This window comes from Phyllobates terribilis, unplaced genomic scaffold (assembly GCF_046119375.1).
Source record: "Phyllobates terribilis strain yellow unplaced genomic scaffold, ASM4611937v1 Scaffold_8__6_contigs__length_399053987, whole genome shotgun sequence".
Taxonomy (NCBI): Eukaryota; Metazoa; Chordata; class Amphibia; order Anura; family Dendrobatidae; genus Phyllobates; species Phyllobates terribilis.
Genome location: NW_027362768.1, coordinates 81196918 through 81341096, shown reverse-complemented (window position 1 = coordinate 81341096; position 144179 = coordinate 81196918). Strand labels below are relative to the sequence as shown.

Sequence of the window (144179 nt, the reverse complement as noted above, 5' to 3'; positions counted from 1 at the left end):
TTTTGCTCTGCTCGTCTACCGCACCTGCGGGTTTTGCTCTGCTCTGCTTGTCTACCGCACCTGCGGCTCTGTTCCTGTATCCCAGTCTGTACTGGTCCCTATCCTGCCTGCGTTCCTACCTGCCAGTACCCACCTGTCTGCATGCCAGCCGTGGCTGCCAGTACCCACCTGTCTACATACCAGCCGTGCCTGCCAATACCCACCTGTCTGCGTGCCAGCCGTGCCTGCCAGTATCCAACTGTCTGTATGCCAGCCTAACCTGCCTGTTCCGGCATTCCCCGGTGTGGGTTAACAGCTGTGACCGGGGTCAGACCTGGAGTAGCACCTAGTCCCTCTGCTCGGTTCCTCCCTGGTTCACGGAGTCGACTGAGCCGCCGTGTGACCTTAGTCGGACCGAGTTGATACTTAGTCACGGCCCTCCAGGCACTCCTCGGTTCATGGTCCAGTGGGATCACTAATCATGCTCACGCCAGTCAGTCCGGGCGTGTGCGTAACACTCTACTTCTGCATGTCACACTCTTCCCTCCTTTCTGAATGTCATCCTCGACATTCGCCTTAATCAGTCAATCTGACCAATTTTGAGACAGTGGTGAAAGTTGAGTAACTTTATATACAAATTGGAATTGTCAAATTGGCATAACATTTATAAACATTGATCACAACCTATTCTATGACCTTTTTCTTGTAGTATTCCTGTAAAAAATAAACAGTTAACACAAATAACTCAATCAGCGTCTCTTCAGCTGGAGCTTTTCGTACGTCTTCAACCAGGTGTCTCTCTCACTAGGCCTTAACAGTTCTTTGTTTCTACAAAGTGTAGCATCGGCGTCTCTGCCCCGTACTAGGCAGAGATGCCGTCCCTCTCACCTCCCCGCTCCTGGCGCGGCGTCCTCCAGCGCTTCTCTCCCCGCTGCTTCCGGCACGCGCTCCTTCCCCGGCAGTGTGCTTAGGGCGCGCGCGCTCCTCCTCTCTTAAAGGGACCGCGCGCGCCGTCCTAAGGAGTCCCCGGCCAATTGCCGGAGGACCTCCCATATATAAGGCACCTCCTCCAAAATGGAGGTGCCCGAGCAATGTTGTTGCAAAGCCTTCACTCTGCTTCAGCCCTCAGGTCCCGTTACCAGTTACCTGCCAGTCACCTGCCAGATTCCTGCCTGTTACCTGCCAGTCACCTGACAGATTCCTGCTTGATACCTGCCTGATATCCGCTTACCTGCTTGCAAGCCTGCGGTCCGACGGTCTGCCCTCCGACACCTGTCAGTCTGTCTATGGACCAGCCTGCCCGCTCACCTGGGAGCGCTCACCTGCTACCTGCCTGCTAGCCTACCTGGAGGCTCTGCCGTCACTTGCCGTGACCACCTGCCTGTCCAGAGACTCTTGCCCGCTCACCTGGGAGCGCTCACCTGCTACCCGCCTGCTAGCCTACCAGGAGGCTCTGCCGTCACTTGCCGTGACCACCTGCCTGTCCAGAGACTCTTGCCCGCTCACCTGGGAGCGCTCACCTGCTACCCGCCTGCTAGCCTACCTGGAGGCTCTGCCGTCACTTGCCGTGACCACCTGCTTGTCCAGAGACTCTCGCCCGCTCACCTGGGAGCACTCACCAGCCACCAGCCTGCTGTCCTTCTACCCAGAGACTGTCCCTGTCACTTGCCGTGACTACCTGCCCTTCTACCCAGAGACTGTCCCTGTCACTTGCCGTGACTACCTGCCCTTCTACCCAGAGACTGTCCCTGTCACTTGCCGGGACTACCTGCCCTTCTGCCCAGAGACTGTCCCTGTCACTTGCCGTGACTACCTGCCCGTCTTCCCTGGGAGCCACCCGCTTCCTTACAAGGACTACCCCCTTGGATAGTTGCTCAGAGGTTCCACCTCCCAGACCCGTTACACAAAGTCTTTTACGGAAAATCAGAGCATGAAAACAAGTCTTTCCATCAGGCAACATCTTCCATACTGCCTCTCGGTGGTGAATACCACTCAAGTGGGCTTACCTGGTCCGCAGGCAGAGATACCTGTTTCCAGTCGACAGTCCTTGGCACTTGACTCGGTTCACCAAGTGTCTCATACGTCAGTATAACGGGCCTCCTCACTTCTCGAGTCGACATCCTCCTGGTGGGTTGTTCCTCAGAGACCACGGGTTCTTCGGTCACAGGAGTTTCTTCTGCCGCACTCATTTCCCGTGCTTCCTCAGATGCTTTTGGAGCTGCCTCTGTAAGCTCTTGTACTTCTCCTGAATCGCCTGTTTCCGCATGGAAAAGTATGGAGAAAAGTACTGTTACAAAGTACATGCGATTTAATGGCTTAAACAGTATAATTATTACAGCAAATGGCACAATGCACCAGTCAGTGAGTCACTTCAGTGAGTGGTTTACGATCTAGTCTCCTGTTTGTTATTTTGTATCTCAAAAACAAAAACAAATCTTTTATACATTCAACATTTCTAAGTAAATGGGCAGGTGTGTATCTATGGGGGGCAGGCAGGGCATTTGCCCTGGGCACATCTGTCAGTGGGTGCCGTCATGTCAACTGATGCGGTAGTTCACAGGTGTTTCCCAGACTTTGCATTTTGCTGCCACCCCTGGAATGGGATTCAGACATTCTCTGAACTGGCTGTCAAGCTGTATTGTGACTGTATTATCCTTTATGAAAATGTAATTCCACCCCCACAGCTTAGCATGGCAGCTTCTCAGTGTCCCTCCTCCCTGCTACTGCAAAGGTCTCACACTGATCAGTACAATCTGCAGCTATCATTCTGGCTGAGTGTACAGAAACTGAACACATGTGGACTCATGAGCTATTGCTCTTTAGCTAAACTAATAAATTTCTCTTTTTAATATCAGTTCTAAGTTCACTAATCCATTCTGATTTTAATTTTCAAAGTACAGTGCCTTGAAAAAGTATTCGTGCCCTGTGAACTCTTCCACATTTTTTCACATTACACCCACAAACTTAAAGGGGTTTTCCCATGAACAAAAGTTAATTTTAATCAATAGATCTTGTAATAATAACTTCCACAATTGAATGTATTTAAATAAAATGTTCCTGTGCTGAGATAATCTTATAAATGTGCCCCTGCTGTGTACTGTGTAATGGATGTGTCTGACCGTACAGGGACATGGTCTGATCATACCACATCTCCTGGGCAGGGGAGGAAGAAAAAGAGTATACAGACATTACAGCACGGGATCACACCTGATTCTTTCTTTGAAGTTAAACATTGTTTAAAAACAGGAAGGGGAATGTTTTACCTCACAAAGAGAATCAACTGTGATCCCCTGAGTAATGTCTGTATACTCTCTACACCCCTGGCCAGTAGCTGTGGTATGATCAGACCATGTTCTGTACACAGTCAGATACATACATTACACAGGGGCACATATATAACATTATCTCAGCACAGGAACATTTTATTTAAACACATCCAATAGTGGAACTTATTATTATTCCAAGATCTATTGATTAAAATGAACTTTTGTTCGTGGGAAAACCCCTTTAACTGTATTTTATTGGAGTTTTATTGATATATCAACACAAATTAGCAAGTATTTGTGAAGTGTAAAAGGAATGCACGTCACAATTTCCAGATTTATATTTTTAAAATATTTAGAAAACCATGTATCATTTCCTCTCCACTTCACAAGTACTTGCTACTCTGTGTTGGTATATCACATAAAATCCCAATAAAATCCAGGGTATGAAAACCTTTTCAAGGCACTGTAAGTACACCATGAACAGATTAGAACATATGTGTTGAACCCCTTCACGACATCTGCCATACGCGTACGGTGCTGGGAAAACTGTGCCGCTAGTTCCGGTCACTGCGCTGCATCCATGCGGCGACCGAGTTAAGATGGCTGCTGAGATCTGGCGTGCAGAGCAGTTGTATAGCCCCTGTGCACCTGTCAGAGAAAGATAGTGCATAGGTTGCCAGTGCGATCCTGCTGTGTCTCCTGCAACCTGCTTCTGAGCTTTGCTCTGTCTGTGTGACCGATCTGTGATCACAGCAACAGCAGTTTCCAAATTCCTGTTCCAGCTCCACCCTCCCCCAACCCTTGAAATCACCCAATTGCATTACTGGCACACTTTTTTATTTTGGTGCCGTTTACGGGTTTGTGTCCTGCGTGTACACCCCAATTGTATTTTGTGCTGAGTATTCGTGCTAAATTTTTGGTGCACTTTTTTTGGGACAATAACGTATTCTTCCTAGTTTGTGTGACTCTCTGGTTTCAGGGCTGTGAGGGGAATCATATACGAGGGTCGTTATGTGTCCCCCAGAATACTGAACCCACTGAGCATTGTAGTTACAATGAAAAATAAGAGTGTGGACTGGGTGATGCTATTTGACCAGGTCAGATTTAGGAAAACCTGACATGGGTTTTGCTTTTGGAGAGATCTGTAGGAAGGTAGTGGGACAGATCTCTCCCTCCACTCCAGGTCTTGGGAGTAGCCCATGTCTACGATTCCCATTTAAACATTCAATTAAGTTTTGGGTGTGTCAGTTTGGTTTTGCAAGCAACGGTCTGTGTGAGACTAAACATAGATCAGAGCCAGACAGAGCAAAGTCATCGTCGCACCCACAAGTTACACCGTGGTGCAGTCGCCCACTGCAATGGATTGTTACGGACAATCCGGCAGCAAACTGAAGGACAACGTTTCAGTTTATTTTTGTAAGTTTTCAAAATAGTTCAACTCAAAAGACTTTATCTTGGGTCACTGCCTCATTACCGCACTGTCCTGAAAGTTGCTACATTACAAGGCATAAAAATTACAAGTTTGAAAATTGCTAAATTTTCCCCAAATTTCCAATATTTTCACAAATAAATGCAAAAAAATATTGTCCAACTAACATGAAGTACAATGTGTCATAAAAAAACAATTTCAGAATCACCAGGATCAGTTGAAGCCTTCCAGAGTTATTACCACATAAAGTGACACTTGTGGGAATTGAAAAAAATAGCCCAGTCAGAAAGGTAAAAACAGGCTCTGGGGTGAAGGGTTTAATAATGTCAGTAGTTTACATTGTGAAATCAGATGACAGATCTGCCTTAATAGAGATTCCAAAATTATATAACACAAGCTAAATAAAAAAACCTGTATTTACAAGACATACGAAAGAGACATACTTTACTATGACAGTGAAACTACACCTTCCAGTATAACCTTAACCGTCATAAGGATGTGCTGTGAGTTTTTCACAAACAAGAAAGCAATCATCCTTCATCACTTTGCAAGACATGTAATGACTAAAGTACGGATCATACACATTCAGGAGCACAATTAAACACAACTAGTTATGATACAGGAAACATTTACTTTCCAGTTGTTCTTTCTTTTCTTCCCCATCTACTCTCAACATTAAAGCGACTTCTTCCGGCCATGACTCGTCTCTGCAGAATTTACTGCCCAAACGTTTCTTGCATTTGCAGCAGATCCACTGCTTCAAAATGAAAAACTGTGCTATGGTCAGATGAATAAAAATCTGAAATTCTTTATGGAAACCACAGACGCTGTGTCCTGCGAACTCAAGCTGGATGGTCCCACTCAGAAGATGCCTAAGCTATTGCAATAACTGCACATGGAGTAAGCTACATAGCAAATCAGAAGAACTATACTACATTTCTAATTGGAGGCATTTGCTAATATTATTATTACACATACTACATATCGGTATAGGATCTTGGAGGTTGAAATACCCCTTTAAGTGATGCTTTGTTTGGCGCTGGATGCTGTGTGGTGAAGGGTTGTGTCACGCAAGGTGTGGGAAAGACTAAGTGCAACACAAAGGGAAGAGGGGGAGGAAGCCCAAACATTAGGGAAAGGAGGAGTGGAGACCCCTAGGCAGATCTAATATCACCCTGCCTACCCTACCGTTCCTATATAGGTTCCACACTTATCGCCGAGCAGGAACCTAAGCCCTGGATGACCCTAGAGCTTGGCCCTAGATAGGGAGGGGTGAGCACTGGTGAGGCCCCACTACAAACTAAAGACAACAAGGTAGACAAACAAAGAGTATAAACTTAGACTGAGCAGACACCAGAGGAGTAACGCCAACTGTCCTCCAAGGGCACCAGAGAAGAAACTAGCTAACTGCTAGTACTCCAATCCTGCAAAAAGGTACAACTATCACTGGCGATTCCCTGGAGCAAACTGAGTGTTTTTAACTCCCAGGCAAGGGTGTGTCAATCAGCAGCAGGAGGGAGGTCGCTGCTGGGTCCTAAAGGCAGAAGGATTAAGATGGCGTCTGTAATGACAAGCGCAGTGACCTTCCACAGCCAGATCCAGAGCGACTGTCTATTACACCTGGCACACCCATGACAGGTTGATAAGCAACACATGCGCCGATATAACTGGAAACTTTTTTAATTGATCTAAGGTCTATATTTTCTGATATAAATTAAATACCGTATATACTCGAGTATAAGCTGAGTTTTTCATCACATTTTTTGTGCTGAAAAAGCCCCCCTCAGCTTATACTCGGGTATACAGTACAGACAAAAAGTTTGGACACACCTTCTCATTTAAAGAGTTTTCTGTATTTTCATGACAATGAAAATTGTACATTCACACTGAAGGCATCAAAACTATGAATTAACACATGTGGAATTATATACGTAACAAAAAAGTGTGAAACAACTGAAAATATGTCTTATATTCTAGGTTCTTCAAAGTAGCCACCTTTTGCTTTGATGACTGCTTTGCACACTCTATGCATTCTCTTGATGAGCTTCAAGAGGTAGTCACCGGAAATGGTTTTCACTTCACAGGCGTGCCCTGTCAGGTTTAATAAGTGGGATTTCTTGCCTTATAAATGGGGTTGGGACCATCAGTTGTGTTGTGCAGAAGTCTGGTGGATACACAGCTGATAGTCCTACTGAATAGACTGTTAGCTGCTTTTTTCTTGCCATAATACAAATTCTAAGTAAATAAAAACGAGTGGCCATCATTACTTTAAGAAATGAAGGTCAGTCAGTCCGAAAAATTGGGCAAACTTTGAAAGTGTCCCCAAGGGCAGTTGCAAAAACCATCAAGCGCTACAAAGAAACTGGCTCACATGAGGACCGCTCCAGGAAAGGAAGACCAAGAGTCACCTCTGCTTCTGAGGATAAGTTTATCCGAGTCACCAGCCTCAGAAATCGCAGGTTAACAGCAGCTCAGATTAGAGACCAGGTCAATGCCACACAGAGTTCTAGCAGCAGACACATCTCTACAACAACTGTTAAGAGGAGACTTTGTGCAGCAGGCCTTCATAGTAAAATAGCTGCTAGGAAACCACTGCTAAGGACAGGCAACAAGCAGAAGAGACTTGTTTGGGCTAAAGAACACAAGGAATGGACATTAGACTAGTGGAAATCTGTGCTTTGGTCTGATGAGTCCAGATTTGAGATCTTTGGTTCCAACCACCGTGTCTTTGTGCAACGCAAAAAAGGTGAACGGATGGACTCTACATGCCTGGTTCCCACCGTGAAGCATGGAGGAGGAGGTGTGATGGTGTTGGGGATTTATTCAAAATTGAAGACATACTGAACCAGCATGGCTACCACAGCATCTTGCAGCGGCATGCTATTCCATCCGGTTTGCGTTTAGTTGGATCATCATTTATTTTTCAACAGGACAATGACCCCAAACACACCTCCAGGCTGTGTAAGGGCTATTTGGCCAAGAATGAGAGTGATGGGCTGCTATGCCAGATGACCTGGCCTCCACAGTCACCAGACCTGAACCCAATCAAGATGGTTTGGGGTGAGCTGGACTGCAGAGTGAAGGGAAAAGGGCCAACAAGTGCTAAGCATCTCTGGGAACTCCTTCAAGATTATTGGAAGACCATTTCCGATGACTACTTCTTGAAGCTCATCAAGAGAATGCCAAGAGTGTGCAAAGCAGTCATCAAAGCAAAAGGTGGCTACTTTGAAGAACCTAGAATATGACATTTTTTCAGTTGTTTCTCACTTTTTTGTTAAGTATATAATTCCACGTGTTCATAGTTTTGATGCCTTCAGTGTGAATATACAATATTCATAGTCATGAAAATACAGAAAAATCTTTGAATGAGAAGGTGTGTCCAAACTTTTGGTCTGTACTGTATACTCGAGTAAATAGAAATTCCGGTGATGAATCGTTGGGGGTGGGGGTTGCGGCGGCAGAGGAGCGGGGCACATGCAGTAGAGGCTGCTGCAGCTACCACGTGTGTCTGCTGCTAAAGGGAAATGAATACTCCCTCTTCTCCACGCCCATGGGCGTGGAGAAGAATGACTATTCATTCTCTTTAGTTGCGGGCACAGAGGAGCGCTGAGCCGCATATTTGCTCCTCTGCACGCACATAGTCCCGGCGTGGAAAGGAGTGAATATGCCGGCAGCTCACATCAGCGTCCAAGAGCGCATGGCAGTGATGCCATGTGCTGCTCAAATGCTGTCATGAGCTGTTGCAGCAGACCATGACGCAGCACTGGAGCAGAGGTGAGATAGGAAGGTGAGTATAAGTGTTTATTTTTTTATGCGAGCAATGATGGGGCCATACATACCAGGATTTGGGGATGAGTGGGCGGTACATACAAGGATTGAGGGATGAGGAGGCCATGCATACCAGGATTTGGAGATGAGGGGTGCTATACATACTAGGATTGGGGGATAAGGAGGCCATGCATACCAGGACTGGGGGATGAGGGGTGCCATGCACATCAGGACTGGGGGATGAGGAGGCCATGCATACCTGGATTGGGGATGAGGAGGCCATGCATACCTGGATTGGGGGATGAGGGGTGCCATACATACCAGAATTGGGGGATGAGGAGTCCATGCATACAAATATTGGGGATGAGGAGTCCATGCATACCAAGATTGGGGATGAGGAGTCCATGCATACCAAGATTGGGGATGAGGTGGCCATACATACCAGGATTGGAGATGAGGGGGCCATACATACCAGGATTGGGGATGAGGGGGCCATACATACCAGAGTTGGAGATGAGGGGGCCATACATACCTGAGTTGGAGATGAGAGTGCCATAAATACCAGGATTGGAGATGAGAGTGTCATACATACCAGGACCGGAGATGAGGTTGCCATACATACCAGGATTGGGGATGAGGGGGCCATACATACCAGAGTTGGAGATGAGGGTGCCATACATACCAGGATTGGAGATGAGGGTGCCATACACACCAGGATTGGGGATGAGGGGGCCATGCATACCAGGATTGGGGATGAGGGGGCCATGCATACCAGGATTGTGGATGGGGGAGAAATTTCCCACCCTAGGCTTATACTGGAGTCAATAAGTTTTCCCAGTTTTTGTGGTAAAATTAGGTACCACGGCTTATACTCGGGTTGGTTTATATTCGAGTATATACGGTACTCGTTTCCGTGCAGATGACACCACCACCTGACAAAGGTTTGTTGAAATGGACATTGGGATTGGCGCCATCCAAGAGAAAATTCATGTCCACGTCATGGGTATCTTTTCGTTATTATTTATTGTATGCAAATATCCATATGGTCTACTTAGGGCAAACTCTCTAAGTTCAAGTTGCTCCTTTTTTGTGTCCGGTATTTACTTTATTATACAGTGAATTGTTCTATATTTTATGGTACTATACTATCCTCTTCTGGCAACATTCAGTATTGGCCTAATATACTACTTGGGCGGGCAAGAAAGAAAACGTTCTTTTCACTGATAACATTATGGAATATATAAAACTTTATGACTCTGGATTTTTTTTGCTTTGTTTTTTTAAAGCCAAGATGAACAAAAACAGCAATTTTGGCCTAGCTTTGCATTTTTAAGTGATTATTGAACCATTGTACAGTGAAAAGTAGAAAAACAAATGAAATAAGGACATAAAGCTTCAAGACATAATAACAATAACAAATTAGATAGCGACAATGAGTAGGGACAAAAAAAAGAAAAAGTATATCAGATCATCATGATGGAAATAAAATAACAACAGGAGTAAAATAAGTCATTATATTGAAATGTGACTATGTTATGTTGGCTTAAATATGAGGATTTAATTATAACTTATTATAGGGTGAGACCAACAATTGCTTACTGACTACGAGTACCTCCTACACCCCGCTCTTCTTCTATGAATCAGAGCAAAGGAAGTCTCCAAACAACAATAAAATGAAAAGAACAGCATAGAGAAGAGAGAGAAAGGAAGAAAAAAAATAAAAAAAGGGAAGAAAAGGTAGCAAGAAAGGAAATTAAGACAGCATCTCTCCTGTCTCCAACTCTTTAGGGAAAGACACCTGTGTGTTTGATCCATCAGTTCACTATAGAAAGTAATCTCATATCCTGTGAATATTGGATCCATAGTAGATTATAGCATAGTTTTTCATATTTTTTATTTAAGGGGCGTTCATTGTACAGGATTAAAAATATTAGAGCTTTGTGTCATTTTAGCGTGGAGCTGTTTTTTCACAAACAACCATTTTTTTATTTTTAAAGCTCTGATTTTTGTGGTGTTATTTTATTATTATTTTTATTTAACACTTAACCACTTCGCGCCAGAGCCTGTTTTTGCCTTCGTGACCGGGCCAATTTTTTCAATTCTGACCACTGTCACTTTATGAGGTAATTACTCTGGAACGCTTCAACGAATCCCCCTGATTCTGAGATTTTTTTTTGTGACATATTGTACTTCATGATAGTGGTAAAATTTCTTCGATATCACTTGCGTTTATTTGTGAAAAAATCGGAAATTTGGCGAAAATTTTGAAAATTTTGCAATTTTCAAACTTTGAATTTTCATGCCCTTTAATCAGAGAGATATGTCACACAAAATAGTTAATGAATAACATTTCCCACATGTCTACTTCACATCAGCACAATTTTGGAACCAAAATTTTTTTCTGTTAGGAAGCTATAAGGGTTAAAAGTTGACCAGCGATTTCTCATTTTTACAACAAAATTTACAAAAACATTTTTTTAGGGACCACATCTTATTTGAAGTGACTTTGAGGAGCCTTTATGACAGAAAATACCCAAAAGTGATACCATTCTAAAAACTGCACCCCTCAAGGTGCCCAAAACCACATTCAAGAAGTTTATTAACCCTTCAGGTGCTTCACAGGAATTTTTGGAATGTGGAAGAAAACAATGAACATTTAACTTTTTTTCACAAAACTGCTACTTTAGCCTCAAATTTTTAATTTTCACAAGGGCAGCCAGAAAAAATGGACCCCAAAATGTGTTGTGCAATTTCTCCTGAGCACGCTGATACCCCATATGTGGTGCAAAGCCACTGTTTGGGCGCACGGCATGGCTCAGAAGGTAAGGAGCGCCATTTGACTTTTGGAATGGAAATTTGACTGGAATCGATAGCGGACGCCATGTTGCATTTGGAGAGCCCCTGAGGTGCCTAAACAGAGGAAACCCCCAACAAGTCACCCCATTTTGGAAACTAGACCCCTCAAGGAACTTATCTAGATGTGTGGTGAGCACCTTCAACCCCCAGGGGCTTCACACAATTTTATAATGTTGAAGGGTGAAAATAAAAAAAACACATTTTTATCACAAAACTGCTACTTTAGCCTCAAATTTTTAATTTTCACAAGGGCAGCCAGAAAAAATGGACCCCAAAATGTGTTGTGCAATTTCTCCTGAGCACGCTGATACCCCATATGTGGTGCAAAGCCACTGTTTGGGCACACGGCATGGCTCGGAAGGTAAGGAGCGCCATTTGACTTTTGGAATGGAAATTTGACTGGAATCGATAGCGGACGCCATGTTGCATTTGGAGAGCCCCTGAGGTGCCTAAACAGAGGAAACCCCCAACAAGTCACCGCATTTTGGAAACTAGACCCCTCAAGGAACTTATCTAGATGTGTGGTGAGCACCTTGAACCCCCAGGGGCTTCACACAATTTTATAATGTTGAAGGGTGAAAATAAAAAAACACATTTTTATCACAAAACTGCTACTTTAGCCTCAAATTTTTAATTTTCACAAGGGCAGCCAGAAAAAATGGACCCCAAAATGTGTTGTGCAATTTCTCCTGAGCACGCTAATACCCCATATGTGGTGCAAAGCCACTGTTTGGGCGCACGGCATGGCTCGGAAGGTAAGGAGCGCCATTTGACTTTTGGAATGGAAATTTGACTGGAATGGATAGCGGACGCCATGTTGCATTTGGAGAGCCCCTGAGGTGCCTAAACAGAGGAAACCCACAACAAGTGACCGAATTTTACAATCTACTCCTCTGTATAAATTAATCTAGTGGTGGGAAAATAAGTAGGTAAATGGTCACTAAACCCATAGATGAATTCCCACAGAGGTGTCATTTCCATAATGGGGTCACTTCAGGGGGGATTATGCTGTTCTGGCACTTTTCAGAGTACCAGAGCTAAAGAATCCCCCCTGAAGTGACCCCATTTTGGAAATGACACCCCTCTGGGAATTCATCTATGGGTTTAGTGACCATTTTAACTCGATGGATGATTTCCAGAAACAAGCACGCAATGGAAGGTTTAGATTCTGGAGAACCCCCCCTGGAAATTAAGTGAGCTCTACTCGAATATGTCATTCACTAAATGAACCAAATGTTTGAATGACAAATTGGGATACATTTTTACAGTTTAAAAACGTGGTTCTGTGTGGTAGATTTTAAAGCAGTCAGTGACGCATAAGGCTGGCAATGATGGGCATTGTGGGCAATAGTAGCGGGTATCACGCCTCATTCCTCTCTTAGTACATACACGACATCTTTTCTGGGGGTTCCTTCTTGTTTCCGTTGCTGGAATAAGTGCAATAAAATGTCGTTCAGTGAGTCTTTTCACATCCTCAGATTCTAATGGATGAGCGGGGCTAACACTTTGAAAGACAAGATTTTCAATTACCTTTTCTTGATAATCAAGAAAAGGATCTGAATTTCCTGCTTTTTTGTACAACACAAAAGAATTGTATGTGGCCACCTGAAACAAATAGATAACCAACTTTTTATACCAGGTATAGGACTTTCTTGATACCTGGTATGGCTGTAGAACCTGGTCTGCAAGGTCCACACCCCCCATGTGTTTGTTGTAGTCAATGACTGACACAGGTTTTTGCTTCGGAGTGGTGGATCCTAGTTCTACAGTGGCCCTTGTGGCATCTGTGTGGATCGAGCTGAGGACAAAAATATCCCTCTTATCCCTATATTTCAGGGCAAGCAGCTCTCCGTTGCGTACAGCCCCTGACTGCCCCTTTTGGAACTTTTGGTTGACCAATGGTTGTGGAAACCCCTGACGGTTTTTACGGATGGTCCCACAAGCCCCGATGTTGTGTTCAACCAGACTTTTAAATAGGGGTATGCTGGTGTAATAATTGTCCACATATAGATTGTAGCCTTTTTGAAAAAATGGACTTATCAGCTCCCAAACAATTTTTGCAGATGTCCCCAGATAAGTAGGGCATCCTGGTGGGTTTAGTTGGCTATCTTTCCCCTCATATATGCGGAAAGCGGATGTGTATCCGGTTGAACTTTCGCACATTTTATAGATCTTTATTCCAAACCTTGCCCTTTTAGATGGGATAAATTGCTTGAGGTGCAGTCTTCCTTTGAATTTTACAAGGGACTCATCTATAGAAATATTTTGTGTTGGGGTGTAGAGGCTTAAGAATTTTTCTGACAAATTTTCAATGATGGGTCTAATTTTATATAACCTGTCATGTTCTGGGGCATTTCTGGGCAGGCATTGACTATTGTCGTTAAAATGCCAAAACCGCATGAGCATTTCATAACGGGTCCTAGGCAGAATGACTGAAAACATAGGGGTGGCTTGAACAGGGTGGTTAGACCAGTAGGATCAAATGCTCGGTTTTTTAACAAGCCCCATGGCAAATGTAAGTCCTAAAAATTTTTTTATTTCCGGGACATTAGTTGGTGTCCATAAATTTGCCCTAGCATAGTAAGATCGGGGATTCTGGCTTATGAATTGGGATGCATATAAATTTGTTTGCACGACAATATGCTCTAGCAAGCTGTCTGTAAAAAACAAATTAAAAAAATGAATTGGTCCAAAATCTTCCACCTCCACATTTATACCAGGAGTGGCGTTGAAATCAGGGCTGAATGGAGCAGCCGAATCCGAAGCCTCCCATCTGGGAAATGCTAGATCATGTGGCAAAGCCCCTTGTACACTGGCGTGCGCCAATTCACTAGTAGCAGGGACAGCGCTTGTACTGGGCAGTGTTCCCTGATTTGGAGACTTTTCTCCAGTAGCGCTATTTGCCCCTATTGTTGTACTGGTCCTTGGGCTTGAGGATGGACCAGAATCACTGCTCATTTCTGAGCTCTCAGTGTCGCCGCTACTAAAGCCCTCAAAATCCACATCTCCATCTGAGATTGCGCTGTCATCAGTGTCAGAACACAGCAGGGCATACACCTCCTCTGCGGTATAAGTCTGACGGGCCATTTTATTTTTAGATTTTTTGACTGGACTGAACGGACCGGACTGAACGGACGGGACTGACCTGACAGGACTGACTGACCTGACAGGACTGACTGATCTGACAGGACTGACTGACTGATCTGACAGGACTGACTGACTGATCTGACAGGACTGACTGACTGACAGATCTGACAGGACTGACTGACTGGACTGATCTGACAGGACTGACTGACTGGACTGATCTGACAGGACTGACTGACTGGACTGATCTGACAGGACTGACTGACTGGACTGATCTGACAGGACTGACAGATCTGACAGGACTGACTGACAGGACTGACTGACTGACAGATCTGACAGGACTGACTGACTGACAGATCTGACAGGACTGACTGATCTGACAGGACTGACTAACTGATCTGACAGGACTGACTAACTGATCTGACAGGACTGACTGACAGGACTGACTGACTGACAGATCTGACAGGACTGACTGACTGACAGATCTGACAGGACTGACTGATCTGACAGGACTGACTAACTGATCTGACAGGACTGACTGACTGATAGATCTGACAGGACTGACTGACTGATCTGACAGGACTGACTGACTGATAGATCTGACAGGACTGACTGACTGACAGATCTGACAGGACTGACTGATCTGACAGACTCACTAACCCTAACTCTTACTTTCTTTTTTATTTTATTTTTTTTACTTTCACAGTGGCAAGGCTGACACAGCTCTTGTCACACTGTTTCTCCTCTGCTCTCTCACTGAGATCGGAGGAGAAACAGTGTATTTATCAGGCAGATCGCCCGGGAAAGTTTGTTGCTAAAACAAACTTCCCTGGTGATCTCTCTGATTGGCTGGTGTGACGCTGACATCATCGAGACCTGAGCCAATCAGGTCTCAATGATGTCAGAGGTCACAGCACCGGGAACCCCGCCGCTCCTGAGGTATGTGGGGGGTCCCGATCACCGACCACCAGCTGTTACTATCTTTTAAATGCCGCGATCGCTATGGATCGCGGCATCTAGAAGATAGGAACAGGTTAACATCATGGGGACCTGATCCATTCAGGTCCCCATGATGCCACATGTCAGAGCTATCGCTCTGAACCGGTACCCTGGGGGTCCTGAGCGCTGCGGGACCACCCACCGTTTTTAAACGTCGGCGCTGCACAGAGCCCGGGCAGCGCCGACGTTTATGTACAGTGGGCGGTCCTGAACCGGTTAAAGGGAACCTGTCATCAGGTTTTTCTACCCCATACTAATGCCACTAATGCACTGTTGAATATTTATGCAAATGACCTACAAGTGCAGTGGGCACTCCCTCTGTAAAACTCCTAACGTGCCACTATCACTATTGACTATTGACCCTTTTATATGCACTCAAGCATACTAACTGCAAAGAAAAAACCTGAAGGTGTGAACTGGAACATAAATTGATGTGCATGCAAAATGTAAATGCATGTTCACACAAGGCCATTAAACAAAGAGAAACCAAAGACAAGAAAAATACCCAAATGATTAAAAGTAAATATATAAATCACACAGTGCAAAAATAATAAATAATAAAGGGTATTTAGTTAACATAATTTTGATCAAAATAATGTAAAAGCTGTCCCGCCACGTCACGGCATCCCTTGTGGGACAGTCCTAACTCTAATATTAAAAACCTTACCATTTGTCAAGTGACATACATATGGACAAGGACAGAGAGACTGGATCCCTGGTGCAAGCATAAAACCGAGGCAGGATCAGCGTCCCAGCCCAGACAAAGGGCGGCCACACCCTTTTATATGCACTCAAGCATACTAACTGCAAAGAAAAAACCTGAAGGTGTGAACTGGAACATAAATTGATGTGCATGCAAAATGTAAATGCATGTTCACACAAGGCCATTAAACAAAGAGAAACCAAAGACAAGAAAAATACCCAAATGATTAAAAGTAAATATATAAATCGCACAGTGCAAAAATAATAAATAATAAAGGGTATTTAGTTAACATAATTTTGATCAAAATAATGTAAAAGCTGTCCCGCCACGTCACGGCATCCCTTGTGGGACAGTCCTAACTCTAATATTAAAAACCTTACCATTTGTCAAGTGACATACATATGGACAAGGACAGAGAGACTGGATCCCTGGTGCAAGCATAAAACCGAGGCAGGATCAGCGTCCCAGCCCAGACAAAGGGCGGCCACACCCTTTTATATGCACTCAAGCATACTAACTGCAAAGAAAAAACCTGAAGGTGTGAACTGGAACATAAATTGATGTGCATGCAAAATGTAAATGCATGTTCACACAAGGCCATTAAACAAAGAGAAACCAAAGACAAGAAAAATACCCAAATGATTAAAAGTAAATATATAAATCGCACAGTGCAAAAATAATAAATAATAAAGGGTATTTAGTTAACATAATTTTGATCAAAATAATGTAAAAGCTGTCCCGCCACGTCACGGCATCCCTTGTGGGACAGTCCTAACTCTAATATTAAAAACCTTACCATTTGTCAAGTGACATACATATGGACAAGGACAGAGAGACTGGATCCCTGGTGCAAGCATAAAACCGAGGCAGGATCAGCGTCCCAGCCCAGACAAAGGGCGGCCACACCCTTTTATATGCACTCAAGCATACTAACTGCAAAGAAAAAACCTGAAGGTGTGAACTGGAACATAAATTGATGTGCATGCAAAATGTAAATGCATGTTCACACAAGGCCATTAAACAAAGAGAAACCAAAGACAAGAAAAATACCCAAATGATTAAAAGTAAATATATAAATCGCACAGTGCAAAAATAATAAATAATAAAGGGTATTTAGTTAACATAATTTTGATCAAAATAATGTAAAAGCTGTCCCGCCACGTCACGGCATCCCTTGTGGGACAGTCCTAACTCTAATATTAAAAACCTTACCATTTGTCAAGTGACATACATATGGACAAGGACAGAGAGACTGGATCCCTGGTGCAAGCATAAAACCGAGGCAGGATCAGCGTCCCAGCCCAGACAAAGGGCGGCCACACCCTTTTATATGCAGTCAAGCATACTAACTGCAAAGAAAAAACCTGAAGGTGTGAACTGGAACATAAATTGATGTGCATGCAAAATGTAAATGCATGTTCACACAAGGCCATTAAACAAAGAGAAACCAAAGACAAGAAAAATACCCAAATGATTAAAAGTAAATATATAAATCGCACAGTGCAAAAATAATAAATAATAAAGGGTATTTATATTATTTTGATCAAAATTATGTTAACTAAATACCCTTTATTATTTATTATTTTTGCACTGTGCGATTTATATATTTACTTTTAATCATTTGGGTATTTTTCTTGTCTTTGGTTTCTCTTTGTTTAATGGCCTTGTGTGAACATGCATTTACATTTTGCATGCACATCAATTTATGTTCCAGTTCACACCTTCAGGTTTTTTCTTTGCAGTTAGTATGCTTGAGTGCATATAAAAGGGTGTGGCCGCCCTTTGTCTGGGCTGGGACGCTGATCCTGCCTCGGTTTTGTGCTTGCACCAGGGATCCAGTCTCTCTGTCCTTGTCCATATGTATGTCACTTGACAAATGGTAAGGTTTTTAATATTAGAGTTAGGACTGTCCCACAAGGGATGCCGTGACGTGGCGGGACAGCTTTTACATTATTTTGATCAAAATTATGTTAACTAAATACCCTTTATTATTTATTATTTTTGCACTGTGCGATTTATATATTTACTTTTAATCATTTGGGTATTTTTCTTGTCTTTGGTTTCTCTTTGTTTAATGGCCTTGTGTGAACATGCATTTACATTTTGCATGCACATCAATTTATGTTCCAGTTCACACCTTCAGGTTTTTTCTTTGCAGTTAGTATGCTTGAGTGCATATAAAAGGGTGTGGCCGCCCTTTGTCTGGGCTGGGACGCTGATCCTGCCTCGGTTTTATGCTTGCACCAGGGATCCAGTCTCTCTGTCCTTGTCCATATGTATGTCACTTGACAAATGGTAAGGTTTTTAATATTAGAGTTAGGACTGTCCCACAAGGGATGCCGTGACGTGGCGGGACAGCTTTTACATTATTTTGATCAAAATTATGTTAACTAAATACCCTTTATTATTTATTATTTTTGCACTGTGCGATTTATATATTTACTTTTAATCATTTGGGTATTTTTCTTGTCTTTGGTTTCTCTTTGTTTAATGGCCTTGTGTGAACATGCATTTACATTTTGCATGCACATCAATTTATGTTCCAGTTCACACCTTCAGGTTTTTTCTTTGCAGTTAGTATGCTTGAGTGCATATAAAAGGGTGTGGCCGCCCTTTGTCTGGGCTGGGACGCTGATCCTGCCTCGGTTTTATGCTTGCACCAGGGATCCAGTCTCTCTGTCCTTGTCCATATGTATGTCACTTGACAAATGGTAAGGTTTTTAATATTAGAGTTAGGACTGTCCCACAAGGGATGTCGTGACGTGGCGGGACAGCTTTTACATTATTTTGATCAAAATTATGTTAACTAAATACCCTTTATTATTTATTATTTTTGCACTGTGCGATTTATATATTTACTTTTAATCATTTGGGTATTTTTCTTGTCTTTGGTTTCTCTTTATCACTATTGACTGCAGCATCTGAAGGATTAAAGTCAGATCCGGTCCCAGCACACATAGCAGGAGCGTGCTGTGTATAACAGTCGGCTCCTGCTGTGGATGGGACAGGCACTAGTCCTGTGCTCATTCCATCCTTGAGCCGCGACTGCATGCCCGATTCTGGGAAATCTCCTTCAATCTGAACATACACATACGTCTATTTGGGGGAAGAGGTTCATATTTACTTGTGTAGCGTGGTGATAAGATACCATGTAGAGCAAGGGTCTCAAACATACGGCCCCTGAGGCTGCTTAATGTGGCCCGCAGGCACTGGAGCCCCTGTAATGATTGAGGACTGGTCCCGAGGACCACCGAAGTCAGTGATTTTTTTTTCTCAAGCAGGGAGAGGACTTGTGTTATGGAATCAGTTTTCGAAGTTCCCCTACCGCCAGCGCTGGCCCCTATCGCCATGATAGTCCACTACCAAAGAAATCATATCTGCTACAGAGACGTGCCAGTGTTTAATGAGTCCAACACCAAGGTTGATGAACATCTGCAAATTTTTGAGATCCTGATGATAATGCACCAGGTGCCCACAGCTGATTGAGCCAAATACCTGTGGACTAGTTTGACCAGGACGTTGTCCGGTCGCTTGGGCCTAGAAACAGCCTGGACTATGGAACTATGAAGGACACCCTGCTGGCCCTTTTTATCATCACCCCGAGAGATATCGCACCAAATTCTGGACGTTGTCTCGCCAGGGGGACTTCTATTTAGAATTTCTCCCGTGTATCCCCCCTACTCTGGAACTCTCTACCCCAACATATCAGACTCCCGCCTACTGTTGAAACCTTTAAAAGGAACCTGAAGACCCACCTCTTCCGACAAGCCTACAACCAGCAGTAACCCTCGCTCCACCATACGGCTGCACAACCAGCTCTACCCTCATCTACTGTATCCTCACCCATCCCTTGCAGACTGTGACCCCTCGCGGGCAGGGTCCTCGCTCCTCCTGTACCAGTCGCCGTCATGTTTTGTTCAAGATTATTGTAAGTGTTTTTGTATGTATACCCCTTTTTCACATGTAAAGCGCCATGGAATAAAAGGCGCTTTAACAATAAATAATAATAATTTGGCAGTCAACTGCAAACGCTGGCTCGATGGTCGAGCTGCCCACTCCACTGCTGCCCTCCAGAACGTGATTGTGCTCGAGCAACTTATGGACAAAATGGACCCAGAAATACGAGAGACGGTAGCTGACCGGAAGCCTGACAGCCCAGAGCAAGCAGCCCGATTGGCCGACGAGTTTACAACCAATCATTGCACTGGAGACCAGATATACCCACTGATCCCAAGAGACCCCTCAGCCAAGTATTCGAGCAGCCACCAGCCACTCGAGCAGTACTATCCCGCTACACAGCAGAAGCCCCACCAAGACAAAGGTTTACAAACAGGACCCGTGATTTGCCCAACCCACGGCACTGTTATACGTGTGGGCGCCTTGGACACATGACCAAAGATTGTATTTTTTGTGCCCTGAGCTGATGTTTTTATTGATACCATTTTGGGGTAGATACAATGTTTTGATCGCCTGTTATTGCATTTTATTGAAATGTTGTGGCGACCAAAAAAACGTAATTATGGAGTTTTCATATTTTTTTCTCATTACGCCAATTACCGATAAGATTAATTTACTTTATATTTTGATAGATCAGACATTTCTGAACGCAGCGATACCAAATATGTGTTTTTTATTTAGTTTTTCTTTTTAATGGGGCAAAAGATCTTTTGTGTTTTTTTATTTTATTTTTTTTTACTTTTTTTCACTTTTTACTTTATTTAATAGTCCCATTAGGAGACTTGAAGCAGCGATTGTCCGATAGCCTGTGCTATACATAGCAGGGCTTTAGCCTTGCTATGTATAGCAAAAATCATGATCTCCTATGAACGCTGGCAACGAGCCGGCGTTCAGAGGAAATTCACAATGACAGGCACGGGGGTGTCCTGACCTGGAGACCCCCAGCTGTCATAACAACTTATCGACGTCCTGCGATCACATAACAGGGGCGCCAATGGGCAGGACTTGTGACGCGCTTCTGTCCGGTGCGTGTTAAATGACAGGGGTCGATCTCACATCCACCCGCAGGTTTTAGAGGCACTTGATGGCTGATTAAATCAGTGCGAAGAAAGAATCGGGCTTAGCGCTTGAGCTCCTATCAAAAGCAGGGATGTAAATATACATCATTGGTCGTGAAGGGGTTAAACAATAGAATTTGGGTGGGGCGTCCCACAGCCAATTGAAGTACTGCAGTATACAGCACAAATCAAAGGATTAAACAATCACATTTAAGTTCCCTATTGGCACTAAAAAGTAAAAAATAAGATTTAAAAATTAGGGGAAAAAAATGTAAAAAAGCATATTTGGCATAATCGTGTCTGTAAAATGGCAAATGGCAGAGGAAAGTAATGCAAAACTCTGAAACTGATTTTTCTCCCGTCACATTTCCAACAAAAAAATGCAACTATAAGAGATTAAAATGTTGCTTATACCCCAAAACATAAAATACTACAGCTCAGCTTGCAAAATACAAGCATTCAGTTCCGTTGATGGGTTACACGGGGGATCTTGGAAAAATGGCCACTCAAACCACTTTTTCCTCACACAAACTTCAGAATTTTTGAAAACTACTAAAATAAAATAGTAATAAAAATAATTAGAATAAAAAAAGCCATAAGTTTGGTTCATGCTGCCAAGTCATTTGTACTGCACAATGGAGGCCATAAAAACAACAGCCAAACCACTGGAGGTTTTTTTTAACATTTCACCCCACACGGGATTATTTTCCTGTATTCCGGTACATTGTATGGCAAGGGTAGCAAGGTGGCTCAGTGGTTAGCACTGTACTATACATATAGGGCAACACGGTGGCTAGGGTTAGCACTGTACTATATATGGGGCACCACAGTGGCTCAGTGGTTAGCACTGTATGATATATGGGGCAACATGGTGGTGCAGTGGTTAGCACTGTACTATAAATATAAGGAAGCACGGTGGCTCAGCGGTTAACACTGCACTATATAAGGGCAGCATGGTGGCTCAGTGGTTAGCACTGTACTATACATATAGGGCAACACGGTGGCTAGGGTTAGCACTGTACTATATATGGGGCACCACAGTGGCTCAGTGGTTAGCACTGTATGATATATGGGGCAACATGGTGGTGCAGTGGTTAGCACTGTACTATAAATATAAGGAAGCACGGTGGCTCAGCGGTTAACACTGCACTATATAAGGGCAGCATGGTGGCTCAGTGGTTAGCACTGTACTATACATATAGGGCAACACGGTGGCTAGGGTTAGCATTGTACTATATATGGGGCACCACAGTGGCTCAGTGGTTAGCACTGTATGATATATGAGGCAACATGGTGGTGCAGTGGTTAGCACTGTACTATAAATATAGGGCAGCACAATGGCTCAGTGGTTAGCACTGTACTATATATAGAGCTGCACAGTGACTCAGTGGTTAGCAATGTACTATATATAGGGCAGCACAATGGCTCAGTGGTTAGCACTGTACTATATATAGAGCTGCACAGTGACTCAGTGGTTAGCAATGTACTATATATAGGGCAGCACAATGGCTCAGTGGTTAGCACTGTACTATATATAGAGCTGCACAGTGACTCAGTGGTTAGCAATGTACTATATATAGGGCAGCACAATGGCTCAGTGGTTAGCACTGTATTATATATAGAGCTGCACAGTGACTCAGTGGTTAGCAATGTACTATATATAGGGCAGCACAATGGCTCAGTGGTTAGCACTGTACTATATATAGAGCTGCACAGTGACTCAGTGGTTAGCAGTGTACTATATATATAGGGCAGCACAGTGGTTAGCACTTTGCAGCGCTGGGGTCCAGGGTTTAAATCCCACCAAGGACAACATCTGCAAGGAGTTTGTATCTTCTCCCCGTGTTTGTGTGGGTTTCCTCCGGGTTCTCCGGTTTCCTCCCACACTCCAAAGACAAAGTGATGGTGAGCTCAGACTGTGGCCCCCAACTCTATAATGGCACTATATAAGTGAGTAAAATACATGTTCTCATTCTAAATGACAATTAGTCTTGCATAAAAAACTTCAGGCTCTTGGAGACAAAAAGAAATAAAATAGAATAACGCCGTATTTAAGGGGTTAAACAGTTTTGATAAATCCGCCCCTTGCCTGCAGATGTTGCGGATAAATGCGCGCTCATGACTTGAACAGAGACTATAGCAAACAAGGGGAGAAGCTGGTGAGTGTATGCTGACGCGCCGGTCTATCCTGCACACCCTGCGGTGACGGCGGCCGTGACACCACATTCCGCCCTCCACACCCCGCACTGTCACTGATTTACATCCATTATAAAAGACGGGACAGAAGCGACATCCGGGACTGCAGACAGGGACACATCCGTGAGCGAGCGGGGGCGTGGCCACGGTGACGCGCAGTTCTGTGTGTAGCCGGCAGGGGGCGGGGCCGGATCCCGGAAGTGCTGTGTGTATGTGTCAGGCTAAGTCAGGACAGGAGCTGAGTGTCTGAGCTGAGTGAGTATGTCCATGTCTGCGGGGAGCACAGCCCCCACTCCTGCCTGCTCTGGAAAGAAAGTTTTATATTGTGTTTCTGTATTCATGTGTCCTCACTGACAGTCTGAGAAGCGGTGTATCCTGATCACTCCCTCTAAATGCATAGATATATGTGCTACACACGCTGTATACTGCATACAACCATAGCTATACATAGATATGCATATGTACACCTAGATATTCACATGTACATACGTGTGTGTATGTATAATGTGTACATGTAGATCTGCACATGTATTCACACGTATGTGAATATATACGTGTGTATAATAAATATATATATATCTATCTCTCTCTATCATCCAGAGGCATGTCTATGTGGAAAGCTGTGGTGCCTGGCTTCTGGCACAGGTTGCAGCCTATAATATTGTATTGTACTCACTGGAGGTTTTCCCCATTATTTCCTGTTATTTTACATTGATAGATAGTAATTTTCATGTAAATTTAGGTGAACAAAACTAATGTGTACTCCTTGCACATGTCTATTACATGGGAAACGCTCCTCAATAGTCCTCCACAAGCCGTGCAGCCCCTGAGGACTACTGGTCGTACAGTGTTTGTGGTCCACGTCTGCTCTATGAGTTGTCTTACCGTTGCGATCACTGATAATCTCTACATTCATACAAAGGAGCAGAGCTGAATGTAGCATTGATCTGTTTAAAGGGATTGTTAAGAAGAAGCAGGTAAAATTCTTTGAAAAAATAAAAAATGCACCACCGCTCAGGCGATCGGGGTCTGTTTGCTTTCCTGCAGAGATGTCAGGCCAGAGTGATGGGGAGTTACCAGGTGTATATCGTATTACTGTGTAATGTTTATGTAGTGAGGTAGCATGGGGAGGGGACGGTGGTTGGCCTGGATGCGAAACTTTATGAGAAAAGTAGTTATGACGCAGCTAGCGCCAGAGATTTGGGGCAGTCCAAAAGCCCTGGACTTCTGGCTGGGTGTACCAGATCTCCAGGTGGGCACCACCTTGAACTCTGTCCATGTGAGCATGAGCCTAAGGTCACGTTCACATGTTCTTTGTTTGTAATCCAAAACCAGGAGTGGGTGATAAATCCAGAAGTGGTGACGTGTTTCTATTATACTTTTTCCTCTGATTGTTCCACTCCTGGTTTTGGCTTACACATACTGAGGTATAATACTGATCATGTGAATGTGGTCTAATACAGAGGGATCCCGTGGTGGAGCGGGGTGCCATAGGTTCTCTGCCTCACCACTCTCCATGCTGCAGGCTGCCGTATGCCCACTGCCTACAAGTCCGCTTCCTGCATAGGTGGTGCCGTAATGGCCCTGCTTTCTGCAAAAAGGAAAAGTACACTCAGTCTTTTGCATTTGGTGAGAATTAACTTTATTTATTTGTATGGGGTGGTGAAGGGTGACATTAATACTTTTTTTAAGAGGGCTCAAGGGCCCACAGACATCATATGGTTTAAGGGGGCAGTAATGGTATTGAAGGGGCACTCCTGCATTATTACTAATAGGACAGAGGAAGCAATGCTTGACTTGTCTCAGGTGCTGACAACCCATAATGTTTGTGTGTATATACTGTACATATTTCTGATCTCCCCAGACACTACTAGGTGGCATTACATGCGCTGCAATTTCTATCATTTACACATGCGTCTGATTACTGCAGTTTAGAAGCAGAAGGTGCCCCAGAGCGGCCCCTGCTCGCCCTCTTACAGAGTAAACTGCATGATGTCCATTGCCCTGACACACGTCACCACTTCTGTGCCAGCACATGTGAACCCTGCGTGTGTTTACTTGTTGCTGGTTTGCATTAGCACAAGGGGCTCTGCATCAGTTTAAACCCCTAACATTTAGTGATCAGTAACAATTCAGTCTTGGCATTGTTAGTTCTCCTTTTACCTCCCTCCACCCTGTTCGCTTTGTGCAGTTTTGTTTTAGCTCTTTATTTTAGGTGTGTGGCACTGTGCAATGTAACCTCCAGTTGCACAACTCTATTAGCTCAAGCTCTCCTACTTGTCCTCGTAAATCCTCTCGCTTGCATTTCATTATGCACATTAGTTTAGTAGATGATATTGACATTCTAACTTCTCAACTCATTTGCTGCACATAATACTAAAGTATTATTGGATTGGAGTATATTTGTCCTCTCTCTGGACAAACCGATAGTATAAAGTAAGCACATGAAAATCACAGCCTTTGGTGATGTAATTGCTGCCGCCTTTTTGCAGAAACTGTATAAGCAAACACATTTATTTTGGTGCTCAGTGCACCCTTGGTGTGGCCAACAGGCTCAGTGCATGGTTCCACCCTCTGGTTTTTTTCTTGCTCCACCTCCTTCCCTGGTGTGTGACTGTGCAGGCTTACCTGAGCTTTCTCTGCAAGCCAGAACTGTCAATCATCACACAACAGAAACCACAATTAGAATAATAGAGGTGTTTTATATATTGGAGTTATATCGTTTACACGGCTCCGTAATTGGTTTATACTGTTGGCTTGGTCTGACAGACCCCCTTTAACAAATGTATTCTCTATAGAGTAAAAATTCTGGTTCATCCTTTGCTACAAGTCTGCATTGCGCTCTTCCTGTTATTCTCTTTGGAAACGTAGGAAGAATGACAAATGGGTGTTACCAGTCCTGTGTGCTTGACTACACTTGCACATACATATCATGGCTGGGCAGGTGTGTACGGACAAACCTTTTTGGCTAAGAGAATGGTAACAAGCAACTGACAATTTGGGCTACGGCAACACCAACTAGTGTCCCATGCAACATTGCATCAAATGAAAGTCTATACTGTCACATCGTGTTGCATTTTTCTGTCACTGTTCACACACCTCTTGCGTGCCATTGACTTCATTGCAAGTCACATGCGATTTAGTTACGATTTGCCTATATATATATATATATATATATATATATATATATATATATATATATATATATATATATATATATATATATATATATATAATATACTTTTTTTTTTAAAATTCATGGCAACATCACAGCTCCTAAAATAGTTACGTTCATGTTTTAGATCTTTCAACATGTTGCCTGTCCGCCCAGCCTTATTCATACGTTTTTAGGAAGAATAAGGTTGCGTGGAGACTTTCCGCAGCAGATCTGAACCAAATCATGCAGAGGGCAAACTCCGCAAAAAAAATTATATATTCACCACCAAAATTGACATTCCACTGATTCAAAAATCCTCAGAACATGTTATTTCCTGCTGTCAAATAATAGTAGCATGTGCATGAAACCTGAAAAAGCTCATTCATATTTCTGCTATTGTAGTCCGCTGTGCATTTTCACTTCAGAAAATCATTCCGACATGGATTTTCAAAGTAAATACACCAGTCTCATTTGTTCTGACATCTGTTTAAGGACCCTTTCACATGTCAGTGTCTTCAGCATGTGTGGTGACAGTTTTCACACATACTGGAGACACTTGCACAGGTACACCCATTCAAATGAATGGGTCTGTGCAAATGTCAGTGTGTTTCCACTGACTGTGTGTCCATGAGCAATACAAGCTGACATGTCTGTGTTTTGCACGCCGCACGGGCTGCAAAACGTCCAACACACGTGCACACTGACACATGGGTGACATCCGTGTGGCATCAGTGTGATGTGTACCGGCAGTTGGGAATTGACGATACAGTTAGTTTTAGTCCCAAGCGACGGGTTTTGGAGACATCGGGAGCAGAATTATACCCTCAACTTTGTCCCCTGCTGGCGCTGACCACAGCGCCAGCAGGGGACAATGATGAGATTCCATCAGCCCCCCGGCGCTTGGGAACAGCGCTGACTGTACCGCTGATTCCCAGACGCCATTGATGTGTGATCCTGTTGCAGCACACATATGCCACACAGGTGGACACTGATATCTTTGGTACTGGTTTCTCCAGTACCGGAAAGATCAGGACGTGTGAAACAGCCCTAATATTGTATGCAACTTGTATTGTGAAATGCAGTGACTGATCCTCTTTAAAAAAAAAAAAAAAAAAAAACTTAATGGGAGTGCTTTTTTATTCATTAAATCTGTGTAGATGCTCATGTAATGTAGTGTCAGTGTATTAATACACTGCTACTGCTGCTATATCTGGTGTCCAGCGCTGTTCTGCTGTTCTCCGTGACGTCATCGCTCTGTAGACGCTCTGGGTCATATTGCGCTCTGCGGGACCCAGAAGTGGCTTTTACAATGTAAGGCCCCCTTCACATGTCAGTGTTTCCAGTACATGTGGTATCCGTTTTTTCACAGATACCACACGTACCCATTATAATCTATGCTCCTGCACATATGTCCGTGGTTTTCACAGACTGTGTGTCCCTGCAAACCACCGAGACATGTCCGTTTTTTTACCAGAAACGCAAATGACAAGAACCAATACAAGTCTATGGGACAGTGTGAAACACATACAGCAGACGGGTGGCATCAGTGTACAGTCTGTGCTGTACGTGTTTAACATTGCAAAGTATAGGAGAAGCTGTGGAATTGATTTTTCTTAAGCCATATCGGAAAAAAGTGACGGCACACTGATCCAAAACACTGACACCAGTACAGTTTTTTTCCTTTACTAGTATCATACTGAAGGGGGCCTAAGTCCATGGAACATCAAAACAAGGCTCCATAGGCTTTTATTGTAAAAGACTTTCGGCTCACACACCGCCCATAGAGCGTGCCGGCTAGTCGGAATTGCGGAGGCTTCACTCAGAAGAGCGACAGAACGGCGCTGAACACCCAAGAAAGCAGCAGTAGGTGAGTACATTCATACACCACATGTACACACATGTAATGAATAAAAAAACTTGGAGAGTGATTATTTAAGAAATCAACTTAAGACCATATTCACACAGCTGTAGTTTGCATCGGTATTTATATACCCAACTAGGGAGGAGGTACACGCCTTTCCAATATAGTGCTCTAATGTTCACTTCTAGTTTTTGCTTTTAAATACTGAAAGAAAATCCTATCATGTGAAAGAGGTTATATAGTGCATAATAGATTTATCAATTGATACACCTAGAAAAACAGCATTTTGGTGAAAAGTGATCTTTAAAGGGAATTTGTCAGCAGGTTTTTGCTACCTCATTTGAGAACAGCATTATGTAGAGAGACCCTGAATCCAATGATGTACCACTTGGATTACTGGGTGCAGCTGTTCTCACACAGTTTTTAGATTTAGCAATAAAATGGAGCTGGGGAAGCTGCCCTGGCCCTCACCAGGCTCTGTATATACAATGTCCATAGACAGTGAGCTGCCTATCACAGGAGGGGGCGTGTCAGACCAGCTAGTCCCAGCAATGATGAGCTTCAGGTGCTAAAACAATCATTGCAAGTGAAAACATGGAGCTAGATAAGAGAGGCAAGGATGCAATCTGTGTTTTAACCCCCTACAGCATGCTCTCTTCGGGTTACATAGCAAAAACCTGCTGACAGATTCCCTTTAAGTAGCACATGCACTAATGCAAATAAAGTTTGCATAAGTGAATTCACTGGAAAAATAACATCCTAATGGAGTGCTGTGATTTGGTTTCTTGCCGGTGGTTCTTCCTCTTCTCCCTTCTGTTGGGTTTTCAGGGTTGAGTCCTAGGTCCCCCTCCTTTTTGATGTCTAATCAGGCCTGCTGGACAAACCACCAGCATATACCACATTTAGCCCTATCTCTATGCCGACTACAACTATTTATACACACATTCTTCTGACATCACACCAGCATTACTACAAAATAGCAGGGATTGTCTGTCCGCTTCTCTGATACAGAAGCCTTCCTTCATTAAAGGGACTCTGTCAGCAGAGAATGACTGTTCAAACCAAGCACAGGCGCTCGGTGCATCACATCATGGCCAAATATTTATCTAAACCTCCCACCTGCTTGTTTTCCCTCTATCTCTGCCCTTCTCTGGCTCTATGAAGCCAGAGCTGTCAAAAAGGGGTGTGGGGGGTGGATATTGAGGGGGAAAAACAGCCCCTGGCAGTTTAAGCCCCTAAATGCCGCAATCAATATCGATTGCATTATTTAGGAGTAGGGATGAGCGGACCTGTGGAAGTTCGGGTTCAACCAAACTTTATTCCAAAGTTTGATTTGGGTACCAGAACTCTACCCAAACTTTAACCAGAACACCATAGAAGTCAATGGCTGCCCAAACTTTCGTGTTGTAAAATGGTCGTAGTAATATATCTCTCTTGTCTAAGAGGCTTGTGTCAGTGCAGCACTGACAGGAATAAAGCATTGTAATGTATTATACTAGCGAACAGAGTGCTAAAAGTTAAAGTCCCATATAGGGACTAAGTAAGAAAGTAAAAAAAAATAACATATAATACCCATTGATAGGTATTTTTATGTAACAAAAGGACACATTTGGTATTGCCGCATCCAGAACGACCCGACCTATAAAACTGTCACACTAGTTAACCCCTTCAGTGAAAAAAAATATTTTTTCATCATAACCTCTGAACAAAAAACGGAATAAAATGCGATCAAAAAGACAAATGTAAATAAAAATGGTACTGCTGAAAACGTCACCTTGTCCCGCAAAAAAAAAAAAGCTGCCATACAGCTCAATCAGCCGAAAAATGAAAAAGTTACAGCTCTCAGAATAAAGCGATGCAAAAATAATTATTTTTTCTATGAGTTTTTATTGTGTAAAAAGCGCCAAAACATAAAAAAAAAATATCTATGGTATCGCTGTAATCGTACTGACCCGAAGAATAAAGCTGTCTTATTAGTTTTACCACATGGTGAACTGCAAAAAAACAAAAAAAATTTCCTGAATGGCTGGTTTTTGTTCATTCTGCCTCCCAAAATTCAGAATAGAAAGCGATCAACAAACTCTGACTGAAAATGGTATCAATAAAAACGTCAATTCATTCTGCAAAAAACAAGCTCTTAAATGACTGTGGGTAGAAATATGAAAAATTATAGCTCTTAAAATATGGTGATGCAAAAACTTGTTTTTGCCAACAAAAAGGCGTATTTTAGTGTGTGACAGCTGCCAAACATAAAAAAAACAATATAAAGCTTGTATCACTGTAATTGCACTGACCCGAAGGATAAAGCATCAAATCATTTATACCGCATGAGGAATGGTGTGTGTTTTTAAAAAAAAAAAAAAAAAAAAAAAAATTAAATTGGACTTGCTGCTGTCTTTGTTTATCCTGTGCTCTACGCTGAGCGCTTACATTTGGGTTTTCAATGTAAATCTGTGAAATACATGATTCAGACAGAAGATTCCCTATTGTGCTATGGTCACATGTTGCGTTTTTTTTCTGCATGCAAAACCTGCTATTTTGGCAGTAAAGAACCTGCTTACAAAAATCAGTTTTTTGCTGCGTTTTTTTAGGATCCCAAAGGTCCATTTTTGCTTCTGCCACAGAAGCATGAACACAAGTCACCAATGCAAGACATATGTGAAGCCATAAAACCATTTTTGGGAAAAAGGGCAATTTGATCAAATTATTTAATGATAAAAGGTTTTTATGTCTCGAGGGGGGGGGAGTGACTATTCTGAAAAAAAAAAGTTCATGAGTTCTTTAAAAAATACACAATTACAAATGTAACAGCGGGGGCGGTGAATTGGTCAGGAATAGTTTACCTAAGACATTGACAGTGCATTGAGTTTGTAGGACACTGTTTACTATCACACTTTGGTAGGCCCTTGAGTTGATCAGGTAATGTTCAATTTCACACCTTGGTCAGCCAATGTTTACTTTTACACACATCACTAATTTAATTAAACTGTACTAATCCTAAACTGCCATTGTCAGGTGATGACACCAAGACATTATGGTTTAACCTTGGGAAAATCACAAAAATAAATGGGTTTCACATACTGCTGTACTTGCGTTCTTTTCACTAAAAAGGCAACAAAGCATGATGCCTGCGTTTTTGCACTTACTAATTGCTTTCTATTTGTGAAAAAAAAAATGCTGAAAGAAGTGACAGGCAGCAGTTTTCCAATTTGGTCAAGAAAAAAAAAAACTGTGCATGAGATTCCTGAAATCTCATAGCTTTTGCTGGTTCTGTAAAACACCGCTTTTAATTAACCTAAAAAACGCACCAAAAAAAAAATACAACATGTGAACATAGCCTAATGAAGCAGATGGAGACACCATGGACGCTGTCTGTCTGGCCTATGATCTGTCGGTGTCCATCCTTTTTAGCTGTGCTTAAAAGCCCGGTCGGCTACAGTTTTGTATACTTCTGAAAAGGGCAACACTGAACAGAGGTCAGATTGAGTCCAGAGTAACTCTTCTGTCTCATTATAGTGAATGAATCCTTTGGGGGTTTCATCTGAATCGCGTCACTTGGACATTTAGCTGGAAAACTCCAATGTAAGTGCTCAGCGTACACTGTGCAGAATTATTAGGCAAGTTGTATTTTAGAGGATTATTTTCTCTTTCCCCATGATGGCACCACGGAGAGAGGGGATCCGCCCTTCAAGGACAGGAAACCTACAGATAAAAAGGGCGGCACCTCTCTCCCGCATCAGTTGGTTTCCTGTCCTTGACAGGGACCTACGGATGAAATCCTGAAGAAAAGAAGAAAGAAGATTTTACTTACCAGGCCCGACCAGTCCGGCTCAGGCAGCGGGGGTTCCCTGCCTCGGCTGGTGCGGTGTCCTGAAGCGCCACAGCTGGGGTCAGCGGGCCTCTAGGGTGGCAGGGAGACGCGAAGCAAGCCGCGGTCTCCTGTGGCGTCGAGGGCCCAGGCGGTAAGTATAGGAGGCTCAGGGCTCGGGTAGGGAGTAGGCCTGAGCCCTGGGTCACGGTCTGGACCTTGTGCAGCGCGCGCCCCGCATGCTTGCCGGATAGCGATTCGGCGTTTGGGCGGGTGCGCGCGCGCGCCGGAAGTGACGCGGCCGCAGGAGCGGCGAGTTCAAACGCGCGCGCGGGAAAGGCCTAACACGGAGGACACAGCGGTGCCCTGGCCAGAGGGGGGCGCTCCCCACATCGGTGTTGGAGGGGGAGGGGGCGGTCACCTGCATAGCTTAAATTGCCAGGGAAGCAAAGGAAAAATGCTTCCTGGCATACGTGAAAATCAGCAGTATGAGTGACCAGGAGCCCCAGGAGGTGCAATCCCTGCGCCCCCACTCACCATCTCCATCACCATCGCCTCAGAGGAAACGCACGAAAGGACCCTCCAGCGGCCCTCCGCGTCAACATATTCAAGGTGACGGAGGAAGCGGTCGGTCCGGCAGGTCTTCTCAGCGTGGCAAAGATTCCGGCACGGCATCAGCCTCGGCGAAAGACCCAGCTACCAGAGCAGGTTCCTCTTCGAATGCGGTATTCCCTCTCTCTCTTTCGTATAGACGGTAAGTGATCTTCGTGAAAGTTCACTTGTAATTTGGACCCTCCCCCCTCTCTTTTCTTCTTAGGGAAGGAAGAGCACGGGGAAGTTTAAAAACAGGGCCTGCGCACTTTGCGCAGCAGATCTACCCACCACATGGCAAAAGAGACTATGTAGCTCATGCATCGAGCAAACCATCTGTGAGGAGACCCCTAAGTTTGCTACCGAGCTCAGATCCCTGATAAAATCACAAGTCGAAGATACCTTTAAATCCCTCCAAAAGGGGGGGGAGAAGCATAAAAAAACTAGGCACCTTTCCCCGGAGTCAGAGTCTAGTAAATCAGATGAGGAAGTTGCGGTATCTGAATCATCCGGTTCATCATCTGCTTCCTCATCTTCAGAGGACGGTGGTCGTAACTGTTTCCCTATAGACGGAACAGATAGCTTAATCAAAGCAGTTAGGTCCACCATGGGGTTTGTAGACCCTCATCCCAAAAAGTCCATCCAAGAGATAATGTTCAGTGGCTTAGGTCAGAAAAGAAAGAGATCCTTCCCTCTTAATGATCAGGTACACGACCTGATTAAGAGAGAATGGAAGAAGCCAGAGAGAAAAGGGTTGTTGACCCCAAAAAGGAAATACCCCTTTGAGGACCCTGTATGCTCTTTCTGGAATAAAGCGCCAAAAATTGACGTGGCGGTAGCCAAAGCCTCTAAAAAATATTCCCTGCCGTTTGAAGACATGGGGGTACTCAAAGACCCTATGGACAAAAAAGCGGACTCCTTTCTGAAAGGAGCCTGGGAAGCGGCAGGGGGGGGGGGGTTAAAACCTGCAGTGGCAGCCACTTGCACAGCCAGATCCTTGATGGTTTGGCTGGACCAGCTGGAATCTCAGCTAAAAGACAAGGCTTCAAGGGAGGATATTATAGGGGCCATCCCTGTGATGAAAGGCGCAGCGGCTTTTCTGGCGGACGCCTCAGCCGACTCAGTCAGACTGGCAGCCAGAGCAGGGAGTTTTTCAAATGCAGCTAGACGGGCCCTATGGCTCAAATGCTGGCCAGGCGACCTCCAAACAAAATCCAAACTGCTCCATCCCGTGTGAAGGGGAATTTTTGTTCGGATCTACCCTAGATGACATCCTGGATAAAGCCGGGGATGACAAAAAACGATTTCCGGTCCTCTCCGGTTCATCATTCAGGAAGGATTTTCGGAGCAAAAAATTCATGCGAAAGAGGCCCACCAAAGATCAGGACAGGTGGGAAGATAGGAGACAGAAGAAAGCCAAGGGGTTTATGTTCAACAGGCCCTTTAGTGACAGCAAGAAGCCCGCCCAATGAAACGCAGCCCCAGGTGGGGGGAAGGCTGCTCCATTTCCTCCCAGCCTGGGAAAAGATTTCAAATGTGGGCTGGATTTTGGGCCTGATAAAATCTGGGCTAAAACTCCAGTTCCTCTCCACTCCCCGAGGAAATTTCACAGTAACCCCCGTAAGGTCCTCAGCGGTAGAGCAGTTGGCTCTAGAACAGGAAGTCCTAGACCTAGTGGACAGAGCAGTCCTGCAGGAGGTCTCAGCTCAGGAGGCAGGCGAGGGGTTTTACTCCCCACTATTCCTCAGGAGAAAACCGGATGGTACACTCAGGACTATCGTAAACCTGAAGAAATTAAACAAGTTTCTAAATATACAACCTTTCAAGATGGAGTCAATAAAAACTTGTGTGAAATTACTGTTTCCAGGCTGTTTCATGACGGTCTTAGACCTAAAAGACGCCTACTATCATGTCCCCATTCACAGGGACTACCAGAAATTCCTGAGGGTAGCTATACCAATAAGGGGCACAATCAGACACTTCCAGTATGGGGCCCTTCCCTTCGGGTTAGCAATAGCCCCAAGAGTCTTCACGAAAGTGGTGTCGGAAGTCATGGCTCATCTGAGGGAGAGGAACATCCTGATAGTCCCATACCTGGATGATCTACTGGTTATAGGCAACTCGTTCAGCCACTGCAAAGACCAGCTAGCAGTAGTCATGGATTCTTTGACAAGTTTGGGATGGCTTCTAAATCTAAAAAAATCCAGAGTGGAGCCAGTTCAGCTACAGGAATACTTAGGTATCCTGTTAGATTCAAGAAGTCAGGAATGCCGTCTTCCGGAAGAGAAAGTCCAAAATATGATAGCCCGTGTGTCCTATGTGAGGAAGCATCCGGTTATGACACTAAGGGGAGCAATGTCCCTCCTCGGTTCTATGACTGCCTGCATCCCGGGGGTCCGCTGGGCTCAGTTGCACACCAGGGTCTTACAATGGGAGATTTTGAGGGCGGAAAAATCTCTAAGAGGGCACTTAGAAGGTCGACTGACCTTATCCTCAAAAACTTTACTTTCCCTAACATGGTGGACAAAGAAAATCTAGGCAGGGGCGTCCCATGGACAATACCGTCACCCCAGATTCTGACGACAGATGCAAGCCCCAGGGGGTGGGGGGCTCATCTAGAGGACCGAGTGGCTCAGGGAGTCTGGGCAAAGGGGGTGGAAGGTTCTTCCTCCAACATGAAAGAACTTCTGGCGGTGAAGTATGGCCTCTTGGAATTTCTAAACTTGTTAAAAGGTCACCACGTGAGAGTGTTCTCGGACAACCGAGTAGTGGTGGCATATCTAAATCACCAGGGGGGTACCCGGTCCATCTCCCTTCTTCAGGCGTCAAGCTCCATCCTCCACGTAGCAGAGAGGAATCTAGAGTCCTTATCAGCTCTGCACATAAAAGGGTCAATGAACGTCACGGCGGACTTCCTAAGCCGGACCCAGTTGAGACAGGACGAGTGGGAGTTGAACCAGCTAGTGTTCAAAAAAATCACGAGGGCTTGGGGAATCCCATGTATAGACCTATTCGCCAACTGGAAAAACAAAAAGGTGGACACGTTTTGCTCGATCGACCCCAGGGGGAACCCAGTAGCACTAGACGCTTTTTTGATTCCATGGGGCCACCAGCTAGTATATGCCTTTCCTCCGATTGCTCTCATTCCGGCAGTTCTGAGGAAGATCAGGGAAGACGAGGCGAATGCGATCCTGATCACCCCTTTCTGGCCAAGAAGGCCTTGGTTTTCCTGGCTGAGGATCATGTCCGTCTCCGACCCCTGGGTCCTTCCGGAAGTTCCGGACCTGCTGTCTCAGGGTCCAGTACTCCACCCGCAGGTAACAAACCTGCACTTGACAGCTTGGAATTTGAGAGGTCACTCTTGAGGGATAAAGGGTTTTCCCCCAATCTAATCTCTACCTTGCTGCAGAGTAGGAAACCTGTAACTACTAGGCTCTACGGGAAAACTTGGAAGAAATTCCTTTCCTTTACAGGTACGGATATAGTGGGGGAGGCCCCCGTGGTTACCATCCTGGAGTTCCTTCAGAGGGGGTTGGAGCTGGGGTTGGCCATGAGCACGCTGAAGGTTCAGGTGGCAGCTCTGGGAGCCCTGTATAACTGCAACCTGGCAAGTGATAGATGGGTCTCTAGGTTCATCAGAGCATCTCATAGATCCAGGCCCATCCCCTCCCGGAAGGCTCCTCCGTGGGAATTAAATCTTGTTCTTTCAGCCCTGACCAGAGGCCCCTTTGAACCTCTAGGGGAAGCGTCCCTTAAAACCTTGTCCCTTAAGACGTCCCTTCTGGTAGCCCTCACCTCGGCTCGCCGCATTAGTGACATCCAAGCACTATCCGCAGGACCCCCTTTTACACAAATACTAGACGACAGAGTGACGCTTAGGACCGACCCTGCGTACCTTCCTAAGGTGGGGTCCCTTTTTCACAGGTCACAGGAGGTTACCCTCCCTTCCTTCTGCGCAGCCCCAAAAAACAAGGGGGAAGAGGCCCTTCACACCTTGGACGTCAGGAGGTGCATTATTTAATATTTAGAGGCCACACGGGAGTGTAGGAAGGACAGGGCTCTTTTTGTGTGCGTCCAGGGATCTCGGAAGGGACAGAAAGCTTCCAAAGGAACCCTGGCAAGGTGGATAAGGGAAGCCATTTCCCTGGCTTATTCCTCAAGCGGGGAAACAGCGCCGGTGGGCTTAAGGGCTCACTCGACGAGGGCAGTGGCAGCCTCCTGGGCGGAGAAGGCCGGAGCTTCAATCGAACAGATATGTAGAGCGGCGACCTGGTCTTCTCCCTCCACGTTCTTTAAACACTACCGGCTGGATCTAACATCGTCTTCAGATCTTACCTTTGGCAGAAGGGTTCTGGAAGCGGTGGTCCCTCCCTAATCTTCACTGCTCTGCAATCTCTCCGTGGTGCCGTCATGGGGAAAGAGAAAGAGTAGTTACTTACCGGTAACGAAATTTCTCGGAACCCATGACTGCACCCGTACATTCCCTCCCCTTTTTTCTTACACATGGGTGTGCACAATCGTTACTACCTGTTGTTTAGTCACAGGGTGTGTCTGAAAAAAAAAAAAATATATATATATACATATATAATATATATAAATAAAAATGCCATATTTGGTGTTACTAACCTGGCGGTCCTCTCGGTGCTCTGTAAACCAACTGATGCGGGAGAGAGGTGCCGCCCTTTTTATCTGTAGGTTTCCTGTCCTTGAAGGGCGGATCCCCTCTCTCCGTGGTGCCGTCATGGGTTCCGAGAAATTTCGTTACCGGTAAGTAACTACTCTTTTATTATTGATCAACAACTATGTTCTCAATCAACCCAAAAGACTCATAAATATCCAAGCTTAATATTTTTGGAAGTTGGAGTGGGTTTTTTTTTTTAGATTTGGCTATCTTAGGAGGATATCTGTTTGTGCAGGTAACTATTACTGTGCAGAATTATTAGGCAACTTAATAAAAAACAAATATAATCCCATCTCACTTGTTTATTTTCACCAGGTAAACCGATATCCGTGCACAAAATTTAGAAATAAACATTTCTGACATACAAAAACAAAAAAATTAGTGATCAATATAGCCACCTTTCTTTATGATGACACTCAACAGCCTTCCATCCATAGATTCTGCCAGTTGCTTGATCTGTTTTCGATCAACATTGCGTGCAGCCGCCACCACAGCCTCCCAGACACTGTTCCGAGAGGTGTACTGTTTTCCCTCCCGGTAGATCTCACATTTTATGATGGACCACAGGTTCTCTATGGGGTTCAGATCAGGTGAACAAGGGGGCCATGTCATTATTTTTTCTTCTTTTAGACCTTTACTGGTCAGCCACACTGTGGAGTAGTTGGATGCATGTGATGGAGCATTGTCCTGCATGAAAATCATGTTTTTCTTGAACGATACCGACTTCTTCCTGTACCACTGCTTGAAGAAGTGGTCTTCCAGAAACTGGCAGTAGGTCTGGGAGTTGAGCTTCACTCCATCCTCAACCCGAAAAGGTCCCACAAGTTCATCTTTGATACCAGCCCATACCAGTACCCCACCTCCACCTTGCTGGCGTCTGAGTCGGAGTGGAGCTCTCTGCCCTTTATTGATCCAACCTCTGGCCCATCCATCTGGCCCATCAAGAGTCACTCTCATTTCATCAGTCCATAAAATCTTTGAAAAATCAGTCTTAAGATACTTCTTGGCCTATTCTTGACCTTTTATTTTAGGTTTCTTGTTCAAAGGTGGTCGTTTTTCAGCCTTCCTTACCTTGGCCATGTCCCTGAGTATCGCACACCTTGTGCTTTTTGATACTCCAGTAACGTTGCAGCTCTGAAATATGGCAAAACTTGTGGCGAATGGCATCTTGGCAGCTTCACGCTTGATTTTCCTCAATTCATGGGCAGTTTTTTGCGCCTTTTTTGGCCAACACGCTTCTTGTGACCCTGTTGTCTATTTGCCATGAAACACTTGATTGTTCGGTGATCACACTTCAAAAGTTTGGAAATTTCAAGACTGCTGCATCCCTCTGCAAGACATCTCACAATTTTGGACTTTTCAGAGCCCGTCAAATCTCTCTTCTGACCCATTTTGCCAAAGGAAAGGAAGTTGCCTTATAATTAAGCACACCTTATATAGGGTGTTGATGTCATTAGTCAACACCCCTCATCATTCCAGAGATGCACATCACCAGATTTACTTAATTGGTAGTTGGCTCTCAAGCCTATGCAGCTTGGAGTAGGACAACATGTATAAAAAGTATCATGTGATCAAAATACGCATTTGCCTAATAATTCTGCACGCGGTGTAGAGCGCAGGATAAATGTTATGTAAAATGTTCCCAACAAAAGCTTCAAATCTATCCACAAAAAAAGCAAGTCCCCACTCAGGTCCGTCATCTGTTAATGGAAATATAGGGGCTTCTACGTTACTGTTAGTACAGTGGCTCTGGAAAAGCAAAATGGCTTCTTGCGCCCCCCCCCCCCCCCCAAGAAACTTTGCTAATTCTGCGCTGCCAAATGCCCCATCCCTTCAGAGCCACACACTGTGCCTAAACCACATGTTTGCCATTTCTGTAGTGATGAGAGCCCGCCTAATTTACGGGTGTATGTCTCCAGAAGCTTAAGCTGGGCATAATGTACTGGTCACTACAACGGCAGATTTACAATTTTCACTTGGCAACATCCACTGCTGCTTGTTTCTGGAGAACACCCATAGAGTCAAAATCATAACTACACCTGTATATAAATTTCCAAAATGGGGTCACTTGAGGGGGGATTCTGCTCTCCTAGCACTTAGGGGCTCTGCATTTGGAGTCCACAAACTATTCTAGGAAAATCTGCTCCAAGAGGCAAATGGCGCGCCTTCTCTTTCGAGAAGCACTACTGTACAGCCTCGTAGGGTATTGCCACATTCAACAAAAATTGTGACAAATTTTGATGGCATTTTTATCCGTTTCTCCATGTGAAGATGTAAAATCTGAGGCTAAAAAAATTATTTCTTCTTCACTGCCCAATGGTATAAAATTCTGTGACACATCTGTGGTGTCAACATGATCACTGCAGCCCTAGATGAATTCATTGAGAGGTGTAGTTTGTAAAATGTGGTCTCTTATGGAGGATTCTGCTGTTCTGGCACCTCAGGGGCTCTACCAGTGGGTCATGGCATCCGCAAACCATAACAATTAAAATCTGCACTAAATTTTGGTGCTCCTTTCCTTCTGAAGGGAAGTAAGCTTGCGAGCAGGGCCCTCACTCCTCCTGTAACTGTTGAAATGTGATACATTGTATTGTTTGTATATGTCCCTACTTAATTGTGAAGTGCTGTGGAATATATGTTGGCGCTATATAAATAATAATTATTATTCTGAGTTGAGACAGTGCTAAAAAGTAGTTCCCGATTTACATGTAGGGTATTGGAGACCTCCATTTTTTTTTTCCTATTAGCCCATATAAAAATTTGGGGCTAAAAAAAATAAAAAAAACATTTTAGAGATACAAATGTAATTATTCATTATTCACTGCCCAATGGGATAAAGATCTGTGAGGCTCATGTGGTGTCAACATGCTCACTGCACCCCTATATGACTTCATTGGGGGGTGTAGTTTGTAAAACGATGTCACTTATGGAAGGTTTCTGTTGTCCTGTCACCTCAGAGGCTCTACCAATGTGACATGGCACCCTCCAACCATTCCAGCAAAATCTGAACTCCAATAGGGCACTTCTTCCCTTCTGAGCTTTACACTGTGCCTCAAAAGTTAGTTGTCAACCACATATGGGGTATTAGTGTACTCAGGAGAAATTGCACAACAAATTATATGGTCCAGTTTTTCCTGTTAGGCTATGTTCACACTAGACATTTTTTCTGCTTTTTTTTTTTTTTCTGCAGCAAAACCTGCTCTCTTGGCAGCATAGAAGAAGCATCAAAAACAGTTTTTGGTGTGTTTTTTCATGATCCAAAAGTTCAGCTTTGCTTCCACCATAGAAGCATGAACACAGGTCACAATGCAAGACGTATGTGAAACCATATTAACCAGAATTTCAAATGTACAGTGGAGGGAGGTGAATTGTTCAGGAATAGTTTACCTAAGACACTCAGTGCATGGAGTTTATAAGAAAATACTGAGGACAAAAAAAGCATGCTGTGTTCATGAGATTTCTGAAATTTCATAGACTTTTCTGGTACTGTAAGCCTCAGCTGAAAATTTTGCATATAAAATGCCTAGTGTGAACATAGCCTTACCCTTGTGAAAATGAGAAATTTGGGGCAAAACCAACATTTGTGAGAAATTTATTTTTATTTTCACAGCTCAACATTATAAAATTCTGTGAAGCACCTGTGAGTTGAAGTTGTGCACCACACCTCTAGATAAATTCTTTGAGGTGTGTAGTTTCCAAAATGGGGTCACTTGTGGGGGTTTCCACTGTTTAGGCGCATCAGGGGCTTTTCAATGCGACATGGCGTCCGCTCTAGATTCCATTCAATTTTGCATTCAAAAAGTCAATTGGTACTCCTTCCCTTCCAAGCCCTGCTGTGCTCCCAAACAGTAGTTTTCCACCACAAATGGGGCATCGGCTTACTCAGGAGAAATTGCACAACAAATTGTACAGTTCATTTTCTCCTGTTAACTTTGTGAAAATACAAAATTTGGGGCTAAAAACAACATTTTTGTGCGAAAAAAATAAAAGATTCATCTTTCCTTCCACATTGCTTTAATTCCTGCGAAGCACATAAAGGGTTAATAAACTTGAGTGGGATTTAGCTTTTTTTTTTTTTTTTTGGGGGGTGCAGTTTTTAAAATTGTGTCACTTTTGGGTATTTTCTGTCACATAGGCCCCCCAAAGTCACTTCAAACGTGGTGTGGTTCCCACCCCCAAAAAAAAAAATTGTTAATTTTGTTGGAAAATTTGCTGATCAACTTTTAACCCTTCTAACCTCAACTTCCTAGCAAAAAAAATGTTTAAAAAATTGTGCTGATGTAAAGTAGAAATTTGGGAAGAGGCATTTCTTAACTATTTTGTGTGACATAACTCTCTGGTTTAAGGACTTAAAAGTTTGAAAAAATTTTCCCAAATTTTTGATATTTTCACAAATAAACGCAAGTCAGATCAAACAAATTTTACCACTATCATGAAGTACAATCTCAATCACTGGGATCCGTTGAAGCATTCCAGAGTTGTTACCTCCATAAAGTGACACTGGTCAGAATTGAAAAAATTGGCCTGGTCACGAAGGTGAAAATTGGCTGGGGACAGATCTGTGCATGCGCCCTTTTGTGCAGATTTTCCTCCTGGAATTGTATTGGATGTGACTCGCCCCCTGGGCCGTGGGGCACTCGGATCCGGGCAATAGGGGGAACGATGGGAGTAGTAGAGGCAACCCGGTTCCGTGGCTCAGGGTGGTCAGGCCAGTGGTAGTCCGTTTTGTGCTGTTGGTTTTGTCCGACTACGCCACCCGTGGATTTGCGGTCATTAGGAACCGCCGCTGCAGGGCAGACCGCTGGGGCTGATATATGCAGCTGGGATGGTGTGACTCCCCACGGGAAGAGTGCGGCCCCAGGGCAGTGTAGTGGATGGTGGGAGTGATGGTAGTGAGAGTCCCGGTGCTGATAGTGCTGGAGGAGCAAGGAGCACAACAAGTTGCAGTCCAGGGTCTTTACTAAAACAGGTAAACTGACCCATAAACAGTCCCGGCTAGGAGGGGACCTGGATGTCTCAGAGCAACGGGGAAATTGGCCCTGGTCAGGGTGAGGGTGTAGGCCTACCGTGCTTTCTGCGCTCCTTCTGGCTATCCCCTCCTTATAGAGTAACAGCCCACGTTTCCGAGCTTTCCGTGTATTCTCGCCTGTATGGCCTGCGACGTGGGTTCCTTTCTGCTCCCAGCCTTGTACGGCTCTGCTGGTCCCTTCTGTTGTGGCAGGGCCTCCTGGCTTCTTAGGCCAAGGAATATACAGTCCCTTGCGGACTGGTTATCTGCTGGAGGATGTAGAATCCTCTCAGCCTCAGACACCAAAGTCTGGTAAATTAAGTCCTCTTTCTGCCAAGACAGGCTCTCTTCGCCTCTTGTCTCTGGCTTGTGGCTCTCCTCCTGCCACACTTCCTCTTAGGTGCAGTGCAACTGTCTGTCCCTGTTCTGCTCTGGGACAAGTCTCAATGCTGAGACAGGCCATCCAGTTCTCTCTAACCCTGCCCTCAGCACCAGCTTTTATAGGGGCAGCCTGCTCCCCCTACTGGCCTGAGACAGGAGGCATTGCATGCTAATGTTCCCCTGACTAGAGAACCTCCCCCTTGCTCTTAGACACAGCTTTAATACATTTTGTGGCATCCAGGCCAGTGTGACACAGATGTATAAAATCCTCAAGGAAAAAAAACACGTGTATTTGATTCATTCTCCTCGGGACTGCTTCAATTAATCAGTCTACCTCTCATTAAACTCTTCTCTCTGTAATCTCACCTGAGTGCAGCAGCCAGGGTCCTATTCTTTCTAGCCACTAGTCACATGCCTCCACCCTGTGCCAGTCATTGCACTGGTTGCCCATCTGCTGCAGAATACAAGGTAACTTGTCACACTTGCCCACAAAGCTCTCTACATAGCCACACAAACCTACATCCACTCTTATCTGTCTACATCCTACTCATGTTCTCCATTTTGCTAGTGATCTAAGACTAACATCCTCTATAAACCAAACAACCCACTCCTGTATCCAAGACTTCTCTCATGTTGCACCTGTTCTCTGGAATGCACAACCCCAAACAATCTGGATAGTTCAACTTCCTAATATCTACAGCTTTAAGTGTGCCTAAAAATATATAGTTCTAGGCCTATCACATCATCTCAATGTAATAGCACTCGATAGCACTTTTGTATCAGGACGTATGCAGACACTGCCTGGTGACCGTTTTTTGCATCTTTGCATAAATACCAGATTGTTGGACCATATACGGTAATACAAAACAGTTTTAAACCTTTTGTCACACTTTTTTTTTTTTTTTGTCTGATTGTGAGCACTCCTCTTGTTTGTGTGAACGTGGCCTACATTCAACAGTTCATTTGTATTTACGTCAGTATGTGTAAGCCAAAACCAGGAGTGGGAGATAAATGCAGAAGTGGTGACGTGTTTCTATTATAATTTTTCTCTGATTGTTCCACTGCTGCTTTTGGCTTACAAATACTGATGTAAAATACTGACCATGTGAATGTGGGCTTAGTGTTGAAACAACACCTTGGACCACTGAGCAACAGTCCAGGTCTTTTTCTCCTTGGCCCAGGTAAGCCGCTTCTGGTGTTGTCTATTGGTCATGAGTGGCTTGACGTAAGGAATGCGACACTTGTAGCACATGTCCTGGATACGTCTGTGTGTGGTGGCTCTTGAAGCAATGACTCTAGCAGCAGTCCACTCCTTGTGAATCTCCCCCAATTTTTTGAATGGCCTTTTCTTAACAATCCTTTCAAGGCTGCGGTTATCTTGGTTGCTTGTGCACCTTTTTCTACCACACTTTTTCCTTCCACTCAACTTTCCATTAACATGCTTGGATACAGCATTCAGTGAACAGCCAGCTTCTTTAGCAATGACCTTTTGTGGCTTACCCTCCTTGTGGAGTGTGTCAATGACTACCTTCTGGACATCTGTCAAGTCAGCAGTCTTCCCCATGATTGTGGAGCCTACTGAAACAGACTAAGGGACCTTTTTAAACACTTAGGAAGCCTTTGCAGGTGTTTTTCGTTAATTATTTTAATTTACTGAGATGACTTTAGTGTTTTCATTGGCTGTAAGCCATAATCATCAACATTAACAGAAATAAACAATTGAAATAGATCACTCTGTTTGTAATCACTCTGAGTTTCACTTTTTGTATTGAAGAACTGAAATATATTAACTTTTTGATAATCTAATTTACTGAGAGGCACCTGTATAGAATTTATATATTTTATAACACGTTATAAGTAGTGTTGAGCATTCTGATACTGAAATATCGGGTATTGACCGATATTCACGGTATCGGAGTTCCGATACTTTTAGAATATCGAATACCGGAATCGGAAGTTCCCATAATGCCTGCGCTCTGCAGTGTCTCTGAAGGATGACAAGCTGGATGGCAGCGCTCAGCTTACTGTACTTGTCATTTAGTGTTAAAGGATTTATTTAAAAAAATAATAGTGTTTTCATGCACCGTCTCTTTAAAAAAGCCGGCCGGCAATTCAGCATCGGTACCCGACCATTTAGAACAGAAAGAATAGAGAATCACACAGATTAGATAGATAGAAACATGTCAGTCAGATATATAAGAAGTACAGTGACAGTGTTGGTTACTGTACTTGTCATATTAGTGTTAAAATAAAGTATTTATTAAAAAAAAAAAAAAAAAAAAAAAAATTGGCGTGGGGTTCCCCGTAATTTTAGTCTCTAGCGGAGGTTAAGCAGACGGCTGGGGCAGATGTTTGAAGCCTGGGAAAGGGGTAATTCCCACTGAGCTTCCCAGGCTACTAATATGAGCCCCCAGCTGAATACCTAGCCGTTACTAGCTATTAAAATGGGGGACCCCCCCCAAAAAAAAATGACGTGGGGTCCCCCCTATTTTAATAGCTAGCAAAGGCTAGGCAGACAGCTGGGGGCTGATATTAATAGCCCAGGAAGGGAGCCATGAATATTGGCCCCCTCCCAGGCTAGAAACACCAGCCGTCAGCCGCCCCAGAAATGGCGCATCCATAGGATGCGCCAATTCTGGCACTTAGCCTCGCTCTTCCCACTGCCCTGTAGCGGTGGCAGTGGGGTAATAGGGCTGGGGTTGATGTCAGCTTATAATGCCAGCTGACAGCAAACCCAGGTTAGTAATGGAGAGGTGTCTATAAGACACCCCCATTACTAATCCCATAGTCAAAGTTAAAAAAAAAAACACAAACACCCAGAATAAAGTCCTTTAATTGAAATAAACACACAATTCTTTATTGTTCTAAATTAAACCATACTTACCATCACGCCCATTCCAGCTGAAGCCAACGATCTCCTGCAGTAAAATAATAAGCCAACCTCATCCTTACCTTTCCATGGTTCCCAGGACGGCTCCAGCTCTGCTACATTCACATGACAGGCTGGACCGCAGCAGAACGCTGCCATGCTGCAGACACTGAGAAGCGCAGGCATGCTTGCGCTCCTCAGTGTCTGGCTGTGACGGCATAAAGATGAGCCGAGGTCATGTCCAATGAACTCAGCTCACCTCATGCAGGATGAGGTTGCTTTATTATTTTTCTTTTATTGCAGGAGATCGTTGGCTTCAGCTGGAATGGGCGTGGTGGTAAGTATGGTTTAATTTAGAACATTAAAAAATTGTGTGTTTATTTCAATTAAAGGACTTTATTCTGGGTGTTTGTGGTTTTTTTTAAAACACTTTACTAGAAATTCATGGCGGTCATGTCTAATATTGGCGTGACCTCATGAATTTCGGGCTTAGGGCCAGCTGATAATACCAAGCTGGCCCTAACCCCTTTATTACCCAGTGAGCCACCGCACCAGGGCCCTGGATGAGTTGGTTACAGCGCCAGAAGATGGCGCTTCTATGTGCCATTTCTGGGGCGGCTGACTGCTTGTGTTTCTAGTCTGGGAGGTGGCCAATATTCATGGCACCCTTCCTAGCCTTTGCTAGCTATTAAAATAGGGGGGACCCCACGTCATTTTTTTTTGGGGGGTCCCCCATTTTAATAGCTAGTAAAGGCTAGGTATTCAGCTGGGGGCTGATATTAGTAGCCTGGGAAGCTCCGTGGGTATTACCCCTTTCCCAGGCTTCAAACATCTGCCCCAGCCGTCTGCTTAACCTCCGCTAGAGACTAAAATTACGGGGAACCCCATGCCAATTTTTTTTTTTTTAATAAATCCTTTATTTTAACACTAAATGACAAGTACAGTAATCAACACTGTCACTGTACTTCATATATATGTGACTGACATGTTTCTATCTATCTAATCTATGTGTGAAGCTCTATTCTTTCTGTTGTAAATTGTCGGGTACCGGTGTATGCCGCTGCTGAATTGCCGGCTTTTCATGTAATACATTCTACATTATTCTTAGTTGTTTTCCTTCATGTAGAATTAACCTACAAGGAAAGAAAGGGTTTATTTTCATTCCGATATTTGTGTCCCATTGACTTGCATTGGTTTCCGGTTTCGGAATCGGCGATATCCGATATTGTTTGGGTATTGGTCCGATCCGATCCGATATTTCCCGATATCGGAAGGTATCGCTCAATCAACACTAGTTATAAGTTTTGATATTTTCACCTTTCAAGCACTAGGGGGAGCAGCTGCTATTTGCCATGAAAATCTAGTGTATAGCCATCTACTGCAGTGAATGCGGGTGGGCTATGCTCCATGTGTGATGTCACTTCCCCCCCCCCCCCCCCCACCCCACCCTTCTGGCCGTTTGCAAAAGGGTAAGTGAGGATGAAGCTGAGGATCACAGTGCAGGGACATTTTGTTGGTGACTGCAATGTAATACCAAGATGTGAGCAATGTCACAGAGGACGGCTGGCACTGCCAATACTAGCTTTCCTGTTAACTTAAAAATTAAATGTAGTCCCTCCCAGCAGTGAAAAAAACACAATTCCTACTTCTTTTTTTTTTTTGGATGGGTGGGATTTGCTGTTACAGCATTAATTTTGTGGTAAAATTGACCTAGTAACATGATTTTCCGGGTCAGTATGATGGCGATACCAAACCTGACATTCAGAAGTTTGTAAAATGAAAAAATGATCTTGTCTTGCTATTTTCTATGTTTTGACTTTTCTTTTATTCCCGTGGAGAGCTGGCGTACTTGGACTACATATGATGTTCGGATTGCTTTTATTGCATTTCTTTAGGGAAGTAGGGTGACCAAAATACCATAATTGTTTTTTTTTCCATTTTTCAGTTTGACATTTCACCTATACTTTGATAGACTGGGCTTAAAGGTGCAGCAATGCTACATATGTTTCTTTATTTAAAAACCTATTTGTGTCTGGTCCTGGGAAAGAAGATCCCATGAACAGATACTAAGATCTTCAACTGCTGTAACAGGAGGAAATGTTAGAGAAGGGTTCAGTTAGTCGTCACTGGTCTTTACAGAGATCTGAGCAAAGCTGTCATATAATTGTGGCTGCAGTGCTCGGATCACAGGAATTACAGGTGAGCGCTCAACAGGACTGTGGCAGTAACGTGTACTCACCTGATGAAGTCACTGTACCTGGTGAGTGCTCACAGGTAATTACTGTAATCTTAGTGCTGCAATGATTTGATGGCTCGGCTCTGATCACAGTAATTACTGGTGGACTTCAATATAGTGGCACTGGGTACGCCAGGGAGCATGTCCAGTTCACAGCTGATATAGTCATAGTTTGGGATATCCTGTCTGGACTCTAGTGTGCTATGCCCTGTGGCTGCTGTATTTGCTATGTTGATGTGTCATGCTCAGACAGTTATAAACCAGCAAATAAAAATTAATAAATATATAAATTTTATACACTTTAACTTTTTAACAAATTCCAAACATAAAAAAAATTGCTACACATTCCCTTTAAAGGGATTGTCCACTACTTTATATCCCCCCCCACCCATGTATCCCCCGGCGCCCCTAAGACTTATTGTAAATACGTTCTGTTGCTGATAATGCCTGTGAGCGGCGCTATCACTGGCACCCGCCTGGGTCACGTGATGCCTGTGAGCAGCCACCGATAGCGCCGCTCACAGGCATTATCAGCGACAGAAGGTAATTACAAAAAGTCTAAGGGGCCCCGGGGGAATAAAGTGCTGGACAACTTCTTTAAAGATGTTTTTCTGGACTTTGACATTTTCAAGAGCAAAGGGATCATTTTAAAATGGTGAAATAAGTGTTTCCTACTGCTTGCGGTGCTCTTTACCGGGGCTGGAATTGTCCCTTGCACCAATCACCTGATATCTGTAGTGCTCAGGTGACTGATGGAGGGTACATTCACTTCTGTCCCTGCACAGACCATAGGAGCAACGGGAAAATCAAGTTATTTTAGAACTGTGTGTGAACAGTGATGCCAAGTTTGAATTCAATAGTTTTGAAACTCTTGTGGCATGTTAGAAATGTTGACTGTGAGATTATGGCTTGTAAATACATTCAGCCAATGGCTTTGAAAAGTCACCCTGGTGTGAACATACAAAACAATTCCTACTGAGTCTTTTGACTGAACTAGTCTGTTTCACCAAAACAATAGTCCCATCATGAAAATACTTTTGTTTTCCTCCATGCATTTTTTTTTACGGGACTGACAGAGCTAGCCAAGCATTGTACTCCTATGGGTGATCAACTCATCAGGACTACCCTCATCCATATGTCGTATAAGTGGAGCCTGTCCTTTTCAGTAGTCTTCTTTTTAATTAAAAGAGTAGCTCTTGCAAGAACAGCTGATTGTGGAGGGTTTTAGCAATGTGGACACCCATTTCATTACTACTGCTGTTAAAGGGAAGGTGCCATAAAAAAAAATAATAATAATTCTCAAATTGATGACTTCACTACATGGCGCCCGTTGCGCTGAGATGTGCAGAGACCGGAGCAGCGGGGAAACGAGGAGGTGTATGTATATAGATAGATAATTTTTCCCAGAGCTGTGTATATATAAGAGACCACTGCACAGTTTTCTAAAAATCCCCATCTCTGCATGTCTGACAGCCATTCCATTCCAGTGTCAGTTGAATTCCAACCATAGTCCACCTCATTCTACTTCATGTGTTTCTGATTAGGTGATCACCTGAACCAAATCTTATGTAACGAGGGAAAGTATAAACAACACTGCTGTGGTCTTCACAATCCTCTTGCAATATACTCCCTGACAGAAGTTATGTCGCTTATCCATGTTATGTAAATAAAAGCTTATAACCTGACGTTAAATTCATCCATTGGTTTTATAAATTACTCTTTTGAAAGCTGAAACCCTCCCAAATTTGGTTTAGGTTAAGAAAATAAATTGGCATCAATGCTGAAATATTGATCATTTAATGAACACAGAATGGTCCGATTTTTGTCAAGACAAAAGTTTTGTCGCCCACAGAAAGTAATGTGATATTCAAACCAATAATTATCTTAAAATACAAATATATGTTGCATAACATTGGTGAATGAAGTTGTGGTGCTATTAGAGTCATATTTAATATTTTGTGTGACTTCCATGAGCTTGAAGGACTGCATCCATGCAGTTCAACAATGATTCATACAATTTATTAATGATGTCATCAGGAATAGCAAAGAATGCAGTCTTACATGCCTCCCAGAGTTCATCTAGATTCTTTGGTTTTGTCTTCCAAGCTTCCTCCTTCATCCTACCCCAAACATTCTCAATGATGTTCATGTCTGGTGACTGGGCTGGCCAGTCCTTGAGCACTTTGATCTTTTTTGCCTGGAGGAACTTTGTTGTAGAGATGGATACATGAGACGGAGCACAATCCTGCTGCAGAATTTGACCCCTTTTATGATTTGGAATGTAAGAGGTAGCTAATACTTCTTGATATTTTAGGCTATTGATATTGCCTTCCACCTTGCAAATGTTTCGCGCACCCCCATACTGAATGTAACCCCAGACCATGATCTTTCCACCACCAAATTTAACTGTTTTCTGGTATTTTGGATCCGTACGGGCTCCAGTGGGTCTCCTGCAGTATTTGCGATGACTGTGGTGTAATTCTACTGAAGATTCATCAGAGAAATCCACCTTCTGCCACTTTTCCAGCGTCCATCTGTTTAGCAGGCTGTGGGACTTTGCAAATGCCACACGGTTTTTTATTTGCCTTTTGTTTAGTGCTGGCTTCTGGGCACTGATTCAACCATGGAGGCTATTTCGAGACAGAATCCTACAAACTGTTCTAGTTGACACAGGGACTTGAGGTGACTAGGCCTGTTGGAGCTCTGCTGCAGTGGAAGAGGGGCTTGCTTTGGATTATCTAACCAACAAACGTTCCTCCTGAGCAGTTGTCTTGCGAGGTCTGCCGGACCTGGACTTGTCAAACACATCTCCAGTCTCTTCAAATCTTTTTTTAACTCTTTGTACTTGACGCTGAATCACATTAAAGGTGCCAGCCACCTCTGCAGTGGATCTAGTCTTCAGCCTCTTGATAATCAAGGCTTTGGTCGCAGTGTGGATTTTTGGCAGTTCAAGTGAAGGTCTGGGGTGCTGGGTTTCTTTTTATACACACCCACTAATTAATCTATCATTTACTGAGCACTGGTGAGGATGTAAACTAGGATTGGGTGCATTATAATTCAGGGTTCCCCAACTCCAGTCCTCAAGGCCCACCAACAGGTCATGTTTTCAGGATTTCCTTAGTATTGCACAGGTGATGGAATTATTGCCTGTGCAGGTGATGCAATTATCACCTGTGTAATACTAAGGAAATCCTGAAAACATGACCTGTTGGTGGGCCTTGAGGACTGGAGTTTGGGAACCCTGCATTATATGACCAGGCGACAAAACTTTTGTCTTGCCAAATTCTGACCATTCTGTGTTCATTAAATGATCAATATTTCAGCATTGATGCCAATTTATTTTCTTAACCGAAACCAAATTTGGGAGGGTTTCAGCTTTCAAAAGAGTAATTTATAAAAACAATGGATGAATTTAACGTCAGGTTATAATCTTTTATTTACATAACATGGATAAGCGACATAACTTCTGTCAGGGAGTGTAGGACAAGCTGGATGGCAAAACAAGTGCTAGTAATAGCCCAAAAGTAATTTGAATGAAAAGATAACTTTTAACCATGCCAAAAGGAGTTGAAAAGAAAAGTCTTGAGTGAGGAAAAGAAGGGCTCAATTCTAGCTTTACTAACAGAGGGATACAGTGAGCGTCATGTTGCCTCCATCCTTAAAATTTCGAAGACTGCAGTCCATTAGAACAAGGTCAAGCTTCAGACACTGGGGACAACAAAGCTACAGACTGGCAGAGGGCGAAAGTGACTCTCCACTGACCGGGATGACCGTCATCTTATTTTATTCGAATGTCACTCCTCAACCGCAGGATGACATCAAGTGACCTACAAAAGGAATGGCAAATGGCAGCTGGGGTGAAATGAACGGCAAGAACAGTTGGTAACAGGCTTCTAGAGGCAGGCCTCAAGTCATGTAAAGCTAGAAAAAAAGCCTTTCATCAATGAGAAGCAAAGGAGAGCCAGGCTGAAGCTTGCCAAAGACCATAAGGATTGGACCATAGAGGATTGGAGTAAGGTAATCTTCTCTGAGTCTAACTTTCAGCTTTGACCAACACCTGGTTGTCTAATGGTTAGATGGAGACCTGGAAAGGCTTACAAGCCAGTGTCTTTTACCCACTGTGAAATTTGGTGGAGGATCAGTAATGATCTGGGGATGTTTCAGCAAGGCTGGAATTGGGCAGGTTAATCTTTGCGAAGGACGTATGAATAAAGCCGCATAAAAGGTTATCCTTGAAAAACACTTGCTTCCTTCTGCTCAAGCAATGTTTACCAACTCTGAGGACTGTTTTTTCCAGCAGGACAATGCCCCATGCCACACAGCTAAGTCAATCAATGTGTGGATGAAGGAGCACCACATCAAGACCCTGTCACGGCCTGCCCAATCTCCAGACCTGAACCCCATTGAAAACCTCTGGAATGTAATTAAGAAGAAGATGGATCGTCACAAGCCATCAAACAAAGACTAACTGCTTCAATTTTTGTGCCAGGAGTGGAAGAAAAGCAGTGTGAAAGACTGATGGAAAGCATGCCAAGACGCATGAAAGCTGTGATTAAAAATCATGGTTATTCCACCAATTATAGATTTCTGAACTCTTCCTGAGTTAAAACATGAGTATTGTTTCTAAATGAATAAGAACTTGTTTTCTTTGCATTTCTGTTTCTTTTTTTTTTGAAAATTTCTCATTTGCTGCAAATAAATACAACATTTTTAGCTTTGAATTTCAGAGACATGTTGTCAGTAGTTTATAGGATAAAACAACAATGTACATTTTACTCAAATATACCTATAAAGAGAAAAATCAGAAAAAATGAAAATTTTGCAGTGGTCTCTTAATTTTTGCCAGAACTGTGTGTGTATGTATGTATGTATGTATGTATGTGTATATATATATATATATATATATATATATATATATATATATATATATATATATATATATTATATATCAAAAAGTTAATTTATTTTTATATATACAGTACAGACCAAAAGTTTGGACACGCCTTCTCATTTAAAGATTTTTCTGTATATTCATGACTTTGAAAATTTGTACATTCACACTGAAGGCATCAAAACTATGAATTCTCACATGTGGAATTATATACTTAACAAAAAAGTGTGAAACAACTGAAAATATGTCTTATATTCTAGGTTCTTCAAAGTAGCCACCTTTTGCTTTGATGACTGCTTTGCACACTCTTGGCATTCTCTTGATGAGCTTCAATAGGTAGTCACCGGAAATGGTTTTCACTTCACAGGTGTGCCCTGTCAGGTTTAATAAGTGGGATTTCTTGCCTTATAAATGGGGTTGGGACCATCAGTTGTGCTGTGCAGAAGTCTGGTGGATACACAGCTGATAGTCCTACTGAATAGACTGTTAGCTGCTTTTTTCTTGCCATAATACAAATTCTAAGTAAATAAAAATGAGTGGCCATCATTACTTTAAGAAATGAAGGTCAGTCAGTCCGAAAAATTGGGCAAACTTTGAAAGTGTCCCCAAGGGCAGTTGCAAAAACCATCAAGCGCTACAAAGAAACTGGCTCACATGAGGACCGCCCCAGGAAAGGAAGACCAAGAGTCACCTCAGCTTCGGATGATAAGTTTATCCGAGTCACCAGCCTCAGAAATCGCAGGTTAACAGCAGCTCAGATTAGAGACCAGGTCAATGCCACACAAAGTTCTAGCAGCAGACACGTCTCTACAACAACTGTTAAGAGGAGACTTTGTGCAGCAGGCCTTCATGGTAAAATAACTGCTAGGAAACCACTGCTAAGGACAGGCAACAATCAGTAGAGACTTGCTTGGTCTAAAGAACACAAGGAATGGACATTAAACCAGTGGAAATCTGTGCTTTGGTCTGATGAGTCCAAATTTGAGATCCTTGGTTCCAACCAACGTGTCTTTGTGCGACGCAGCAAAGGTGAACGGATGGACTCTACATACATGGTTCCCACCATGAAGCATGGAGGAGGAGGTGTGATGATGTGGGGGTGCTTTGCTGGTGACACTGTTGGGGATTTATTCAAAATTGAAGGCATACTGAACCAGCATGGCTACCACAGCATCTCGCAGCGGCATGCTATTCCATCCAGTTTGCGTTTAGTTGGACCATCATTTATTTTTCAACAGGACAATGACCCCAAACACACCTCTAGGCTGTGTAAGGACTATTTGACCAAGAAGGAGAGTGATGGGGTGCTACGCCAGATGACCTGGCCTCCACAGTCACCAGACGTGAACCCAATCGAGATGGTTTGGGGTGAGCTGGACTGCAGAGTGAAGGCAAAAGGGCCAACAAGTGCTAAGCATCTCTGGGAACTCCTTCAAGATTGTTGGAAGACCATTTCCGGTGACTACCTCTTGAAGCTCATGAAGAGAATGCCAAGAGTGTGCAAAGCAGTCATCAAAGCAAAAGGTGGCTACTTTGAAGAACCTAGAATATAAGACATATTTTCAGTTGTTTCACACTTTTTTGTTAAGTATATAATTCCACATGTGTTAATTCATAGTTTTGATGCCTTCAGTGTGAATGTGCAATTTTCATAGTCATGAAAATACAGAAAAATCTTTAAATGAGGTGTGTCCAAACTTTTGGTCTGTACTGTATATTTATATTTTATTTTATGGGGGGTGCATTATACTGTATGGAGGCCTATGGGGGGGGGGTGCATTATACTGTATGACACAGCTGAATCCACTTGTATGGGAGCAGTGTTGTAATGTGTACAATTAGAAATTGCCATAGGCAAATAAACCCTAACCTAAGGACTCATAAAATTAAACTTTTATTACTTTCTATGAAATTACTAAAGGAACATTTTAAACTAGCGTGAGTCACAGTGCAAAGGGACAGGTAAATAATATATCCTTCCTTGTACTTGTTACCTCCTACCTATCACTGTTTCACTTCGAAGGCGAAGCGCCAGAATTGGTGCGTCTAATGTGATATGTCAGTTCTGGGGCGGCTGCGAGCTGGTATTTTTAGGCTGGAAAGGGCCCAATAACCAGGGACCTTCCCAGCCTGATAATATAAGCCCCCCCCCCCCAGCTGTCTTCTTTACCTTGGCTGGTTACCAACAATAGGGGGAACGTTGTTAAACTCTAATAAAAAAAGACAAAAAAAAAAAACAAGGCTAAACATCGTTTAGTGCCACATGAAAGGCACTAAAGGGTGCAAGTTTATTATATGTAGAGGGCTTGTGACATATCAACAGGACATCTATCTATTCTTTCTTATTACACCACTGCTCCCATAGAAGTGGATAGAGCAGGGTTACACATTTCTAAGGGAGCAGTGGTATGTGTGACACCTCTCCGTCCACTTCTGTGGGAGCAGTGGTGTAATGTGTGACCCTGTTCTGTCTACTATATTACTGCTCCCATAGAAGTAGACAGAGTGGGGTCACACATTACACCACAAAATCACTCTAATCAATGTTGTAATTGTGTATAGTTACCCTACGCTGACTGCATGAACAATTGTTATAGCCAAATAAACCCTAAACTAAGGACTTTTATTAGTTTCTATTAAATTACTAAAGGAACATTTTAAACTAGCGTGAGTCAGCAGTGCAAAGTGACAGGTAAATAATATATCCTTCCTTGTGCCTGTTATCTCCTACCGATCACTGTTTCATGATCTGTCCCAATAGCATCACTTATATTAACCCCTTTCTGACATTATACTTACTAATACGTATCTGAGCCCTGGGCCTATTGGACCAGATACGTATTAATATTCCCTGGCGATTGCGCCCGCACAGAGGCTGTGCGGGCGTGATCGCCGCCAGGTGTCAGCTGGTTGTCACAGCTAACACCTGGTACTATGTGCAAGGAGTGGTCCCACACCGCTCCCGGCAATTTCACCCCCGAAATGCTGCGATCGAAGTAGATCGCAGCATTCCAGGATCAAGGGGAGGTAAGCGCCTATTACTTACCACCTCTCCGGCATCCCGCGCTGTCTGTGCGGAGTCCCGGTGGTTGTCATGGTGACCCGATGTCGTCATGACCACATCCGGGTCACCAGACAGCAGGAAATTACTTTAATCATGCGCAGCGATCAAAGTAACTTATGCCTGTGCAGTGCTGATAGGCTGTATAGCGTAGAGATGCTGCTGCATCCCTATGCTATACATCCGATCAGATTGCAAAAAGTAAAAGTCCCACAGTGGGACAAAGTTTAAAAGTAAAAAAAAAAAAGTATCAAAGTGAAAAAAAGTTTTAAAAAATTGTAAAAATATAAAAAAAAAGAAAAAAAAATTAAAAAAATGTATATATATTGTATCCATAAATAAATATGAAAAAAATAAATAAAATAAAAGTACATATTTGGTATCGCCACGTCCGGAATGACCTGACCTATAAAACTGTCCCATTAGTTTACCCCTTTAGGGAACACGGTAAAAAAGAAAAAAAAAAGACAAAGCAAAAAACAATGTTTTATCATACCGCCAAACAAAAAATAAAATAAAACCCAATAAAAAAGACAAATGTAAAAGAAAATGGTACCGCTGAAAACATAATTTTGTCCCGCAAAAACAAGCTGCCATACATCTCCATTAGCCGAAAAATAAGTTATAGCTCTCAGAATAAAGCAATACAAAAAATTTTTTTTTCTATAAAATAGGTTTTATTGTGTAAAAGCGCCAAAATATAAAAAAAAACCTATATAAATGTGGTACTGCTGTAAACGTACTGACCCGAAGAATAAAGCTGCCTTATCAATTTTGCCACACGCGGAACGGCATAAAAAAAAAAAATCCTTAATTGTTTTTTTGTTTATTCTGCCTCCCAAAAATGGGAATAGAAAGCAATCAAAAAATGTCTCATGCCCGAAAATGGTACCAATAAAGTCAACTTGTCCCGCAAAAAACAAGTCATCACATGACTGTCGACTGAAATATGGAAAAATTATAGCTATCAAAATATGGCAATGCAAAAAGTTTTTTTTTTTTTTTAGTGTGTGTGACAGCTGTCAATCATAAAAACCCGATATGAATCTAGTATCGCTGTAATCGCACCGACCCGAAGAATAAAGTTGTCTAATTGCTTATACCGCACAAGGAACGGCGTCAAAAATAAGTTCTAGGATTAGGGTTGTACCGGGGTCAGGGTTGTATTGGGGTTAGGATTTTTTCAAAAGTAAAGAAAAAAAAAAAAAGACAATATGGCGACTAGTGTTGAGTGCAAATGCTCGCTACTTGACTTTGCATCTGGTGCTCGGGTATGCACCGAGTATCGCGGGTGCTCGAGTGACATGCTCGAGTCTCCGCCCCATATACTTTGCAGCCAAAAAAAACTCGCGGGCCATGTTCGAGCGATCCCCGCATGTGTTTTTTTGGGTGTCTAATAACTGTGAAACATGCGGAGCGGGTACTCGAGCATTCGCGATATATGGTGCGTACCCGATGCAAACTCAAGTAGCGAGCACTTGCGCTCAAGACTGATGACAACTTATTCAATATGATGACCTAATGTTATCAAATTCTGTGTCGTACCTCTGGGTTCAAAATGTTCACTATACCCTTTGATAAAGTCCTTGAGGGGTCTAGTTTCCAAAATGGGGTCACTTGTGGGCGGTTTCCACTGTTTAGGCGCATCAGGGGCTCTCCAAACGCGACATGGCGTCCGCTCTCTATTCCAGCCAGGGTTCAAAAAGTCACACAGTGCTTCTTCCCTTCTGGACCCTGCCGTGTATCCAAACAGGAGAAATTTCACAACAAATTGCATGGTGCAATTTCTCCTGTTACCCTTATGAAAATTCAAAATTGGGAGTTGAGGGGGAAAAGAGAGAGAAAAAAAAACGATTTTGTGGGAAAAATGTGAATTTTATTTTTACAGCTCAATGTTATAAACTTCTGTGAAGCACCTGGGGGTTCAAGATGTTCAGCACACATCTAGATAAGTTCCCTGAGGGGTCTAGTTTCCAAAATGGTGTCACTTGTGGGGGGTTTCCACTGTTTAGGCACATCAGGGGCTCTCCAAACGCGACATGGCGTCCGCTAATTATTCAAACAAATTTTACATTCAAAAAGTCACAGTGCTCCTTCCCTTCCGAACCCTGCCGTGCGCCCAAACTGGTTTTTCCCCACATAATGGGGTATCTGCGTGCTCAGATGAAATTGCACAACAAATTTTGGGGTCTTTTTTTTTCTGTTACTGCTGCGAAAAAAAAAAAAAAAAATTGGGTCTAAAGTAACATTTTTGTGAAAAAAAAGTTAAATATTCTTTATTTTCTTCCACATTCCAAAAATTCCTATAAAGCACCTGAAGGGTTAATAAACTTCTTGAATGTGAATTTGAGCACCTTGAGGGGTGCAGTGTTTAGAATGGTGTCACTTTTGGCTATTTTCTGTCATAAAGACCACTCAAAGTGACTTCAAATGTTATGTGGTCCCCAAAAAAAAAAATAAATAAATTTTGTTGGAAAAATGAGAAATCGCTGGTCAACTTTTTAACCTTTTATAACTTCCTCCCAAAAAAAAATTTCATTCTAAAATTGTGCTGATGTAAAATGTTATTTATTAAATCAGAGAGATGTCACAAAATAGTTAAGGGCATGAAAATTCAAAGTTTGAAAATGACAATTTTCAAAATTGTCGCCAAGTTTCCGATTTTTTTTTTTTTTTTTTTTTTTTTTTTTTTTTTCCACAAGCGCAAGTCATAGCGAAGAAATTACCACTATCATGAAGTACAATATGTCACGAAAAAAACTGTCTCAGAATCAGGGGGATCCATTGAAGCGTTACAGAGTTATTACTACAGAAAGTGACACTGGTCAGAATTGTAAAAATTGGCCTGGTCAGTAACGTGCAAACCACCTTTAGGGATTAAGTATTAGGATATACTTGAGGTGCCGCCGCAACCTACACTTATCCTATATAAACGCCATACATTGCTGACTAAAACATTTAAAAGCACCCTAAAGCCTCCCCAACATGTTTCACCAGATATACTGGTGTCATCAGGGCAAAGCCGGCTCCAGGTTTTCGTGGGGCCCCGGGCGAAAGAGTCCCAGTGGGCCCCTTTAACACATATCTCGATTCATGATGCAGAGAAAATTATATATATATATATATATATATATATATATATATATATATATATATATATATATATATATATATATATATATATATATATATATATATATATATATATATATATATATAATATAAATATTTTAGTACAATGCGAAAGATTTCACTTCTTACATTGCATGAGTGATATCTATTGTAAATTCCACAATAGCTCAGAAACTGGCTAATCTCTCCATACGGAATACTGGCCCCCCATATAACGCTCCGTGCAGGATACTGGCCCCCATACAACGCCCCATGCAGGATGTCACCCTTCACATAATGCCCCATGCAGGATGTCACCTCTCCCCCCCCCCCCCCCCCATATAATGCCCCATGCAGGATGTCACCCCCCCCCCTTACTATATACTGCATGGGACATTATAAGGTCTATGTTAATTGAGGAGGTGTTTTTTTCAGGACGCACCTATTGGTGTCTTGCATTGACCCCTGTATTCATTGGCTCAATGTGTAAATAGCCGTGATTGGTGAACACTGTAGTGCCAAAGAAATTTAACTAACATGGTATTTGGGGAAGAATATAATAGAAGCTATCATTGGCGCTCTGGTTTGACCTCAAGTAACTATTGGGTTATATAAACCTTCATGATTGGTGAGCCAATGGGATATAATATGGCATTTAGAGTGGAGTATAAGTGAAATTCCCAATGGTGCTGTGTGCTGAACTCTTGTTATCCATTGGCTGAATGTGTAAACCTCCAAGATAGGTAGTTTTAGGCATGACATCAGAACCAAGCCTTTAAAAGGTCAAACAATCCATGTGCTCACTCATCTAGCCTCAGTCCCCCGTTGACGCCAGTATATTTGGTGAAACATGTTGGGGAGGCTTTAGGGTTCTGTTAAATGTAGCAATGTAAAAAGTCAGCAATGTATGGAGTTTATATAGGATAAGTGTAGGTTGCGGCCGCACCGCAAGTATATCCTGATACTTTAATATAAGTGATGCTATTGGGACAGATCATGAAACAGTGATAGGTAGGAGATAACAGGTACAAGGAAGAATATATTATTTACCTGTCACTTTGCACTGCTGACTCACGCTAGTTTTAAATGTTCCTTTAGTAATTTAATAGAAACTAATAAAAGTTACATTTTATGAGTCCTTAGTGTAGGGTTTATTTGGCTATAGCAATTTGTAATTGTGTATAGTTACCCTATGCTGACTGCATGAACAGCGTTGATTAGAGTGGTTTTGTGGTGTAATGTGTGACCCCACTCTGTCTACTTCTATGGGAGCAGTAATATAGTAGACAGAACAGGGTCACACATTACACCACTGCTCCCACAGAAGTGGACGGAGAGGTGTCACACATACCACTGCTCCCTTAGAAATGTGTAACCCTGCTCTATCCACTTCTATGGGAGCAGTGGTGTAATAAGAAAGAATAGATAGATGTCCTGTTGATATGTCACAAGCCCTCTACATATAATAAACTTGCACCCTTTAGTGCCTTTCATGTGGCACTAAACGATGTTTAGCCTTGTTAAACTCTAATAAAAAAAACAAAAAAAAAAAACAACGTTCCCCCTATTGTTGGTAACCAGCCAAGGTAAAGAAGACAGCTGGGGGGGGGGCTTATATTATCAGGCTGGGAAGGTCCGTGGTTATTGGGCCCTTTCCAATTAGTTTTGAAAAAAAACAAAACCTGGAGATCCACCGTAGTCCAGGGATTCTGCAGTAGTCCACAATTGAAAACATGTAAAATAAGAAAAATAAAGACAAGACACTGTCCCTACGATCCGCGAATCCGACATCAAAAGGCTATGGAGCCTCGTTCAGAGAACCAAGCTCTATAGGGTGTAGCAGCATTCATGCTGGGTCCCGCTGCGCTCCACAAAACCCAGTGGCTGTGATGAGCGGTGACATCAGTAAATACACCGCTCATCAGTGTTTCCAAGCCCTCTGTATAATGAGCCCCATATGGTGCCCCGCAGTATAATGGGCCCCATATGGGCCCCTGGTATGGCTATGGCTCCCTCCGTCCTGGTGTGTGTGTGTGTGTGTGTATGTATGTTTAGATAGATAAAATATATCAGTTCTACTCACTTGGGTGGCAAATAGGCAGCGTTTTCATTTAAATGTCAATGTCTGTTTATTACTTCATAAACCCGGCAAAAGGAAAACAAACAGCCTTTAGTTCAGGCAAAAACAAAGTAAAGAGTCCTTTAAGCAACGTCTCTGGGTAGCCAGACCTGTGGGCACACTGGTTGGATAGCATCCAGTACACTGGCTCGGTCTGGAGACAACACACAGGAGGCCTTCTCCCTCCAAACACACAGACCATGTGCCAAACAGCCTCCATGTTATATCTTAACCACACCAGATGTGAGGTATTTGGGTAGCAAGACCCGCCCATCCCTCAAACTACCCGTAACCCAGTCCCAGGTGCACCAAACAGTCCTCTTAGTGCTTACGTGCACTTGAGCAACACTCTGGGCTACATCAGAGGACAGCCATCTGTGATACATACCTCCCATCAACTATGTGTCCATTAGCAACCCCCTTATATTCAATTCGTAAAAAAAAACAAAACGCTTTACTTGCCTTCCCTGCGCTACCACACAGCGCTGTGTCTTGTGTTCTGTGTGCTCAGGTCAGTGTGAGCAGTGATAGCAGCTTGTACTGTAGAGGCTGTGATCACCGATCACTGCCGATACTCTCCTCACCCGTCACTTCAGCTCCCCGGCCGGCAGCTTCTGTCATCGCACGCACTGAGCAGTGCATGCAATGACAGGGGAAAGTGGAGCTTGCAGCATACACTGTGGTGTCCGCAAATATGGCCTCTATCTCCTCCCACAGTTGAGTCCTGGAGAGGCCAGGGGGCGTGCCCAGGTCACAGCTAAGAGGCAGGAGAAGCTGCCTCAATGAATGAAATGCGATCGCTGTCCGACTGCAGTCTCTTTTGCCCAGGGCTGCCGTAAGTGAGATGTGTAAGTGTCATGCTCAGACACCTACACACACCCCAAATGAAAATGGCAGCCCCCAGTGGCTATTGTAAAAATTAATACAAAATAAGTAAAGTTGTACATTTAATTTTGTATTAAAAATTATTGATTATACTAGCTTTTACCCGCGGCTTCGCTCGCGTGGAATTTGGTCTGCGACATTAAGTTTCGTGACAGATCATTTTAATAGTAAAAAGAAATAATCTTAATAGTAAAAAATAATCTTATTTAGTTACTCGTACATCCAAAGTTTCAGATGTCTAACTTCAAAACTGATGGATTCCATACAATCTTTGAACCCCTATAATATTAAGAGGGAAACTCTTGAGGGTGGAATTATCAAAATTCCTTTCTTAGTGCTCATTTAAGCTATAATAGAACCTATCTGCAAATTTCAAGATGCTAAGTTCAGTGGTTTCGGCTGTGCGTTGACCGCTAGGTGTGTCAGTCAATCAGGTTTACAGTTTTATATAATCTTCGCCTGTATGGTGTGTTTATAAAAAGTAGCCCTATGTCCTTCCCCAGGCTTGAAATTATCCATATCAAATTTCATCACAAACGGATTACTAAACACTGATTAATAAACAGGACGGACTGAAGTTACTTGCGTTTAATATTATTCGTGTTAGTAAAGAATTAGTATGTAATTGGAATAATGGACATCTGCAGGTAATTTATCTGTGTTTTTACTGCAATATACTCCTGTAAACTATGTTATTTGATTTCTTTCGTTCAGCGAAAATACGTAGATTTTGCGATTTAGAAACACGTGAGCAAGCTACGTATAGCTGACCGTGGGAAAAACAGGGCGTGCCTAAATGTATCCCCGCTACCTTCAAAGTTTGCCCTTGCGATTTATTGATGGTCATTGAAAATGCAACTTTAAGTGGGAACTGCAAACGTTTGAAATTAAAGGGTAAGTTATTGGGTATTATTGGGATGCGTGGTATAAGAATATTTTCACCCTTAGCTTCTCCAGTTAAAATTGTGGCCTTTACAATGTGCCTGCCTAGTTCAGTGACTCGCAATCTAGTGCCATTACATAATCTCGGGGCGTCCAAGTTGCGCATTAACAAAACGGGTATACCGACCTTTAATTCGAGCTTATGAGATGGGACCCCGGATAGCTCCAAAGAGTTAAGAAACTCCACGGGGTAGCTCGTACAGTCTTCAGATGACATGACTGTGTCGATGGAGTTGTAGGTTGTTGCATCGCTGGTTACTTGGTCCAAGATAATTTTATTGATTTTTGCAACTGTTTCATTTCTTGGTGCTAGTATAGTTCTTTCACACAGCCAATTTTCATTGTGGATGTTTTGTTGCAAATTTGGAAAAACTTGAGCAATAAGTGCGTCTTCCGAATCCACAACATGACAAAATTGGTTAGTGAATAGAACCATACCTTCTTCGTCAGTTTCGATTCGACCTTCACCGATGTCGAGCAGTTTCTCAGCGTACGCGCCCGACTCTAGATCGCTGAATAACTGGACACGCATGTTGGTGGTGAGGTGCAGCTTTTCAACTTTGGTCCATAAATATGAGGATTTCAGACATGCGTTAATTTCGTCTGCTGCAGTGCCTCGCTCCATGACAGGCAAAGTTTGCCTAAAGTCCCCAGCCAATAAAACAACCACACCACCCATTATTGTTTGTTTACTGTGCAAGTCTTGTAGACAACGATCAAGAGCTTCGATGGCACGTTTGTGTGACATTGTGCACTCGTCCCACACGATTAGTTTGCACTGTTGCAACAGGAGGCCACGGGCTCTGCTCTTGCTGATATTACACGATGGGGTTTCTTCGTTCACCAGATTAAGAGGTAATTTAAAGACTGAATGTGCCGTCCATCCACCGCTTAGCAATGTTGCAGCAATTCCAGAGGAAGCCACAGCTAATGCAAGGTTATGACCGCTACAAATTTTTGCTAAAAGTAAATTAAGCAAGAAAGTTTTTCCTGTACCACCCGGGGCATCAAGGAAAAAAAGTCCGCCTTCACCATTCTCAACTGTCCTACTATTTTGTGATAAATCTCTCTTTGATCAGGTAGCAAACGTGGCTCAGTTTCGCAAATGTGAGCGTCTAACTGGTTGGTGTCATAGCTTAGCTCTTTTATCAACTCGTTCGACAGCTCTCCTCTACGCCGCGGTGAGGGTAGACCAAAATCGGACAATTTTTTTCCAGAAATTATTAATATTTTGTCCTCGATAAGCCCCAACGCCTCATTGAAACAGAGATCATCGTTAACGTGATCCATTCTTTCAAATCTGTGCATGATATCCTCTGATAACGCAGTTTTATACTTGTGCCAGAGTTGTAGAGGATTGGATAAACCGCTAGTGCATATCAATATGGCAAACAGCTCTCTTATTTGCGCCGGGGAGCGACATAGCACGGCCTCTTCTAAGGTGGTATCCCAGTGGTTATCATCTTCCCACAACCCCATCTTCTCACACACCTGCCGAAAAGTTGCAAGTTCTTGACCTTCAAATGTTTTTAAATCCGAGAAGTTGGTTGGACCCCTTATTACATTCAGCAGCATACGCAAGCAATAACATTCAAAATTGCTAACGTGCACTGTGTAAATGCGAGCTAGAGCGTCTCCTGCCTTCACACCTGGCCAGCCATCGACAGGTGTTCCTTGTAAACGACGTTTCCATTGCTTCCGTGCCACATTCCAAGTATAGTAGCGAGGGACGTCAATGTAAAGTAATGTTTTTGAAAACGTATCACTTTGGCACAACAGGAAAAATGCAGTTAGTGTAGTTTTAGGTGGTGCTTCTAATCTCTCTCTAAAATTATTTTCCGTAAAGTAAACCCTCTCGCCATTGGGTAAATGAATCGCGAGATGAGTGACGGTTGGATGTCTCTCGTGCAGAGGCAGACCTAAGATCCGCCACGCTGCTTCGTTACTACTAACATATCGGCCGGTTCTAAAGGTCTGCACCTCATCTCTTGGGTCAATGTTAACATTCCCTTGCTGGCGGATGTTAAAAATAGCCTGGTCGCTACCCTTATTAATATATTTACAAATATATTTTATCGTCTGTACCGTATTACAGAACTCTGCATTTAAATGAGAATTAAACATTTTTGATAAGGGTGGAGAATATGGGACCACCCAGCTATTGTCCACCAATATTTCCTGTGTTCCTCTACGGGTTTTTATAATCGTCGTGCGTCCACCATTCTCTGGTGCTCTGCGCCTGTACAAAGGATAACCGTTGTCATTGGTTTGAGTATCTTTTAAAAGCTTCCTCGGATATTTTTTTTTACATTTTCCTTCCTTCATGCATGGCGATGAAGAATTGAATGTACCACATGGCCCGTGAATCATATTCTTTGTCACTGTATCATACAGCTTTTGATCGGTTTCTGGGTTTGGTATCTCAGCACATATGATTTCGTCAATTTGGTTCGGATGCAATTTTTCCTTTAACCACAGCAGTAAGTGCACATGAGGCAAACCTCGCTTTTGCCACTCGATCGAGTACATGAAGCATTGCATATCACCAAATATGTTACCTTTTGTAAGTAGAGCTACCAACTTCTGTACTTTTATTCTAAATACTCGGGCTGTTAAGTCATGTCTGTCCGTTGAATTTTGACCAGCCATAAGCTCTTTGGTGATTTCTGGCCAAGCGGGGTTGCAAGTCATTGTAATAAATAAATCAGGCCTCCCATAATTACGTACGTATGTGAATGCATCTTGTGTGTATTCGTGTAGGTATCTCGGGCTATTTACAAATGATGACGGGAGAATCACCATCTGACTTAAGTTATTTGGATCCAAATCCGCATAATTTCTTATTGCATCTTGCAAGTGAAAATAATTTTCTGCGCGCAGTTTTTTTTGATTTAAAGAAATTAACCTTAAGCGCTCACTTTCCATCTTTACATACATGTCGACCAGAAACTGATGAAGTAGGAGCCTACACTTAAGCATCAAATTAAAATCGCTGCGACGGACCATCAAGTGAAAGGCATAAAAATCTTTGCAGGACACCTTTTTGCTTGGCATTGCTTGTTTGGTAATTTGATTTATCTGAGGAATATCAATGCTGTACCCCTCTTGTCCTTTCCAAAAAATTATTGGGTACTCGAGAGCGTCATAGAATCTGTGTATTGGAAACCCTAGTGAGCATGCCATCGCGCGGCTGCACAACGATGTCCCGAGACATAGTTTGTTCGCTACTAACTATTACAGCAGCTATTTCATTTGTAGTAGGGGCATTGAATCGTCTCTCATGTTGACCACGTGGTACACGGTCTGGGTGAATCACTACTTTGAAATGATCGTCATTGATCATTCTGTCTCTAGTCGTTTTAAATTCATGCACCAAAACGTTGTGGTCGTGAAGTACTCGTAATTTTTTAACTATGTTTCTATCTACGCTTTGCACACACTCAGTACGCCTGTTGATTTGTTCTTCTTCGTCACCTATGAAATAAACTTGTAAAAATTGTGGTTGCGAAATGGACGTAGGAATTAAAGAACCGATACGGTGGTATACTTGTCCTTTGTATTGTAAAGGTCGGGCAAAACCCTGGCATTGAGACAATTTGATTTGCTCCAAAAGACGTCATATGAAAGCACATGTTGTATTTTCTTATATTATTTAGAAAAAGGCGAGATTCATCAGTTTCATTAGAGAAAAGCTCTTTTAAAGGTTGAACTGGCTCGTCTATATAAGGAAGAGCTACTTTCCCGCCCAAACACATACCTGCTGCTTCCTCTTTCCACTTAAGAGCGCCGCAATATTTGCAATCTATGGTCATTGCTTCTATTTTTATAAGCTTGTGAGTTTCATAATCAAGAGTCTCGTCATACTCAAATGCTGCTTTATTAAACAATATCCATGTATTTCTTGTAAATGTTTGACGTCGCTGTGCTGCCCTTTCAGCAACGGTGCGTCTGCGAGATTCGGCCATTTCATAAGTTTCAGTGGCTCTTTGGGACGCCATGTAAGTCGCTTGCTGCTGACGTCGAGCTTGGGACTGTTCTGGAGTTTCAGCAGCCCGTTGAGACGCCAGATACTCCGCATGCTGTTCACGTCGGGCTTGGGACTGTTCTGGAGTTTCAGCAGCCCGTTGAGACGCCAGATACTCCGCATGCTGTTCACGTCGGGCTTGGGACTGTTCTGGAGTTTCAGCAGCCCGTTGAGACGCCAGATACTCCGCATGCTGTTCACGTCGGGCTTGGGACTGTTCTTGAGTTTCAGCAGCCCGTTGAGACGCCAGATACTCCGCATTCCGTTCACGTCGGGCTTGGGATTGTTCTGGAGTCTCTGCAGCTCTATGTGCCGCACAACGCACCGCCTGCTCAAGCCTTCGTTGCTCGGCTTGTTGAGACGTCTCATCACGTCTAATTATTTTCATAGCTCGGGCTTTATTAGAGCTTTGCGAAATGTTAGACTTACTCTTTCGCGGCATTTTTATAAGTACTAATTACAAAATAGGTACTTAGTAAAGTTCAAACAAAATACTAAAACAATCTAATTAGTTATATTACGATCGCTGTACAGACGATATCAGTTGAATATAACTGGTCTATGAGGAGCAGCTGTGGCGCGGTTACCCATAGCAACCATTCCCAGTGCTCTGTGGGAGCTGAGAGCAGCCTGCTGGTGCTGTGGGTGACATGCTGCGCTGCACACACACAGGGCTTTGCTGCACACAGGAGGGGAGGACGCCATTTGTGTAGCGCTGCTGCCGGTGCTGTCAGGCTGCAGTGTGTGCATCCTCCATGGAGACGCGCTCAGGTTACTGCCCCTCCCCGTGTGTGAGTCACTTCCCCTCCACCCAGGTGAGGGGCTCGGAACTTTCCCGGCTGCAGCAACTGGCGCAGGTGAGCGCATGTTTTATTATACGGTGTTATGTGGAGGGATAATGGCGGCGGGGACCCCCTGTGTGAGGACAATGACGGCCCGGTGCCCCCGGGCCACCTGCAGGAGGAAGCCTCACACTCCCCCGGGCTGTGGGCGCGGGCAGGCCGTGCTGGGACGTGTAGTTCCCTAGTAACCTGTTCCTGACATATGGGCTGTTTTCTGGGCTATATTTTTTATTTTTATTTTTATTTTTTTTTTTAAGTCTGAGAAAATGTCATAAATTATCCTTCTCCCTTCAGCTGTTTCCAGAGTGTAATGTATCAGGGTGAGCTCATGATTGACAGCTGCCAAAGTTTCTAGGAAATGTCAGTCCCTGGTGGTCGTGTGTGAACCCCCTGTGCCACACTTGTACCTGGTCACGGTATATGATCACCCCTGTATTCTGACTGTGGACAGGCGGCAACTGTGACCTCACTATACAATGATCCACTATGGGCAAATTATTGTATTATCAATCTCTTCTGACTGCTGTAAATCAGCCATTTAAATATCACCTGTGTATGTGTGTATATAAGCGTTTGATAAATATACAAAAAAGTTTGATAAATATACTAAAATGTGCATTGTAAAATAGTATCTAATTTAATTAAATTTATGGTTCACCATTTTGGTCATAGTGGCTTCCACATAAAAGGTAGATATATGCTGTCGCGGACTTTTATTTAGAACTATTCAAGACAAACAATTCTACGGTACATCATCTTTGTGTAACTCCAACGGTTTAGGCAGCGTACGCCAAGATAGTTCTCAGAGGCCAGATTTTTTTCCGACTTAATTGACATGTATCGTTATATTACGACCAAAATTACATAAAATCATTACAATTTGTAGCCTATATGTTATTCCGATGTATAATCTATATTACTGTAAAGTTTCATGCAAATCCGTGCAGTAGTTTTTTCGTGAAAGCGTAACAAACATACATACTCACAAACTTTCGCATTTATAATATTAGTAGGATTATTATTAATACAAAATTAAAAATCGCCGCACCTTCCCTTTAAAGAGTTTGCAAATTACCCGGGATCTAACCTGTCATGTCAACACCTACCCTCTAACTGTACGATGCCGGCAGCAAAAGTACGGTAGTTTTTATTTTTATTTTTTATAATAGAATTACTTAATCTTTTAAAACGGCTATTAACAGCATTTCAGGACTTTTGCTAAAATTGATTCTTTGGATAAATTGTTTAATGCCTTGTGCTGTAATCACACAGGCAATAAAAAGAATAACTTCTCGAGATGAGAGCATAAATTTGAAGTAGATTTTTGTAAAATTCGATTAGAATTCAGTTCAAATTTGTTAACATACAGATTATTTGAAATTAGCTTCTGCTCGGAATCACCGAAATGGCAGCTGCTAACCTATATTTTTTTTTTTAGAACTGTTTAAAGGTCATCAAAATGTTTAAAAAATGTAAAAAAAAAAATCCTTACTCCCCTGTCTGGCCTCTTCAGTGGCGGAAGCCTCTGCTCCGTTCAAGATGCCCAGGGATTTCAGCAAGGACTGGAGAGGTGACCGGTAAGTGGAATATAAGTGGTGTTTTTAAATTTTATGTTTATTATGCTCTGGGAATCAAACTTCCTAGGAAAATCTACACAAGCAGGCGAATACTAATTTTGCCAGGGCCGCTCATCTTTGATCCCTTTCTTTCTACTTAGTTAATGGCTTTTACTTTGTTGTAATATTTCCGAGAAGCCTTGAAATACCGTATATTCCGGCGTATAAGACAACTTTTGAAGACTGAAAAATCTTCTGTCTAGTCTGGGGTCGTCTTATACGCCGGTAATGTTTTTGAACTTTCAGAAATTGACATGCGGGGATACTCTGGGGGTGTTAATAAGCTGCCGTGGCCGTATCCCTGCCATGTGGGAGTTAATATAAGGTGGAGGGAGTTAAAATACGGCGGCGGTAGGTCCAGACAGTCAGCGCTTTCGTGCTGAAACTGACACATCGCTGCGCTGTGTCTTCTCAGGCCTGGGACACAGCACAGCGTATTCCCAGCAGCGGAGACAGACAGAACCTAGCGAACTTTTCTGACAAATCGCAGTGTCTTCCCAGCTCCGGACACAGCGCAGGGCTTCTGTGCCGACAGCTTTCACTTGTCACAGAAGCGCTGCGCTGTGTCCGTAGCTGGGAAGTTCGCATCGCTTCTGTGACAAGTAGTGTTGAGCATTCCTATACTGTAATATCGGGTATCGGCCGATATTCGCGGTATCGGAATTCCGATACTTTTACAATATCGAATACCGGAATCGGAAGTTCCCATAATGCCTGCGCTCTGCAGTGTCTCTGAAGGATGACAAGCTGGATGGCAGAGCTCAGCTGAGATCCAGCCTGTCATCAGAATGCCATCCCAGCGTGGGAGAATTCTCCTGATTGTTTAAAAGACGGCGGGCGGTAAAAAGCCGCCGGCTTTTAAACAATCACACAGCCCCATACTGCTTCCCCGCAGCCTCCCACCCCGATCCTCCGCTCCCCTCGCCACCTCCCATCCCGATCGTAAGTTAGGACCGGGTGGGGAGTGCAGCACAAAGGAGCGGGGAGCGAAGGACCCGGGCGGGGAAGCCGGCAGTGAAAAGACTTCACCGCCGGCTTTCCCGTTCTGTGCTGCGCTTTCCCGCCGGTTATTTCAAATGAACAGCTAAGGTATCAGGTAATGCCGATCAGCTGTTCATTTGAAGTCGCCGCGGTGCCCTCAGAGGGTTCATGTGAGTTCATGCTTGACTGCATTGCATGAACTCACATGAACTTTCCCACGGTCTCACAGGTCAGCCTCACCTCCCAGACCCGTCATGATTGGTGTGTGTGGGGTGTCTGTGCGATGTCTGCGGGTGTGTGCGGTGTCTGTGAGATGTCTGCGAGTGTGTGCGGGTGTGCGCGGTGTCTGCGAGTGTGTGCGGGTGTGCGCGGTGTCTGTGCAATGTCTGGGGGTGTGTGCGGTGTCTGTGCGGTGTTTGTGCGATGTGTTCGGGTGTGTGCGTGCAGGCAGACATAGGCCGATGTGACACTACTACTCCCATCGGCCTATGTCTGTCCCCCGTCCACTCCTGCCAGCAGGATCAACTCGATGGGAGCAGTAGTTCCCATCAGCCTGATCCTGCTATATAAATTGCCCTACTGTGTCCCCAATAAATGTTAAATACATGTCATTGGTGGCCAGTGGTTACCTACAATAAATTAGTTCATACATTACCTGTCCCCGCCGATCGCCACCTAAAATAAAGTAAAAAATAAAAAACTACACCTATACTCACCTAGACACCTAATTCCCCGAAGCCATCGATCTCCTGTAATAAAATATAAAATAATAAACCACAACCTTATCCTTACCCCTCCGTAGTAGTCCACGAGTGTCCCACGAAGATCTCCAGTTCAGAGCAGCCACATAGAATGTGACCGCTCTGAACCGCCGCCGCTAGAATGATGGGGCCGTAAAGCAGCCCCGTCATTGCATAAGCGGGTTCGCCGGAGTTCAGGCAGCGCTGCTCCGGTTAGCTGCTTTACGGCCCTGCTGTATCGTGAGAAATTCCCACGGTACAGCAGTGCCGTAAAGGAGGTCTCCGGAGCTGCGCTGACTGAATGCACTCCGGTGACCTCAGTCAGTGGCTCCCGCTGCCGGGAGCGGACGTGTTCCCGGCAGCGTGAGCTTACAGCAGCCATGCACAGCTGTCACCATCTCCAGATGTGACAGCTGTGCATGGGAGATCAGCGCAGGAACGTGGACAGGTAACTATTTTTTTTTTAGTAAACTAAGAATTAAATAAAATGGTGTGGTTTATTTCAAATAAATTATTTTTTTCTGGGTGTAGTGTGTTTTTTCTTTTTAACACTTTGTAGGTTAGTAATGGGGGTGTCTTATAGACGCCCATCATTACTAACCTGGGCTTCATGGCAGCTGGCGCTGACATGAACCCCAGCCCTATTACCCCCTGCCACCGCACCAGGGCAGCGTGGAAGAGCGAGGCTAAGTGCCAGAATTGGCGCATCCTATGGATGCGCCATTTCTGGGGCGGCTGACGGCTGGTGTTTCTAGCCTGGGAGGGGGCCAATATTCATGTCGCCCTTCCTGGGCTATTAATATCAGCCCCCAGCTGTCTGCCTAGCCTTTGCTAGCTATTAAAATAGGGGGGACCCCACGTCATTTTTTTGGGGGGGTCCCCCATTTTAATAGCTAGTAAAGGCTAGGTATTCAGCTGGAGGCTGATATTAGTAGTCTGGGAAGCTCCGTGGGTATTACCCCCTTCCCAGGCTTCAAACATCTGCCCCAGCTGTCTGCTTAACCTCCTCTAGAGACTAAAATTAAGGGGAACCCCACGCCAATTTTTTTTTAAATAAATCCTTTATTTTAACACTAAATGACAAGTACAGTAATCAACACTGTCACTGTACTTCATATATATGTGACTGACATGTTTCTATCTATCTAATCTATGTATGATTCTCTATTCCTTCTATTCTAAATTGTCGGGTACAGATGCTGAATTGCCGGCCGGCTTTTTTAAAGAGACGGTGCATGAAAACACTATTATTTTTTTAATAAATCCTTTACACTAAATGACAAGTACAGTAAGCAACACTGTCACTGTACTTCATATATATGTGACTGACATATTTCTATCTATCTAATCTATGTGTGAAGCTCTATTCTTTCTGTTGTAAATTGTCGGGTACCGGTGTATGCCGCTGATGAAAATGGATGATAGTAATGTTGTTGTTGTATGCCTTATGTTTATGAGTGACAGTTTTCCTGCTATATACCTGCATGTCATAAGAATTTAAATTAAAAAAGGACCATGTTAAATTCAAATCTGTTTTTTTTTAATTTTTACCGGTGTTTGGTATGCGTTGGAAAAGGGGTAGTCTTATACGGTGAATATATCCTAAACTCTATATTTTAACAGGAAAGTAGGGGGGTCGTCTTATACACCAGGTCGTCTTATACGCCGGAATATACGGTATACAGCAAAATCTCTTCACAAGACCACCTATTTAAAGGCGTATACCACTACCCTTTGGTTTCCATTTCTAGGTCCTTACTCTTCATAACAATTGCTTATTTAATGTACTTTAATTACTTGCGATCCTTCTATGAGCGCACCTTGGTGCGGGTCATGAGATCCTTTGCTGACATGCAGGCACTCCTTCCTGGTCCGTTACGTCTGACCAGCCCCTCTTCTGGGCTGAGGATTCGGATGGAGTTTTAGGAGCATTTCCTTCTGCTCCTGATAGGGTGGAGCTGCCTTGAAACGATTAACAGTGTTTTTGAGCACGCAAGCTCAGATCAGTCATCCCTATTCTCTGCACTGACCCTGCCGATGCTTCAGAGCCCTGGACCCTTTAATTGATAAGCGCCGTGATGTGCTGGTCATTAGAGAGAATAAGGCACCCAATTTTCATCCAAAAATCTTTCTGTAGTGAGAATGCAAGTCTTCCATTCTGATTGGTGCCAGTTTCCAAACACCCACCCATCAAGGATTTATGACCTATACTTTCTATATGTCATAAATATCTCGAATATTAATATCTTGGTTCAATCTGATAATGTGGCCCTCACATCTAAAACTGCAGAGTACAAAAGTTTAAAGAAGCCCTCTCATGAAGATTTTTTTTTTCTAATATTGATATGTATATTTGCATGTAATGTGGTGTGTATGTGGCCACAACTTTTTATTATGCCCCCAATGTATACCCCCGGGGCCCATAAGTATCTTTGTAATTACCCTTTCCCTTTTACATTCAGAAACTTTGCTAATCTCATTAATATTCCCTGCATATCTTCTGTCTCATTCAACTGTGCCCTTTCGAATGCACGCTCAGCATGTAATAAACTCTCTTACATCCATGACTTTTTCCTCTCTAATTACCTCAACCTTCTGGCTCTCACCGAAACTTGGATCCAGCAGTCGGACACCACCGCCGGTGCAGCTCTCATATGGTGGCCTACACTTCTCTCATACCCCGAGACCTGACAACAAATCAGGTGGAGGTGTTGGTCTGCTTCTTTCAACAAAATGTACTTTTCAGGTTATTCCCCCAGTACCCTCCCTTATCTTCCCTTCTTTTGAGGCCCACACAGTCAGACTCTACCACCCCTTCTCCCTGCGAGTGGCGGTTGTCTATCGCCCTCCAGGTCCCTCCCGTCAGTTCCTGGATCACTTTGCTGCCTGGCTTCCAAATTTTCTATCCTGCGACATCCCCACTCTAATCATGGGAGATTTTAACATCCCAATTGGCAATTCTCTTTCGTCATCTGCCGCTCATCTTTTATCGCTAACCTCCTCCTTCAGCCTTTCACAGCTTGTTAATTCTCCTACATATGAAGACGGAAACACATTGGACCTGATCTTCTCCTGGCTTTGCTCAGTACACGACTTTACTAACTCTCCCCTTCCACTCTCTGACCATATTCTTCTTTCGTTCTCTGTCAAGAGCTGTGACTACTCAAGAAACCCCCACTTTCCACACTTATAGAAATATACGCGCCATTAACACCCAGAAATTTATGAAAAAGTTGCAATCATCATTGGCCCCAATCTCCTCCCTCTCATGTTCCGACTCTGCATTGAAGCATTATAACAAAATATTTCTATGCGCTCTGGATAAAGCTGCACCTACACAAAGAACAATTCGGCATAGATGGCGACAACCCTGTCACACGCCTCAAACACGTTTTCTCCAGCAGTGCTCCAGGTACGCTGAACGGCTGTGGAGAAAATCCAAATTGCCTGAAAATTTCCTCCATTATAAATTTATGCTGAAAACCTATAACTCTGGCCTTCACCTCTCCAACCAAACCTACTTTAACAACCTCATCATCTCACTTTCCAATAATCCTAAACTCCTCTTTGACACGTTTCACTCTCTCCTCAATCAAACAGCACAGGCCCCGACCACCGACCTCAGCACTGACGATCTGGCCAATTATTTCAAAGAAAAAATTGACCATATCCAACAGGAAATTTTCTCCCAATCCCCAAATGTTATGCATGCTCTGCCCCCCCTCCCCTCCCCCCACACACACATTGTATCTTGCTCACTTTCTGACTTCGAACCAGTCACGGAAGATGAAGTGATCAGGCTCCTTGAATCACGTCACGTCAAGTGAGGCGTGACATCAGTTCCAGGATCCAACGCTCATCTTCTCAGTGTCTCTGAAGGATGAAAAGCTGGATGGCAGCGCTCAGCTGCGATCCAGCCTGTCATCAGAATGCCATCCCAGCGTGGGAGAATTCTCCTGCTGAAGCGCTGAGCGCAGGAGAATTCTCCGACGCTGTCAGTGACGTGCATGAGGTGAGCTGAGTTCATTGGACATGAACTCGGCTCATCTGGATGCCGTCACAGCCAAGCCAGACACTGAGGAGCGCAAGCATGCCTGCGCTTCTCAGTATCTGCGGCATGGCAAGCTGGATGGCAGCTTTCGGCTGCGATCCAGCCTGTCATGTGAATGTAGCAGAGCTGAAGCTGTCCTGGGAACCATGGAAAGATAAGGATGAGGTTGCTTTATTATTTTACTTTTATTGCAGAAGACATTTGACTTCAGCTGGAATGGGCGTGATGGTAAGTATGGTTTAATTTAGAACATTAAAAAATTGTGTTTATTTCAATTAAAGGACTTTATTCTGGGTGTTGTGTTTTTTTTTTTTTTAAATACTTTACTAGAAATTCATGGCGGTCATGTCTAATATTGGCGTGACCCCATGAATTTCGGGCTTAGGGCCAGCTGATAATACCAAGCTGGCCCTAACCCCTTTATTACCCAGTGAGCCACCGCACCAGGGCCCTGGATGAGTTGGTTACAGCGCCAGAAGATGGCGCTTCTATGAACGCGCCATTTTCTGGGGTGGCTGCGGACTGCAATTTGCAGCGGGGGGGGCCCAGAAACCTTGGGCCTCTCTGCGCTGCAGATTCCAGCCCCCAGCTGCCTAGTTGTACCTGGCTGGACACAAAAATAGGGCGAAGCCCCAAGTATTTTTTTTTTTTTAATTATTTCATGAAATAAAAAAAGGGCTTCCCTATACTGTTGTGTCCTGCCAGGTACAAATGGGCAGCTGGTGGTTGGGGGCAGCCCGTTCCTGCCTCTGCTGTACCTGGCCGGACACAAAAATAGGGCGAAGCCCCACATCAATTTTTTTTTAATTATTTCATGAAATAATTAAAAAATAAAAAATACGTGGGGCTTCGCCCTATTTTTGTGTCCAGCCAGGTACAACTAGGCAGCTGGGGGCTGGAATCTGCAGCGCAGGGAGCCCAAGCTTTCTGCCCCCCCCCCCCCTCCCCGCTGCAAATTGCAGTCCGCAACCACCCCAGAAAATGGTGCGTTCATAGAAGCGCCATCTTCTGGTGCTGTACCCAACTCATCCAGGGCCCTGGTGCGGTGGCTCACTGGGTAATAAAGGGGTTAGGGCCAGCTTGGTATTATCAGCTGGCCCTAAGCCCGAAATTCATGGGGTCACGCCAATATTAGACATGACCGCCATGAATTTCTAGTAAAGTATTTAGAAAAAACACAACACCCAGAATAAAGTCCTTTAATTGAAATAAACACACAATTTTTTAATGTTCTAAATTAAACCATACTTACCATCACGCCCATTCCAGCTGAAGCCAATGTCTTCTGCAATAAAAGTAAAATAATAAAGCAACTTCATCCTTACCTTTCCATGGTTCCCAGGACAGCTTCAGCTCTGCTACATTCACATGACAGGCTGGATCGCAGCCGAAAGCTGCCATCCAGCTTCCCATGCCGCAGACACTGAGAAGCGCAGGCATGCTTGCGCTCCTCAGTGTCTGGCTGTGACGGCATCCACATGAACCGAGTTCATGTCCAATGAGCTCAGCTCACCTCATGCACGTCACTGACAGCGTAGGAGAATTCTCCTGCGCTCAGCCCTTCAGCAGGAGAATTCTCCCACGCTGGGATGGCATTCTGATGACAGGCTGGATCTCAGCTGAGCGCTGCCATCCAGCTTGTCATCCTTCAGAGACACTGCAGAGCGCAAGCATGCCTGCGCTTCTCAGTATCTGCGGCATGGCAAGCTGGATGGCAGCTTTCGGCTGCGATCCAGCCTGTCATGTGAATGTAGCGGAGCTGGAGCCGTCCTGGGAACCATGGAAAGGTAAGGATGAGGTTGCTTTATTATTTTACTTTTATTGCAGAAGACATTGGCTTCAGCTGGAATGGGCGTGATGGCAAGTATGGTTTAATTTAGAACATTAAAAAATTGTGTGTTTATTTCAATTAAAGGACTTTATTCTGGGTGTTTGTGTTTTTTTTAACTTTTACTATGGGGTTAGTAATGGGGGTGTCTTATAGACGCCTCTCTATTACTAACCTGGGCTTGATGTCAGCTGGCATTATAATCTGACATCAACCCCAGCCCTATTATCCCACTGCCACCGCTACAGGGCAGTAGGAAGAGCGAGGCTAAGTGCCAGAATTGGCGCATCCTATGGATGCGCCATTTCTGGGGCGGCTGACAGCTGGTGTTTCTAGCCTGGGAGGGGGCCAATATTCATGTCACCCTTCCTGGGCTATTATCAGCCCCAGCTGTCTGCCTAGCCTTTGCTAGCTATTAAAATAGGGACCCCACGTCATTTTTTTGGGGGGTCCCCCATTTTAATAGCTGGTAAAGGCTAGGTATTCAGCTGGGGGCTGATATTAGTAGCCTGGGAAGCTCCGTGGGTATTACCCCCTTCCCAGGCTTCAAACATCTGCCCCAGCCGTCTGCTTAACCTCCGCTAGATTCTAAAATTACGGGGAACCCTACGCCAATTTTTTTTTTTTAATAAATCCTTTATTTTAACACTAAATAACAAGTACAGTAACCAACACTGTCACTATACTTATATATGTGACTGACATGTTTCTATGTATCTATCTAATCTATGTGTGATGCTCTATTCTTTCTGTTCTAAATTGTCGGGTACCGATATTTGCCGCTGATGAATTGCCGGCTTTTCATGTTTCACTGTCAGCACTGTTCCCATCGATTTGGGCAATCACTGTAATGCCACAACCACCATGGCTGTGACATTACAGTGAGTGGCAGACAATCCCTGCATGATTGGTGCTCTAAATAGCGTCAAACATGCAGGTCGGGGACCCGAGCTCCCGCCCGAGCATGTTGAAAGTACTCGGCGAGCTCCGAGCATCTCGAGTACTGTGATGCTCGGGCGAGTACCGAGCAGTGGTGAGCATGCTCGCTCATCACTACTTTTGACCCTTCTAACTTCCTAACAAAAAAAAGGTTTAAAAAATAATGCAGATGTAAAGTAGACGTGGTAAATGTTATTTATTAACTATTTTATGGGACATAACTCTCTGATTTAGGGGCATAAGATTTAAAAGTTTTAAAATTTTGCTAAATTTTCTTCTTTTTTGCCAAATTTCTGATATTTTCACAAATAAACACAAGTTACAGCATCAAGAGAATGGCAAGAGTGTGCAAAGCAGTCATTAAAGCAAAAGGTGGCTACTTTGAAGAACCTAGAATATAAGACATATTTTCAGTTGTTTCACACTTTTATGTTAAGTATATAATTCCACATGTGTTAATTCATAGTTTTGATGGCTTCAGTGTGAATGTACAATTTTCATAGTCATGAAAATACAGAAATTTCTTTAAATGAGAAGGTGTGTCCAAACTTTTGGTCTGTACTGTATATCGAACAAATTTTTCCACTGTCATGAAGCACAATATGTCACGAGAAAACAATCTCAGAATCCGGGGGATACATTGAAGCGTTACAGAGTTATTACCACATAAAGTGATACTGGTCAGAATTGTAAAATTTTGGCCTGGTCATGAAGGTGAAAGCTGGCTTATGGGGTGAAGGGGTTAAACATGGCTGATCCTGCCATGAGATCAGACACTAAAGCTGTCCATACATAAGAGATTCCAGACAGCCGTTTGATACATGACTTATCATATATGGTTGGTCTGTTTAAAAGAAACCTGTCATGTGCAAAAAAACACTGTTTACCTGCAGGTACATAGCGTCAAAATGCTGTCTAGCCGCCTTACTGAAAGCGCGGATAGCGGGAGGAAATGCACTTTCAACCTGCAGAGCGAGTTGTCAATTTGCCGAGGCGTGATTACGGCTGCCGCTCAGTGTGACTGAAAGTACAGCTACCTGGAGGATGTGATAACCTCCCGCGTGCTACTCCCTTTCAGTCAAATCATGTAGTTTCACAACAGCTGGCATACCTTAGGTTGTTCCACACACTAGGCCATGCAAATTTTACCATTTTTACTGAATTTGGTAAAATCTGCATTTTCATAGAATACAAATTTATAGTGTAAGTTTGACCTTAATTGGCAAATGGGAATTGCTATTTGTACCAACTAACAAAACCTTTTGTAATTGTATACAAAGGGGTATGTTGTGTGCACTACAAAATTACAAAACGGACAAGCGCCTCCTAGCAAAATGAAGCAAACGTACAGGTGTAAGTTTCTGTGACTGCTTTCCTATAGCATGCAAACAAATACAACCATTCACAAAAAAAGAAATGTTCATCTCACCTGATTGAGAAAAAACACAGAGTGAGCAAATGTATTTTGAAACACTGAATATATCAATTTTGATCTGCATTAGAGCTATACAGACTGTATACTTATTCAGTTGGGGTACTTGGTGCACAGTTTGATAAAATTATTGAGCTAATTTACAATAACGAAGGGACCTATAGACTTTAGTAATTTTTATTCCTTGTTTGGAACATCTTGATTCAGGAAGATCCTTTTAAGGGAAATCGCAGCAGCAATTTTTTATGCATTTTTAATTTAAATGGCAATGTATTTGATATACATAACAAAAATTCATTCACAAAACAGTTATGAAAATTCCAAAAATAAAGTTTATCATTGAATTATTGCGTATGTAATGGTCACAACTTTATGTCGTCAGAAATTACGGTTTATGTCCATGTATATTATTCTTATAGTGCGGACACAGTGATCCAATTTGCACACTTGTATAGCTCTTCCCGCCGCTGTTTTAGCACTTGAAGCAGAAGTGGAAAAGTTGCATTTCTTAAACTTTCTTACACCAAATCCAGCCCACAGGGTTTATTTTCTGTTCTAACTTGCAATTCCGCATTCTTAAAGGGTTTTTTTTCTCTGAATCCTGACGGTTGTAAGGTATTCAGTGCCTGATTGTTGTTGGTTTATCAAGCAGTTGGCGTTTACCGGACTAGAGGAGGGAGAGTCCTGTTGACTCTTTGCATGGACTTGGTGTGCAAAGAACCGCTGTTTGCACTGACTTTCCCTCTGCCAATATGTAGCTCGCTGGTTACAGCATTTTGCATCCTGGAACAGTGTGCGGCTGTGAACAGATCTCTGGATGAATACTTCATCCACTGGAGACTAGAAAGCCCCATACAAGCTTGTATATAGGTCTGTGATGTCATCCTCTTACTTGCATTGATCCCTTACACCCTGGTTTGGTGACATGGCAGTAGAGCTTCAGAGTTGCTCCTCCTATTACACACCTTTTTGCTATGCAAGTCCCCAAAAAAACACACTCAATCCTCTGAATGATGGCACACACTTATAAGACTGCCTGCAAAATTGGAAAAAAGTCATTGTTTTGAGCCTTTAAAATGAAAGAGAACTTGCAAAGAGAACTTACCATGAGTGATCCAGAGGGAGAGGAAGCAGAAGACTCTAAAATCACTGAAATTGTATGTATTAAGTAACTTTTGTTTTAAAGGAATTCTCTTTAATACCACTCTATACATTTACTCTACTGACCTCTTGCAGGGCTTATAGGTCTGTCGGAGTGTTTAGCTTAAAAGTAATTTTATGTTGGAAAAGTTGCAGTTGTTTCTCCACTTTAATGCTGCTTGTTTGTTTTTTTGCAAATTATTTTTTGAGATGTAACAAAGGAAAGGGGGAACATAAATTAAGGGATAATACATTAAAATGTGAAGGATATATGTTTGTGCTGAAGAATAGGATTTGTTGTCACAAAACTTGCGCATATATGTATAAACAGCAGTGATGTGATAATTTTGACATATATAGTGTGTGTGTGTGTGTGTGTGTGTGTGTGTGTGTGTGTGTGTGTGTATAGATCTATCTCTTATTTTGAATAGTTTTCAGAGACTTTTGTAGTGCTTTGGGACTGAATGGTCTATCGCTTTTCCTTTTTGATAGTATGGCCATTTGTCACAGATGTGATACATGATTGTAGTTGTGTTCGCCTTTAAAAAATACAATTCGTGTGCATTTAAGCATAGTGGCTGTGTTCACGCTTTGTTTTTTTTTTTGCTGCTTTTTTTTATGCAAATTAAAAGCTGTGTTTTACAGGACCAGCAAAAGCTATGAGATTTCAGAAATCTCATGCACACATTTATTTTTTGTTCCTGCCGGAATTGGAAAACTGCTGCATTTTTGTAAACTGCTGCATGTCACTACTTTCAGCGTTTTTGCAGCTTATTTTCGCCCATAGAAAGCAATGAGTAAGTGCAAAAATGCAACAGGCACTTTTTCTGTATCAGCATCCACAAGAGACAAATGTACCTGAAAAACTCCGCCAAACCTGCTTTTTTTTAAAAAAAAAATTTAAAAGCAGCTTTACTGCAAAGAGATGTTTTGCCTGCAGGAAAAAAAACGCATCTTGTGAACATAGCCTAAGATTGCTTCAGGGATCTTTTAACACCTAGGCTGTAGCTTTTAAGCTTTTAAGATAAGAATGTAAGAAACAATTGTTTAATTCAAATATAATGTTCTGTTTAGGCAATGATATCAATGGAGGTTCAGAATCTTTTGAAGTTTAAAGTTTGTTCCAAAATTGTTTAATAATAGGGTAGCTCTGCCGAATATGCAATAAATTTCTTGGTTCTCGGTCTCACCAGCATATAGGTCATTGACTTGAGTACATTTTTGTGTAGTAGTTCAGCCATTTTAGATCATACAACACATTACACATGTCACGGAAATTCTAGGATAAAATTTAGAGGACCTGCCTCCAGGTCAAAGTAGTTGGTTTATTCAGCCATGTGGTTCTGGAGATATGGGACTTTATATTTAAAGCCAAACTCCAGCGTTATTTTTTTATTTATTTTTTTGTTCAGTGTTGGAGTGGTGCTTCTATTCTAAGGCCCCTAAACATAGTCTTAAACTTACCCGCTGGCGTCAACACCTTCCATCGATGCCATCTTGTAACCTCAACTTCTGACTGGCCAGAAGTCAGTGGTAACGGTCAGGCTTAGTGCCCACGATGCAGAAATGAAGCAGAAATTTTCCTGAGCATTTCTGCATCTCCTTGGCAGAAAAACGCATGCGTTTTTGACGCGCATTTGATGCGTATTTGCATGCATATTTGCCATGCGTTTTTCCAATGCATAGTATAGGCAAATACGCATGCAGGAACGTACAAGAATTGGTCATGTCCGTATTTTTTCTGCGCAGAAAAAATACGGACCTTGTGCACAGAACTTGCAGAATGTCATAGGAAGTCATGATGCAATTGCATGTATGTAATGCGTTTCTGGAGCGTTTACGTGCTGCAAATACGCACCAAATACGCATCATGGGCACACAGCCTCATAAGCTCTTACTGTAGGTCTGAGAGCCAGAATAAGGCTCTCATAGACTTGCATTGAAAAGTGACTTCCAGCTCGATCCAGCAAACACTGTAGCCGTCCGGCAGGTCACAAGCTGCTGGAGATCAGCGGGAGCAGCGGCGATAAAAGATGAAGACGGTGGTGGGTAAGTATGAGAGTAGAAGCAGGGAACTTAGATTAGAAGCACCATTCCAGTACTGCTGTGAAGTTTTATGGTCTTGATCGAGGGGCTTTCCTCACAGGGTAATAATGCAGAACAGCTTAGACACGCCCCTAGAGAATCCTGTAAGGTACACACCCCGTTGGCTAAGACCATAAAAATTAGCGCTAAGTAAAAAGACCCATATCTCTGAAACAGCATGGCGGATTAAAAAAAGAAGCAATAAACTGATTACTCAGTCAGTAGGAATAAAATAAGAGCAAAAACTGGCCAGTTTTGGCCTGGTGACAGATCATCTTAACTTTTAATTTTACTTGTTAAAATATTCAGTTTCAAGTTTTTAATATTATATTTCAGCACATCCAGAAAAGAAAGTGTCACCAGGTACAGTTACCAAAATGCAGGGCTTAACATACCAATGAATAGATGTCCAATGTGCATTTGTCTTCAGTATGTTGATAGAAGGATGATTGCTCTCAGCATCTTTTTTTTTTTCAACTGTACCAAAACCTATTATAAATGTGGTGTTTTTTTTTTTTGTTTGTTTTTTTTTTTTAAATTTGACCTAGCCTGATTTAATTAGTATAAATACTCAATCAGGAATATTAAATACAGAAAGATACAAGCAATTCTAGTGTAGAATCTTTCATGTAATGTGTATTGTCTTTGCAAACTTGTGTATGGTGCTTGACTGTGGTGTGTTGAATGTAGCCAAAGTTTTATTAATTCCCTATTTAACACACAATTTCCCTCATTTTTCCCTATATCTTATATATTTCCTATTACTAGGCCCTGATCCGCTTCCCCATCCCTTGGTAATCTTGACTATCCATCAGAGGATTAGATTAACCAGCACAAATCTGATGTCTATGCTGTCTTGTATTTGTATTACATGTTCACATTGGCATACAAATACATGATCGCATTGCTATCTAAGGTGTGAGCAGTGTGGTCTTTATCTATTGTGGTGGGTGGGTATAGGCTTGGTCTGCATTGAATCTATTGTGAGTTCTACTGCAGGGGGGTCTTTCACTACTAACTTTTTTATTGATAAGGTGGGTTATGCAATGCTTTAGAACTTTTTTGAACAAAAGAAATGGCTCCTAAATACCAATGTCCTTATAAACTCTGGGTCTCTGTAATTATAGTTTGTTAATGTATTTCCCTATACCCTCATTATTCTGATGGATTTGTACTTGTCATAATATTTATATATATATATATATATATATATATATATATATATATATATATATATATATATATATATATATATATATATATATATATATATATATATGTTGATATATTTTGAATATTGTTTCCTTTTTGTATTTAATTTTAACTTTTTTGGTGAGGTAATTATAGATTTACGCTATGGTTGTTTGGTACCCCCAAATTTAAGTTATATACAACATAGTTATCTTGAATATATGAGCCTGATTTTCCAGTTTGGGTTAATAATGTGGTTGTTAAATGCCCCTGTCAATCTGACAGCATTTAACAGGCGCCGGCAGGGATGCGTGTCATTCCACCCGCACATCAGCACGCCCCTGACGTGATCACGGGATGATGATGGGTTGCCAAAACAGCCGTGGGTCTGCTGATGGCCACTGTACCTGTCGTTATGATTGTCCTGTGAAAGCCAGACCATTGCTGGTGTTCTATAGGAGATCATGATTTTAGCTATACATAGTAATGATGACACACTGCTATATATAGTACAAGCTATCAGACATCACAGCTTTATAGTCCCCTTAGGGGACTTAAAGTGAAGAAAAAAAATGTTTTAAAAAAACACAAGTTTAAATCACCCCCTTTTTGCCTCATTTAAAGATAAATTTAAAAAAATACACATTTGTTATCGTTGCATTCGTAAAAGTGTGATCCATCAAAATTCAAGATAAATTAATCCGATCGGTAAATGGCACAGCAAGAGAAAAGAAATCAAAACGCCAGAATTACGGGGTTTTTTTGGCCGCCACAAAACATTGTATCTACCCCAAGATGGAATCAATAAAAATGTCAGCTCAGGGTGCAAAACACAAGCCACCATGCAGCACTATATCCTGAAAAATGAAAACGTTACAAGTCTCAGAAAATGGCGACACAACTGATATTTATGTTTGTGAAAATATGTATTACATTTTTTTTTTTTTCCCCACCATTTCCAAGTTTTGGTATCTGGAGAATTGTACTGCCTAATCAGTTTTATCATATAGTGAACATGGTAGATAAAAATAAAAAAAATTGTGGAATTGCACTTAACTTTTACAATTTCAACGCACTTGGAATTTGTTTCCTGCTTTCCAGTGCATCACATGATAAAACAAATTATGCCATTCAAAAGCACAACTTGTCCCGCAAAAAACAAGCCCTCCTACGGCTATATCGACGGGAAAATATAGCTCTTGGAAGAAGGAAGGGGAGACAGAAAATCGCTCAGGGTTTATGGGGTTAAAAGAGTAACTGTCACCAATCTGGGGCTGCCCATGTTAAGACTGCTCCAGACTGGTGACTTTATTAAACATAACTTGTTGTCAAAAATCCTTATGAATGTGCCTTATGCCCCTGAAAGGGCCTGACTTTTCACCAAAGTCAGCGACAAATTTATGGGTTGTGATCCTGGTATGCAGAAGGACAGCCCCATATTGATAGGTACACTTACTTTTTTTTTTTTTTTTTTTTTTTTTTTTTTTTTAAAAGGGGTTGTCCGGACAAAACCGATAAGTCTGAACTCACTGTGCGTGACAGCAGACTTATGAACTCCCTCAGATCACTCACTGTGTGTGACAGCAGACTTATGAACTCCCTCAGATCACTCACTGTGTGTGACAGCAGACTTATGAATTCCCTCAAAGCACTCAGTGTGTGTGACAGCAGACTTATGAACTCCCTCAAAGCACTCACTGTGTGTGACAGCAGACTTATGAATTCCCTCAGATCACTCACTGTGTGTGACAGCAGACTTATGAACTCCCTCAGATCACTCACTGTGTGTGACAGCAGACTTATGAACTCCCTCAGATCACTCACTGTGTGTGACAGCAGACTTATGAACTCCCTCAGATCACTCACTGTGTGTGACAGCAGACTTATGAATTCCCTCAGAGCACTCAGTGTGTGTGACAGCAGACTTATGAATTCCCTCAAAGCACTCAGTGTGTGTGACAGCAGACTTATGAACTCCCTCAAAGCACTCACTGTGTGTGACAGCAGACTTATGAATTCCCTCAGATCACTCACTGTGCGTGACAGCAGACTTATGAATTCCCTCAGAGCACTCAGTGTGTGTGACAGCAGACTTATGAACTCCCTCAAAGCACTCACTGTGTGTGACAGCAGACTTATGAACTCCCTCAGATCACTCACTGTGTGTGACAGCAGACTTATGAACTCCCTCAAAGCACTCACTGTGCGTGACAGCAGACTTATGAATTCCCTCAGAGCACTCAGTGTGTGTGACAGCAGACTTATGAACTCCCTCAAAGCACTCACTGTGCGTGACAGCAGACTTATGAACTCCCTCAAAGCACTCACTGTGCGTGACAGCAGACTTATGAATTCCCTCAGAGCACTCACTGTGCGTGACAGCAGACTTATGAACTCCCTCAGAGCGCTCACTGTGTGTGACAGCAGACTTATGAATACCCTCAGAGCGCTCACTGTGTGTGACAGCAGACTTATGAATACCCTCAGAGCGCTCACTGTGTGTGACAGCAGACTTATGAATTCCCTCAGAGCACTCAGTGTGCGTGACAGCAGACTTATGAATTCCCTCAGAGCACTCAGTGTGTGTGACAGCAGACTTATGAATTCCCTCAGAGCACTCAGTGTGTGTGACAGCAGACTTATGAATTCCCTCAGAGCACTCAGTGTGTGTGACAGCAGACTTATGAATTCCCTCAGAGCACTCAGTGTGTGTGACAGCAGACTTATGAATCCCCCCCCCCAGTGCTCCCACTGTGCGCTGCGGGGATTCACCGGTTTAAAACCCGGTAATGGCGGGTATATATGCTTCATACAGTGGGCGCGGCCTCGCTCTCCACACACTTGAATTGAGCAAGGCCGCACCCTCTAGTCGGCAGGGCTGTGGAGTCGGTAAGCCAAATCTCCAACTCTGACTCCTCAATTTCCCTGACCCCGACTCCCTCAAACATGGCTCATGTTTAAGTGATCAATTTACTGTAGCACAGATTCATCTCAGCTAAAAGTCTAGACCCTTAGATCAGGAATAGGACAGACATTTATAGGACATTTCATAACTTTTCCAAATTCTTATGAAAAAATATTCCCTACAACCTGCATTGAACTACTGTACCCAATTTATTATATTTTGGGAGTCTGAGTCGGTCCATTTTATATCGACACGGACTCCGACTCCACAGCCCTGCTAGTCTGACACACCCACTGGCTGTCCGCGTCACTAGACCGGCCTCTGCTCTGGCTGTGACGGCATCCAGATGAGCTGAGGTCATGTCCAATGAACTCTGCTCACCTCATGCACGTCACTGATAGCGTGGGAAAATTCTCCTGCGCTCAGCGCTTCAGCAGGAGAATTCTCCCACCCTGGGATGGCATTGAGATGACAGGCTGGATCGCAGCTGAGCGCTGCCATCTAGCATGCCATCCTTCATAGACACTGCAGAGCGCAAGCATGCCTGCGCTTCTCAGTGTCTGCGGCATGGCAAGCTGGATGGCAGCTTTCGGCTGCGATCCAGCCTGTGATGTGAATGTAGCAGAGCTGAAGCTGTCCTGGGAACCATGGAAAGGTAAGGATGATGTTGCTTTATTATTTTACTTTTATTGCAGAAGACATTGGCTTCATCTGGAATGGGCGTGATGGTAAGTATGGTTTAATTTATAACAATAAAGAATTGTCTTTATTTCAATTAAAGGACTTTATTCTGGGTGTTTGTTTTGTTTTTTTTTTAACTTTGACTATGGGGTTAGTAATGGGGGTGTCTTATAGACGCCTCTCCATTACTAACCTGGGCTTGATGTCAGCTGACATCAACCCCAACCCTATTACCCCCACTGCCACCACTACAGGGCAGTGGGAAGAGTGAGGCTAAGTGCCAGAATTGGCGCATCCTATGTATGCGCCATTTCAGGGGCGGCTGACGGCTGGTGTTTCTAGCCTGGGAGGGGGCCAATATTCATGGCACCCTTCCTGGGCTATTAATATCAGCCCCCAGCTGTCTGCCTAGCCTTTGCTAGCTATTAAAATAGGGGGGACCCCACGTCATTTTTTTGGGGGTCCCCCATTTTAATAGCTAGTAAAGGCTAGGTATTCAGCTGGGGGCTGATATTAGTAGCCTGGGAAGCTCCATGGGTATTACCCCCTTCCCAGGCTTCAAACATCTGTCCCAGCTGTCTGCTTAACCTCCGCTAGAGACTATAAAATTACGGGGAACCCCACGCCAATTTTTTTTTTTTTTAATAAATCCTTTATTTTAACACTAAATGACAAGTACAGTAATCAACACTATCACTGTACTTCTTATATATGTGACTGACATGTTTCTATCTATCTAATCTATGTGTGATGCTCTATTCTTTCTGTTCTAAATTGTCGAGTACCGGTGTATGCCGCTGATGAATTGCCGGCTTTTCATGTAATACATTCTACATTATTCTTAGTTGTTTTCCTTCATGTAGAATTAACCTACAAGGAAAGAAAGGGTTTATTTTCATTCCGATATTTGTGTCCCATTGACTTGCATTGGTTTCCGGTATCGGCGATATCCGATGTTTTTTGGGTATCGGTCCGATCCAATATTTCCCGATATCTGAAGGTATCGCTCAACACTACTTGTGAATTTTAATCTGATTTTTACAGACGCAGTGACACCATATGTCTTCATTTTTTTTATATTTCTTTATTTTTTTAACTTGAAAAAAGGGGGTAAGTCTAATTTGTCATCTTTTATATAAAAAAAAAATGACTTGTGTTGTGAACACTCTGGCAATTTTCGCTTTTTAAAAAGTGAAAACAGCATCGATCAGAGCCACTGCTGTTACAGGCAGATGCCAGCTGTGTAACACAGCCGCCATCTGGTGTGATGGTTTCAGCTTTTTGGCCAGCACCATATATGGGGACTTGATGCAGGACATACTATTACGTCCTATGTTGGGATGGGGTTGATGGAATTGGGAAACCCCTTTTAACCATAGTCACTTATAGATATCACATCTTTTAATGAACAGGACTAAGCCTTGTAACACTGTCTTATCCATTTCACTGTTTCACTAACCATGTCTATAGACTATGGCATTATATATAATATGCAGAATAAATATATCAAATGGTGTTTTGTGTGTGAATACCATTAGCCACGTCTTTACTAGCCTGTTTTATAGCTGAGGGAAATTTGCAGTTAATTACTGGACAAATATTAAGTGATTAAGTCTGCAAATACAAAATGTTTATATAGAAAAACGACGGTACATTATAGCTGCGCAAACCTCTTGTCGGCGCTGATATAGTTGCTGGGAAAACAAGAAAACTAATATAATTATGCTGTTGCCAGGTAAAAAAAAAAAATTGTACGTATAGAGAGAGAGCGAGAGATATATGTGCATCTCACTAAATTAGAATATCATCAAAAAGTTAATTTATTTCAGTTCTTCAATACAAAAAGTGAAACTCATATATTATATAGAGTCATTACAAACAGAGTGATCTATTTCAAGTGATTATTTCTGTTAATGTTGATGATTATGGCTTACAGCCAATGAAAACACAAAAGTCATTATCTCAGTAAATTAGAATACTTTATAACAGCTTGAAAATTGTTTTTAAAATTAGAAATGTTGGCCTACTGAAATGTATGTTCAGTACATGCACTCAATACTTGGTCGGGGCTCCTTTTGCATCAATTACTGCATCAATGTGGCGTGGCATGGAGGCGATCAGCCTGTGGCACTGCTGAGGCGTTATGGAAGCCCAGGTTGCTTTGATAGCAGCCTTCAGCTCGTCCGCATTGTTGGGTCTGATGTCCCTCATCTTCCTCTTGACAGTACCCCATAGATTCTCTATGGGGTTAAGGTCTGGCGAGTTTGCTGCCAATCAAGCACAGTGATACTGTTGTTTGTAAACCAGGTGTTGGTACTTTTGGCAGTGTGGACAGGGGCCAAGTCCTGCTGGAGAATGAAATTTCCATCTCCAAAAAGCTTGTCGGCAGAGGGAAGCATGAAGTGCTCTAAAATGTCCTGGTAGACGGCTGCGCTGACTTTGATCTTTATAAAACACAGTGGACCTACACCAGCAGATGTCATGGCTCCCCAAACCATCACTGATTGTGGAAACTTCACACTAGACCTCAAGCAGCTTGGATTGTGGCCTCTCCACTCTTCCTCCAGACTCTGAGACCTTGTGGAGTGTGTCAATGACTGCCTCCTGGACATCTGTCAAGTCAGCAGTCTTCCCCATGATTGTGGAGCCTACTGAAAAAGACTAAAGGGCCATTTTTAAAAGCTTAGGAAGCTTTTGCAGGTGTTTTTTGTTAATTATTTTAATTTACTGAGATAATGACTTTTGTGTTTTCATTGGCTGTAAGCCATAATCATCAACATTAACAGAAATAAACATATGAAATAGATCACTCTGTTTATAATGACGCTATATAATGAGTTCTACTTTTAGTATTGCAGAACTGAAAATAAATTAACTATTTGATATTCTATTTTAGTGAGATGCACGTGTGTGTGTGTGTGTGTGTGTGTGTGTGTGTATATATATATATATATATATATTATAAAAAATTTGTAGATGTTGGCACAATTATTGTAAAAGAGATTTCTAGATTTGTGCCAATTTTATTAGATGGCACAAATCTAGCAAAGTTCCTTGATGGACAAGCGTTACCCACTACCCCGCTTAATAAATTTGTCAGTGAATATCCTTTCAGACCAAGATCACTTTTTTCTAGTCCCTTTCTAAATTTGTCAGGGTACAAGAAAAGATGCAAATTGTGCTGCTAAAATGTCACAGCTGTTCATAGTATCGGTGGAGTAGAAATGCATTGTATGGTGTCATATCAACTGGTATATCAAAGGGCTTGTCCCATCTCAGGCATTTATGGGATACTAGATGAAGGCCCGATGCTATTGCATCGAGAGGGTGGTAATGTCACGATGGGGGCAGGCTTTGCAGCGTTGAGAATCTCTTCCACCCCCCCCCACCCCCATGTGCACACCCACCTCTCCACTCTCCCTTTCCCCCATGTGCTGATGTGCTGAATTCTCCCATCTGTGCTCTCTTCTTTGACCTGTGTATGTACCCCATGTGCTCTCCCCCTTGTCTGCTCTCTCTCTCCACCCCTGTGCTGTGTTCTCCCCTTATGTGCTGTCCCTTTTGAGCGCGTTCTCTCCCTCTCCTGTGATCTCCTCTCCTGTGATCTCCTCTCCTGTGATCTCCTCTCCTGTGATCTCTTCTTTGACCTGTGTACCCCATGTGCTCTCCCCCTTGTCTGCTCTCTCTCTCCACCCCTGTGCTGTCTTCTTCCCTCGTGTTCTCTCTTTTGAGCTGTCTCCCCACGCAATTAATCAGACCGCCACCATCTTTGTGCAGGCAGATAGCGGCGGTCACATTAAAACTGTGCATGCGCTCCTCCTGTACAAAGATGGCGGTGGTCAGTGAATCATTTGGCTGATCCCGGCGGCGGCGTGTTTCGCTGGTGGTACCGATGTGTGTGTGTGTGTGTGTGTGTGTGGTGCGTAATGTGTATATAGTGTGTGTGGTGCGTAATGTGTATATAGTGTGTGTGTGCGTGTGTGTGTGTGTGGTGCGTATGGCGTATACAGTGTGTGTGTGTGTGGTGCGTATGGCGTATACAGTGTGTGTGTGTGTGGTGCGTATACAGTGTGTGTGTGGTGCGTACGGCGTATACACTGTGTTCCAAATTATTATGCAAATAATATTTTCTCAGATTTTCCCAAATTACCTATATGAATTGCAGTCATTGTAATTTTCCAGTCAAATAACTATTAGAGTACAATTGAAAGGTTTTTGTACAAACTGCCTATGATAACAGTATATTTTTAAAAAAATAAAAAACTCAAACTGCACTCAAAATGCATGTTCCAAATTATTATGCACAGCAGAGTTTTCAACCTTTTCATTTTAATAAAGAACAAAAAAATGGTAATTTTTGAAATTATAAGCATTAGCAGGTTATTACAAAACTGAAATCAAACAGTTTTCAACTAAAAACTTTATTCTAGGTGATGTTACATTTGCACATAGGACCGCTTGTTCGAAAGGAGCTTCTGAACTCTCTCGTCCATTGAATTTGTCAGGTTTTGGATGGTTTCTGCTTTAATTGTTTTGCATGAGGACAGAATACCCTCCCAGAGCTGTTGCTTAGATGTGAACTGCCTCCCGCCATCATAGACACTCCTTTTGATGATGCTCCAGAGGTTCTCAATGGGGTTGAGGTCAGGGGAGCATGGGTGCCACACCATAAGTTTGTCCCCTTTTATGCCCATAGCAGCCAGAGATGCAGATGTGTTATGTGCAGCATGAGACGGGGCATTATCATGCATGAAATGATCTCGATGGTCCAGATGGATGGCGTGGAGGATGGCTGGTTGATGGACACCCCATGCAAACACGGCTACGGCGCTAGCAAGGAGGAGGTGGAGTAATGTTTTGGGCTGGAATCATGGGGAGAGAGATTGTCGGCCCTTTTAGGATCCCTGAAGGGGTAAAGATGAACTCCATAATGTATGTGGAGTTTCTCAAACAGCACTTCCTTCCATGGTTCAAGAAGAAGAACCGTGCATTCCGCAGCAAGATCATTTTCATGCATGATAATGCCCCGTCTCATGCTGCACATAACACATGTGCATCTCTGGCTGCTATGGGCTTAAAAGGGGACAAACTTATGGTGTGGCCCCCATGCTCCCCTGACCTCAACCCCATTGAGAACCTCTGGAGCATCATCAAAAGGAGTGTCTATGATGGCGGGAGGCAGTGCACATCTAAGCAACAGCTCTGGGAGGGTATTCTGTCCTCATGCAAAACAATTGGAAGCAGAAACCATCCAAAACCTGACAAATTCAATGGACGAGAGAGTTCAGAAGCTCCTTTCGAGCAAGGGGTCCTATGGGCAAATGTAACATCACCTAGAATAAAGTTTTGAGTTGAAAACTGTTTGATTTCAGTTTGTAATAACCTGCTAATGCTTATAATTTCAAAAATGACCATTTTTTTGTTCTTTATTAAAATGAAAAGGTTGAAAACTCTGCTGTGCATAATAATTTGGAACATGCATTTTGAGTGCAGTTTGAGTTTTTTATTTTTTTAAAAATATACTGTTATCATAGGCAGTTTGTACAAAAACCTTTCAATTATACTCTAATAGTTATTTGACTGGAAAATTACAATGACTGCAATTCATATAGGTAATTTGGGAAAATCTGAGAAAATATTTGCATAATTTGGAACACCGTGTACAGTGTGTGTGGTGCGTATACAGTGTGTGTGTGTGTGTGGCGTATGGCGTATACAGTGGTGCGTATGGCGTATACAGTGTGTGTGTGTGGTGCGTATGGCGTATACAGTGTGTGTGTGTGGTGCGTATGGCGTATACAGTGTGTGTGTGTGGTGCGTATGGCGTATACAGTGTGTGTGGTGCGTATGGCGTATGCAGTGTGGTGCATATGGCGTATACAGTGTGTGCGTGTGTGTGTGGTGCGTATGGCGTATACAGTGTGGTGCATATGGCGTATACAGTGTGTGTGTGTGTGTGTGTGTGTGTGTGTGGCGCGTACGGCGTATACAGTGTGTGTGTGGTGCGTATGGCTTATACAGTGTGTGTGTGTGTGGTGCGTATGGCTTATACAGTGTGTGTGTGTGTGTGTGGTGCGTATGGCGTATACAGTGTGTGTGTGTGGTGCGTATGGCTTATACAGTGTGTGTGGCGTATACAGTGTGTGTGTGTGGTGCGTATGGCGTATACAGTGTGTGGTGCGTACAAACTATACAGTGTGTGGTGCGTATGGCGTATACAGTGTGTGTTGCGTACGAGGTATACAGTGTGTGTGGTGTGCGTATGGCATATACTGTGTGTGCTGCGTACGAGGTATACAGTGTGTGTGGTGTGCGTATGGCGTATACTGTGTGTGTGGTGAGGCGGTGTCCCGCTAGTGGTACCGCTGTGTGTGTGGTGCTTATACAGTGTGTGTATGGTGCGTACGGCGTATACAGTGTGTGTGGTGCGACGGTGTTCCGCTGGTGGTACCGCTGTGTGTGTGTGTGTGTGTGTGTGTGGTGCGTATACAGTGTGTGTGTGTGGTGCGTATACAGTGTGTGTGGTGTGACTGTGTTCCGCTGGTGGTACCGCTGTGTGTGTGTGTGTTGCGTACGGCTTATACAGTGTGTGTGTGTGTGGTGCGTATGGCGTATACAGTGTGTGTGTGTGGTGCGTATGGCGTATACAGTGTGTGTATGGTGTTTACGGCATATACAGTGTGTGTGGTGCGACGGTGTTCCGCTGGTGGTACCGCTGTGTGTGTGTGGTGCGTATACAGTGTGTGTGGTGCAACGGTGTTCCGCTGGTGGTACCGCTGTGTGTGTGTGTTGCATACGGCGTATACAGGGGGTGTGTGTGTGTGTGTGTGTTGCTTATGGCGTATACAGTGTGTGTGTGTTGCTTATGGCGTATACAGTGTGTGTGTGTTGCTTATGGCGTATACAGTGTGTGTGTGTTGCTTATGGCGTATACAGTGTGTGTGTGTGTGTTGCTTACGGCGTATACAGTGTGTGTGTGTGTTGCTTACGGCGTACACAGTGTGTGTGTGTTGCTTACGGCGTATACAGTGTGTGTGTGTTGCTTACGGCGTATACAGTGTGTGTGTGTGTTGCTTACGGCGTATACAGTGTGTGTGTGTTGCGTACGGCGTATACAGTGTGTGTGTGTTGCGTACGGCGTATAGTGTGTGTGTTGCATACGGCATATACAGTGTGTGTGTGTGTGTGTGTGTGTGTGTGTGTGTGTGTGTGGTGTGTGCGTACGTCGTGCATGGTGTGTGGGGGGTTCGTACGAGGTATACAGCGTGTGTGTGGTGCAACGGTGTTCCGCTGGTGGTACCGCTGTGTGGGTGTGTGGTGCATTCGGAGCATATTGTGTGTGTGGTGCGTACGGTGTAAAAGTCTGTTTACACCAACTATCGATCAGTAAACTTTAGCAGGTCAGCGATTGTTTGAATGCCTCTATCCTAGAACGCTCAGGCTATGTGCCCACGTAGCATTTTTGCGGCCGCGAAAACACTTGTAAAACCGTCCGCCATGCAAAGCAATGTGAATTCGGATGTGCTGTGTACATGATGCGCTAATTAGCGCGCCAAATTCGCATTTCGTTGCAAAACGCAGCATGACCATTTCTACCTCGATTACGCTGCAAATTTGCGGCCATTGAGGAACATTGAAACGCAGCAAACCCGCACTTATATGTGGATTTGCTGCATTTCAATTAAATTCAATGGCCGCGAATTTGCAGCGTAATCGCGGTGCGTGTGGTACCCGGGATGAAGAGGAGACTACAACTCCTCTTCATCCCGGCTACCACGCGGTGAAAAAAAGAAATAAAAAAAGTTAAAAATAAAAAAAACCTGTATACTCACATCTCCAGTCTGCTCCCGGCGGCATCCTCTCTCCTCGTCGTCCCGCGGTGTACTGTCAGGACCTGCGGTGACGTCATTTAGTCAGCTAATGGTCACGTGACTGCTGACGTCAACGGTCAGGTGAGGGTCGCGTGACCATCAGCTGAATAAATGCCGTCACGGCAGGTCCTGCCACTACACCGCGGGATGCCGAAGAGACATGATCGCCGCTGGGAGGAGACCGGAGAGGTGAGTATACAGGTTTTTTTTTATTTTTAACTTTTTAATTCTTTTTTATTTATTTATTTTTTCATACTAATAGATGCAGCATTTAAAGCATCTAAGTTGGTCACAGAATATAAATCCATGCCGGTTGCATGGATTTATATTGTGTGACCAACTTGTCAAGCAGTTTTCCAAGTGATGCTCAAAATCGCTTGGAAAAGTGCTTGAAAAAAACGCATGTAAAAACGCTGAAAAAAACTCTTCTCTCTGGCAGAAAAAACGCATGTAAATATGCATGTGGTTTTTTTCTGCCAGACAGAGGCAAAAACGCTCTGCATCAAATCTGCTACGTGGGCACATAGCCTAAGATTTTTTGTGCTGCTCAAGAGATCATTTCACCCAATGAATGAGCATTTTGCTTGTTCATCAGATCGGCAGCCTGTTTTACATGGCAAGACATGTTCGCTCACAATATTCGCTCACAATTATCTTACCGCATAAATGCCCCTTAAGTCCCAATTTGCTGTGTAGGTTGCATTATTGTTTAGCATGCATAAGTAACACTCCTGGCTAGTGGGAATACAGGCCAATGTTGTTCACTGTTACTGGTTGCATATGACAAAACATAAGTGTCCGGCCTGCGACTTTCCCTGGGATGCTGAAAGAAGGGAAGAAAGGACTGACGAATGAAGGACTATGCTCCTTCATGAACATTGGCTTTATATACACTCATCTGTAATCACCCTGAACAAGACCTGACAGACTTGCTGTCTTTGAGACTGAAATGTGAATAAAGGCTTCATGTCTGGAAAAGAATGGAGGTTGTTCATGCTGGATTTTTACCTCGCTATGGTGAAGGTGGACCCATTCTAAACTTCTCCGCTATAGATCACTTGCACATTTTTGGTGCCCCCGGCAAGTGACCAGTAGAAGCTCTGAATCATTGTGCCATGGAAGTACCGTGGCCCAAATCTGTAACGTAGGAGTCTGTTCTGTGTCGTGACTTGCTGAAATAGGTAGAGTCTTAGCCCCCACGACATCTACATTTGACTCTAGAGCTAAAGGCTACTGAGTCTATTTCAATGATTTTCTCTTATTACTTGGCTGTAGCCCTCTTCTTTTAATGTCAGTAATTATATGTAGTGGGGGTGGTGTTACAAAAAGAGAAAGCGTTAAAAACTGGCTACTACATTACATAGTCTTTGGTGGACCATGAGAACCCACAAGAATTTAGATTTTCCTGGGATCTAAAGAAATCTAGGTGAGACAACTTTTTATACGGAAAGGCATAAAGGAATTGTCAAGGTTTATCTTGTATAGATGATCAAGTAGATGCACGGGACCCTGGTCTAGCAGCCACATCAGTAGTCCGTGACCTCCGGACCAGAGCCTTGTGAACCGCCTTCTACCTCAACTATTCTGATTCATAGGCCCAACGCGACATCATCGGTGCAATGCACGCATTACATCATGCCGGGCCACCTAATCAGAAGAGGCGTAGAGGATTACAGCAAGTAGGCGGAGGATCACAGGGCTCTGGTCTGGCATCCACAGACTAACAACTTGGCTACTGGATAAGGATCCTGAGAATCCATTTTTTTTTTTTTTTTCTTTTTTTAATAATATAATCCAATACGCAACAGCATCGGTCTAGTCAGGTCTCTCCCTATAGTTCCTGCCCAGCTTTTACAAACTGCTTTCTCTAAAATGCTGCAATCCTTCAGGATAAAACATACTGGACAGTAATCATGCAGCCAGGCTCTGATGCATGCAGCTTGAATCTAATGACGGGTGCTCTTTAAATAATGGGAAAAAATTGAGACATCCTTCATAAAAATTTGGTTTGTCTCTCCATGTTCTGAGACCCATAACCTGTATGATGACGCTTTTTATTTTTGAACATTGAGCTGATGTTTTTTCTTCATACCATTACAGACTTTCTCATCACTTATTTATTGCATTTTGGGGAGGGCAAAAATTGCGGCAACCAGAAAAATTCCTAATTCTGACTTTTTTTTTTTTTTTTTTTTTCAGCATTCATCATATGGAATAAATATTTTTATATTTTATTAACTTGAGCAGTTATATGCAATGCCACGTGTTATACATTTTATAGAGATATACGATATACTGTATAGACATACATGCATGCATACATATATATCTATAACTCCCATGAAGCCCAGCCATGTGCAGTTCTTCATTGGCGATCTCACATGGCAAACACGGAGCCTTCAGAACCTGTCATTGAAACTGATGGGTACACCATCACAACTCACTGATGGTTGCCAGAAGTGATAGCCACCATATTTAAAACTTTTAAATGCCATTATCGCGCTTAACAGCAACATTTAAGAGATTGATCTGATGGGATCTTGATCCGACTGCTTCAGTTACTATCAGGTGCCGCCTGTGTAACGCAGCCAGTACCCTGCTGCATAGAGCGGACTCCGCGTCCAAGTGGACTTAAAATTACAATACAATTATAGTGCACGGATGCCGGCCATGTACTACATCCATACTATGGGGTTAATATTTCAGTATTCCCAAGAGACCATGACAACCTGTTCTCCAAGATTGTTTTGAGTTGCTACACAAGGGCTCAAGTTTTAAAAAGTATCAAAAAGGGTTGGGATACATCAATTTGGAATAGGGTCAACTTGGACCTTAATGTTTGAGACCAAAATTTTAGTTAGAGGGTTCCAAGGGGTAACGTTTCTCCTTGCGAAGGGTGACATGTGAAGCCTCACATCCCGAGGTGAGGAGACTTTTTTAAGCCGCAGTGCTCCTCTGGGAAATATGCTAATCGTCTCTTCAAAGAGTAAGAGTACTAGAACTCTAGTGCCACCTATAGGAAGTAGCAATCCTAAAAGTCAATATCGACTCTCTAACGAGCCTTGTCACATGACTTGGGATTAAAGCCAAAAACAAAATTTTGGTTTTGACTTTTTAATCCTAAGTGACCGCTATTCACAGGCGCCGGGTAGTGATGACCGCACTCAACAGCGTGGCCGGGTCTCGCTGAGCTCATCGAGTCATCAGGAGCCAGCGATGCTGATGAGGGCTGTCGTTGGCACGCTCGCCCATCACTAATATTGATACTTGGAAAGAACAAGAGGATGAAAAGTTTGTTGTGATCCAGTCCCTGCTGGAGTAAGATTTGTAGTGTCATCATGAATTTGATAAGAGGTGGACTTCATGCCCCTGTTCAACCTAGCTCTGCCCATTTGGTTGGAGTTATGTGAAAATGGTCATTGAGCCAAGAGCTCAATCTGCGCATTTTCCCAAAGATCAATCTGCGCATGCACAATTTTATTGAAGCCCATTGAGAGATCAATCTGCACAAATGCTGCCCGCAGCTAGGACTGCACCGGCGCAGAATTTAAGGAAGATAGCAGAGGGGCTATGACAGAGCCGAAAACCCTACCCACAGTTCCACCCCTATACATGGAGACCAAAACTTATAATGCTTTATAAAAACCAGTCTACGGATTTCTTCACTTAAAGTATGTATTAAATCAGTATACCACGGCAATGGCTTTCGGTCAATATGTATAACTAGGACGGGTTCTCTTTAAAAGCACAGTGGGCATGAGCAGCAGACAAAAGTGCAGCATTTACGCTACATGGGAACATGGCCTGACACAACATAATGTGAAATGATGTGGAGCTAGAAATTGACCTGCGGAGCAGATTTTTATTCTGTGTGACCAGTTTCTGCAGAATGTTGGAGATTTGTACACATCCGATTCACTTGGCTTGCTACCATAATACTCGGCAGCTTTTTCATCAGAAAACGTGTAGTAATTCCGATATGTGTAAATGTACCCGGAGTATCTAAACCTCAGTGCAACGCACAAACCTACTGCTAGTAATTGAAAAATGCAGGTGATAAAATGTTTGGCAAACGCACCTTCACTTCAAAAGTTAATCACATGAAAGCAAGAGCAATTATCAATCCAATCTCTATATAGTAAGCCTCCACCCCATTAGTATATAGGAGTGTGAAAAATACCTGTTAAATACATCCGCTTCCAAACTGATGAATAGTCAAACCGGTTAGGTTGGTGGTTGGCTAATAATTAGGAGCATGGCTAAAGATGTCCAGTCTTCAACTCTAGTTCAAAAGAGACTTTTCACGTAAGAATGAATCCGGTCACTGCACTCCGAATTACTCGCTGTAATCCGATTCACCAGCATGTGACATTTTATAATTAGAGTTCCGTGTTTGTGAACCTTGTTGTTCTCTCTTGCAGAAGTGTCCAGAACCCACAATGGCGTCTCATCTGAAGTATATCTCCTTGGGGATCCTAGTGTTTCAGACCACCAGCCTCGTCCTGACTATGCGCTACTCCCGGACACTGAAGGAGGAAGGGCCACGCTACTTGTCTTCCACGGCTGTGGTGGCCGCAGAGGTGCTGAAAATTGTAGCCTGCATCTTATTGGTGTATAAAGACAACAGTAAGTAAATGCTTAATTATTCCAAATGCCAATTTCCATAACGATGGTGTGTTGTGTACAGGGCTGTGGAGTCGGTAAGCAAAACCTCCGACTCCTCAATTGCCATGACTCCAACTCTGATTCCACGACTCAGACTCCCTCATACACGGCTCATGTTTAAGTGATCAATTTACTGTAGCACAGATTCATCTCCGCTAAAAGTCTAGACCCTTAGATCAGGAATAGGACAGACATTTATAGGACATTTCATAACTTTCCCAAATTCTTATGAAAAACTATTCCCCACAAACTGCATGAACTACTGTACCCAATTTATTACATATTTTAGGAGTCGGAGTTGATCCATTTTATACCTACTCCACCAAAATGGACTCTGACTCCACAGCCCTGGTTGTGTACACGTAACAATACATAATTATCTCACAAAACCAGTTAAAAACAGGAAAATTCTGTTTTGAATGAGTTGGTTAATTCCTGTTACTTTGTAGCCCCAAACATTTGCCTCTCCTTAAACCCCTTAAGAAAGCAGCCAGTGTTCGATTTTGCGTTTTTCATTTTTTTTTTTTTCTGAAGAGCAGTAACTTTTTTTTTTTTTTTTAATGATGAAATAGCCGTATGAAAGCTTGTTTTTTATTTCTAAAAATATAAAATTTATTTACCTCAATTTGGACTTTTTGTGTGTGTGCAATTTTGTATTTTTTTTCTTATTACTTTAATTTTTGGCCCAATGGGGACTCTGGTTTTAATTCATCAGTGTTTTCACCAGAAATTTGTCATAAAACACTTTGATAATCCACTATTGCTGTATATAGGACAAATCAGTCTTTTATTAAGTTCACAGGAATACCAATATGGCAACAGGGGCCTTCAGCAGGCCCCCCATTAACATGGCAGCCAATTGGCAGAGAAGCGTGGGAGCAATGGCTGCCCAAATGGACTTTCCCACAGTATGGTGAAAGTTTTAAATGCACTGTCATCGTTTAATCTGTTAAAATTGCACTGTCAAACAGCAGCGTTCCAAGCCATCTATGATCCTTATCCTGTGTACTTCATCATGTAGTGGTTCAGGGTGTGTGGATATATACAGTGGGGAAAATAAGTATTTGTCTTCAGATGTTGCCTTCTCACCAAGCTGCTTGCCTATTGTCCTGTAGCCCATCCCAGCCTTGTGCAGGTCTACTATTTTGTTCCTGATGTCCTTAGACAGTTCTTTGTTCTTGGCCATGGTGGAGAGGTTGGCGTTTGAGTGTGTGGACAGATGTCTTTTAGGTAACGAGTTCAAACAGGTGCAATTAATACAGGTAATGAGTGCAGAGTAGGGGGGCTTCTTAAAGAAAAACTAACAGTTCTGTGAGAGCCAGAATTCTACCTGGTTGGTGGGTGATCAACTACTTAATTAAATTGCATTTTATTGCATGAAATATTTAAAAATCATACAATGTGATTTTCTGGATTTTTTTTTTAGATTCTGTCTCACAGTTGAAGTGTACCTACAAAAAAAAATTACAGACCTCTCCATTCTTTGTAGGTGGGAAAACTTTCAAAATCGGCAGTGTATCAAATACTTATTTTCCCCACTGTACGTCATGGAGCGTGCTTAAATCATTTCACCCATCCGACGCTCTTTCATCGGGTGGTTGCCAGTATGTTTGCTTGCTTCCCAATAATTGAGCAGTGTATTCTTAGGAACAGTCGGCCCATGTAAATGCTCCATACAAACATCTGCAGCAGCAAAATGGTAGAACATTTTTAATAAACTCTATTTAGAAAGTTGCTTAACTTTGCATTAAGAGGTGTAGGGATTGTACTCACTCAGGTGCGATGAGAGGCAAACAGGAGGCATGTTCCTTTAAATGTCCATAGCTGTTTATTGGGCCATGTCCAACACCTTCCGTCTATAGGGACCTGGCACTACTAACTGTTCCACCAGCTTTTCCCTCCCTTTCGTGACCAGGTACAATAATTCCCCACTTATCATAAAATCGGGAAACCTTGTCATCCCCTGGCTCCTGTGCCACCCCATTTATGACCGTGACATTATTGAAGGCTTCCTTCAGAGTTAGGTCCCTATGTTGGGCAGACCCAAACTTCCCGCTGGTCACCCCTAACTCTGGAATGTCAGACTCAGGGGACCCTACCTCTTCATCCCCCACAAGGACACAAAAAGGAAACCTGTCTGACTCTGGGTGTGGTGATACCTCTTCAGGGTTACCTGGGTTCTTAGCCACTCCAGCGAACCCTGAACCCTCCCCCCACAGATGCTAAAATAAACAAAGTTCCGGCCTACAATGATAGAGTGCAACAAGTTCTGAACGACGCCGACCTCGTCGGGCTCAGTACCGTGAGCCGTTTCAATGTCCACTCTGGCCATGGGATAGGCTGTAGCATCGCCATGAATGCACTGTATGCCAACCTTTTTCCCCAGGATCAGTTGGAGAGGAAGAGTGGCCTTCACAAGGGTCACCAGACTCCCAGAGTCTAGCAGTGCCGTTACCTGCCGCCCGTTCACCTTCACGGGACACGCTTGTGGCCCCTCGCTGGGTGGACATTTCACACTGCAGACCAGATACACGTAATATGAACAGCGGCGTCCTATGCTGCAGTCCATCTGCTCGGGGGACAACGGATGGCTATATGGCCTGGGCCGTGGCACCTACAGCAGATCACATCACCCATAGGGACCTTGGATGCCCCACCCCCTTTTTGGCCTCCGCCCCCTGTTGGGACCCTTATTATGGAGTGGGCTGCCTTCCCAAGGAACCTTCAACCCTCTGGTATCTCTCGACCAGTCCGACCAGTTCATCCACATTCCGAGAATCACCCTGGGCAATCCAAGTCTGTATGAGCCTCGGTAGGGAGTGCACAAACCTGTCCATTACCACTCGCTCTACCATCTGCGCTGGCGTAGACGACTCCGGCTGCAGCCACTTCTGGACCAGGTGCAACAGGACAAACATTTGGGAGCGAGGGGGTTTGTCCCGGTAATATGCCCAGCAGTGGACCCGCTGTGCCCGGACAGTCATCATCACCCCCAAGCACGCCTGAATTTCGGTTTTTAATTTACCATACTCCTTGGCGTCCTGCAGAGCTAAGTCATAATAAGCCTCCTGGGGCTCCCCGTCAAGTATGACTCCAGTACCTCTGCCCACTGCTCTGGCGGAAGTCTCTCTCTCTCGGCGACCCTTTCAAACACCATCAGGAAGGCCTCTATATCATCCCCAGGGGTCATTTTCTGCAGGGCACCCCTTACCACTTTCCGGATGGAAAAATCGCCCACTGACCTTGTCGTCGGAGCTGTTGCCGAGCCACGGATCGCCTCTGCTAGCAAATCGATCTGCTGCTGCTGTTGTCGGCACTGGGCCTGCTGCTACAGCTGCTGCATAAGCAATTTAGTGGTCTCCTGTTGCTGTAGCATCTGTTGGTGCTGCGCTTGTTGCTGTTGATGTTGCGTTTGGTGCGCCTGCAACAATTGCTTGAGCAGGTCCCCCATCTTGTCCGGTGTCACTCGCTGGCTTATGGCAGACTTCATCCAAGACATGCAGTCCTTCTTTTAGCAGTCACATGTGTCCGCTGGGAACGCTGTCCGCACATGTAACACCAATTTTAGGGATTGTACTCACTCAGGTGCGATGCGAGGGCAAATAGGAGGCATGTTCCTTTAAAAGGGAATGTCACCCCCCTTGGCAATATCAGACCTCTACTATGGGCATACAGGTGATGGAAAAGTAAATCTATACATACCTGTATGGCCCATAGCAGAGGTCTGATTGCAGAGAAATCTGTTTTTATAAAGTCTGTTTTCCAGGGGCTTGGCGTCCGGGGGACCCCTCCTATCTGCGTACTATTCCCCTAAATCGCCGCCTCTGTGCTAAATTACCATATTCTCCTCCCCCCTCCCCGACGTGCCCTGCTCTGCCTCCCCTCCCGCGCATGCACAGAGCACCGCTCCCATGGAGCACGCTTTGTTTCCCTCCAGCCCCGTTTTGCTGTGTACTGCCAGCGGAGCGGAAGTCTCAGTGACTCACAGTCGCTTGCACAATACAAGGCTGCGGCGCAGTACGCAGCCAAAATGGGCCGGAGGGAAACAAAGCGCGCTCCATAGGAGGGGAGGCAGAGCAGGGCACATCACAGGGCCTGTCGCAGTGCCCTGTGACGTGCGAGGGAGGGGGGGGGGGATGTATGGCAATTGAGCACAGAGGCGGCGATTTAGGGGAATAGTAAGCAGATAGGAGGGGTCCCCCAGACACCAAGTCCCTGGAAAACAGACTTTATAAAACCAGATTTCTCAGCAATCAGACCTCTGCTATGAGCCATACAGGTATGTATAGATTTACTTTTCTATACCCTGTATGGCCATAGTAGAGGTCTGATATGGCCCGGGGGGTGGTGGGGGTGACCCATTCCCTTTAAATGTCTATAGCTGTTTATTGGCTTCATAAACTGTCAAAAGCAAAATGCAAACAGAGCCTTTAGTCCAGGCAAAAGAAAACAGTCCTTTAAGCAAAGTCTCTGGTAAACCGGACCTGTGATCACACTGGTTGGATAGCATCCAGCACACAGCTCAGTCTTGAGACAACACATAAGAGGCCTTCTCCCTCCAAACACTGAAGCATGTGCCAAACACACTCCATTATATAGGCTGTTAACCACACCCAGAGGTGAGGTATGTGGGTAGCTAGACCCGCCCATCTCTCTAAACTACCCGTAACCCATCTCCCAGGTGCACCAAACGATCCTCTTAGTGCTACATGCACTAGAGAAACACTGCGGGTTACATCAGAGACCAGCCATTTCTGTGACACATAACTCCCATCGACTACGTGACCATTAGCCACCTTAGAGGGTTTTCCAGGAACACAGAATATTCAATCATGGTAAAGGTCTGTGAGCAATTAAGAACTTATTTGCTGTTAAAATTATTTGGCGTTCCTGAGCTGTCACATGTGGGCACATGATCTCCAGCTCATTACATCTTGTTACAGCCATTAAAAGCACAGAACACAGAGATTTCCTGTCTGTGCTTGGAATGCAATGTAGCTTGTCAGTCACACAGCCCTGCACACGGAGGCAGGATTATAAATAGCGATGTCAGTGGACCCGTGATACTTGGCAAGTTGTGAGTGACTGACTGGGGAGGTGTACAGGGAGGGAGAGCAAAAGCCACACGAGTGGTTGAGGTTCCACAGCGAAGAATAGAAAACTTATAGTGGCATGTAAGTTTGGGCACTCCTGGTCAAGATTACTGTTATTGTGAACAGTTAAGTTGAAGATGAAATTAACTCTAAAAGGCCGAAAGTTAAAGATGACACGTTTCCTTTTGTATTTTAGGCAAAAAAATACATATAGTAATTTTTAACATTTTAAAAATTACAAAAACTAAAATGGGTCTACGCAAAAGTTTGGGCACTCTTGTAGATTTTTGTGTTCAGATAACTTTGACCAAGGTTTTTGACCTTAATTAGCCTGTTAGGGTTATGACTTGTTCACTATCATCGTTAGAAAAGGCCAGGAGATGCAAATTTCCCAGCTTTATAAAAACCCAGCCACATCTAACCTTGTGGCAAATATCAGCAGCTATGAGGTCTCCTAAGCAGCTGCCTAGCACTATGAAAATGGTGAAGGCCCACAGAGCAGGAGATGGCTAGAAGAAGATAGCAAAGCATTTTCAAATTGTCCTTTCCTCAGTTCAAAATGTAATTTAAGAAATGGCAGTTACCAGGAACAGTGGAGGAAACGATGAGGTCTGGAAGACCAAGCAAAATTTCAGGTTGCTGCTCGTAGTTTTGCTAGAGAGGCAAATCAGAAACCCAGCTTGACTGCAAAAGAGCTTCGGAAAGATTTAGAGACTCTGGAGTTGTGGTACATTGTTCTACTATTCAGAGACACCTTCACAAATATGGCTGAGTCATCAGAAGAAAACCTCTGCAACCTGCTCACCATAAAATTCAGCGCAAGTATGCAAAAGAACATCTAAACAGCTGATGTATTTTGGAAACAAGTCCTATTGACTGATGAGGTTAAAATAGAACTTTGGCCACAATGATCAAAGGTACTGTATGTGTGGAGAAAAAAGGGCACAGAATTTCAGGAAAAGAACATCTCACCAACCATTAAGCATGGGGGTGGATCAATCATGCTTTGGGGTTGTGCTGCAGCCAATGCCACAGGGAACATTTTGCAGGTAGAGGGAAGAATAGATTCAATGAAATTTCAATGAATTCTTGATGCAAACATAGCACCATCTGTAAAAAAGCAAAATTAGAAAAGAGGATGGCTTCTACAAATGGATAATGATCCTAAACACATGTCAGAATCCACAATAGACTACCTGAAAAGGTGCAAGCTTAATATTTTACAATGGTCCTCACAGTCCCCTGATCAGAACATCATTGAAAATTGTAGCTAGACTTCCAAATAGCAATGCATGCAAGACAACCCAGTAATATCACCGAACTGGAAGAATTTTCCAAGGAAGAATGGAATGAAAATCCCTCAAACACCTGTCTGGCTACAAAAAGCATTTACAAGCTGTGATACTTTCAAAAGTAGGTGCTATGACGTACTAACCATGCAGGGTGCCCAAACTTTTGCATTGGTGCATTTTCTTTTTTGTAGTTTTAAAAACGTAAAAGGTTATTTATATCTATCATCTTTAACTTTAGGCCTTTTAGAGATCATTTCACCTTCAACTTGCTCAACTGTTCACAATAATAGTAATTTAGCCCAGGGGTGCCCAAACTTTTACATGCCACTTTATTACAAAGTTGCTTATTTTCATGAGTACTATTGATTTATGAAATAAAAATGGAAATGACTGTTACTCTCTAAAGGGAATCTGTCACGGAATTTCTTTGTAGTATATGAATATTATCCTGAAATGGGGCTTGGGCAGCCCTTTCTGGATATGTATTCATATTTCTTTGTGGTCTTCTTGTGATGCGATCCTCGGGCATATAGCAGTCTGACTGAATCAGTGATGTCAGCGCAGAGGGGTGGGGATTATGGGCGGGGGAAGGAGTAAGTAGTCATTAGAATATATATAAGCTTGCCTATCGGTGACACTGGCAGAAGGGTGGGTAGCATTATGGGTGGGGGAAGGGGTAAATATTCATTTATAATTTTATATATTTTGACTTGCTTGTGCAAGACAATAAATTTGTCCGGGGCTTACAGCAACACAATGGGGCCACGTAGAGGACTAAAAATGATGGTATATATCCTGAAAGGGCTGCCCAAGCCCTATATCCTGGCAGCCCAGGATACCATTAGTAATTACCTGACAGATACCCTTTAGTCCACATACTTGACACGTTCTAATATGCAAAATAAGGATACTTATATCCCAATACCAACCAATACTGCCTCCAAAACTCACTAGCAGATGCTCTTTCGGGCAGGGTTTGCTCAAGCCCAACTCCTGTTGAACTTCAGTTTTTGGGACTGTCCCATTAAATTCATGACTGTTAGTAAATCTAGGGCAAGCAATACTGTTTGTGTTAAGGGGACGGTTGCAAACAACTTTATTAAATAATGGAAAGAAACCGAAACCGGGGTCCGCGATGCAGCCTAGAGGACTGCGGCCGAACACCTTCCGGGTAAGAAGGTAAAACAACCAACTAATATATCAATCCCTTCCGTGTTACTGCACAGCGGAACGGGAATAGGGATTCGCACTATCTCCGTTAACTGCACGAGAGATGTGCGATAAATAATGTAGCTGTAGCCCTGTTAACTGCACAGAGGCTACGCAGTAGGTGCTGGGACGTGTGTGACTCACGACGGCGAATATGTGCTCCCAGCCGGCGTGCTACCGGACTGAGGAGTATCTCTTCACGTGGCTTACAGGCGGTGCCGGGAATACGGCGTCTGCAGACTGCTCGGGAGACCACAGAATCCACCGATGGCTCCGAACCCACTTCGAATCCAGCAAACACCCGACGCCTAACATTATCCCCCCTTCTAACATACCCCTCCACTTGAAGCTCATTTTCCTCAACGCCTAACAGTTTGTATATTAGTTTGTGTTTTAAAACATTTTGTTGAGTATTGTATTCTGTGGTGTTATAACTATTATCTATCTGGTATAATCACCTTTTAAATATTAAAACCATAAAAGGCCACACATGTAGAAGACACACGAGGTGCCTCAGCTGTCTGTAAGATAGAGGTCTACAATAATTGCAAAAAGCGACCTGATGGCAAACATACAACTAACCTACCTTATAGTACTATGACCAAACTATAGCGTAGAAGTGTGTGCGATGCCTTTTCCTTAACCCCTTTTATACCTCCTTACAATGTAATAATATAATACAGCACCCAAGGACATGCACAACTACAACTGGCAGAACAAAAGTGAGTACAAGACCCTACGCAGGCAAATGCCTATAGAGCAGCAGGTGACCTCTGCTCACAATGTGCATTTTGCATAGAATAATTTTATATGGTTATAATATTTATTGCTATTAAAGTTATAATTAGTTCTAATGTTGTGTCCTGCATTGTTCATCTTGTTATATGCAGAAAGGACTGTTAATAAGGGGATATCTAAATGACATAGTTGCCTTCTTAAACACCAAAATTTTGCTTCCGATTTGTGTTTTATAGGCTGTAGTGTACGAGCTCTGAACAGAGTCATTCATGATGAGATCATCAATAAACCGATGGAAACTCTGAAACTTGCCATACCTTCTGGCATCTACACCCTGCAAAATAACCTCCTCTATGTTGCACTGTCCAACCTCGATGCCGCCACTTACCAGGTGCGTGCCCCTACCTAATGCAAATGGACTTTACAGGAGCCCATTAACTCTCAGCTTTGCAGTTGGTGACCCGTACAATAATTTGACCCATTTTATAAACTTCTGTCCCATCCCCCATTTTACTCAGGATTTCCCATAAATTATTCCACTCGACACTATTGAATGCTTTCGCCACGTCGAAGGACATTATTGCTCTGTGCCCGTTTTCGCACTACATAATTGCAGGTTAAGGTATAAGCATCTAATATTAATAGCCGCGGACCTATTAGGCATGAAACCTGTTTGGTCTTCATGTATTAGCTCCGTTATAACTTTATTAAGCCTAATAGCTAGTACTTTAGCAAATACTTTTACATCTACCGGTAGCAGAGATATTGGTCTATATCAATCCTGTCACTCAGGGTTTTTTCTTGGCTTCAGTAGCAGGATAATATTTGCTTCATTCATTGAAGCGGGTAACCTTTTAACTATTGCTGCTCCTTCCAAGACTCAGCAGTCTAGGAAGCAGAATCTCTCTATATATTCTTTAAAAAATTCTCCAGGAAGACCGCCAGAGCCTGGGGCCTTTTCATTTTCAAGTTTACCTAATGCCTCCTCCAACTCTTCCACATCCAATGGTTGGTGTAAACTCCTTCTAGATTTTACTGATAATTTAGGGAGTTTTACCCCCTACAAGTATGACATTATATCTTCCTCCCGTGCTGCAGATCTAGTGTTGTATACATCTCCTTAATATTGGCTTAAGACCACTAGGATATCCGAAGTGACCGTGCTTGTATTCCCCTCTCTCGACACAAGTCTGTGTGATGACCCCTCCTGTGCCTCAACTATTAATGATAGCAAGTGTGCCGCACTCTCCCTCTCAATTAAATAATTTTGTTTAATGAACAGGAGAGTGCTAGTAAGTGATCTGTCAGGTTTTTTTGAGCTACTTCCCACTGTATTCAAAGGCCTTCATTGTATCCCACACTGTATTATCCTCCGCTGATCCCTCATTGCACCTGAAAAATTCTGAAATCATGGCTGACATTGACCCCCTAATAGCCTGTAACTAATATGGATGCAGGCACCAAAGAGGCCTCCTCACTTGAATGCCCACCCCCATCTGTAACCGTATCGGCAATGGAGCATTGTCCAAAAGATTTCTAGATATAAATTCTACTGTTTTGTAATGTGTCTCAAAATGGCTTCATTCCCGATAGCCAAATCTGTGCGGGAGAACGACTGATGGGAAGAGGAGCAGCCTAAATATTGTTTGACACCTGGATGCCTCAAGCACCACAGATCCAGCATTCCTGTTTCTGACAATAAGTAATGCAGACAGCATTTTGGGGTACATAACCAGAATGATGTTTATCCCAGTAAGGATGGGGATAAGCATTAAAATCTCCCACCACTACTACAGGGAAATTTGAATAATTTTCTGTAACAGTGTCAAAAAAATATTAATTTCTCCCTCCCAGACCCCTCTTCTTCCCCTCCCCTATAGTAATTGTCAAAATAGAAGAGCTGACACTTGGCCAGTTGCGTCTATGCAAATTAACGCACACATGAGAAGTGCCTTATAAGCAAATGCTAGCACATTGGGTGCTACCAAACCCAATTAACACAGGCTTGTGATAAATTTACATCTAGCTGAGAATGTTGTATTCCTAAGAGCTTCAAAAGAACTCCGTCACACTACTCACAATTCCCAGCCACAAACTCCAGGATGTCCGGAGCCGGCACGAAATAGGGAATAACTAAAATTCCATACGTCCGATAATAATGGGGCCCATATTTTTAGTGACAGGGTCAGCTAAGGACCAATATGCTTATTTTCCTGTAGCTGTAAGCCCCTCCGGGGAGCTGGGGCGCAACAGTACCAAAATAGCAGACTGCAACTATGTTGTGTGTGTGTGTGTGTGTGTGTGTGTGTGTGTGTGTGTGTGTGGTCTCTGGAGAAAGGTGAAATCATGATAGAAAATATGGTACCACTTCCGGGCTTCTGCGACCAACCGGCGATAAATTATCTCAAAAGCCAGATATTCTAATAAAAATATGAAGGCTGCAGTCCAGCCCACATGATATCATCCCAGGGGGTGTGTTTGCAGGTCTCCCCTTCGGCATAAAGGACACAGCCGAAGGAGGAGTAGTATTCATTGCCGGGGGGTATAGAGAGATACTGTAAACAACAGATCACGTTTGATAACGTTCAAATCAAAGTGGGGTGCCCCCCTCCAGCTATATTGAGTCGTCTCTGCGATCTTATAGTAAGTCTTCTTTAATCCTTATTATTTTGTGTAACTGCATATGTATTGTATTGCCTCCTTTTGTAAAATCTTTGTATATTTTTCCTAAACACTGCCTCCCTTTTGGATTAAATATAAAATTTAATAGTTCTGTTTCTTTTGTCCTGCAATCGTTCCCTCCTTTGAAGCCATACACTACCAGAACGCAGGCGTCTGACCAGGCCTGTATTATATTTCAAACTGGCCGGTGGTGGCAGCGAATAATAGTAATTGGGCAATCATGAAGCTGGCAGTAACCGTACGTGGCGTATACACATATTCCATGCATTGGAATCTGAAGGTGTGACGCCATACGCTTTCTGCTCGCTAGCTGATAGCTATGTAGTGAGTAACCGGGGACGTGTGCGCACAGATCTCTGACGAAATCCTGACAGAGTGATGGCAAAGGTGAGATTTTGTGTGATCTTCCCGGTGTCGTCGCTGGCGTCCCTGGCAGAGATGATTAATTTCAGAACCTCTGAGGCATGTGACAAATAGACTGAATGAAATCCTTTCCCCACCCATGCCCTATTCATTAGATGTAATCTGTCATTTTTCATATACGTTTCTGATATGCTGATTATACCGGGCTGGTATTGGCGTAACCAATCAAACACCGCCCCCTCTCCCAATCCCCTGACATCCCATGCCACAATATTAAGTACATACGCCATTCCCATATATGAGATCATACCTGACAGCATAACTCTCAGCTGTGCACTCCCTTATACTGTGTCACTTTTTCTAGCATTTTCCAGAAAGGTTGTAGTTTCCCTGGTGCAAAAAAACCTTTTAACAACCATAACTGATACATCATGAAATTAAACTTAAACCTCCCAACCAGTGGAAGATTAGGCTATTCAAATTCTCCTGAATTTGGAAAACATAACCAATACTATTTTTCCATTTAAGATCTAGAAAACCAAACAGTTAAGCTCAACCTGCAACACTTAAATCCCCTTAAAGGGAATCTGTCACCCCCTGAGCGATATCAGACCTTTACTATGGCCATACAGGGTATAGAAAAGTAAATCTATATTTACTTTTCTATACCCTGTATGGCCATAGTAGAGGTTTGATTGCAGAGAAAAGTGTTTTTATAAACTCCATTTTGCACAGGCTTGGCGTTCCCCGGATGCCAGAAATCCCCGCTTATGTGCTTATTATTCCCCCAAATCCCCGCCTATATGCTTAGTTACCATACTCCTCCCCGCCCCTGGAGGGTGCTGTGACGTGCAGTGTGCTCCCTGACTTCCCGGGCATGCTCAAAACGCCACTCACATAGAGCTCACATAGAGCGCGCTTTGCTTCATCCCGGCCTGTCTCTCTGTGCACTGCGCCGCAGGGTTCTATTGCGCAGGCGCCGGGAAATCAAGGAGCACAGTGCACGTCAAAGGGCCCTGTGATGTGCAGGGGAGGGGGAATATGGTAGCTAAGCAGATAGGCGGGGATTTCTGGCATCCAGGGGACGCCAAGCGTGCAAAACAGAGGTGATAAAAGCACATTTCTCTGCAATCAAACCTCTACTATGGGCCATACAGGTATGTATACATTTACTTTTCTATACCCTGTATGCCCATAGCAGAGGTCTGATATCTCCCAGGGGGTGACACATTCCTTTTAATTACAAGGGATCATTACATCAGACCAGCTCAGAACTAGCCGGTTCTTAGAGTAGTTGGGAAAAAGATATAGCAAAGCCAATGGTGTGGATACGTAACCAGTGTCCCTTCCCTCAAGAAACGCCTCCTTTTCCATTTTCATGTCGCTTAGACAGTTAGTGTCCATCCAAGCCAACGCCGATTTGGGATTCTCAAACATCTGAACTTTCCTCGCTGCCGCCGCTCTAGGACGTGCAGGATATAGCATAGAATATGGAATTTGTTTTGCACGCTGTCTCCTTTTTATGTCCATGAATTGTGCTCTCCTCCTCTGCACCTTTGCTGAAAAATCCAGATATATGGACACAGCGGCTCCGTTGATGGTTAAAGCTTTGCGATCTCTTGCTTTATGTAGAATCATATCCCTGTCTCGAAAATGGAGAAGTTTCATTTATAAAAGGGCAAAGTGGTGCGCCGGGAGGCCCTGGGTGCCCGTTCAATAGCAAAGAAGGGGGACATCTTCTTTACCAAACCTATCTACAAGCCAAGAGTCAAAATAAATGACTGGGTTTTGGCCCTTCACCTTTTCTGGCACCCCAACAATGCGCAGATTGTTTCACCGTGACCTATTTACGATGTCCTCAACTTATTAAGAAGCATATTAACATTTGGCTTGTTTGTTTTGGTCTCCTTCTGCATACCAAGGACTGTCCTCCACCTTACCAAGTCTTTTCTCCACCTCCCCCATCCTTTCATTGAATTTCAGCATGTCTTGTCTGAAGTGATTGATGTCTTCTTTAATTTCCCCAACTTGCAATCTGAGACCATCTGTAGTGGAGCTGCAGCCATTTATCACAGTGTAAATTTCTCTGAGAGAAGGCTCCTTATCTCCCTCCCGTGCCATATCTGCACACATGAGCCCCCTCTTGGGATCAAGCTCCCTCAATTGCTACCGCGGGAGTGGCGCCGTTACCTCCTGCTTCTTCTCCATATTGTCCTCCTCGTCCTCTCCTTCCGATTCCTGAGTTATCGTGTGCTGTGCAGAGTGAGTGGGGGAGTTGTTCACCAGCCTGCCATATCTCCACAGTTTAGCTGCCATGTTCTCTGCCATGTCCTGACTCTGTTAGGGCTGTTGTGAGGAGGCGCCGTCTTGGACGCCGCAATTTCACGATCCCTCTCTGTCACGCAAAGTGTGGGAAAGACTTAGTGCAACACAAAGAGAAGAGGGAAAGGGAGCCCAGCCTCTAGGGAAAGGAGGAAGTGGAGACCTCCTAGGCTGATCTACTATCACCCTGTCTCCACTAACGTCCCTGTATTGGCTCTTCACCAATCGCCGCACGCGAACCTCGCCCTGTCTTTCCCTGGCGTTGGGCCCTGCCTAGGGAAGGGAGGGGAATGAGCACTAGTTGATCCTCACTGACCACTAAAGGCAACAAGGGGGAACAAACAAGGAAAGATGGCTTAGCTTTTAGTCGACTTCAGAGAGATTAACACCCGTCCTCATATCCAGAGATGATGAAGTAATGCACTTGCTCGGAGCCTTCACAAAGGGTAATGTGAGTATCGCCGGCACATCCCTCCAGCAGACAGCAGGTATTTATACACCCAGGCCAGGGTGTTAATTAGCCAGAGGAAGGTAACCGCTGGGTCCTAGAGAGACAGCCTCTAAGAAGGTGTCTGTAATGCCAAACGTAGAGATCTCCTGCAACCAACTGCAGGGAGACGGTCTGTCACTTCTGACACACCCGTGACGCTCTCCTTCTGAGTTTAGCTGCTCGTCATCCCCACCTCTGATCTGCACCAGATTTTGCTCCGGATATCTTCTTTCAGGTCTGGATTTGTTTATGCACGCTGGGCTGATGGTGGTATTCTACCAGGATGTTGAGCAAGAGATCAGCTCCGCACTTCTTTCTTACATGGCCGCTAGGACACGTCCCCTGCTTTTTAGAAGTGTAATGAAACTAAATATTTAATTCATCTGAGATTTTATAAAAACCCAAAAATCACACATTTAAGTGATTTTTATAGGATTCATTTTTGCACAAGAGCTTATATTCATGATATAATTCACGTTCTAATGATCTTCTTAATTTTTTTTTTCTCTTTTCCAGGTTACCTATCAGCTCAAAATTCTCACAACTGCTTTATTCTCAGTGTCCATGTTGCAAAAGAAGCTCACAAAGTATCAGTGGCTATCTCTGGTCATTCTTATGGCCGGAGTAACGTTTGTCCAGGTATTGTAAAGACGATATGTGACCTGTTTATCTTGACTTTATACCCGACAGAATCAAAATCTTACACTCCTGTTGATCTTATTGTTATGACGTTTTGTACATTTTTATAATGTTACTAAAACACACTCTGTACTAAAATTATTTTAATTGTTATAGGTATTATTGGGGTTCGAGAGGTTCCCTCCATGCATTTCGGATGTCATTTTTATGTCATCTGGAACATGCTACCAACTCAAACTAAAATCCGAGATGAATTTTGGGTTCCACTCTGCCCACTTTATACAAAAAATGGTCATATCCTTACTACTTTCTTTTCTTTGATGTCATCAGTCTGCTTAGATGGTTAAAGAAGCACTTCCATCAAAGACTATATATTGCAATCATCATGTTATGTAGTACTGTGTACTTACAATTGCTCTTTGTACCCAGCTAATTCTTCTCTTTTCTCTACTTTATTTAGAAGCAGACGCTTTTCCCTTCATCAGTCACCCCCCTCTTCAACTCCTGAGCCAGCTGCTCCCTCCTCCCCCTGCCAGGGACTTTTGCAGTGTCTCATGACTCATACTTGAAAAATGGACTTCCTCTTTCTAGAGGGTGATTCAGTTACTACTTTACCCGGAAAAATTGCTGTACCTTCTAAAAGACTATCTTGTCTACTCCCAAACGTTAGTTCATGAGAAACTGATGATGTTTTGAAGCAGACGTTGATAATCTCCACCGTTCACATCCCTGCACGCACTGTTCCATATTGTTGAATGTATTCCGTAGGACGTCTGGGGTCATAGCCTGAATATTTTTGCATGTTCTCTCGGAGTGCCTGCAATGTTTAGGGTTTGATACTGTAGGCTGTACACCAGGCCTCAAAAGAAAACATCCAGCGGCGTTAAATCGGGTGATCTTGGTGGCCACAATCCCTTGGTTATTACTCTTGTCATCAAAGAAGGCTTCAATACAAGGTTTTGACGTCTGATTTCAACCTCCAAACTTCTTTAGACACTCACTTTGGCAACTCCTTAAAGGACTCAGGTTTCACAATGAAAACGCGCTACTCCAAACTGTATATTGTAAGGCAGCGCTAGTCATCATGCTGGGGGACACTCGCTGCACCGGGTCAATTAAAGCACACCAGCCAAGTTTTCCAGTATTTCACAATCCAGCAGTTTATTACTCTTCATAACCGCTTATAACAGAGTCCAACTCAGTGGCTCGCCGACATATTGCACATATAATGTCCAGGAGCCTTTCAAGCAGCAGACAGGCCCACTTGGCTCCAGTTACAGCCTTCAGCAAAGTCACTTATATCAATGTCCATATAACGCAGTGTTTTACCTTTGCCGGGTTTTAGCTGCTTCAGTCTTGTTCTGCCACAGCTGTGGCTTTACGGCTTCCCAGATGGGGTTCTCCAGCCCTCGTACCTTCAAAGGCTACTGGTATGTTTTCACACCTAACATCCAGCCTCTGCCTTCCAGGACTCTTGCCTTCCAAGCCTCTGGCCCTCCAAGGCTACTGGGATCGCTTACACCTAAGAATCCAGCCTCTGCCTTTCAGGCTTCACTAGGCCTCACTAAGCCTCTCCAGGCTAACTGTGTCCCACACACGGGAACAAGCCTCACGCCTTTCACACCTGTCTCAAATCTACCAGGGTTTATATATCCTCTAGTGCACACACAGGACCTGTGCTGATGTCAGTCATGTGATCAGACCTTCTGTGTGCACAGGACCTGTGCGATGTTAGTCATGTGACCAGTCACCTGGGGAAGGTACATGGTCGGCCAAAACACACCCTGGACCATTACAGTAATGCCGCAAGCCGCTGCATTACATATCCCCCCCTCTGTTCAAACTTGTGGGGTTGAACACATAATATACACAATCACCTTATAACCCACAGTTCACACAGAGACCATGCACTTGACAATTGTGCTGCTCAGCCCCTGGAACATTAGTCATAGACATTAACCCATTCGTTAGGGACCTACCATCTGTCATTGTCACTGACTTCGTCCAAGTCACCTTTCCGGGTCGTAACCTTGTCAGACCTCCCCCGCTCCCAGCTGTCAGTCGTAACCTTGTCAGACCTCCCCCGCTCCCAGCGGTCAATACAGCAGTGTGACTCGCATGCCCTGGTGTCTAAGGTCCGGTTCGACTCCGTACTCTCCCGTACTCTAATGGGTCGTTTGTATGGGCCTCTCAAACCTGAGTTACTGGATGTCTCACTACCTCTAAACCCACGCCCACTACTCTCAGGACATCTTGAAAGGTCCCTAACTTCAGCTGTAGCTGTTTTGTTATTTAGGGGGCCCTTTTTCTGTCTGGTCTCACAATTTCTAGACGGCTGCCACCTTCTGCTGCTCAGGCGATGCTGCCTTTCCATTTGCAGTCTAGCGAGATTGAAATGTTCTACCTCTCGCAGGTAGGTCACTCTGTACTCCATCAGCATGCGTATATATGCAAGACTTTCTTCCGTTCCTACAGCGGAGAATGACACCATGCCGTCTTCATCTGGTATCCAGTCCTGACGATCACGTGGACTGCTTACTTTCATCACACCAGACTTCTTTACCATCATCTGCATGGCTCGGCCATTTCTCCCAATAAGCTTTCTTACCAGAGCCTGAGGCACCCGGATGACCTCTTCCCGCAGACTGTGAGCTTTTCTCATAAACGCCAGTTGTCTAACGGCTTGTTCCGTCTTCAACCGGAGAAACCGCTTCGTGCGAATACATCGCCAGTGCATGTCACTTAGGATCGCCACCCTCTTCACTGTGACTTCGGTCGTGGACAGGACCACAAGCTGTTTAGCTTCTGAGGTCGAGTACACCTTACAGGCTCCCACGGCCTTCTTAAACTCTTCATGCACGGACTCACTGGTGCATTCTTCTCTCAAATCCATCTATGAGGCACTTGTACTGAGAGGTTTCTGTCTCACCAGTGGTCTCCAAACGATCATCTAGCTCCGGTTTCAGGGGCAACTGACTTTCAGCTTCTTCACCCTGTATGCTTCCCCTGAGCTGACTCACAGCTACAAATTCAAGAATTTTCATCTTGACCACTTCCATCTCATACTTATCTTCTGTTAACACACTCTCTTAGCTCTCCTCAGGTTCACCTTCTCATGGTATAAAGGAGTAAGTGCAACTTTTTTTTTCTTTTCCTTCTCCAAGGAGGCCTCGTTCACTGAGTGATACTTTGCCAGGCGACTTTTGAGCCCGAAAACTTCTTCCTCTAGCTCAGCTACTCGCCTCTCAGCAGCCCATCTCTGAAGCTCTTCCTGCTTCAGCTGCTCCTTTAACAGTAGAGTTCTCTCAGACCTCTCTGTCTCCAATGCGCCCACTCGGCTCTCAACAGCCAGTCTCTCAAGCTTCTCTTGCTTCAAATGGGCTTGTAGCGTCTCCTTGATCTCTGCTTTTACATCCACCAAATCACCCAAGCTCGCCTTATTCAAAGAGGCATTTGCTTCATACCTCCCTTCTCCGACAGACTCCTCCATCCTGCAGAAACTTTCCTTAAGGCACGTCTCTGCCCTCTGGAGATCATCACAGAACGTCTGCAGCTCCTTCACCTGAGCTTCCAGACCTAGGGTCTTTCTGCGGAGATCATCATTTTCATCACGGTTGTCCTGCAGAGTGGTCTCAGCCACTTGGCGCATGTGCTCTGAATCCGCCTTATCATCCTCTAGTTTTTCTTTAACCCTGAGGAGATCCTCATAGTCTCTCTTAATTTGTTGCAGTTCCCCACTGCGTTCACCATATTCCTTCTTGGATTCACACAGCTCCCGGTTGAACTGTTCGCGCAGTCATTCTAGGTTTTGTTCACGCCCAGAAACTTCATCCTGCAGCGCCTCCTTCTCAAGCTTCAACTGCAAAACCTCCTCCTTGGTTTTGCGGCGGTCCTCCTTAATTTCCTGGAACATTTCCTTCCATTGGTTAATTTCCTCTTTTCTTCCCTCCAGGTCTCGCTGTAAGTTCCTCACAACCTGGTATATTTTCTGCCGTTCAGACTCCAGGCTCCGCTGGTCTGAGGACACGTTCTCCAGGTTTTCCCATAGTTGCTGCACGTCACTCTGACACTGCTGCCTGATAGGCTCCAGCTCTTGGTCATGACTGGGCACCTCCTCTTTCAGGGCTGTCAGATCCTGATCCTTCTGTTTCAGTACTGTACCGGAGGTTGCTACTTGCAACGTCACCTCTTCTTCTGCCTCTAAAGGAGGATCCACACTTGGAACAAAGGCGCGCACACAGTACTACATTTTCTTTATTTTCACTTGCAGCCTAGACTACAGGAGCAACCTTTTTGTGGCCCTTGCGCCGTCTACGACGAGAGGGGGACTCTCTCCCCTCGTCTAGCCCCTCCTGACTGAACTCTCTTTCTACTTTCATAGTGTCACAGTCGGTTGTGGGGTCTGTGTCACTCCCCATGGTGTTGTAGACCAACAAGACACCTCCCACCTTGACGTCAACCCCTTCTACTGGAGCTACCCCGTTATCAACGGTCAAATTGTCATTTTTAGGCGGTACCAACCCACAACCAGTAACAAATTTTGGTTTCCTATACTCCACGCTCTTGTGAAAATCCGCCCCTTTTTGAGACTCCGCCCACTTTTGGACACCCACACCTGTAGGGGGAATTTTACAAAAAAAATCAGCAATAGTCTTAGGACCCAGTTCACAACATCTCTTACCACCTCCCCGGGCACTCTGGGACAATACTGGCACCCCCGGAGAGTTCACAGAATGGTCCACTGCCGCCATTCTATACGGTGCCCACAGCTCCTGCCGTTCCTGCACCATGTCCTCTAGATGTTTCTCAAATACCTGCTGCGGTTTTAACCGGCACTTTAATCACTCAATAGCTTCATTTTCTTTTGCTGCTCTGTTCACAGCCATCGTGGTACACTATTCACACACACCGCTCTCCCCCGGAAAATTTTCGTGGCCCCGCCGTGCCACAGCAAACCAGATTTGAGTGCGAGGACAATTTTCGTAACCCCGCCGAGTTACAGCCAGAAGCTTTAATTTTCGTGACCCCGCCGAGCCACAGCAAACCAGGTTTGAGTGTGAAGACAATTTTCGTAACCCTGCCGAGTTACAGCAAGATGCTTGTATCCACACTCGTCGTCCTGTGCAATTGCCCCTAGCAACCGGGCTGCCGTTGCCCCTAGCAACCGGGCTGCAGTTGTCCGCATTCTCCACCACATGTAAGGCAGCGCTAGTCATCATACTGGGGGACACTCGCTGCATCGGGTCAATTAAAGCACACCAGACACGTTTTCCAGTATTTCACAATCCAGCAGTTTATTACTCTTCATAACCGCTTATAACCGAGTCCAACTCAGTGGCTCGCCGACATATTACACATATAATGTCCAGGAGCCTTTCAAGCAGCAGACAGGCCCACTTGGCTCCAGTTACAGCCTTCAGCAAAGTCACTTATATCAATGTCCATATAACGCAGTGTTTTACCTTTGCCGGGTTTTAGCTGCTTCAGTCTTGTTCTGCCACAGCTGTGGCTTTACGGCTTCCCAGATGGGGTTCTCCAGCCCTCGTACCTTCAAAGGCTACTGGTATGTTTTCACACCTAACATCCAGCCTCTGCCTTCCAGGACTCTTGCCTTCCAAGCCTCTGGCCCTCCAAGGCTACTGGGATCGCTTACACCTAAGGATCCAGCCTCTGCCTTTCAGGCCTCACTAGGCCTCTCCAGGCTAACGGTGTCCCACACACGGGAACAGGCCTCACGCCTTTCACACCTGTCTCAAATCTACCAGGGTTTATATATCCTCTAGTGCACACACAGGAGCTGTGTTGATGTCACAGTCATGTGATCAGACCTTCTGTGTGCAGAGGACCTGTGCCATGTCAGTCATGTGACCAGTCACCTGGGGAAGGTACATGGTCGGCCAAAACACACCCTGGACCATTACAGTAATGCCGCAAGCCGCTGCATCACAATATGTACATTGTTAACAAATGAAGGCATTCGGCAGGAATGAAATGGTGACACGTAAACTACCGACGCGCAGAAAGGCGTGCAGCAAGTCTATCTCATAGTGGAGAGGACAGTCGGGGCGACAAGTCTGCGAGTCCACTCGACTCCAGGATCTTTCTCATCGCTGAGGTTCATTGAACTCTCAATTCTCATGAATCAAAGTATGTACGGGTCGGCCGTCCTTTAGAAGTTACAGCAATTTTTCTGGGTAAAGTAGCAAGTGAATCCACTTATAAGGTGTAACATACCTGGCGGCGTCCTTGCATAGTGGTCCATTTCCCACTGTGCAGGAGCGCGCACTTGATCTCCTGTCCGGAATGTCTCTCTGGCTTCCCTCCATGCTGTCTGTTTGTGTCTGTCTCTGCTGCTTAAGGGCGGCGCCCGATCACTTCCTGCTTTTTGTACCTGCTGTGGGTCACACCCCTTGTGCGTCCTCAGCCTATTGCTGTCTGACACTTGGTATATAGCTCAGCAGCTCCCTTCTATCCCTGCCTGAGCTTAGTGTTTTCCTTCAGTGTGTGCTTGCACTCTGAAGGTGCCAGGTCCCGTCTTTGTTTCCTTGTCTGCCTTTCCTGGAGGCTGTATTTCCAGGCCTGTCTGAACTGGGTCCTGTATGTCTCCTGCTTTTCGGTATTAGTTCCCGTGTCTGAACTGAGTCCTGTATGTCTCCTGCTTTGCGGTATCAGCTCCCGTGTCTGAACTGTGTCCTGTATGTCTCCTGCTTTGCGGTATTAGTTCCCGTGTCTGAACTAAGTCCTGTATGTCTCCTGCTTTGCGGTATTAGTTCCCGTGTCCGAACTGAGTCCTTTCTGTGTTCTCTTGTCTGTCCTGTCTGAACACGCTCCTTGCCTGTTCGTTCCGCCCTCTCTGGGGGCCGTATTCCCAGACCCGCTCCTGTATCCCTCTGCAGTGTCGGTCTCCTCCGTACACTCAGTTCCAGTCTGAACTCTCTCCTGTCCTTTACCTGTTTTGCCTCTATGTCCGTTCCCTTCCTTTTTCTGCAGAGTCTGAACTCGTACCTAACTCCTGCTTGTTGTCTCTGCAAGTACTGTGTGAGTATCTGGCTCTGTCTTTCCCTTCCTGTCTGTTCCGTGTGAACAGAGCCCTGTCCTCCCTGCTCAGCCTTGTCTGCACTCTAGCTGTGCTTGCCTGTAACCCTCTGCCTGTATTGTTCCTGAGTCCCGGTGTGTACTGGGTCCTATCCCGCCTGTGTTCCTACCTGCTAGTGCCTCCCTGTCTGCACTCTAGCTGTGCTTGCCTTTACCCCCCTGCCTGCATACCCGCCTGCCTGCATACCAGTCGTGCCTGCCTATACCCTCCAGTCTGTGTGCCAGCCTACCAGCCTGTTCCTGTATTTCCCTGTGTGGGTCAACAGCCGTGTCCGGGGTCTGTCCTGGAGTAGCACCTGGTCCCTCTGCTCGGTTCCTCCTTGGTGCACTGGCGTCGTATGCCGTCGTGCGACCCTGGTCGGATCGGGTGAATACTTAGTCACGCCCCTCCAGGCATTCACTCTCCGGCACGGTCCAGTGGAATCACTACCAATCACACGCACACGCCGCTTAGCCCGGGCGTGTGCATAACAGCATGCTCAGGCCATGGTTCCCGTTGAGCCCCACGGCCTTCGCCCTCTGAGAAGTTTTCCAGCGAATATATGCATTAAAATAAATAAATAATTTTTTTTTCTCTTAGCTGAGTTCCAGGCGAAATTACGCACCGTCCAGATGGATCTATCAGCTCTCGTTCCTGCGGATCCGCCACGTTACTATGGGGATCCAAGACAGTGTCGTGCATTTGTGGAGCAATGCATGCTACACTTTAAGGCCTACCCTCTATACTTTCCTTCCGATTGGGCTAAAGTGGCCTTTATGATGTCTTACCTGGCGGGTGATGCCTTGGAATGGATCAACCCCCTATATGAAACACAGGATCCGATCCTCCGGGACCTAATGGCCTTCCTGGTGGCCTTTCTAATGGTCTTCGATGATCCTAACCGGGAGGCTCCTGCTGAAGCTTCACCTCCCAATATCCCGGAGCAGCCCCGATGGGTAATGTGTGTGGGTAGCGCAATAGTCCTCCAGCCCAATGAGACTACTGCCCACCCAGAATCCTCACAGGGTGACTACGCTTTCCGGAATACTTCTCTCAACCTCAAGAGGCAGTCCAGACGTGCTAGACGTAGAGGCAAGCCGTCACGCCAGGGTCTGTCCTCCCTGAGACCTCCTGACCCCAACCTTGAAGTCCCTACTGAAGCTTCATCTCCCTGTATCCCGGAGAAACCCCAATGGGTAATGTGCGTGGGTAGTGCACCAGTTCTCCTGCCCGAAGAGACTTCTGCCCATCCAGACTTCACACAGGAGAACTTCCTGCACCCGGCATCAGATGCTTCTCTCTCTTTAACCGGTGTGCATGTCCAAGGATGCTCCAAAGCTGTGGTTACCTCTGAGTCTGTGCACCTCTACTACCTGGCGGAGGATCCCCTGTTGCCTCCTGAATCCTCCGGGATACCACTCGATGACAAATGGAGAGAGACTTCTCTACACCCGGTACTCAATACTTTGTCCGCTTCGTCCTGTGAGCCTGACAATGGGTACCCCAAAGTGGTAGTTACCTCCGAGTCTCTACACCCCTCCGACCAGGCGGAGGATCTCCAGTTGTCTCCTGAACCCTTCGGGGTGCTACCTGGTAACGAAAGGACAGAGACTCTCCTATACTCTGTACCTGATACCTCGCTCGCTTCGTCCAGTGAGTCCAACCTAGTGTACTCCGAAGCAGAAGTTACTCCCGAGTCTCTACACCCCTCCGACCAGGCGGAGGACCTCCAGTTGTGTTCAGAACCCTTCGGGGTGCCACCTGGTGGTGAATGGACAGAGACTTTCCTATACTCGGTACCCGATACCTCGCCTGCTTCCTCCAGTGAGTCCGACCTAGTGTACTCTGAAGCAGTTGTTTTCTCTGAGCCTCTGCACTCTTCTGACCCGGCGGAGGACCTCCAGTTGTTTCCTGAATCCTCCGGGGTACCACCAGATAACAAAGAGACAGTGACTTTTCCTCATTATGTACCTGATAACCCGTCTATTTTTTCTGTGAGCTTGACAAGATGTACCTCGAAGCAGAGATTACCCTCAAGTCTCTGTCCCCCTCCAACCCAGTGAACGACTGGTCCTCGAATTCCCTGCGGAAGATTCTGGCAGGTCTGAAGAAGAGGGGGCGTAAGGGGGGAGGTACTGTAACATACCTGGCGGCGTCCTTGCATAGTGGTCCATTTCCCACTGTGCAGGAGCGCGCACTTGATCTCCTGTCCGGAATGTCTCTCTGGCTTCCCTCCATGCTGTCTGTTTGTGTCTGTCTCTGCTGCTTAAGGGCGGCGCCCGATCACTTCCTGCTTTTTGTACCTGCTGTGGGTCACACCCCTTGTGCGTCCTCAGCCTATTGCTGTCTGACACTTGGTATATAGCTCAGCAGCTCCTTTCTATCCCTGCCTGAGCTTAGTGTTTTCCTTCAGTGTGTGCTTGCACTCTGAAGGTGCCAGGTCCCGTCTTTGTTTCCTTGTCTGCCTTTCCTGGAGGCTGTATTTCCAGGCCTGTCTGAACTGGGTCCTGTATGTCTCCTGCTTTTCGGTATTAGTTCCCGTGTCTGAACTGAGTCCTGTATTTCTCCTGCTTTGCGGTATTAGTTCCCGTGTCTGAACTAAGTCCTGTATGTCTCCTGCTTTTTGTATCAGTTCCCGTGTCTGAACTGAGTCCTGTATGTCTCCTGCTTTTTGTATCAGTTCCCGTGTCTGAACTGAGTCCTGTATGTCTCCTGCTTTGCGGTATCAGCTCCCGTGTCTGAACTGTGTCCTGTATGTCTCCTGCTTTGCGGTATTAGTTCCCGTGTCTGAACTAAGTCCTGTATGTCTCCTGCTTTGCGGTATTAGTTCCCGTGTCCGAACTGAGTCCTTTCTGTGTTCTCTTGTCTGTCCTGTCTGAACACGCTCCTTGCCTGTTCGTTCCGCCCTCTCTGGGGGCCGTATTCCCAGACCCGCTCCTGTATCCCTCTGCAGTGTCGGTCTCCTCCGTACACTCAGTTCCAGTCTGAACTCTCTCCTGTCCTTTACCTGTTTTGCCTCTATGTCCGTTCCCTTCCTTTTTCTGCAGAGTCTGAACTCGTACCTAACTCCTGCTTGTTGTCTCTGCAAGTACTGTGTGAGTATCTGGCTCTGTCTTTCCCTTCCTGTCTGTTCCGTGTGAACAGAGCCCTGTCCTCCCTGCTCAGCCTTGTCTGCACTCTAGCTGTGCTTGCCTGTAACCCTCTGCCTGTATTGTTCCTGAGTCCCGGTGTGTACTGGGTCCTATCCCGCCTGTGTTCCTACCTGCTAGTGCCTCCCTGTCTGCACTCTAGCTGTGCTTGCCTTTACCCCCCTGCCTGCATACCCGCCTGCCTGCATACCAGTCGTGCCTGCCTATACCCTCCAGTCTGTGTGCCAGCCTACCAGCCTGTTCCTGTATTTCCCTGTGTGGGTCAACAGCCGTGTCCGGGGTCTGTCCTGGAGTAGCACCTGGTCCCTCTGCTCGGTTCCTCCTTGGTGCACTGGCGTCGTATGCCGTCGTGCGACCCTGGTCGGATCGGGTGAATACTTAGTCACGCCCCTCCAGGCATTCACTCTCCGGCACGGTCCAGTGGAATCACTACCAATCACACGCACACGCCGCTTAGCCCGGGCGTGTGCATAACATAAGGATTCAGCTTGTCAGTTTTTAATCACGTGATGTCATAGACCTAATGGAAAAGAGAATAATTAGCATGGTAGAAAGGCAAAATGAGCAGTTGTAAGTACACAGTGCTATATAATAGGATGACTGCAATATATTAAGAGGATAAAAATTTTCATGGGAGGAGAAGTGCTTCTTAAAGAAACAAGAGGTTTTTACTTTGGCGATCTGGGTGGCACATATTGTTGTTTGCCATTGAGAGGCGCCTGCATCCAAACCGGTGCCTCTGCTTTTCCCAGCACCACTTCAGGGGGGTTTGGTGCCCAGAAGTTTTTTTACTTTTCCTTCAACCTTTGCATGGATCTTTTCTGAACCTCTCTGAGTTACTAACTGAAGCAGCCATGTTGTTCTGTACATAACCTATCCAGACATCCGTTATTTAATGAAGATGAATAATCAACCACAAATGAACTTTCTCAATACTTTCAGTTCTGTATATGTGCTGTTATTCCTCAAATAATTAGCAGTAAAGGTAATATGTCAGAATCTACTATCCACATAGCCTTGTTGGAAATGGAGCTACAAAAATAATATATTTTTATTTTTCACATCCGTTCTTACCAGTAGTGGTATTGTAAAACGTTGCATTTTTTTTTTTTCCCCATGGCAAGAACTCAGCGTTTGACCAAGCCCTCCGTATTTCTTTTCATCAGAGTGACCTTCACGACTGTAGATTGACTTACCTTGATATTTAAACTTCTTTCAGCGAGACTCAGATTTGCATCACTAGAAATCTAACACCCCAATCTAAACAAGCGGCACTTTGCTTATGATGTTGCCAGAAATCTCCAGTAATACCATGGGGGTTGTGAAACTTCTATATTTGGCACGCCATCTTCATATCCACTGACTTTACTGTGAACATTGTCTATCTCTCCCTTGCAGTGGCCCACAGATTCTCCCAGTGTTCCTTCAAAGGAAGTCTCAGTTGGTTCACGTTTTGTGGGGCTCATGGCCGTCCTTACTGCATGTTTCTCCAGTGGCTTTGCTGGTGTCTACTTTGAGAAAATTCTTAAAGAAACCAAGCAGTCTGTGTGGATTAGAAATATACAGCTCGGTAAGTATACAGTATTTAAGAAATGTACATGGTGCAGAACCACTATCGAACACTGTACCATGTAATCATCTTAGTAGGGTTGTGCATACTCAGCCCGGCACTACAGCTCAATCAATTTACATGCAGGGGCTGAAACCCATAATTTTTTGGGTATCGCTGTTTTCAATACAAAAATTTGCATTTAATGGTTTTGTCTATAGGATTTGTGGTATTCCTAGGAATTGTGTTTAGTATTACTGCTGTTCCTCTCATCCTTTTAGTCTTGAAGATGCCATTTAGTGTATAACCAAATGAAAGCTGATAATATAACTAATTACATCAGGGTATAGTAATCTGGAGTAGTGACTATTTGCTCTTTGAGAAACTGTGACGTTCTTGGACTTGGCTAAGTTTCCTTGACTTCCTTTCAGGTTTCTTCGGTGGTATATTTGGCATGATGGGAGTTCTTGTTTATGATGGCGACCGTGTCTCGAAAGAGGGATTTTTCCAAGGATACAATAATCTGACCTGGACAGTTGTGGCTCTTCAGGTAATTTGAAAATGTCACCTTCTCCTACATGGGCCCTCATTGAGATGGTAGATTTAATAGCAAAAGGCCTACTTTCATTAAGAAAGAGGCTTTTTATAGGCAGAAGCGACATCATGATGAAGTGGCTGAACATGTGAATAAAGTGCATTTTTCCATATATTTTTTTTTTTGTCTATACGCTAATTCCCACTTAGCCCAAGTGGCACTAGCATAGATTTTTCTATGGATGTGTATACTGTACTTTTCCCCCTGTACTACATTGACCAATCACAAACAGGATGTGTCATGCAGGGTAAAAAAAAAAATTAACATGCCCCTCCCCTAGAGAACATCAGAATCTGCTTTCTCTGTGTGACCTAGTAAGACTCGCGTCTAACTGCCGACTATTCCTGTACAGGTGGAGGAGAAAAGAGCTTTGTGTCATAAACACCACTCTGCATCTAGCCAAGGGATTGGGGAATAATGCCTCTGTGCCTGGAATTGATGCACAGCTGTGTATATGAAACTCTGCTCACACACTACACCTCTCCTCTGATAGTGCCGTGTGATGAGAGGTGTAGTGTACGATCAGTGCTCGTCACACGCACAGCTCTGAATTAGTTCCAGGAACAGTGGCATTATTCACCAATATCTGGGATAAACTTAAAATGGGGTTTGTAATAGCACAGCTCTGCTCTCCTCTACCTGCACTCTACCTTGCTGGCAGTTAGACATGAGTCCTATCGTACACAGCGGAAGCTGACCTTCTCTAAAGGCGTGTGGTGTGGATTTTTTTTTTCGTCCCCTGCAGGACGCCACCTGCTTATGATTGGTCAACATCTTGCAGGAGAAAAAGTAACCGCCCCAGTGAAGAACCTCTGTTAACGCCCTTTTAATATTAATAGAAATTGGCATATAAAGTTTATAAGCCAATATCTTCGCAATGTAGATAATAGATTAAAAAAAGAAATATTCAGTTCTTAAGCCACTTCTTGAAGAGGCAATCAGTTAAACATGTAAAATGTGGTATAAGGTCCTCTTATAAAGAGAAGTACCTTTTTAATTTTTTTCCCACATCACAATCTGTAATAAAAAAATGTTAAAAATAGAAGTCGTGCTATTTTCACACAGACCATTGGGGCAGTTTTTATGCTCTAACTTCGTTTCTGGCAACAACACATGTACATAGGGTCCATATCTGACCACTGTCGCTATCTTTTGTACTGAAGCATCTAATAAGCTTGTGCAAACTTATTGTGAAGGGTGGGGGAGCAGTGACATCGCCTACTATGATTGGTGGATCCTGTGTCATCCGCTATGTATGGAGGTGGTGCCTGTCATTGTAATCCTGCCTCTGATAATGAAGAAATTGCTAAAAACTCTTCCTGAAGGAACAAGAAGAGTCTTTGCCAAGAATTAAAAATAAAATACACATAAACAGGTTTTTTTTCTCCAATCACCTGCGCGACTGCACCACAGGAGGTTGCCTACCCATCTTAATTAGGGACAGGAAACACAAGAGGTTAAATAGCACCTCCCCACCTTCTATCCTCAGTGTTTTTCCTGTCTCTAAAGGATGAAGAGGTTATCTGGGATGTGCTGTGGCCAACGAACAGTCTCCCTGCAAAGCACCAGGAAGCCAGGCTGCAGAGGTCGATTGTTCTTCCTTCCTCCTCTGACAGCTCCTGTTCCATGCCGAGCGGGACCTCTCCACTCTCCTGTGCTTGATGCTAAAGCTGAGTGGGGTCGGAGGCTGGGGGCCTCCCGTAGATCCCCAGCTGCCGTTTCCTCCGGTCCTCCATAGCAGCCCGGAAACCGGGGTTTTTGCATGCAACAAGGAGGAATCTTTCACCCAATTGGTGGAAGGGGCACTGGATCTCATTCTCTACCTATAAAAAGACCCTAATAGGAAGACACCTTAAAGTAGGACTAACATCCTTTGACTTTGGAAGGTGTGAGCTGCATCTGCAGAGACGAGTGTGAACCCAGGCCCAGGAGACAAGAATCCTGCACCAAGAGTGAGGGAGAAAACTACAGTCCGCAAATGTGCCATCTGTAGTAAAAAGCTCGCTTCTGCCTATAAAAAGCCTCTATGCCAGAAATGTACAGAGAAGATTGTAAAAGAGGAATAACCTTCCCTTATGGAAGAAGTAAGGGGAATGGTTCGGCAGGAGATGCACTCCTCCTTAGCCTCCTCCTCACAATCCTTCTCTCAATCTAGTTCTCTGGGTCCATCGCCAGCAAAAAGAGGAAGTACAACCCCAGGGATACTTCTGACTCAGAAGAAACCTTTTCCATTGCAGACAAATGGTTAGTGGAAGGCGAATTAAGCAAAAATCAGGATGTAGAGGAAGTTAAAAGTATTACTTTTCCTCTGAGAATATGTAAGAATTGTTGTTGGCTGTGAAAGATACTATGGAGGTGGAGGAAGAAAAGAAAACTCTGAACAGTTCAAGAAGAAATGTTCGGAGGATTAAAATAAAAATAAAAAATTGGTATTTCCCATTCGCGATAATATTCAGAGCTTAATATTTGACGAATGGGAGCTTCCTGAAGAAAGGTTAAGTATTTCAGGAGAGATTAAGGATAGGTTTTCCCTGGATAATGATATAACAAATTGCTGGTCTGAGATTCCAAAAGTAGATGTCCAGGTGGCAAGAGTGGTGAAGAAAACGAAACTTCCGTTTGAGGATTCTAGTCAACTGAAATATCCGAGGGACCGGAAAATGGACAGTTTGTTAAGGAAAGCTTGGGAAACACTGAAGACTAACATTGCTTCAACATGTGTTCCAAGGTCCATATTCCGCTGCTTACAGCAGCTGGAAGAGCATCTCTGGAAGGGTACTCCTAGGGAAGATCTACTTACATCTGTCTTTACTTCAAAATGCCAGAGGCTTTCTAGCAGATGCGTGAGTACAGTCAGTCAGGATTGCAGCAAGATCTTCGGCCCTGTCTAACTCAGTGAGAAGAGCGCTCTGGTTGAAGATGTGGAGCAGGGGTAATTATTATTTATTATAGCGCCATTTATTCCATGGCGCTTTACATGTGAAAAAGGGGGTGTACATGGCAAAAACAACTACAGAAATCTTGAACAAAAATGCAACAGCAAACTGGTACAGAAGGAGAGAGGACCTTGCTCGCGAGGGCTCACAGTCTGTCTACAAGGGATGGGTGAGGATACAGTAGGTGAGGGTATAGCTAGTCATGCAGTGGTGTGGTGGAGTGAAGGTTGCTGCAGGTTGTATGCTTGTCGGAAGAGGTGGGTCTTCAGCTTCCTTTTGAAGGTTTCCACGGTAGGCGAGAGTCTGATATGTTGGGGTAGAGAAAACCTGAAGAACTGAACTGGAATGTAAATTGGTGTTCATGCAGCATGTTCACATAATAATAATAATAATAATATTTATTTATATACCACCATTGATTCCATGCTGCTGTACATGAGAATGGGTTACATGCAAAATAAAGATATCACTTGCAGTAACAAATAAACAATGACGGACTGGTACAGAGGGAGGAGGACCCGGCCTTTGCGGGCTTACATTCTTCAGGGTGGTGGGGAAGGAGAGAGTAGGTGGGGGGTTGCAGCAGCTCCGGTGTTGGTGAGGCACAGGTCCGGTGTTGGTAAGGCAGCAGCTCCAGTGGTGTTGAGGAGGCAGCTGGGTCATGGCAGGCTGTAGGCTTTCTGGAAGAGATGGGTTTACAGGTTCTGTCCGAGTGTGGTGGATAGTCGGACGTGTTGGGGTACAGAATTCCAGAGGATGGGGGATATTCGGGAGAAGTCTTGGTGGTGATTGGGTGAGGAACGAATAAGTGTGGAGGAGAGAAGGAGGTCTTGGGAGGACCGGAGATTACGTGAGGGATAATATCGGGAGATTAGTTCATAGATTTACAGAGGAGAAAGGTTATGGATGACTTTGTAGGTCAGTGTTAGTAGTTTGAATTGGATATGCTGGGGAAATGGGAGCCAGTGAAGGGATTTGCAGAGGAGAAAAGCGGAGGAGTAACGAGGATGGAGATGAGCTAGTCGGGCAGCAGAGTTGAGAACGGATTGGAGAGGTGCGAGAGTGTTAGCAGGTAGGCCACAGAGGAGGATGTTGCAGTAGTCCAGGCGGGAGATGATGAGGGCATTCACAAGCATTTTAGTAGATTAAGGGTTGAGGAAGGGACGGATTCTAGAAATAGTTTTGAGCTGGAGGCGACAAGAGGTGAAAAGAGCTTGGATGTGTGGTTTGAAGGACAGGGCAGAATCAAGATTTACTCCTAGGCAGCGGATGTCTGGTACAGGGGAAAGCATGATGTCGTTCATTGTGATAGATCAGGAAGGGAAGATACTTTAGATGGAGGAAAGATAAGTTCAGTTTTGTCCACATTGAGCTTGAGTAAGCGAGAGGAGAAGGAGGATATGGCTGATAGACACTCTGGGACTCTGGAAAGCAGAGAGGTGACGTCTGGGCCAGAGAGGTAGATCTGAATGTCATCAGCGAATAGGTGATACTGGAAGCCATGCGAATTTGAGTTGTCCCAGGCCAAGGGACACATGGCCATTAAACAGAAAAAAAAAAAGCCAGAAGCACAATACACAAATACCCTGCAATAAATAAACTGCAATAGTGCATGAAAATAATAAAGGGTACTTAACATAATTTTGATCAAAATAATGCAAAAGCCATCCCTCCTCGTCACGACGACCTTTATGGGACAGTCCAACTCCAATATTTAAAACCTTACCGTTTGTCAAGTGACATGCATGTGGATAAGGGCTGACAGACTGGACCCAACTAGTGGACACAGAAACCTTGGAAGCCAAGATGAATAAACTTTCCAGGTAAGGGAAAGGGCGGCCACACCCTTATATGCACTTGTGCACATTAGACTGAAAAAACCCGAAGAACTGAACTGGAATGTAAATTGGGGTAGAGAGTTCGAGTAGGGGAGAAGCACGGGAGAAATCTTGTATGCGATTGTGGGAAGAGGAAATAAGGGGGGGGGTAGAGAAGGAGATCTTGTGAGGATCGGAGGTTGCGTGCAGGTAAGTACCGGGAGACTAGGTCACAGATGTATGGAGGAGACAGGTTGTGGATGGCTTTGTATGCAATGGTTAGGGTTTTGAACTGGAGTCTCTGGGCAATGGGGAGCCAGTGAAGGGATTGACAGAGAGGAGAGGCCGGGGGATAGCAGGGGGGACAGGTGGATTAGTCGGGCTGCAGAGTTTAGGATAGATTGGAGGGGTGCGAGAGTGTTAGAGGGGAGGCCACAGAGCAGGAGGTTGCAGTAGTCGAGGCGGGAGATGATGAGGGCGTACACTAGTGTTTTTGCAGATTCGTGGTTCAAGAATCGGCGGATCCGGGAGATGTTTTTGAGTTAGAGTCGGCAGGAAGTGGAAAGGGCTTGGATATGTGGTTTGAAGGAAAGGTTAGAGTCTAGGGTTACCCTGAGGCAGCGAGGTTATGGGACTGGGGAAAGTGGACAGCTATTGATTTTGATGGATAGGTCAGATGGGGGAAGTGGGGGGGCTGAGTGAGATGGGGGAAAGATGATGAGTTCAGTTTTATCCATGTTAAGTTTTAGAAATCTGGCAGAGAAGAAGGATAAGGTAGCAGACAGACATTATGGGATTCTAGTTAGTAAGCAGGTGATATCAGGTCCAGAGAGGTAAATCTGTGTGTTGTCAGCATAGAGATTATACTAAAAGCTGTGGAACTCTATGAGCTGTCCCAGCCCGAGGGTGTAGATTGAGAAGAGCAGAGGTCCTAGGACTGAACCTTGGGGACACCGACAGATAAGAGGCGAGACGAGGTGGTGTGTGAGTGAGAAACACTGAAGGCCCTGTCTGTTAAGTATGAGGACATCCAAGATAGGGCCAAGTCTTTGATGCCAAGAGATAAGAGAATCTGTAATAAGAGGAAATGGTTCACTGTGTCAAAGGCAGATGACAGGTCCAAGAGGAGAAGGACAGAATAGTGTTACTTGGATTTGTTAGTTAGGAAGTCATTGGTGACTTTAGTCAGGGCAGTTTCAGTGGAATGGTGCGGTCGGAAGCCAGATTGTAAGCGGTCAAAGAGGTAGCAGGAGGAGAGATGGGAGGATCGTTCAAAATGGACATGTTGCTCCAGTAGTTTCGAGGCATAGGGGAGAAGTGATATGGGGCGATAGCTAGTCAGAGAGGATGGCTCAAGAGACGTTTTTTTGAGGATGGGTGTGATCGAGGCATGAGGGGAAGACACCAGTTGTTAGTGACAGGTTGAAGAGGTGACTTAGAGTTGGGATGAAGACTGTAGTAAGGTAAGGGATGAGGTTGGACGGGATAGGGTCAGTTCACAGGTGGGGAGGGGTTACTTGGCGAGTAAAGAGGAAAGTTGATCTTCCGTAATGGCGGAGAAGCTGGTTTTGAAGGAGGAGGATTGAGTAGATATGAGAAGAGGCTGTGGGGACTTTAGGCAAAAGCTTTGTCTGATGGTATCAATGTTCTGCTTGAAGAATAAGGCAAAGTCCTCGGCTGAGATGAGATGAGAGGAGAGGGAGGAGGCGCTGGGGGACGGAGGAGAGAATTGAAAGTGTTGAATAGCTGTTTAGGGTTGTGTGACAGGGAGGATATGAGAGATGAGAAGTAGGTTTGTTTTGCTGTGGTGAGTGTGGACTTGAAAGTAGTGAGGGACTGTTTGAATGTGATGAAGTGCTCGTTGGAGTGGGACTTTTTCCATCTCCGCTCAGCAACCCTAGAGGCCCGTCTCCGTTCTTTAGTCAGGCTGGTGTGCCAGGGTTGCCTGTTGATTGTGCGAGCTTTGGTATGTGTGAGGGGGGGTGACCGAATTGAGGACTGCAACTGTTGTGGTGATATATAAAGTGGCAGCAACATCTGTATCATGTAAGGAGCTTATGTCTGTAAGAGGGAGAAGGAATTCAGAGAGTGAGTGTAGGTCAAGGTGTTTGAGATTTCTGCGAGGGTATGCAAGTTTGTGAAGTGGGGATTGTGCACCTGGGGAGGAGAGGGAGAGAATGTGAGTATGTTGTGGTCAGATAGAGGGAGAGGTGAGTTGGAGAGATTAGATAGGGAACAGAGGCGGGTGAACATGAGATCCAGTGTGTGGCCATCTTTGTGAGTGGCAGCGGAAGTCCATTGAGTAAGGCTGAAGGAGGAAGTGAGGGATAGAAGCATAGAGACAGATGAGTGGGAAGTGTCAATGGGGATGTTGAAGTCGCCCATGATGGTGGGGATGTGGTGGGGAGGGCCAGGATTTGGCCAGCAGTGAGGCGAAGAAGAGAAAGTGTTAGTAGGTTGGAGCAGGCGAGAGCATGAGGTGGCTGTGTTTGGAGACACAGGATTGAATATTAAAGAACAATTCTGAGGAGGAGGTGAGATGGAGGTAGAGATGAATAGTTCATTACGAGGTGTAGGTATTAGGGGGGGTTAGTAGAAAGTGAAGGACTATAGGGGAAAGAGTAAAAAGATATAGAAACATTGCTTAGTGTGAATGTGTACTATAATTTCGGTGCGTAGTTAGAGGGTATAGTGTGTGGTTACCTGACTCTTGCAATGACTAACTTCCAAATGAAATAACTGCCCACACTTGGCGCCGATGACACTTAGTGCAAAAAGACACGTTCATGCACCCTACACCACTTAATGTTTCAAAGTACAAACTTTGCTCCATGCCCTTTAAAGGGGAATATGTATTCAGATCTGCTTCGGATGATCTGTTAGAAAAGGCATCGGATAAGAAGTCGTTGCTGCCTGAACTTAAGCATTTTAAGAAAAGGTCCTTTCGTCCATCACAGTAACAAACCCTACAGTACAAAGGGAAAGGTAAATCTGGTCACTGGAGTTATCCCAAGGGAGGAAGACGAAAGCATATTTTCCAGAAAAAGCTTCAAGAGAGGCAATGACTCCAAGCACATAAGAGGCAGCATTGCAAAATTTCTCCCACAGTGGCAAGAGATATCTTCGGACTGGAAAATTCTAGAATCAGTTGGAGTGTGAGCAAAAATCAAATTTTCGTCTTACCCACCACTGAGACTAGAGATAAAGGCTTTGTCATCTCCAAAACTGCAGGACATCCTAATATATGGTCTTCAAGATCTACAGGACTCAGGAGTGATATCACCAGTACCATACATGGAACGGGGCAGAGGACAGTACTCTCGTTTATTCCGCATAAAAAAAAAAACATCAGGAGCCTACAGAATAATTCTCAGTCTAAAACTTCTAAATCATTATGTCCGGTACAAAAGATTTAAAATCCACGATTCCTCTAACTGGCAAGAATTTCGTCATGGCAACTATAGACCTTCAGGAGGCGTACTATCACGTGCCCATTCATCCTCCTACGGGAAATTTCTCAGGTTTGCGGTAAATCAAAGGCAAAGATTCACCATTATCAGTTCAATGTCCTCCCACTTTCGTATTTCATCAGCGCCTTGACTTTTCACAAAGCTCATGGCAAAAGTGGTAGCATTCATAAGAAAACAAAGACATCTGTAGCATCTCCTACTTAGACGATTTCTTAATAATGGCTCCCTCCATTTCACTGCTGGAAAAGCACCTGCAGTCGACCCTCCAGATTCTGGAATCCTTAGGATGGCTAGTGAATCGAGAAAAATCAGAGCTAAATCCTTCCACCAGAAAGAATTTTATGGGAATTCGTCTGGATTCCCAACAGACCTCATTTTTACCAAAACAAAAACAAATGCAGTTAAGATCAAAGGTCTATGCTCTGAAGAACCAAAATATGGTCTCCATAAAATTTGCTATGTCAGTCCTGGGGTCCATGACATCCTGCATTCAAGCCGTTCCATGGGCTCAGGCCCATACAAGATCACCAAGTCCTCTCACCAACAGAATCCACCTGCCGTATCATGTAAAAACATCACTGAATTGGTGGCTACATCTGGAAAAATTAGCGAGGGGAACATCATGGATTCAGTACCTTCTGATACAAGTAAGGGCAAGAGAGGTTGGGGAGTGGTAATCTCCCAGGTGGCCTTTCAAGGAACCTGGCCACAGAAGATTGCCAGTCAAACTTCAGAGAACTAAAGGCGGTGGAGGAGAACCTCAAGGCAGCAAAATCTTTACTTCGGGGAACCCATGTCAAGTTGTAGTCAGACAACATGACTACAGTGGCCCACCTGAGACATCAGGGAAGTACGAGATACAAGAATCTGCAGGAAATCTCAGCAAGAATCTTCACCTGGGCAGAACATTACCTCCTGTCCTTGTCAGGTCTCCGCTTAAGAGGCTTTGACAACTTCCAGGCAGATTTTCTGAGCAGAAGGGATCTACATCCCAGAGAATGGAGTCTGAATACGGAAATATTCTACATGATTGTGCAGAAATGTGGTTATCCAGAGGTGGATCTATTTGCAAACAATCAGAATGCAAAAGTAAAAGCATTCTTTTCCCTGGGTCCCAAGGACTCTTCAGTGGGGTTAGATGCATTCGCCCACCCTTGGAAGATCAGACTCTCTTATGCATTTCCCCCTATTCCTTTAATGCCAAAAACACTGCAAAAGATCATAGTAGAAGGTGTCAAGACCCTTCTCATAGCACCTCTATGGCCAAAAAGAGGATGGTTTGGAACCCTATACAGCCTGAAGATAGAAGGTCCACTGCTTCTCCCTCCCGTCCACGACATTTTACATCAGGGTCCTATCTACCATCCGTCCCTTCCCAGAACTTATGTCTAGCTACCTGGCTTCTGAAGCCTCCATTTTAAGTGCCAGAGGTCTCTCAGTGGAAGTAATCTATACCCTCCAGAAAAGCAGAAAACTGGTTACAAATTCTATTTATGCTAAGATCTGGAAGACCTTCAGGTTATGGTATGGATTCCATCCACTAGACCCTTTCATCCTAGAAATTACTAAAATACTGGATTTCTTGCAAGAAGGTTTGATAAAAGGATTAAGACCAAGTACCCTCAAGGTCCAGGTGTCGGCCTTAAGCTCCTACTTTGATAGAAAGCTGGCAGAACACAGGTGGATAAAGAGATTTGACAGCCACTGCTCGAATAAATCCTTCTTGGGATCTGAATATTTTACTTAAGGGTCTCACTATACAGCCCTTTAAACTAATGTCTGAAATACATATAAACAGTCATGGAAAGCAACATTCCTAGTGGCCATAACAATGGCTAGAAGAGTGAGTGAGATGTAAGCACTTTCTATTAGAGAACCCTATCTAAAGATTTTAGAAGATAGGATAGTTCTACAACTGGAGCCTTCATTTCTACCTAAAGTCACAACTGACTTTCATGTGTCTTAACCCATAATCCTCCCTTCTTTTTGTCAGAATCCGTCAAATGGCAGAGAATAAGAATTCCATACTCTGGATGTCAGGAGGATTATTTTCTATTGCTTACAGCAAACTGAAACCTGGAGGAAGGATCAAAATCTCTTTGGGGGGCGCAACAAAGGGAAGAAGATCTCAAAAAGCATGCTATCAAATTGGATCAAGAAAACTATCTGTAAAGCATACAAGAGCCAGGAGTTGTCCCCTTCAGAATTCCTAAAAGGTCATTCCACCAGAGCGATGTTTTTTTTCCTCGGCAGAGAGGGCTAGTGTATCCATCAAGCAGATCTGCAGAGTGGCTACCTGTCCATACCTTTGCAAGACATAATAGGCTAGATTAAATGTCAAATGGGGATTAAGACTTTTGGAAGGAAAGTCTTTCAAGATATTGTCCCTCCCTAAACCTTATCCTTTGGTATACTACTCCTGTGGTGCTGTCGTGGAGGGGATTGGAGAAAATGGAATTAGACTTACCGGTAATTCGGTTTCTAAGACCCTCCCCGACAGCACGGGTAGTTTCCCGCCCTTCTTTTTCATTCTTTATGAAATTCCTTGATGTTTAATAAAATATTTGAAGCATTCATGCTGTGTGGTCCTTTAGAAAAACACTCAGTATAGAAGGTGGGTAGGGGCTATTTAACCTCTTGTTTCCTGTCCCTAATTAGGATGGGGAGGCACGCTCCTGTGATGTTGTCGTAGAGGGTCTTCGAGTTAGACTTAGCGGTAATTTGGTATCTATTTTTTCAACTGTAGGTTGTTTTCGGGTGAAAGCTTTCCTTTAGTAAAAAGAAAAAAAGGGTTCAGTACTGTGTTAGCCACTTGAAAAAAGTTTGCTCTCTGTGAGAAACACAAGATAATCTTGTTATTATCTTGTAGTTATTTGTTAGCCATTAAAAGGCATCATAGCTACAAGATTGTTCTTTGTGGAAAAAATGAGATAATAGGCTTTCCTTTAACCCCTTTCCGACTTGGTCAGTAATAGTACGCACCACTTCGGAAAGGCCGGTTCAGCGGGGGCTCCGGTGGTGAGCCCGCACTGAACCGGGCACATGTCAGCTGATTCTTACAGCTGACATGTGCCCGCAACAGCAGAAGGTGGAATCGCGATCCACCCGCGGCTGTTAACCAGTTAAATGCCGCTGTCAATCTTTGACAGCGGCATTTAACAGCGCCGCGCCGGAAGCGCGGCCTTAGCCCCGCCCATCAGTGACCCTGTCACATGATCGCGGGTCACTGATAGGTGGGCATGGCAACCCGGGGTCTGCAGCAGACCTCAGTGTTTGTCATGAAAAGATTGCTATGAGCGCCACCCAGTGGTCGGCGCTCATAGCACAGGAGCATTTCACCTGCATACAGGCGATCTGCTCGTCGCCTGTATGCAGTAGAAGCAATCAGAAAACTGCAGCTTCTAGTCTCCTATGGAGACTATTGAAGTATGCAGAAAGTGTAAAAAATTTTTTTAAAAAAACATAAGTTTAAATCACCCCCCTTTTGTCCAATTCAAAATAAAATAATAAAAAAAAAAACACACATATTTGGTATCGCCGCGTTCAGAATCACCTGATCTATCAATATAACAAAAGAATTAATTTGATCGGTAAACTGCGTAGCGAGAAAAAAATTCCAAACGCCAGAATTAAGTTTTTTTAGTCGCTGCAACATTGCAGTAAAATGCAATAACGGGCGATCAAAACATCAGATTTATCCCAAAATGGTATCAATAAAAACGTCAGCTTGGCGTGCAAAAAAATAAGCCCTCACCAGCCCCAGATCACGAAAATTAGAGAGGCTACGGGTCTCGGAAAATGGCACTTTTTTTTTTTTTTTTTTTTTTTTTTTTTAAGCACACTTTGGATTTTTTTTTCACTACTTAAATAAAAAAGGACCTATACATGTTTGGGGTCTATGAACTCGTAATGACCTGGAGAATAATAATGGCAGGTCGGTTTTAGCATTCAGTGGATATGGTAAAAAAAAAAAAAAAAACTGTGGAATTGCATTTTTTTTGCAATTTCACCGCACTTGGAATTGTTTTCCAGTACACGATATGGTAAAACCAGTGATTGGCGTTTAAAAGTACAACTCGTCCCACAAAAAATAAGCCCTCACACGGCCATATTGAATGAAAAATAAAAAAGTTCTGGCTCTGGGAAGAAGGGGAGCAAAAAATGAAAATGCAAAAACGGAAATTGCTCCGGTCATGAAGGGGTTAAACATGCTGCAGATCAATGGAGGTCTGAGTCCTGAGAACCCACTATTCACTCAAGACTGCTCTGAACTGCTCACTTTTGCCAGCAGCATAGCTCAGTGTATGGCACCCAAAAACGTACTATTGAGCTGATGCAGGAGCTTACCCCTACTGTCTGCTGAATGGAGTACTTGGGAGCATTCTTTTGAGCGATCAGTGAGGGGGGGTGAAGACCTGGGTTTTCCGTGGGCGTAACACTACTCAGACAACACAGGGTGAGGGTAAAACAGCGTGGCAATACTTTGAGCCACAAAGCGGACAGTAAATACACAGAACAGTCCCAGCAAATACCCAATATTTATTTATTTTACTCACTTATATAGCGCCATTAATTCCGCAGCGCTTTACAGACATTATGGGCACTGTCCCCATTGGGGCTCACAATCTACATTCCCTATCAGTATGCCTTTGGAGTGTGGGAGGAAACCGGAGAGCATGGAGGAAACCCATGCAAACACGGGGAGAACATACAAACTCCTTGCAGATGTAGTCCTTGGTGGGATTTGAACCCAGGACACCAGTGCTGCAAAGTGCTAACCACTGAGCCACCGTGCTGCCCAATATGGTACAACATTACACATTCTCACCCTTCCGCTCCGCCTGCCTGGGATAGAACAGCTGTGATTTTGGGACTTCCAGGGACAACTACCTCAACCTGTGGCCCCCTGCTTCTGGCGGGCCCCCACAGAGAGAAGTAACGACAAGCTTAGGAAGCTAGCAGTCCATCATGGTACAAGGCCAGGAGACCCGAGAGTCCCACACTGGCCTCTCTGAGAGTTTCCATGGGGCCAGATGACCGGCAGGTCCCAATCTAGCTTCTTCGAATGTCTCCATGAGTTCCAAGTGACCAGTGGGCCCCTCCTGGCAACCCCAAACAACATATCCATGAGGCCAGGCAACTTCATCGTCCCAACCTGGTCTCCCCAAATATATCCATGGTCTCTCTGATGGTCAATGGAGCAGATCCAAATCTTTCCAGTCAGGGCCGATACCTTAAAGCTAGAATCATGTAGAATCCAAATCTGTGTCTCTTTTGGATGGAGCTGCCATGCAATCCATCTGCTTTCCTGAAGGATGTCTCTCATTCTCCTTCTAAAGGCTTTCTAATTCTCTGTCTCAAGTCTGACTGCTACAAAAGCACATGTCCCTTAAAAATAGTTTCAGTTGTATGGGTGAGTACACATTTACAGGTAAGGGGTTAGGGAGGGCATTACTCACAGGGCTGAGCTATCATTGTTTGAGCTAATCTATTTACATAGTTGTTATCACAGGGGCTATTGTAAATAACCATTCAGCTGACTTTGTTACTATGTTAATTGCATATTATACTAACAACATTGTATAACCCTGACTGCTGTCTCCTATTGGTTTGGTGAACAAATACTGGTCTGTCCTTTTAGAAATACACATATATTTATAAGTCAATGCAAAGTTAATAGTGTATTTCTCTTGGATTAACAAATCTAAACGTCTGGTTTATTAAGATTATAGGCTGTATGGTCACAGGGGGCATCAGAACTCCACTGATCTTTAGCACCTTTAAGGTGTGTAGCAAAACCAAAAATTTAAAGGGAACCTGTCAACTGATTCACTCTGCCTGAACCACGGACAGCATAAATCAGATACTGACTCTTGCAGCAAAATGAAGATGTTCAAAATGTAGAACGCTGCTGCATTTCAGAGAGAAACCTAAATGAAAGTGTGGCCTTAAACAAGATGACTACCCCAAGAGCCATGTTCCCCACCGGCTTCTCTCCACATGCTCAGCTACACTGATTTTTGCTGTTGTTACTTGTGCATGCTTCCCAGTGGGGCATCACTTCTGGCAGTTACCGGACTAGGCACCACATCAGCATTGTGTCTATGTGGTTGTACTCGCATCACGTTTTTCCCCGTATAGGTCATAAATACATTTTTTTTTTTGTTTTTTCCTGCATCCTGCAAAAAAAGTGCACTGCTAGAAAAGAACATGATGCCTAAACAACTGGATCCTATTACTACTGATTTCCAGTGCACTTTGCATTGGATGTATCACTGCTGCATTTAGCAAGTAAATGCTTTTGACCTGACCAGATTTTTTTTTTTATTCTTTTGAATCTTTTTAGGCTCTAGGTGGATTAGTGATCGCTGCTGTAATCAAGTATGCCGACAACATCTTGAAAGGTTTTGCGACTTCCCTCTCAATTATTCTGTCAACCCTGATCTCCTACTTTTGGCTACAAGACTTTGTCCCGACCAGGTAGAGTGACCTCTGTGTCTACAAAAAAAAAAAATTCTTTTTAAAAGTTTGCCATTTCTGTACTGCATAAAAATCAGTGGAGACTTGGCAACCTGCTTTGCTATGATGGCAGAAGCCGCAAAAGTCGACAACCCCTGTGAAGCGACTTTCCTTTTATCCTCTATAATATTGTACTGTAACTCCAAGTGTCCGCGGCAGCGACTTGTGAAGCTCGTGTCGTCATCATTGTGGCCTTGATAGGCTGCCGTGGTCACATATTGGGAAGACCCAACATCTAAGTGGGATAAACTTAATTATTGCCGTATATACTCGAGTATAAGCCGAGGCACCTAATTTTACCACAAAAAACTGGGAAAACTTATTGACTCGAGTATAAGCCTAGGGTGGGAAATGCAGCAGCTACTGGTAAATTTCCCCATCCTGGTATGCATGACCCCCTCATCCCCAATCCTGGTATACATGGCCCCTCATCCCTAAACCTTGTATGCGTGGCCCCCTCATCCCCAATCCTTGTATGCGTGGCCGCCTCACCCCTAATCTTTGTATGCGTGGCCGCCTCACCCCCAATCCTTGTATGCGTGGCCGCCTCACCCCCAATCCTTGTATGCGTGGCCGCCTCACTCCCAATCCTTGTATGCGTGGCCGCCTCACTCCCAATCCTTGTATGCGTGGCCGCCTCTCCCCCAATCCTTGTATGCGTGGCCGCCTCTCCCCCAATCCTTGTATGCGTGGCCGCCTCTCCCCCAATCCTTGTATGCGTGGCCGCCTCTCCCCCAATCCTTGTATGCGTGGCCCCCGCATCCTTCTGCTCCAGCGCTGCGTCCTGTTCTGCCAGCAGCTGACCTCAGCATCTGAGCAACGTTTGACGTTACTGCCATGCGCCCTCAGACGATGAGGTGAGCTGCCGGGATATTCACTCCTCTCCACGCCGGGACTATGGGCGTGCAGAGGAGTGAATATTCATTTTATTTAATGGCGCGCAGTGGCCGCAGCTCCTGCTGCGACTCAGCAATCCTCTGTGCCCGCTAGTAAAGAGAATGAATATTCAATACTCTCCATGCCCATAGGAGTGGAGAAGAGTGAATATTCATACTCTCTAATAGCGGGCACAGAGAATCGCTGAGCCGCAGCAGGAAGCCGGCGGCTGTGACTAATACTGCGTGCTATTAAATAAAATTAATATTCACTCATCTCCACTCCCATGGGCGTGGAGAAAAGAATATTCATTCTCTTTAGCAGCGGGCACATGTGGTAGCTACAGAAGCCGGCTACTGCCTGTGCACCGCTCCTCCACAGCCGGAATATGCTATAAGTATATACTCGAGTATAAGCAGAGGGGGTCTTTTTCAGCATAAAAAAATGTGCTGAAAAAGTCTGCTTATACACGAGTATATACGGTAATTTATTTTTCAGTGTTAATTAATATAAGGAGCTTTGATTATTTTTTTCCTGTCTTTTCTTTTATTAGTGTGTTTTTCTTGGGAGCAATATTTGTAATATCTGCAACCTTCCTCTACGGCTATGACCCCAAACCATCTGTAAACCCAATAAAAGCATGAAGTCTGTGATGGATGCAGTGAAGTATTGTACGGAGCGACCCCTTGCTGCTTCAGAAGTGAGCAAGGTTGTACAAGGAGAACTACGCCACAAATGCTGCTGAAAGCAAAGAGCCGACTGGTGAAGGCACCGCTGCTCTTTCTTGTGATGGACCCTATTTTATTTTAAAAGAAAAGTGCTATATATGTATATTTTTTTTTTTGTTAATACTTGAACCTGGAGGCATTGATTTTTTTTGATTTTGGGATTCTGCACAGAACTCACCGGATCAGGTATATGATGTTGTGTTTCTTCTATTGGAGATATTTAATATGGTGGTTTCTGGGCTGGAGATTCCCACCGGCGTCTGACCTCAGATAATTGCATATGTGCAGCTTGTAGTAAGAGCTGGATTATGCACCATTAGTAATTACCATTGGATGTGTTTTGTATATATTTGAATGACTCATTGTCTTTGTGAGTGGGGTTGTCATACATTGTATAGAATAAAACTAGGGAAATTAAATACATTTTTACCTAATCTGGTGTTTGAGTTGTCTGTTTCCGATCGCTGGGACTCCAACCGCCGAGGCCCCCACCAAACCCGAGAATGGAGCGGAGGTTGGTCATGTGACTACCCTTCATTAATTCTTAGGCTATGTGCCCACGATGCAGAAATGAAGCAGAAAATTTCTGCAGCATTTCTGCATCTCCCTGGCAGAAAAAACGCATGCAGATTGTACATGCGTTTTTCCTGCAGAATACATGCGGATCCACATGCGGATTCACATGCGTTTCCGCATGCAGATTGACAAGCGCTTTCCAGGCGATAGCATCACTTGGAAAGTGCTTGACAA

At 44.1% G+C, this 144179-nt stretch overlaps 1 protein-coding gene across 7 annotated transcripts; it reads left to right on the top strand.

Annotated features, from left to right (window-relative positions):
• Nucleotides 1-23240: 23240 nt before the first annotated feature.
• On the top strand, nucleotides 23241-143863 carry SLC35A3 (solute carrier family 35 member A3). 7 transcript variants are annotated; one of them, XM_073643061.1, is made up of 9 exons: nucleotides 23429-23550; nucleotides 28125-28319; nucleotides 99644-99848; nucleotides 108456-108610; nucleotides 114593-114715; nucleotides 126338-126509; nucleotides 126920-127038; nucleotides 141653-141786; nucleotides 143255-143863. In XM_073643061.1, exons 3-9 carry the CDS (start codon nucleotides 99662-99664, stop codon nucleotides 143343-143345), a joined length of 981 nt encoding a protein of 326 aa, XP_073499162.1. In that variant the 5' UTR covers nucleotides 23429-23550; nucleotides 28125-28319; nucleotides 99644-99661; the 3' UTR covers nucleotides 143346-143863. The 7 variants fall into 7 exon arrangements, with proteins under 7 accessions (XP_073499160.1, XP_073499161.1, XP_073499162.1 ...); XM_073643062.1 differs by lacking the exon at nucleotides 23429-23550 and adding an exon at nucleotides 24721-24924; XM_073643059.1 differs by lacking the exons at nucleotides 23429-23550; nucleotides 28125-28319 and adding an exon at nucleotides 23241-23258.
• The last annotated feature ends 316 nt before the right edge of the window (nucleotides 143864-144179 follow it).

Excerpts from the sequence above, each read along its gene's own strand:
- SLC35A3 (XM_073643057.1), top strand. The coding sequence starts at position 24,829 with ATGCCCACTGCCTACAAGTCCGCTTCCTGCATAGGTGGTGCCGTAATG. Across the intron at positions 99,849-108,455 it reads ATTGGTGTATAAAGACAACA|GCTGTAGTGTACGAGCTCTG; the intron begins GTAAGTAAATGC and ends TGTGTTTTATAG. Across the intron at positions 126,510-126,919 it reads GATTAGAAATATACAGCTCG|GTTTCTTCGGTGGTATATTT; the intron begins GTAAGTATACAG and ends ACTTCCTTTCAG.